We start from the raw sequence: 121896 nt of genomic DNA, 5'->3' as shown, positions 1-121896 counted from the left end.
AAAATAAAATTAAAATTTGTAAAAATTTATATTTGAAATTTAAATTAATAAATTTTTAAAATCTAAATTTCAAAAAGTTAAAGTTCAAATTCAATTTTTTTAAATTTAATATTTTGTAAAATTTCAATTTTAAATTTTTACAAATTTTAATTTTTAAATTTCAAATTCTTCAATTTTCACATTTCAAATTGAAACTTTTGATTTTTAAATTTTTTTAATATACAAATTTCAGATTTTAATCTTTTAAAATTTCAAATTTCAAATTTACTTAAATTTCAATTTTAAATTTTTTTAAATTTAAAATTTCATTTTTTAAGTAAATTAAATTTCAAAATTCAAAAATCTTAAAATTTCAAACTTAAAAATCTTTTTAAACTTTAATTTCTAACCTCAAAATTTTTTCAAAAAAGACTCAAAATTTTCAGTGTGAAACCAAAAAGGAATAATAATTATACAATTAATATAAAAATTAATATAAAAAATTATTAATGGCATTTTCGGTGGCTAATTAGTATAAAATTACTAACATTTCTTTATTCCTTTTTTGAACTGTTTTGTTAATAAAATTTACAATATCCTGTTCTAATTAAAAAAATTGTACTTTTTGATTTATTTAAAAAAAAACTTTTTTTATGGCAATTTTTTTAAAATTCGTGAGAAAAAAAACAAAATTTAAAAATTATTAAAAATTAAAAAATTCAAAATTTCTTTAAAATTACTCAACTAATCACATAAAAAAATATAATTTTTTAAAATTGGAATGAAAACCTTTCAATTTATTTTTAAATTTAAGATTTTGTTGCGCATAGCAATTTGAAAGGATTTTTTAAATATCAAAATAATATAAAAATATCTTTTTTAATTTTTTTAAATTTTTTTCCTTAAAAACTAAGTCGAACTTATCGATAAAAACAATGTTTAATTTGGCATTCCCTTGGACATCATTCTGACTGTATTTTTGAGTGCTTGTCGCTTGTTGCAGAACCATATTCGAATTACTTCGCGCTCGTATCCAAGAGCTTGTGCTAGTGCTGTAATGTCCGTTCCTGTGGAAATTGGGAGAAAATTTTGTTAATTTTGGAATTTTTGATCGATTTGATGCAGAGTTGGGTTTTCTGAAGTCTCGGTTTTGACCCGAAGATATCCGAAGACCCGAAGATATCCGAAGTCCCAAAGATATCCGAAGACCCGAAGATCCGAAGATATCCGAAGACTCGAAGATATCCGAAGGCCCGAAGATATCCGAAGACCCGAAGATATCCGAAGACCCGAAGATATCCGAAGACTCGAAGATATTCGAAGAACCGAAGTTATCCGAAGAACCGAAGATATCCGAAGATCTTGGTCTCGGTCCTCGAGATTTTGTCAAAACCGACACTTCGGACCCAACTGCATACTCTACAGACATATTCAAATCAATAATAGTCCCCAAACTCACCTGACGGATGTGTATTCCTCTCAAAACTTGAATTTAATATCTCAAGTGCATGTGGCGTGAAGGACGTTCGTCGTTTTCGCTTTTTGGACGTTTCAACGCCCATAAATTCCGTAAGTGGATTCTCACCCATTTTGAACCTGCTTTAAAGTTTAAAATGAGAATTTAAAATTAGTCAAATTATTGATTTTAAGACATTTTTTGATAGCTTACCTTCCTTTAGCTTCTTTCATCCACTGTTCAAGGACTGGTTTGATTTTTTGGGCACTTTTCGGTGTAATATCGAGTTTCTCAAACCTAAATGTGGAGATGGAGTTATTTTAATTATTTTATGAGGTTGTTAAGGATGAGACATCAAAGATTTATCAAAAAAGTATCGAATGACGAGTTTTGAGAGCATTTATGATGTAGTTAAGATGTAACAGCCACAATTGAGCCACAATGCTATTATAAACAACAGAGCAAACCTCGTGGAAGAGGCGTCGTTTGAGTGACTGTTCGGGGAATTATTCTGAGCAAAAACCTCTCTCCCAATCCCCCCTTTTGGGCTTTTATTTTCAATTTATTAGACTTTTTTGTGAAACAAATTTCAAAAAAAACCAAATTTTGGCAATTCATGCAAAATTCCAAACCTGTAGGTAATTGGCAAACGGTAGCCAGTGTTCGAGCTGGTTTTAGGAGCCAACTGAGAAAGGTCATTGATCACAATTCTTAAAGCTGGCTCTATCGCTGGTTTCCGTCTGCAAATTGCCAATTGCCATTGAGAATTAAGTAATTCTTCTAAATATGTCCCAACTTCACCGTACTCTTTCTTTAAATTACTGTCTAAAACGCCCTTGATAAGCTATTGCAGTAACCATTTCAATCCTTATTTTGATATTCAAACTCATATAAATTGCTAAATTTTTAACTAAATCTGTCTAACTATTAATCAATAATACATGGAATGCCAGGACATTTCTACAAAATTTTTGAACTAAAATTATATTGAATAATCAGCAAATTTTTCTTATAAATTTTTTAAATCAAAATTATTCTTTAAATTTGTAAATTAATTTTCAAAATTATAATAATTTCAATATTGCAGCAAAGCTCAAAGTCGACTTGAATTTTGTATGAGTCGACTCAATTCGACTCAAGACATTGACATTGAATTTCAGATTTGACTGTCAATGCTTTAATTCGATTCGACTCAATACAAAATTCAAGTCAACTTTAAGCTCTGCATTTATATCAAATTTCTCTCTGCAATGCCCTGGCCATTCACTCTTGTATTGCCTGAAATAGTTTTTATTTTTATGCTTATTTTATAATTGAGAATTTAAAGGAAAATTTTATGAATTTTGACTTTTTAAACTAAAATAATCATTTCAAGTTTAAGTCAATTTTGATCAGTTTTCGTTCAATTTTTGGTCAATTTTGGTGAAGTTTAAGCCGAATTTAATCAAATTTATTCAAATTTAGTCAAATTTAAATAGTCAATTTTGATTCATTTTGTCAATTTTTATTTATTTCGATAATTTTTGACGATTCTTAATCATTTTTAATCAGTTTTGGTCAATTTTGAATATTTTTGACCATTTTCGGTCAATTTTTGTCGACTTAATTAGTAGCTCAAGAGTGGAATTTAATCAAAATTTCAATTAAAAAATTGTGAAATTCTGATTAAAAATTGAAAGTAAAAATCATACAAAAATCCGCGAATTTCATCCAAAATCTTCATTTACACTGCCTGTCCTCTTCACATCCTCAAATTTCACCTCATTCTCATGCATCAATTCACAAATAACCTCCAAAAAATTCATCTCTTAAATCCTATTTCCATCCTATCGATTTTAAATTTCACTTTCAGATTACTCTTTTCAGTCACAAAAAAAAATCAATTCCTTTAAAAAAAGTCATCACAAAAAAATGCGGCGGTAAAAGCCATTCAAGATGAGACAGACAACGACGACCAGCACAAACAAAAAAAAAATCAATTAAAATCAAACAATAAAAAAAAAATAGAATTTAAAAGAAATTTGTTCATGCTGTAGTGACATGGCAAAGAGATGCGGTCAACGGCGACGACTAAAAAGCTCACATAAAGCTCCTCCCACAAACTTTATTGCGAAGAATAAAAAAAATTCGCTGTTAAAAAATTCAGAGAGGATTTTTTTTTTGTGCATAAATAAAAATGGAAAAAAAGGAAAAATTCGAGGAAAATGAAATTAAAAAATTGTGGAATTAAGTTACGATGATGATTGGAATGAGATGTGAATTAATGTTGATGAAACTTGAAGATTGAAGATGGATGAGTTGAAGTTGCAATATTTAATGAGTTTTTAGTAGAATTTATAATCAAAAATATGCTGAATATTTAATGAAATCTTTAAGAAAGCAGTCCGGATTGAATCTTAAACAAGATTCAATTTTTGGATAGAATTCAGGCAGCAATTTGCAAGACAATTGTCAAAATCCGGTCTTTGTCGTGCAGTTAAAGTCAAAAACTGGCAAAGAGTGCCTTGATAAGCTTTTTTAAGATTTATTTTGAAATTCTGTGAGCGCCGAGTTAATTTTCCTAGAAGCACAAAGCTTAGAAAAATTCCAAACTAGCGTGAGTCAGTATTAGGACAAGATTCGAAGAAATCCGACCACATAATTGGATTTGAAAGCAAAATAAAAGCTCTCACGAATAACATAAATCGATTAATTGATCTCAAATCCGGCACAAGTTTGTCTTAGCTCTAACTAAACAGAATTCAGAAGATTTCTGGTGTCACAGTGGCCAGGAATCAAATTTTGGATCGATTAATCGTTTTTTGCTGTTCAATTTGGTTAGCCACCAAAATATGAGGGGAATAGGCTTCGATAAGTTAACCATATAGTTTTAAAATTGACATTTGATGAAAAATTCATTGATATCAAGAAAAGCTCGAAGTCAACTCGAATTGTGAATAGAAAAGTCAATTACCCTAACAGGCAACGATCATGCTCTCAAGAGCTTTGCTTTCAGATTGCTCTGTTCTTGAGAAGACGCTCAATGCCGACTAAGGCTCAATCTAACTAATCACAGTCTGTTCCACTCAGAAGAGGATGTACTAAGGACTTAAATTTGTTGTTCCTTGTCATTAAGGATGTGTAGTTGATCAATCAATCAATTTTTTATCAATTTTTAATCAATTTTGATCATTTTGTTAAGTTCTAAATTAAGGTTACAGACAGTTGCAAAGAATGAATTCAGAAAATTAGCATTTTGAGTTCAATGTCCAAGGTAGACAACTTGGCAAAATGTCTAAAGGTAATGGAACGTTCCGTAACACATGTCATTAGTCGACACTTGGGATTAGGTTAAGAATGTCCAAAAATACAATAAAATTGACTCTATTAAGATCGGTAATATTTTTGCATCAGAACCAACTCCAAAGCCCTTGTCCTTTCAAATCTAATTCAACCAATCAACCAAGCATCAAATCATAAAAAAATCCCCAAAAATATCCCATCCAAAAAAGAAGACCAAAAATTTCATCGCCTGTCCATCAATTGAAAGCTTCTGATTTTCATTTTTTCATCACGAACTTTTTTTTTGTCTCCCACAAAAAAATCACATTTCATTTTTTTCCATCATCATCATCATCATCGCTGGCTGTGCTGTGCATCGCAGAAAAAAAATCCACACAAAAAAAAAGTCTCTCCACCTTAATGTACGTCGTGCGATTGTGCAGATGCCGAATGTCGACGTTTTTTTTGTTGTTGTTGTTGTTTGGTGATGGAGAGGAACTGAAAAAAAAAGTCAGCGGCCTCATTATGATGAGCACAAGTTGGAGGAAAAATTTGCCTTTTTTTTTGAGAGATTTTTCTGCGATTTTCAAATCCACCCACAAAGCAAGAATGTGCAGCATATGAGATGACTTGTGAGTTGTGTGAGGGTGGAAGTGAGATGGAATTACAAATGAGAGGGAACATTTTTTTATTTGTGGACTTTTTTAAAGGAGGAATGAGGGAAAAATTGGAAAAAATATAGGAAATTTTAGCGCGATTTTTTGGTGATTTTTTGTTAAATTTTTCAGACATTTTTAATGACTTTTTGCAAATTTTTGTCATTTTTTTTAATTCTTTTTTGAGAAAATTTTAATTTTTTTTGACATTTTGATGAGTTTTTGGGCAATTTTTGGGTTTTTTTTGGGATTTTTTTTTTAATTTTTTAATACAATCGAAAAATTGATTTTGTTTCAATTTACATTTTTAAGAGAATTTTTAAATTTCAAAATTTTGTAATTTTTTTAAAACTTATTTGAATTTGTTGAATTTTTAAGAGAATTTTTAATTAATTGTATTTTTTTGAAGAATTTTTCAAACTTTTTTAATTATTTTTTTGGTTTTTTGTAATGTTTTTGAAAATTTTAATTTTTTTTTTAATTTTTTTATAACTTTTCAAATTTTTAACTGTTGAAATATGAATTTTTAATTTAAATTTAAATATAATTTTAAATTTAATAATTTTTGAAGAATTTTTCTATATTTTTTTAAATAAATTTCTATTTCAATTTAAATAAACATTTTAAAATTTTCAAAATTCGAATTTTTATATACTTTTAAAATTTAAAATTGCAAAAGTTAAATTTAAAAATTTTCCAAAATTTAAAAATTGAAAAATTTAAAAATTTTTGTGCAGAATTTCAGATTTTTTTTAAAATTTTAGATTTTTGCAGTAAAAGTTTCAATTTTTATTTAAATTTCCAGACAATTTATCAATTTTATCAACATTTTAGCAAACCAGTTTCCTTACAAACCCCAAAAAATCCATCAATTACCCTCAATTTTCCTTAATTCCCCCAATTTCTCACCAAAATACCCCCAAGTTCCATCGCACCTTCTTCATTTTACCTTTTTAAAAAAAGCTCTCATTTCTTTCACATTTTCTCATTTTTCTTTTTTGATAAATCTTTGATAAATAATTAATTGCATTTTTTTTTACTCTTTTATTTTTTTTTTGAGTTTATATTTACGTACATTTGTTGTTGTTGTGATGATAGTTGAACAGCGGCATACATTCGTGCGGCAAGGGCACTGCGCATGGCGCGAAAATAAATAAAAAGTTTTTAAATTTTTCTTATTTTTGTTGCAATTTTTTTTTTTAATTTTAAGAAAAGAATTTTTTAAGATTTTTTAAATTTAGTTTTTTAAAAAAAAAAAGTTGGAAATTTTTGAATTATCCTGGCATTCTTAATTGGAACTAGAAGTGAATTTTATATTCTAAATTAAAATTGAAAAAATAAAATTTGAAATTTAAAATTTCAAAATTCAAATTTTTCTTAAGTTTTAATTTTTTTAAATTTAAAAATTTTAAATTTTTTAAAAATTCAAATTTTAACGGTTTTAAAAATTTCAAATTTTAACGGTTTTTAAAATTATAAATTTCAGTTTTTAAATTTTAATTAAATTTGCCAGTTTCAATGCTTACTATATTTATTAAATATCAATTCTTTTCTCTATTTCAGGCTTTATTCAATTCCAACATCCATAAAATCCTTATTAATTCCGCTGGTCTTACCTGCAAATGGCACTCTGACTATAAGCCGGTCCCTCAGTGACAGACAATGCCTGTCCAACTTGCGTTTGCGTCAGTCCAAGTGACAATCGTTGCAGCTTAAATGCCTGAGCAAATTCATTGATTTCATCTAAATCGATTCCTTCCGGCAGGTTTTCATGTTGTGCTGCTGAAGACGAGTCATCTGGAAAAATTAAAATTTTTTGAGGTTAGGATTTACATTTTGAGGTTAAGTTCTCAAATTTTGAAGTTAGAATCCCCAATTTTGAGGTTAGAATCCCCAATTTTGAGGTTAGAACGACCAATTTTGAGGTTAGAATCTCCAATTTTGAGGTTAGATTCTCCAATTTTGAGGTTAGAATCCCCAATTTTGAGGTTAGAATCCTCAATTTTGAAGTTATATCCAACTTACTTTGACCACCCTCACAAAAATGCTGTTCATCGCCCGAATTCGAATCATTCGATAAATTGACAGGTGACGACGGAATCTGTATTGGCTGATTATCCTGTTGCTGACTACTTCCAGCAAACGGTGACCCTCGATCACTCTTCTCCCCACTCCTCTCATTACTATGATGTCCACTGTTCTTCTTCGATGACTCATCCGTCGTCTGCGAATGACTATGATCCATTGGAAATTCACCGCGACGATCGTCAGCCAGAAGCTCGCGCATTGCTCGAAATTCTAATTTTTGTTGGGGCGGAGGTGTCGGTGATGTGGATGGTGGCGGTTGGAAGGTCTTGTTGTGTGACGGTGAGTGATGGGACGATGTCTCGGTTGTGATTGGCTTTGATGGACTTGCACGGGTTTCGCCGTTTGTTGTTGGAACTCTGGAAATGGAAATTGAGATTGGAAATTAGATGTGGCATGGTAAGGCATGGGAACGGCATGGACACGGTATGGATACCGCATGGACACGGTATGAATACCGCATGGACACGGTATGAATACCGCATGGACACGGTATGAATACCGCATGGACACGGTATGAATACCGCATGGACACGGTATGGATACCGCATGGACACGGTATGAATACCGCATGGACACGGTATGGAAACCGCATGGACACGGTATGGATACCGCATGGACACGGTATGGATACCGCATGGACACCGCATGGATACCGCATGGACACCGCATGGACACGGTATGAGACTCACCTATTACTCCCAACATTCGGCGATATTGATCCACCAGCACTTCCACCCGAATGATGTGTCATCAAGTCACCATGTCCATTCAACGGCCTCGACATCCTCGATAATCGTTTACTCATCTCCCGATTCCTCATCTTAAACTGATTCATGCTCATCTGGTCCTTTCTTGAATGCATCGATGGCGATTCTGGTCCTTCCTGTATGTGCGACTGTGACTTCCTATAGAATGCTTCATTGTGATGCTGTTGTTGTTGTTGTTGCTGTTGCTGCTGTTGTTGAAATGCCATCAATTGTGGCTGAATTGAGAGTAATTGTTGAGCACCGCTCGCTAATAAGTGAGAATTGAGTAGAATTGGATCTGGACAAAAATGGAACAAAAATTAGAAATTTTGGAACTGAATCAATTTTACACTTTTGTGGCTTAAGTTGCTTACTTGGCGATAAATTTGGAACGTTGGACAGTACGTGATTTGTATTTGTTGATTGTTCAACTTGTTGCTGCTTATGTGACACAGTTGAGATAGCTTGAAGTAATTGATCGATTGTAAGGTTTGTTGGAAGTTGCTGTGATACGGGAATTGTGAGGATTGTTTGTGACGTAATACCTGAAATTGAGGATTTTTTGAGGTTAGAATTTGAATTTTTGAGGTTAGAATACAATTTTTTGAGGTTAGTCCAGTGCTGGTCAAACTGTGCCGCGGAACCTCGTCCGAAACCACGCATGGCATACGATTCATCACCACTCACAGTTCAGACAACACTGGAAGTTAGTATGCGTCGACCAGAACCCTACACTATATACGGTTCACATACATACCTTGCGGCGTCGGCACCAAAACTTGTGCTCCTTGAATTCCTTGCACCAGCTGCCCACTAGTCAATATCAACTGGGGTAGCTGTGGGGATTGGGGTAGCCCTAAACCCAGCAGTACACCACCAGCCATAAGGGGTGATCCAGGGTTCATTCCACTTAGTCCTAATGGGGTTGATCTGTGCTGTAATGGAGATATTCCGGTTCCTAGTTGTGGCATCTGTTGCAGATGACTGAAGTTTGGAAGGTTTAGCATTTCTTGCACTGTTTTTTTGGGGGAGGCAGAGAAGTTTGACATTGTAATTTGAGATTTGGGGGGAAATTTGAGGGAAATTAAGAAGAATTTTTGAAATTTTTTTGAGGTTAGGATTTATAATTTTGAGGTTAGGATTCAAATTTTTGAGGTTAGGTTTCATATTTTGAGGTTAGGTTTCATAGTTTTGAGGTCAGGTTTCATATTTTGATGTTAAATTTCAGAATTTTGAGGTTAAAACTTTTGAGGTTAGGTTTTTTTGAGGTTAGAATTTCAAAAATTCTTCTTAATTTCCTTAATAAAATCGTCAATAAATCTTCGATATGTACTCACTAGATCCATTAATTGTTTGTCCACTCATTGCATTTTTCTGATGCTGTACATTCGATGTCGACGATAATGATGACGTCGATGACGGCGAACTGCTATTGTATGATGATGGCGACGATATATTCATTGCTTTACCCTCCGACGATTTCATTTTATGTTGCTTTGATGTTGTTGATGGCGAATGCATTTGATCGAGCATATTTATGAAAATTTTCTTTGCCTTTGGACTATCACATGGACCGTATTCGTCAGATTCTTTGAATTCGTCCATTTTGTTTGACTAGAATGAGAGAAATATTGGAAATTGATTAATACTTAGGTATATCTTGGTGGAATTTTTGATAATTTTGAGGTTAAGTTGATAATAAAATCTAAAATTTGAGGTTATGATGGCAAATATTTGAGGTTAGAAAGATAAAATTGAGGTTAGAATGTTCAAAATGAGCAGAATTTGAGGTTAGGTTGAGAAAAGTTGAGCAAAATTTAAGGTTAGGATGAACAAAATTGAGAAAAATTTGAGGTTACAATGAGAAAATTGATGAGAAAAATTGAGCAAAAATTTGAGGTTAAGATGGACAAAATTGAGTAAAAGTTTGAGGTTAGCATGGGAAAAATTGAGCAGAATTTTGAGGTTAGAATGGGAAAAATTGAGCAAAATTTGGAGGTTAGAATGGGAAAAATTGAGCAAAATTCGGAGGTTAGAATGGGAAAACTGAGCAAAAATTTGGAGGTTAGAATCCCTTAACCCCACCCACATGTACTTTAATTCCACAATATTTATATCCAATACAATAAATCAATATTTACATCAATCAAAACACAACAAAATACTAAAAAAGCAGCAGTGCCAGCATAACAAACAATTCAAATCTATCAATTTACATCACAAATAAAATAAATGTAAAAATGCCAACATGCAACATAGTTTAAACAAATATGAAATCGGCTGATTATGAATAATTGTGAGAATATATTGCAGGTGTCATGGGATTGAATATTGAGGAACTAACTGCACAAAAACTATCAAAAAAAAAAAAACAATTTTTGCATGCAATTATTAACATTCTTAAAACTTTATCTTGATTCAGAAAATTACAAAAATCCAAAATTTACTGCTGTAAAATCTCATTGACCTCATCCTCACACCCCAACCCCATACCACCCTCATACCCCACCCAGCAAACTCTCGTCTTCATCTTTAACTTGTCTCGAACATTAAAATTTTCTAGTTTTTTGAGCGCATTCTTGTGAGAAAATTGAGGCTATAATGGCAGTTTGGATGGGTGGTTGGGTGTGGCAGGGTGGATAGATGGGTGGATGACTAACTGGGTAGATGGGTAATTGGTTAGCTGGGTGGATGGGTGAGACTCGAGATCTCAGAAATCAGACTTCTTTGAGGACTTCGGTTCGAAGGATTAGCTCAACTGTCCAGTTTCTCAATCTACCCAGGATACCCTACCAAGTCCTACCCTACCCGGTATACCAGGGAGGGTACCCTACCTGACATACCACGCAGAATACTCAACTGTCTATTCTAACTGTCCTAGATCACCATACCTCACCCTATCTTAGGTAGCTTAAGGCTGGTGTGGAGTTAGAGTAGATAAAGTACCCAAGGACACCCATGGACAGTGCAGTCTACCCTAGTAAGGATAGAATAGGATAGAATAGGATAGAATAGGATAGAATAGGATAGAATAGGATAGAATAGGATAGAATAGGATAGAATAGGATAGAATAGGATAGAATAGGATAGAATAGGATAGAATAGGATAGAATAGAATAGAATAGGATAGAATAGGATAGAATAGGATAGAATAGGATAGAATAGGATAGAATAGGATAGAATAGGATAGAATAGGATAGAATAGAATCTAATTGGGTATCCCGGAAAGGCTAAAATGCGCTTAAGTCCCTCAACACCACAAAGACAACATCCAACATCATTTAATGTTCGTCTATGTAAGACTATGTGTGTGTATTAGAATCATAAATAATTTTAGTGTGAGGATAAAATTTTGAAAATTTTGGGGTGTTATTTTAATTAATGGAAACTAAAAGAGAGTCACCCCACCCCCCACCCCACCCCACCCCACATCAAGCCAATGTTGCCTTTCGGTCCGACAACATTTAAACATCTTCATAATATCATCGAATTGGTGAAGGAAGGAACGAAGAATGTATTTTATATTAAAAACGAGGAGGCTTAACCGCCTCATCTAAAATGCAAATTTTTCCATTTTCACAAAATTTTCCATAAAATCGGAAAAATTGAGTTTGAGGGGAAGTTAAAAAGGAAGAGGTTGGAAACTAGGTGAGTGAGATGGATTGTGTGAAATGAATTTGAGGAAGGCTACTTATGTGGAATTTGATAGAAATCAGAGTAATTGCAGTTTGGATTTAATTGGTTGTTATGTAATTTGAGGTTAGGATTCGGCGAAATTTTTTGAGGTTATAAATCGCAGTCAAATTTGAGGTTAGAATTTTCAGTCAATTTTGAGGTTAGAATTTGCCAATTTGAGGTTAGAATTTTCAATTTTGAGGTTAGAATTTGCAATTTTGAGGTTAGAATTTCAAGCCAATTTTGAGGTTAGAATTTCCAGTCAAATTTGAGGTTGGAATTTCCAGGCAAATTTTGAGGTTAGAATTTCCAGTCGAATTTTGAGGTTAGAATATTCAGTCAATTTTGAGGTTAGAATTTCCAGTCAAATTTAAGGTTAGAATTTAAGTCAAATTTGAGGTTAGAATTTTAGTCAATTTGAGGTTAGAATTTCGAGACAATTTTGAGGTTGGAATTTCAGTCAATTTTGAGGTTATATTAAAATTTTCCGCCAATTTGAGGTTAGAATTCTCAATAAAATTTTAGGTTAGATCACATTTTCCCGCCAATTTCCAACAAATCCCGCTTACCAACATAAACACGAAGAAAACAACAAAATGAGAAAGTGAGCGAATTCGGAAAGAGAAACAACAAAAGTTGGTGATTTTAAAACATAGAAAATAGAAAATTAGAGAGGAAGTAAGCAGCGCATGGTGGGTGTGTGGGGTGTGGGGTGAGTCAAGACCATCTTCTTGGACGAATACATAGACAAACATGAACTCAGTCTAACTAGTTTTTGAATTTAATTTTCGAAATATTTTATGTGTTGAAATTTTGCTATCTTTTTAAGGAACTTCCACTCATTCCACCACGTGGGGAGAGGTGGGGGAGGGGGGACGTCCCTCATAGCCAAAAAACTTATTCTCAACTCAGGAAAACTGCTTGCTTGATTATAATGTATCTTGTAAATTATGTATGCATACACATACTTTAGAAGTGGAACTATATCCGACAAATGTATATATATATTGTTCATTATGGCACATGGATGGGCCAGGAATATTATTATTGAAGCGCACACCTTCTCATTCCTACTCTTCTATCCGATAGTGCTCTTTATCGATCCAGAACAGTTTATGGCTTGTGTTGAGCTCATGATGATGATGATGCTGCTCGAAGTTTATTAGATTTAAGCATATTTTCTTGTTAATTAGTTGGAGTTATCTTGCTTATTTTATTTCGTATGGTCTTGCTGTGCTGGCAATCATGTGTTGTGTGTTCTGTGTGTTATGACGTGTCTCATGTGTCTTGTGACATTGTCTGTTGAATTTTATCTCTTTTGTCATTTTGTCTAGTGACATTTTGTCTTATGACATTTTGTCTTGTGACATTGTGTCTTGTGACATTGTGTCTTGTGTTTTTTATGTCACTTGTGTGTCCCTCTTGTGTCTCTTTTGTGTTTCTTTTGTGTCTCTTGTGTCTCTTGTGTCCTTCTTGTGTCTCTTGTGTCTTCTGAATCTGTCTTATGTCAATTCAACTCAAATTTCTTAATACCAAATAAATCACTAACTTCCTCAAAGATTCAATAACCACATTAATAATAAATAAAAAAGAAATCATTTAATTTCCAATAAAATCCAGCAACATCGAGCACACATAATAAAGTATTAAATGAGAAGAAATTGAACGAAGAAACTTTGTCATCAATTAATTGAATGCCATTAATTTAAATATGACTCTGCTTTTTTTATATCTTCAAAATCAACAACAATGATGTTCATTGTAATGTATTATTTTTTTTTTTTGTTGTGCGGTTGGGTGGGGATGGAGTATTTGGGACAATTCTAGGTTGAATCTTGATTTGTAGAAAATTGATGGCTGTCTGGGGCTGAATTTAGTCATCTTGTAGGTTAATTGTCAAGTTGGTTAGTCGATCCATAATTCAGCACCAAGACTGACATGACTCTGGTTCGGATTCAAACTATATGTGACACCATCGAGAGTCTACCGCCAATTTAAAGCCGCATTCTAGTCCGATTAACCGATTTGTGCTATTTTGTCCTCTTTTCCCTTAAATTCCCAAACTCCCAACCACGATTACCAACAAAATTCTTAATTATAATAAAAATCAACTCATAAATCGTCAGTGATGAAAATTATTGATGAGCAGCAAAAGACACAAAACATATTTAAATAAATTTGTTGATATTTAATTGAATTCAATGCCTTCAATTGATATAAATTAACAACTTTTAATGATTGACAATTATATGAATGATGAAGGATGGAAATACTTAATAAATTAAGTTGATGATGATGAAAAAAAAGAGACAAATTTAAATGATGAGTAAGGAAGTTTGGTTTTTGGGGGTTTAGAGTGCAGTTTTGGGGATTTTTTGTGGATTTTTGAATAAAATATTGCAGAAAATTGAAGAATTGAAGAGATTTGGAGAATTGATTCAAATGGGGGAGTCAGGGGAGGTGGGTATCAAACCAACTACCCTATTTCCGTCCCCTAAATACCCCTGTGGATCCAATTCACTTACAAAATGATCCAAATTGTCCAAAAACAGCCTAAAAAACGCTCAAAAGACACAAATCAGACCAAAAAATAGACAATCAGCTTCAAAATTTAGTCCAACTCAACCCAATCTTACCCAGTCCAACCTAGCTCAACCCAGCTCAACCCTGCTCCACCCAGCTTAACCCATCATCACCCCAGCTTCACCCAAACCGTCCACAATCAACCTCATCATCCAACAATTCAAATCTCATTAATCAGCACGAATCAGAAACGAAAGAAATTTTCTCTCGATGTTTTGCTTCACATTTTGATTGTCTTCAATTCTCAATTTATTTATTTTATAAGTCAAACATATATATTTAAAATAAGAATCTTAATTTCAGTTCCATAATAAAAGTATAAAGCATGAATCGAGAAATAAAAATTATATTTTTTATCATTAAATTCGTCACAATCAATTGTGATTAATTTAAAAATTTAAATAAATGATGTGGCATGAATGTAGAATGGCTTGTGGATGAAGAAGATGATGTGCGGCAATAGTCTTAATGCTCATCAAGTTCATGTCTTGCTTAATAACCCGCATATGAATATATATTTATATCAATACATGCACAACATTTTGTTTTTTGGATGTTATAATTGTGATGAATTTTAGAGGGAAATTATGTATGATAGTGGTGCAGATACATGATAGGGTAGGGAGGATAATGAGGGAGTAAAATGCTGTTTTATTTGAGAAATAGATGAGAATAATTATAAAATTAAAGTAGTTGTGGAATGAGCCAGAATAGCACAAAAGATGGGATTTAGAAGTCAGAATCACCCATTTTTGGACGAAATTCTCCAATTTACCCGTATGGTCATCCTTGCGAATCTCATGAAATTCTTCCCATAAATCGACATAATTTTGACCATTTTATATTGAAGCAATACCAAAATTCCCAGTAATTTACACTACAATCTCCAAGTCTATTGCCACAAAACTCCCTCAACTCATCCTTCAACATATGCATATGCATATGTGCACAATCTCCAGTCCACTCAGAGACTCTTTTTCCCTTCTATACAAAAAATTATGAATTTTAGAATTTTAAATTTTAAAAAATTTCCCCTCACACCCCTCAAAAAATAATAATAATTTCACATATAAATCCATCCATAAGATCCATAAGAATAACAAGCACATCAGATAATGAAATTCATGTCTGAAAATCCTTTCCCAAAAAATTTTGTCTAATAAATTTCTAATCAAATTAAATTCAATTCAGTATCAATCTTAGTAATGTGTACAACTGTTCACAATGCTCAATTCCTCAGCTTGTGTATGTGCAGTTCCTTTATATCCAACATACAGCAATATCCAATATGTATATGAATTAATTTCATTCAAATTTCAAATGAAATGCACAAAAATTGAGTAAAAAATCTTCAATTTTTTCTCTCTTTTTTTTGCTGCTCATTTCTGTTCCTTCTCTTCTCAGGCAGTTGCTCTGCTGCATTTTTTTGCCGTTTGCCTCATTCGGCATGCATACACATATTTCATATCGATTTATTTTTTTATTTTCCTTCACATTCAATTTATTAATTGTGAAATGGGAATTAAAAATGCAAAACAGATTTTTTACTTTTTCTTATTGTTTTTTTAGGGGTGTGGGGGGTAGGGAGGGGTTATGCAAAAATTTATTCTATTTTTTGATTAGATTATGGAATTTAGAAATATGAAGCTGAATTAAGAAATAGTCAATGTTGACCAAGTGATGTGTTTGAGGAGAACAGAGGTAAGTTTAAATAGACAAGACACAGTCTTGCTTAGTCAAGAGGGTATTCCAGAAGAAGGGAAGAAGAGGATTTGGCCAACTCCAACCTCTAGAACTAAGGACTCTCGTGATCAAGAACATTACTTCCGAATTTCATCAATGAGATTGAAATCAAGACTGAGACTTTAAACAATTCCCTTGTAATCTCGATCTAGGACCTCAGCCCTTAGTCCCTCAGTCCCTAAGTCCCTCAGTCCATCAGTCTTAGTCTCCGTCTTGGTCACAGCCACAGTCTGTCCCCCAGACGGTCTTGGATTCGGTTTTAGTTTGAGTTTTGATGACATTGTCAGTCTCTTTATCGATAATTAATCAAAACCGACACCTAGGATACCCAAAAAGCTAAAGTAGCAGAACACAATCTAAAAATTGACCAACAAACTCACAAAAAATCCATCAAAAACCCACAAAACCCCCCCAAAAAAACATCAATTCATCCTAATAAATCAAAAAATTTTCATTAAATTCGACCTTCAAAGTACAATTTCAAAAAGCTGTTCATTAAAAATCAGCCAATTTATTACAGTAGATTGAATAACAAAAGCACATATAAAAAAAAAATTGAAGGAAGAAGTAAAATAGCGACGAATTAATTTACATAAAAAAAAAAATACCGAATGAGATTTATTTGTTATCGATTTATTTATTTATATATAAATAATAGCAATGAACATCGCGACGATCGAAAGAGCTGTCTTACTCTTTTTGTCTGACTCGTAAATTACACGTGTGAAGGGATAGCGTAGTAGAGAAGAATTGAGGAATTGACTTGGTTAAAACAGAGTTGGAAGAATTGCATTTTTGAGGCATATTGATTGATCTGAAAAATTCCAGATAAAAAACAAGTCTGGGCACCAGTAGAGCTCCAGTTCCTTCCTTCCTTCCTTTGCTGGCCGTACAGGTCAATTGTTATCAATAATTTCCCTTAGTTTGCATCTGAAGCTGTCTCTATCGCTTGTAACCGCTTGTCAATTACCCTAGCATCCTCTCATGAGGGCATGCAGGTAGAAATAGTTGGAATCTGACGTCGGTAACCTTCAAAAAGGGTCATCGACTGAAGTTAGGCTGTTAGAAGGCTAAACCCGATTTTTGCCAACTCTGGACTCAAATGAAGCTGCCTTTTTGGACTTGTGGTGACCAATATTCCAGTCTTGTCAGCGTTGGATTGAAGTATAAGTAGTAAGACAACGATGATCATGATTAAGGGCGTTAAAAATAGATAAAGCTAATTGTGTCTGATTTTAATCCAGAATATGCCAATATCAGCGTCAATTACCCCAGATCAGACTTCAGACAATAAGGTACAATTGAAGAATTATGTCCAAAACAGCAGCACACCTACCCGCACCCCTCCTATTCCTGGTAATGTCCCTTTTTCTAATTTTCTTGTATCTACACGTGTCTCGCTGGCCATGGTTCACACATGATCTGTACGGTCAGCGATGTAAGTAAGTACACGTGTATTAAAGCATGTTTGACTCAAATATCAATTCCATAATCATTCCCAGAGTTTTGTAAGCTTTCTAGACTCATTCATCCTTCCTAAACTCCACTTTAACACCTCCAACATTACTCAACCCACTCCAAATAGCTCCCCATTCAACTCACTCAATAGTTTATAATCATAAATGGCAAATAAGAAGGCAATGGTAAGAGAACTACAAATTGCACATGCACAAACACTCTTCTTTGTTGCCATACGCGTATCCATTTGTGCATTTTACAATTTCAAATGTAAAATCGAAGGGAACTGAAACATTTGTCGCTTCCTTTCCAATTCTCACTCGATTAGATTCCTCAATTTTACATTAAATATTGCTTATTTAATTGTTGAGATCCAATTTGTCATGTATCGGGGTAGGAAAAAAAAGGTATAAAAAGGAAGTACGTTGCATTTTGACTAATTTATAATGTCACAAATGATATGTTGTGACAGTTTTTATGACATTTAATTGTGATTGTTAACTTTGTGTGTTGGGGTTTGAATTGCGGAATTGATTTCTTGAGATTCTTCTTAATGAATATTTGATTTGGAGTTGGTAGGACTCTGGAAGTCGGACAAATGGACTCCAAATAGACTCCACTGGAGTTCCGGAATTCGGAACAGTTTGAATAAGGAGGTAGTAGAGTCATGTATTAAGGACTTTAGGGATGCATAGAGTACTGTAGTCATGAATACAGTGGTAAAATAGTAGAATTTGTCCAAAATTTAAGGCCAGCAGACAAAAAAGTCAAGTCTGAAGCCTTGAACGAAACATAAGGTAGAGTCAGATAGCTTCAGCTCTGTCCATCTAAATTGCAGGAAATTCAGGTCGACGGTTCTTTTCCGAGCACTATATAATGGTATCTTGGGTACTATAGTTGTATATATAGTCCAATTCAGACACCCAAAAGTCTGTTCTGACTTCCAAATTCTGAATGCTCTTAATTGTCCAACAAATCCACCTCAAATAAGTCAGACATCCTCCTCATAAGTCTGAGAAAATAGTCAGAAAATCACTTAAAAATTCGCATATTTTATAAAAAAAGCAACACACAACATACGCACGTGGAAATTATTTTTCACACCTTTTTTTTATTCACATCCTCATTCTCCTTCATGTTTGTTGTTGTTGTTATACACAAGCAATAATGTTATGTTCACATTTTTATATTATATATAAAAAAAAATTATTTAAATGTGCAACTGTGGATGAGCAGAACAACAACAAAAAAGAGAGTAAAATGTGTGTTTAAAAATAATAATAATAATAATAATAATAATAAAGTGATAATAAGTGGTCATCAATAAAAATTTCGATGTTTAACAATAATGTTTAAATTATTGGTTATCCTCAACTCCACATATATATTTTATATACATATATATATATATATATATATATATATATATATATATTATGAATTTATGTGAAAATGAGTGTGAACCGATAGATTAATGGTGAGAGAATTTTTATTTCAATTTTTTTTTCACTTTTTCTCGTTAGCTGTCAGGTCGAACAAATAGAATGCAACAGATTTTCGGTGGCATTTTGTGAAAATAATATTTAATGAGGATGACAGGATGCAAGAGGCTTAATGGGGAGTTAATTTGATAGTTTTTGGAAGATTTGATGGGATGTAACATGATTAACATGCAATTGTAGTGCTTTATGTGCTAATTATATGACTATAGTGTCCTTAATGTGGCTATAGTGTCCATAATGTGACTATAGTGCTCTAAGGGAGTCTATAGTCTTTTATATATGACTATAGTCTTCAATATGCGGTTGTAGTACCTCAAATATGACCGTAGTCCTCAATATGTGACTATATACCCTAATATATGACTCTACTGTCTTCCATCTACAGTATTGTACCCAATCTACTATTATAGCACTCCCTTTGTGACTCCTATATGACTATAATATCAAATATATCAATATTTTGTATTTGTGATGCCTCAACATTGAAGTCATGTTAATTTTGATTCACAGATGATTTAAACAAAATCCGGAACCAATTCAGAGTCGCATTGGTCTGAAGTCGGATTTTTGATGGATTAACAATGTGTATTGTTTGATAAATTGGTGTTTATAGACTCAGATTGACTCAAGTTGACTCAAGTTGACTCTAGTCCATTTTCAGCTCCACTTTCATCCAAACTAAGTATCATCATATCCTAATTTACCAACTTCAACTTTGTTCCTCATTTCAATTGCTCCACCAACAGCAACAGCATTCGACCAACAACACAACACACAACAACAAAAAAGAGTCAGCCTGAGGTGAAAGAGCAACTGGAAAGCAGCAGTAGTGTAACATTAATTCATACACACACACACACACACACATGTGAGATATGATGAGCGAGTTACGAGTGGTTTATTTAAATAATAATAATGTTAAACATAATTTTATTGCAATTTAAATATTTTTTTTTTTTTTTTGCTGCTGTTGCCAATGACTTACTACTGCATAATATGCGGTATTAAAATATTATTTCATTTTTTTTTTTATTGACTCGGTGTGAATTACAAATTTAATAAAAAACGGAGACAATTTAAAGTGTAAAAATTGTTATTTTTTTTTGGAACTTTCAATTTTTTGAATTTTTAATTTATTTTTAACAATTTTTTGAAATTTTTAAAATTATTTAATGAATTTTTTTAAATTTAAAAAAAAATAAAATTTTTTTAGATTTTTTTAAATTATTTGATTTTTTTTAAATTTTTTTAATTTTTTCAAATATTTTTAAATTTCTAAAACTTTTAAAATTTATCAAATTTTTTAATTTTTTTGAATTTTAGATTTATTATTAAATATTTTTTGAATTTTTTAAATTATTTTAATTTTTTTTTAAATTCTTTCAATAATTTTAATTTTTTTAGAAAATATTTAAATTCCTTTAGTTTTTTTAAATTTTTAAAAAAATTTTAATTTTTTTTTAGAATTTTTTTTAATTTTTTTTTAAGATTTTTTAGAAGTTTTTTAAAATTTTTTATTTTTTTTTTAAATTTCAAAATCCACAAAAATTCAAAAAAATCAATTCCATCTTCCTTAAAAAATTCCAATTCCATTACAAAAGCAGCACATAAAAATTTTCTCCCCGAATGTTCATTATGCTGCATCATTTGCATGGTGGGTAACTTCATTAATTAATGACCATACGAGCAACTGTTACCGTACGTGAATAAGTAGTTTGTATGACATAAGTATGGCAGAATCCAATTTAAATATTTATGCAAAAAAAAAATATAAATGAGGATGGGAAAGAAGTGCAGGAATGAAAAATTTAAGCATTTTAGCATCGTAAAGGAATTGAATTGGTTGTTCCTATAGAGTTGGTGATTTGGGGTGGAAGGGGACAAGGATGGGGATGCAACGGAAAATTGTCAGGTCTGGTTTAGGACGGGTAATGACACTCGGGTGATTATGGAGTCTAGACAGATTAGTCAGCTGTCCATTCAAGCCTTAAATGACCGACATATTGTCATGTCTTTTGGTATTGGAAATTGTCAAGTGGTAACCAGCGATAGAGTCAGTTTCAGGCATCATCTGAGGTAGAACAAGAGGGTCATCTGAGGGACAACAAGAGGGTCATCTGAGGGACAACAAGTGGGTCATCTGAGGGACAACAAGAGGGTCATCTGAGGGACAACAAGAGGGTCATCTGAGGGACAACAAGTGGGTCATGTGAGGGACAACCAGAGGGTCATCTGAGGGACAACAAGAGGGTAATCTGAGGGACAACAAGAGGGTCATCTGAGGGACAACAAGAGGGTCATCTGAGGGAGAACAAGAGGGTCATCTGAGGGACAACAAGAGGGTCATCTGAGGGACAACAAGAGGGTCATCTGAGGGACAACAAGAGGGTCATCTGAGGGACAACAAGAGGGTCATCTGAGGGACAACAAGAGGGTCATCTGAGGGACAACAAGAGGGTCATCTGAGGGACAACAAGAGGGTCATCTGAGGGAGAACAAGAGGGTTAATTGAGGGACAACAAGAGGGTCATCTGAGGGACAACAAGAGGGTCATCTGAGGGACAACAAGAGGGTCATCTGAGGGAGAACAAGAGGGTCATCTGAGGGACAACAAGAGGGTCATCTGAGGGACAACAAGAGGGTCATCTGAGGGACAACAAGAGGGTCATCTGAGGGACAACAAGAGGGTCATCTGAGGGACAACAAGAGGGTCATCTGAGGGACAACAAGAGGGTCATCTGAAGGACAACAAGAGGGTCATTTTAGCGAAGACAACGCACCTTCGGAGGGTAAATGAGGATCTGAATCCCAAGCAATCCAACTAAGTATCCAAAAACCCCCATCTTAAGTTCCAACTCCAATCAATCCACGCTACATCCAACGAAAAAAAAAATTTAAATAAATTTCAATGATTCTCGAATAAAATAAGACAAAAGTCGACTAAAAAAGAAATAAAAAATCATGCATTTTGCATTATTTGCTGCCTCATTTAATGAAAAAAATACTTCCTTGGCTAATGAAGGCCAAATTGTCAATGTGTGGTCAATGTAGACGAAATGTTACACAAAAGTACGAAAAAATATGGAAATTTGTGTGAAACTTGCTCAATATTCGGAAATCATCTCAACATGCTTGTTGTTGCCGTGTAAATTCATTGAAAGTCATTATCGATGAGCTGCTGAATTTTAAATTGTTTTGACAAGCGTGTAATTTGAATATTTTTCGATGATTATTGGGGACTTTAAGAAGGCTTCTTTTTTTGTTTTTTTTTGAATATTTGTTCTCGTTTTTCTCAATTTATTGTGAATTTTTAAGAGATTTTTGGTGGTTGTGGATGGTTTTTTGAGGTTTTGGTAGTTAAATGGACTCAAAATTGCCATTGGATTGACATCCAAGCCACCACAAGCCCTCCGATCTCCTGAATACGCCTTAGAATACATCAATGATACCAATATAATGTCGTGAACATTGAACGAGTCCTTGTTATTCGAGTTGGCATGCCGGTATGTGTAATTAGCGAAACCTGGTCGATATTCAGCTTCAACAGTAGGTTCCTCTCGCAGTTTGTCATCTTACGTCGATGGCCTCTTCTGTAAGTTGTCTGTGACAGGGGCCATATGCGGAGGGTAGACTTATAAGCCATAAAACCCTGGTTTTGTCAATTTTACTTGTCATACTTGCCATATGTAGACTAAGAGATCGGTATTTGGTGAAAATCCATCAGATATCGGGTCTATATCCACCACAGAGCGCTTATTTGAATAACACAAGTCATTTAATCAATCCAAAAGCCGGGTTCCTTTAGCACGGGTTTAACACTGACAGGTTCACTTCTACATGACTCGATACCCCAAATTACCACTCTGTTCATACATCACAACCACTTAATAGTGTTTCCAGCAATCTAAACATGATATGAGCCCTTAATACAACTTAAGTTACAATTAATTAGTTGAGATAAGCCTTATCAGTTCCTTCAAAAAACCCAAAAAACAAAGCTGAATTCCGTTATGCCAAAAAAACAGTCCAAGCATATCATATTACACCAACAGTTCAATAATCCCCAGATATGATAACACCTTCCAGTCATTCCAATTGATAAGAACTAAAAAAACTATAAAAATCCTCAAAAATCCCGTTCACAATTCAGTAGTAATTTCAGTCTATCCAATAAAAAAATGTTCAAATTTGTCGCATTGACAGTTCTTTTAGCCATCTCAGGTGCCAACGCCTTCTTTGCATGCTGCAGTGATCAACCAAATGCAGTCTGTCCAAGAACCGTAACATCACCAAGCTGCTCAGGTACACGCTGTACTGTCTCACGTGGTGAGATTCTTCAGGCTGATGCCTTCTTTACACCAGTCCGTGCACATGCCAGATTAGATGTTGAAACTACTGCTTATGTACTTGGTGTTGGTGTCAATTTGCCAGTTCCAGAACCTGATAATAATGCATGCAATAGCATGTTCCGTAATGGTGTTAATGTTGGATGTCCAACTGTACCAAATGTAGAACATTTATGGAGACTCAATTATCAAATTCCAACAACAATTCCAGCATTCAATAATGCTCGTGTTAGATGTGAGTTGATTTTTGTAGATTTTTTATGGATTTTTTGGGTACTAAATTGTGAATTTTGCTATTTCAGATACACTCAGAGAAAATGGAGTCATTGAAGGATGTGTTGATATCACAGCTACAATCAACTAAACTGTCTTGCTTGACATTTTATACAGACTTAATGAGGATTTAATGAATTAATAAAGAATTATTTGTGTGGTTTTGTTTTAAAAAATTGTTCAAATTTTTATATGCTTTCTCGATGTCGGAACCGGGGAATTCCGGGAAAGTTCTGACTCGAGTTCCGAAAATCTTCCGGAACTTCCGGGATTTCAGGAAAGCATAGATCTTTTAAGGTTCAGACAACAGCAAACCAGAGACATTGAAGGCATTGAAACTCATCCGGCTTAATAATGTCCAAAAACGAGCTCCTTTCCTTCTTTATCTCCTTAATTCTCCCTACTTCCCTGAATTACATATTATCAATTTAACAGCTCTTTATCAGCTTTAATGTCTTACTAAGTCTAAATCTTATTTTTTGTAAAAATGATAAAAAAATATTGTTTTTTTCTAAATTGTGAAGCTTAAAATACTTAAAACTGATTAGTTTGTGGAAATGACAGACACGTTTTTCGGCTTGATTGACAAGAAATTAGTAATAAAAGCTTGCTTTGGTCTACATTGTGATTAGTTATTAGTTGAAATATTGTGATTAGATTAGTTTGTCAAACAATATTTGTGGAATATCGGAAATATATGTTCAGAATTAATTGATAAGTCTTGATTAACGGCTTATTTTATTGCTATTTTCCAGATTTAAACCCTCTATACCTTCAATATGTCGTCGGTTTTTCCAGAATATCTCCATGTTCTCCTACTTTTCATGTCAATTAGTATTAGATATGTTTAGAATTAATTACAGTGATAAAGCCAGGATTGTCTGGACACATCAAGGCATAGAAATGAGTAAAAATCCTGTTCCAGTCCAGCCTGTCTCTGGTTTGAAGCCAAATTTAGGCATTAGTCAGAGAAACACCTTCCTGGAGCCACATTTTGACCTTAAATTCCGGAAATTTAAAATTTAAAGGTTGACCTCAATAAACCCCTGGATATACTTCGAATGCACCAGAAACAAGCCATGAATAAACTAGAGCGTAGCCAAAAAGAAACCGAATTTACTTTCATCCCCAAAATCCGCCAACATCTTAAAAATTCCCCCACAAATCATCACCACAGACGACTTAATCATCTTCCTTCACCCAATTTATTCACTGTGTGAAGTAAATCAAATCAAATTAGAAAATCAAACGAGATCATCATCATATCCAACATCCAACAACAGCAATCATCATGAGTCTCTCATCAAAATATTGAGTCCGAGTAGCACGAAGTGATTTAAAATTTAAAGAGTCCATCTCATTGACATTTCAACAAGAAAAAAATGAAAACAAAAATATGTAAAATATAAATGAATTTTTTGTGGATGATAATGACTGTATATGTGGAGCCAAATTGACCTTCGATTATGGAAATTTTCCACTGTCTGTATGCATTGATTATAGACATCTGGAGACATAAAGAGGAGAGACTTCCTTATGAATGTAAATTTATTTGTAACGAAATAAATATATCGGTAATGGATGCTGACTTTGGGGGTGAGTTCGGGGAGTGCGGGTCGAGATTTTTTGGGGGAATTTTTAGGTTATGTCACAATTTTTGAGGTTTACTTATTAAATTTTGAGGTTAAGTTTCGAATGTTTAAGGTTAAATTGCCAAATTATGAGATTAGTTCCCAAATATTGAAGTTAGTTGCAAAATTTTGAGGTTAGTTGACAAATTTTGAGGTTAACTTAAGAATTTTTGAGGTTTAGTCCCAAATTTTGAGGTTGAGTTGTCAAATTTTGAGGTTAAGTTGTCAATTTTTGAGGTAAAGCTGCTAATTTTTGAGGTTGAGCTGCCAATTTTTGAGGTTAAGTTGCCAAATTTTGAGCTAAGCTGCTAATTTTTGAGGTTAAGCTGCCCAATTTTCAAGGTTAGATTACCAATTTTTGAGATTAGATTGCCAATTTTTGAGGTTAAATTGTCAACTTTCGAGGTTAAGTTGCCAATTTTTTAGGTTTAGTCACAATTTTGAGGTTAAGCTGCCAATTTTTCAGATTGAATTGCCAAATTTTTAGGTTAAGTTGCCAAATTTTGAGGTTAGGTTCCCAATTTTTGAGGTTAAGTTGACAATTTTTGTGGTTAAGTTGTCAATTTTTGAAGTTAAGTTGCCAATTTTTTGAGGTTATGTTGCCAATTTTTGAGGTTATGTTGACAGTTTTTGAGGTTAAATCTCCAGATGCTCAGAATTTTTGAGGTTATGTCCAAAACTTTGAGGTTATAATCCTAATTTCCATTTCAATCCACCCCACCAACCTCTAAATTATTCAACAAATCAATTTACACCATTAAAATCTATCCAATCAATTCAAAAAAAAGCCCCCCACTCAACAAATTTAAACCTAAATCCTCATAGTAAGTGAGACGAGCGAATATCATGAATAATTGAACAGGGCATTAATTAAAAAAAGAGTATGAAATAAGCGAGAAGGCAAAGAAGAAGGAAGGAAAGAAAAGAAAAGAAAAAATGTTGCAACAAGATTAAGAACATATTTTTCAATATTCGATGCCATATAGTCAATATGTACATGCATACGTATATGTTGCCATATGGACATGCAAAATTATGGTTCATAATTTCTTTCTCTTGCGCTCTTGTGCTTCTCTCATTCGCTCATTTTTTGCTGTTGTTGGAATTGACTTTATTTCATATACATTTTTTTCCAAGTCTGATGGCTATAAATTGCATTAAAGTAAATGATAATTTAAATTATTTTCATTTCTGATTAAACGCATACATTTAAATGAAAATAATGTGTTGTGCGAGGATGGGGTACTCTTGGGTATTTTTGGAGGGTATTTTAATTGATTTTGTTAATTTTAAGTGATTTTGGTGAATCTGGGTGACTTTGAGTGTCATTTTGGATCATAAAGAGCCTTTGGTAATTAAGTACCGTGAAAATCGACTATTTTACCCAATGCTACTCCATGGAGCTCCATAGACACCTAGCAGCATCTCAAATACCCCACCTTCCCCCATAAGAGCTTTAAATGCTCTATGAACAGCTCTATAGTAGAATTAAGGCTTAAATCTGTAACGTAAGTCAAGTTTAATGAAAATTTCATGAACTACACTTATTAGACAATCTGGCCCTAAACCAGCATAACTCTAGATCCAAGCCAGATTTGATGAAATCCGGTCCCAATCTAGTGTCAAGTTGGTCTGACGTCATAATTTCGGTCATTTTTACGCTTTGTGCTTTCTTGGTTCCATAAATGACCCCTAATACCCCAAAACCATCCCATCTAACACCATTCCATTCCCAATAATCCCTCAACCCACCATCAGCTGTTCATCCTGACCTTTCAGTCATTTCTTTTGGTTTGTTGCTTTCCAGGTTCCAAAATTCACCTCTTACTTATTTACTTACTTCCTTTGCTGGCCGTACAGATCAAGTGTGATCCATGACCTCCCTCAATCGACTCCTGAGGCTGTCTCTATCGCTGGCTATCGCTTGTCAATTACCAATTCCAAGTATGACACTTTCTCTATCGGCAACTTCAGATCTAAAATTCACCTATAATACCCCAAAATCCCATCTGAACCCCAATCCACCCCACTTATCCCATTCCCATAAATCCCCCCCAATTCCCCAACCATCAACTGTCCACCCCTTTTATTTTAAATATTTTTCTCAAGTATCAATGATTCAAGCCCAAGAGTAAGCGGCAACGTAAGTGCAAGTGAGATGGATAAATGATGTATATATGTGAGGCAGTATGTGAGACACAAAAACATAAATTCAGGGATTGATATGAGTGAAAAAAAAAAGAATATATAAATTATCGTTATTTGCTGCTTTCACCATTTGTGCATAAATAAGTCCCCGAAGTCACTTAATTACGTTTAATATTCCTGTTTATTTTAAAGAGAGTTAAGAGTGGGATTTGGAGGGGTGTGGGGAATGGTTGGGGGATTTGGATGGTTTGGGACTAAGACAGTAAAGGATGCTTCAAGACTGAACACATCCAGAGAGCATATGGCGGAAATGTGCCCGAAAATTCGACCTCAAGTTGACTTGACTTTGGTATTAGGTCAGATTTCATGGAATTTGGCTTAAAACCTAGGTCACGATGACCTGGGACAGATTCTTGGTCATTTCTACGGCTTGTGCCTTTTAGGATAATTTGCTCAAAATGGCCAAAATCTGACAAAATCTGACAAAATTCCCACAAGGGAAAAATTCAATTTTTAGCTCAATTTCAACCAAATTTTGCATTATTTCTCAAAAATATCCAACAAATCTTGCAAAAATCCATCAAATATCCATAAAACAAATCCCAAGAATTCCATCAACACCATCCGATACCCAAAAAAGCACGTCAAACCCGAAAAAACACTTCAAACCCAAAAAAATAGCAAAAGGCAAGCAAAAGTGAGTGAAAGAATCAGCAGAGTAAAAGAAAATATGTGGATGATTAAGTGCCAATGCCCATAATGCAATACAGCGATGGATGCATTTAATTAATGCCTTTTAATGCGAACAGAATAAGAGCTGCCCGAGGCTGATTAGTTTGGTAATAATGAAATTAATTAAAGGCTTCGTTCCATCTCACTTCCTTCGCTCTTTTTTTTTAATATTTTAGGCTGAAAATGACTGCAATTTCATTTATGCTGATAATGATGATTCAGCCATAACAGCCACATGTGTGCAACTCTACATACATCATCATTATCATTTTCATAATTTTTTATTATTTTCAAGTCAGTCAAAAAAGCCAAAAAAATCATCCATGGAAATGATTATGGAGCCTCCTTTTTAATAATCCCTATTAATATTAAGCTGTGGAATATTTAAAAATTGAGCAGTTCTTGTAACTTGTTTTGATGCTTCTGATGCCTGTCGAAAAAAAGTGAAAAATGATCGAAATTTTCTTGGGAATTTTCTGGGGCAAAATAATTATCATTAATTGTGGGAAGATTTTTGTTCTTATTTCTATGAATTTCTAATGTTGGATGCTGCAAATAATTCTAACTATGGAATTGTTGGGTGCCTGAAGGTAAACATGAGTGATGTGATCTATGAAGTTGAGAGGAGTTTAAGAAGATATGCAGCTATAGAAAAGCTATCGAGGAGCACAAGTTGGTTGGTTGATCTTAATCGGATCCAGCATCCAACCGGTGTGATTCTGACATGGTTTCGGATTGAAATTGAATGCTGGATTCAAAAAGAATTTAGAATCATTCAATAGTCACACCGACTCAAAGTTAGAATCACAGAATCTGTGCCATAATGATTTTTAATCATGCCTAATCTGCTCCCTAATCTCAGGGAATATTTAGTTAAGAGCATACAATGTATAGTTGAGCTGCAGTATTGCAATTGACATCAATCTCTAGTCAGTCGCTAGGGCATCGCTTCGTCACCATATTAACGGAAAGGCTAGAAGTAGCTCTAATGACACCTTGACGGTTGATTTCGACTCATTTTTATGACAAAATATGCAGTTCCTCGCAATGTGCTGCTCAATAATGTGCTATGATGTGATAAAATGTGCTAAAATGCTAATTTTAAACAATGCATAATAAATGAGCTACTTCTTAGAGCAGTGACTAACAGCATTTTCTTTAGGTGCAACACAGCCCAGTTCTAGATAAAGCACAGCTCAGTTCTTCGCAATAAACCATTAAGATTCCAATTTTTTGACGAATAGAGGACCAAATTTAAGTTACTTTTAGGATTTTCGCATGAAAAACTGTGTTAAATTCAAGATTTTTTTTAGAAAAGGAGGTCTTGGGGAGTTTGAACCACGTGGCTCTCTTGGCTCTCTTTTAATACACTCCTGAAAGTCCAAGAAGATGTTTCCTAGTCCCAAAAATTGAGGAATTCAGCTACAATTCTATTGCAAATCATATGAACTTTTAGATATTCCTCAAAAATTCACTAAATTTCATATGAATATTCCATAAAACAGAGATATAGTCTGAAATATTTTGAAGAAAGAAGGGGTTAAGGAGCTGACCTCCCTGATAACCACACTGTCATAAAACCAACATCTAAACACCACTTTAACCCACTCTTAAAATTACACATATTATCCTAACTACATCCAATTTAATTATCATCGCACATAATTTGTGCGCAAATTTCTTTTTAAACATTTCTCTTCTTCTTAATGTCCAATCATCTGCAAAACGGCCAAAAACTGCATAAGAACAAACCAGAAAAAGAAGGGAAAAAAAAAATAAATTTAATTCATTCATCTCGCGATAATTCAACCCAAAGCTCATTGTGAAAATGTATAATTATTAGCAATAAATTTATCGTAAGAAATTAAGAATAAGCAGGCACAGTTGAGAGACTAAAGTCACCCATGCAGCACATAACTGACCATATGAGCATGTTGGACATAAGAATGCAGTATTTATGCTGGTCGGGAATGCAACAACAAAAAAAAATATGTTGGAAATTAAAATGAACTAAAAATGTTGATGTGTGCCTTTATTTTCATGGCAACATAATTATAAACCATCGAAATTCAACCAAAAAAATATATTTTAGCATAAAAAGGCATAAACAGCGAAGAATATAAATATAAATATAAATTTTTAATTATGCGTCTTTGGCTGTTTCGTTTCTTTTTGTTCCTTTTATGCCTTTTTTTCTTTTCTTTTCGAAAACTCTAAAATGAGTTTAATGTGTGCATAATTTTATTGTATTGTGGATGATGATTTGGTTTTTGTGACTTTTTGGGAGACTGTGAGGGGTGTACATATGTGATTTTATGGTTTGATGATGCAATGATAGCTTAAGGAACGTTTGGAAGCTACGTAACGATGAATAGATAAGGGAGTATAGGGGTGGACCAAGAATTATGATGCATTGTCCTAATTCAGTTTCATGGCTTTGTTTCAGAGCGTTTAGGTTGGAAAAGGAGGTCTAAAAAACCAGAATTTGCTCAATGTTAGACCTGCAGCCTCAGACAAACCATAAGAAACAGTTAAAAGCTACAGGTACGCGCATCTAAGGCTTTGAAAACGCAGGATTGTGACTTCTAGCTTCAGGGCCCATTCCCATCCATTCCAATCCATTCCCATCCATTCCCATCCATTCCCATCCATTCTCTTGACCTCTTGAGAGGTTTGGACATGCTAAAGTGATTCAAGATGGTTCAGTGGTAGGTTCATCAGAGGGTCTGATGAGATTTGCAATCCATAGCATAGAAATCATGTCTATCGATCTACCCGAGAAGCAGAAATTGGTTAATCGATCGAAAATTCAGCTCTAGGACGGCGTGTCGGTGACTTGGTGTAGCAAACTGATGACTAACCTGCACCATGCCAGAGTTACATCGTATTTAAACCAAATCCTGCATCATATCAGCTTTAAACTGAATCTGAGACAATTTCATGGTCACTCTATCCTATTACCTGATTTTAGACCAATTTATTGACCTATGCTATTTAATAATTGACAATAATTCCGATAAAATGCGCCTTAACCTCACCTACACCCACCAATGCCTCTCTTACTTGATTTTTTTGTGTGTGTGCGCGAGACTTTTAATTTCTTTGAAATTTATTAATAAGAAAATGAGGTAGAGATGTAAAAAAAGTGCAACGAAATCTCATTTAATGATCCCTGAAGGCAAATAAAGAAATATTAAACTTAATTTCAGGCTGAAATGCTACCCAATGAGGTAAGAAATGGTCGTGCACGGAGAGCAAAGTAAAAAAGAACGAGAAATGAGGAATTAAGAGTAAAGTAATTAATGGGCGAATTATAATGAATTTATTGTGAATTATTTTATTATTAAATGCAAGGCTTCGTTGCTTCAAGTCACTTAAATTATATACGGATTGTCAATGAATTTTTAATGAATTTTTTTATTTTTTTGTATCTTTCATGGATGAAAATTGCTGGTTAAGGGCAAAAAATGGGAGAGATATTTATGCTGCCATGTCTTGAAATTTAAGGCATGATAGTGTCGTGAGGCTGAAATGTGCGAGGCTGAATGTTGAGTCATTTTGAGGGATTTTTTGGTGTTTTAATCCAAAATTGGGGCAGCTATATATGCTACCATACCCTCAAATATGCCTCCATACCCTTCTATATGCCACCATGCCCTACTATATGCCACCATACCCTACTATATGCCACCATACCCTTCTGCATGCCACCATATCCTTCTATATACCACCATGTACTCCTACATGTCACCATACCTTTCTACATGCCACCATACCCTTCTACATGACACCATTCTCTTCTACATGCCACCATACCCTTCTATATGCTACCATACCCTCCTATACGACACCATACCCTCCTTCACCGTCCCCAAACTCCTCCCAAAACCCCTAAAAAATTCCACTTAAAAAAGAATCCATAAAACAATCAAAATTATCCCTTACAGCAGCACCTTGTCATTTTGTCCAGCAACAATGTAAAAATCACAGTAATAATCTTCACATTACATGACATTTAAATCGATGCGTAAAGGAACTGAGACAAAAAAAAAATATTTATGTGACTTCTTAACATTATTCATTAAAATCGCATTCCATAAATTCAATTTAATATTTTTTTATTGCTGTGGGGATGTGTGGAAGTTAGGGAATGCTGAATAAAGCAGTCTCAGACCTTCTTATCTTATCATAACCTCGAGTGGCCAACTGGACCTGATGTCTAGATGACTATTGAACGACCAAAGTACACTTGGAATGAAGCTGTTGATAGAGTTAGTGTTGCAGTTGGTATTGGAAATTGGCAAGTGAAGGTCAGTGATAGACCCAGCTTCAGGCGACATCTATGGAAGGCTATGGACCACAGTCGATCTATCATGTCAAGCTGTCAACCCTTTTGTGACAAGTTCTTGACTCAAAATCAGTAATCCGTAACAAAATAGCAATTTAGGATTGGATAGAGTTCTGTGTTTAGTGCTACATCACTTCCAAACGATCCCTAAGTCGATGGTTTTGTCGTTTATTACATGCATCAAAAAAGGATGCAAAAATAAGAAGACTAAAGTTAATTAAAAATCCAGAGAATATTTTTTTTTTTTTGCTGTGTTTAATCTTGCGATTTATTAATAAGATGATGTGAAACAGAGTTGGGCTGTGAGGAGATTGGAGATTGATGTGAATTTTATGTAAACTCAAAAAAAGCAAATCGGCTGATCAATCCAAAATCCTGAACCAGGTCGTCATGAGACGGACTTTATGCTTCTTACTTCCTAACTTCCTTGGTGAATGCACACAAGGGACAATTGTCACATTTAGAGTTGGTCAGAATATGGATGTAGTTCGTTGGATTGACATGATGCATGAATTTAAATTCAATCGGATCAGACTAGCTTTGCTTTAGAATCTAACATCAAATTACAAAAGAGTCAACCCTGTCTGATGTTATATTTTTGATCAGTTAACCCAGTATTGTCCAAACTGTACTGTGGTCACGGCTCATTATTGTACCATTTCTTTGTTTTGGAACCTTCATGAACCATATGTGTAGGGTTTCAATTGTAGGTTACCATTAAGATTGAGCTGTGAAATAAAATTGTTTGGGTATCATTGGATTACTCGTTTTGTGATAGTCGGGATAATGTGTGGACCATGAGTAGTTTTAGGGGTATTCAAGGATGTTCAGGGTATTCAAAAGTATTTACAGAGTACTCAAGGAGAAGGGTTTGGAAGGCGTTTTATTAAAACATTGGCTTCACATCGGAACATGGTTCCAGTAAGGAAGAAGAAGATTTTAAGGGTCACTTTCCCCAAATTCTAAGAAATTCTTCAATTTCCTTCAAAATTCCTCATTTTTCTCAGAATTTAATATTGAAAAAATCACAAAAAAATCTCTCAAATCCCAACACTGTCCACCGTCCGAAAAAGAGAAAAAAAAACCCATCGAATGAATGAACGCAGCCTCAACGACTCAGTAAGTAAGCAAGAGAGAGACTGAGCAAATTATTCATTATGAATTATCCGTTCCTGCTTAAAATTTAACTCATAATTTATATTTTTGTAATTCCACATTAAATTATGCATCAACTTCTTATATTCTCCGTCATCGTTGTTCATTCACATTCTCATTCGGCACATTACAACAACAACAGTCAGTAGTATGGAACATCAGACTTAAATGCCACACGTAAATGAAATTTTGTTGTTGTTGTTGCTGCGTTTCTATAAATCAAAGAAATGAGAGAAGTAAGGATGAAAAAAAATGAAAAAAATGATGCAGATTATTAAACGGCATTAACTTTTAAGACTTAAGAATGATGGGTGGTCAGTCAATATTGCCCCGTGTTGGATATACTCTCTCTTACTTGCTTGGATATGGATGTGATCTCATTTACATACGTATTAATAACATTCAAATGTGACTACTCGGGATGAAGAATATGAATGTAATACAATAAGTTATTGCTGTATGTGAATGTAAAGAGAGTTATTAAAGGAATGAATATGTGGATGTGGATATGTGGATATTTATATTATTGAATTAAAATAGTTGGAGTCGTGATTTTTTTTATTTTTTTTTATAATTATTTTGATGGTTTTTATGCTGTTTTTTTGAGATTTAGGTAAGAAAAATCATGAACAAAAATATAGTTATGAAAAATTGTTCAAATTTTAGAGAAATTTATCTAAATGGCACAAATTTGCTCTAAATTTGACACTAGGCGTGACTCTGATCCTGACATGGTGCCGAACTTTAACCAAATCCGGCAATAAGTCAAACGGGAACAGAATTGCTATTTCAGTTAAAAATTTAGAGTTAAAGACCTCGAAAAAATTCAGTTTTTAACGATTTTTTGAAATTTAAATTTTGAAGTCTTCAAAAAATTCAAATTTCAACAGTTTATAAAAATTCAAATTATTTTACTAAAGAATTATTAGAAATTTGAATTTTGGCAGTCTCAAAAATTCAAATTTACAAGAATATTCAAATTTCATAATCACAAAAAGTGAAACTGAAATTTTTTTTAAAAACTTTAAATCCAACGGTAGTAAATAATTTGAATCTTAACGTCCTTAAAATATTCAAATTAAGTTGGCTTCCAAAAATTCAAATAAATATATTTGAAATGTTCAAATTGCAACGAATTTTTGAAATTCAAAATTTAATCAAAATTGGAAATATAAATTTCAAGAGAAACTAAATTTCAAATTTTAACGATTCTAAAAAATTTAAAATTTAACGTTTTTTTAAGTCACACCAAATTTTCAATTTTTATAATTCAAATTTAATTACCTAAAAAAATTCAATTTTTTTAACTATTTTTAATAATTCAAATTTTAGCACTTTCTAAAAATTCTAATTTTAACGGATTTAAAAATATCATTACAGATTTTTGAACCAAAAGTTCCCACAACTTTTAATTATTTAAATTACAAAAATTAACCAAAATTATTTAAAAAAATGTTAATTTCCGCATTATTTTTTAAAATGTAATTTATCGCTAATTAATTCAATTTTTTTTATTAAATTACCAATCATAAATTAATTAATTAACCCCCCAAAAAAAAAAAATGATATAAATTTCCTCAAGAAAAATGCCAAAAATAGTCAATAAAGTAATAAATTGTTCATGACTAATTGCAGCGCTTTAAGGAGAAGAAAATTATTGACCTAATTAAGCCACAGCGCACCCGTAGAAACAGAAACAATGCAAACAGTTTAAATATTCATGAAATATTAATGAAATAATATCAATAATAACAATAAATTAACATATGCTTTACACATTTTTTGCTGCTGCTGCCTGCCTGCCTGCAATATGAATATGAAATATGCTTGTAATGTGAGATGTGTGCATCTCGTATGTGCTACGGAATGTGGCGGGTGCAAGGCATTAACATAGGAAGTTCATGACTGTCTGTGATTTAACAATTGATGGAATGTTTTTGTGGAATTTTTTAATTTATTTTACTTGATTTTTTTATTGTGATTTAATTAAAAAAAAAATTGATTTTTTCAACTAGACTTATCCTTGAAACTGAACTTATTCCTTTAATTAAATTAATCTTATCCTCTAAAATTGGACTTATCATTAAAAACTGATCAAATTCATGAAATTGAACTTGATCCTCAAAACTAAACGTGTCCCTCAAAACTAAACGTATCCGTCAAAATTTAACTTATCCCTCAAAATTGATCATATTCTTGAAACTGAACTTATCTTCCAAAATTGATCATTTTCCTGAAACTGAACTTATCCCTCAAAATTGAATTTATTCTTTAAACTGAACTTGTCCTTCATAACTGAACTTGTCCTTCAAAATTGAATTTGTCCTTCACACAGAACTTATCCCTTAAAAATGAACTTATCTCTCAGAACAGAACGTATCCCTCAAAATTGAATGTATCCCTCAAAACTGATCTTAACTATGCAACTGAGCGTATTCATCAAAATTGAACTGATTCTCCTGAGCTGAACTTATCCCATAAAGTTGAAATTAAAATTGAAGTTTTTCCTCAAAATTGAACTTGTTCTTCCAAACTGATCTTGTCCTTCAAAGTCAATAAAACTCAAATTTTTCCTCCAAACCCTCTCCAAAAACTAACCTTATCCCCCACCAAAACAACTCCTTTAACACTAAATAAAAGAACCACACAGCACAAAAAGTGCTTCCTATTTATCACATTTGCTATATCATCAACATCATTATAAAAAAATGAGAAATGAGAGACGATGGAACGTGAATGTGAGAAATACGAAAAGGAATGTTCCATAAATATGTAGCGGAAAAACTGTAGCACATGCCGTAGAGCACCAAAAAATATTTATTTTAATAAAATATATTTAATAAGAGAGAAATAAAAGGGATTTATTTGGGGTATCTTGTGGATCGGGTTTGGGGTAGTGTCGGCATGATTGTGGTAAATTGGATGCTGAGTTGAGTTTTGGTTGGTCGAGCTGAGATCAAGCGGAATTTTTGTGAGTCGAGCTGAGTTAATTGTGAATTTTTTGAGCTGAGTTGTGGTCAACTTGAGGTTATGAAGTCAAGTTGAGCGTCAAGTTGACTATAAACTGAGCTTAGCTAGACTTTTGTGAGTCGAGCTCAAATTTACTTGACTTTGTGAGCCTAGCTGAGTCCAACTTGATTTTTTGGAGCCAAACTGAGCTCAACTTGACTTTTGTGAATCGATCTCAGTTTCACTTGACTTTTGTGAGTCGAGCTGCGTTTCAACTTGACTTTTGTCAACTGAATTAAGCTTTTCTTGACTTTTGTGATCTAAGTCGAGCTCATCTTGACCTTTTTGTGATAAATTGAACTCAACTTGACATTTTTGAATTGATCAAAGCTCAACTTGACTTTTGAGAATCAAGTTGAGCTCAACTTGACTTTTTGTGATCCAAACTGAGCTAAACTTGACTTTTTTGAGGCAAGTCAAGCTTAGCTTTAACTTTTTGAATCAAACTCAAGTCTACTTGACTTTCATGTCTCAAATTCAACTTGACATGACTCAATTTAAATTCAACCAAATCAAAAAATTCCCAACAATAAGACATCAAAACATTAAAAGTAACTCAATTACGTAACTAATCTTGTATCCCCTATTTCAAGGAAATAACAAAACAAACCACTTCATGCAAGGATGCTGCCGAAGCAATTCACATTAAATAAAAGGGAAAAAAAGTCGTAGTAAAAAATCTCACAATTTTTTAACCCCTTTTTTTTTGTTATTTCTGGTGAGTGTGTCTTTATTTATTTTTTTCACATCTCCTTCCGCTTCTTATTTTGAGACATTCACTTTGTTGTGTGCCTTTCTCTCCCATGCTTTATACAGCATTTAATAAAGTGAGAGATAGAAAAAGAGGAAGCAGCAAGCAGCACAAAAAAAAAATATTTTTTTTCAGGGTCAATTCACACACAAAGTTGATGAAAGAAATTCTCATTGAGATGAGCAACCTGTTGAACTCTTTTTTTTTATTTTTCAGTGTCTAGTCGGATTCTCCGGCTTTTTTTTGTGATGTGCTGTGCTGTGTTGTGTGCTTCTTGAGAATTTTTGCTTCTTTTCATCTTTTGGGGCTTTTTTTTTTGTGTGTGATTGTTGATAAGCTTGAAAGAATTTTTTGAGAAAGGAGTTGGGGATTGAAGGAATGTTTGTTGCTGTTGGGATAGGTTAATATAAGTGTCATGAGACATGACTTTAGATGTGCAATGTTGTGTCAAAGTTTATAAGATTGCCACAGAGTTAGCTTGACTCCAAGGTTGAGGCTTCTTAACTGGTGTCCACTGATCCAAAATAATGAGAATTTGGAATCAACGGAGACCAGTGAATATTCCTTTTTGGACTTGTATGAGAGTCCCAAAATCCTGTCAGTTGTATTTGACAATATCACGTCATGCTGATCAAATAGAACTTCCCAATTTCACTTCAAAAGCCACCAAAGCCTTCCAAATTTTCTAAATCAAAAAATCCACAAATTTACTACAAAACCACCTTAAAAATTAGCAACAAAAAAACCTTCAGCGAAACAATTTTAAGTCACATAAAATTTTAATCAAAATTTAACTTCCAAATCCACCTCAATTCCAATATTCATTCTCAATTTGTCACTTAAAAAAGTCGTTCCATATGAAATTTATTCATTGTATATTCGAAATCGATAAGCTTTAAATTTGGCGGAGATTTGACAAAGATATGTGTGAGTTTTTTTCGATTATTTTAAAAGCAAATTATCTTCATCGCAATGTGCCACCAAACTCTGGGGTTAAACGCGAATATATTTGGGTAATTAGAAAATAATTGTCAATTATATTGATTTTTTTTATATATTTTTCATTGTGGATTGAGATTTTTATTAGGAAGGAAATAGAATAAAATTGGTTGAATTTTAAATTAGAAATTTTTTTACGGTGGTTTAAGGAAGAGTTTTTTGGAAATTTTGAGATTATTTAGAGATTTTTAAGTGCTAAAAATTATTTGGGAGGAGGAAAGTTGCATTTGAAGGAGAAGGAGGACGTAGAGTGAGTAGGAAATAGCGACAAAAATGATAAATCCGAATGTCAGAACACGACCTGGATAACAAAAAGTGAACAGAATGTCACATGGTGACACCGATGTTGAATGGTAATTTGGATGACACATAGTATTCCACAAGGCACATAGTTACATGAATGACACTTAGTGACATCGATGACACATGCCACATATGGTGACTGAAATATCGTAAGATAACTCGAATGTCGAATGTGGTATGGTTACTCAGATGTCACATGGTTGACTCAGATGTCACATTGTGATTTGTTTGTCACATAGTGGACTCTAATGTCACATGGTAACCCAAATGATCCAGATGTCATACGGTGTCTTGGATGTTACAAAGTTACTTGGATGACAAATGTCGACTCCAATGTCACATGGTCACTCCAATGTCACATGAAGAATTTAATGTCAGATTGTGATTTCAATGTCTCATGATGACTCCATTGTCACATGATAATACATGGTGACTCCAATGTCACATGGTTCCTGGATGTTACATGGTGACTCTGATGTCATATACCAATTCGGATTTGATTGCATTTTTCTTACTAATTTTACAAAAATTCCTTAAATCTCAATTCAAATTCCACGAATATTACTTCAATCTCCATACTTCCTCTCATCCTTCTGGTCCACTCCCAAATCACTCAATATACACAAAACAAAAAAAAAATCCCAGACAAATCAAATTTTTTTTTTTGTTCAGTTCCGTAGCATATCTCGCATCAAACATTTCACATTGAATTATTTATCATCAATTTTAATTTTTTTTTTTCATTTCTGTAGGAATTAATTTAACCCCACCATCATATGTGACTCCCCATCCATTAACCCCCATCGCCTTTTTACTTCCCCCACATCGCCCCCATAAAAAGAATTATTTTTTCAATTTATTTATTCCTGTCAAATGCTCACAATAAACCATATGTGAAATGGAAATTTTTTTTTAGCATTTTTTTGAGAACAAAAGGAGGGTCGAGGGGGAGGGGTAGGTAGGGTCAGGAAATAATTTTCAAATGAAAATCGCGCGCGCATTTTTTTTTCACTGATTACACATTAATTAATAAAAACAATGCACGATGGACGTAACTTCAGACGGTGAAAAATTCTCAATTTTTGGTGGGGTTATGTGGGGGGTGTGGGGGAGGGTGGAGGGCATATGTGTTGTTATAACGAAAAAGATGAAAAAAATTCGTTTTCTGATCAAATTTAATTTTATTTCTCACACCGCCGTTCCCAAAAAAACATGAAATTCGCATTTTTTTCCATTATAAAAAAAAAGTCGAGGCAGGCAGCAGCAGCAGCAACAAAAAAAAAAAACCGAGGGATAAAAGATGTGAACGGCGAAAATGTTCATTGTGTATATATCCAGCACAACAAAAAAAAAATGACTGAAAAGTCCACACAACAATAATAAAACATTTTTTTTTTTTCGACGATTTTCATCTCTTTTTGCAGTTTTTTTTGTGTATGTTGTGTTGTGCCTGTATACCGCACGTTCACTGGACACATGAGCGCTTTGCACAGAGAAATTCATCAAGGAGGTTTGAGGTAACGAAATAAAAATGAAAAAAGGCAGCAGAATGTGAATAAGTTGATGTACATTGCATCTACTATCGAAATCTGTGACTTCATACTCATACCCCAGACTCAGTTGGTCCGTGCTTATTCCTTTATTCGACGTTACTATCGCTGCTCGGCGTTAATTTAACCCCGTTTGGCATTTTTTTTTTTATTTTTTTTTCTCATTTTTAATTCTTTTTTTTTTCGTCCATGGAGGACTGTGCCCGGGAGATACAGGTTAATTTAGAGATTTGAGACTGAATTTTGAGATTTACGCTCGACTTGAGACTACGCTCGACCTGAGATTGACGCTCATTTTAAAATTGTCACACTCGACTAGCGATTGACACTCGACTTGAGATTGTCACGCTCGATTTGAGATTGTCACGCTCGACTTGAGATTGGCGCTCATTTTAAGATTGTCACGCTCGACTTGGGATTGTCACGCTCGACTTGAGATTTTCACGCTCGACCTGAGATTGATGCTCAACTTGTGATTGTCACTCGACTTGAGATTGTCACGCTCGATTTGAGATTGTCACGCTCGACTTGAGATTGTCACGCTCGACTTGAGATCGTCACGCTCGACTTGAGATTGTCACGCTCGACTTGAGATTGTCACGCTCGACTTAAGATTATCACGCTCGACTTGAAGATTGACGCTCGACTTGATACTGTCGCTCGGGTCATAATATACACGGAGAAAAAGTATATTGAGATGGAGAATTGAGCACAGAGTTAAAAGAGGCAGCACAGCACAACAAAAAAAAATGTAAATTCGCATAGAGAGATGACGATGATGAGGACAGGAAACAGAGCAAGCAGCATAATACAATACGAATATGTATGTGGACAGAGGTATTGTTATTTTTTCGCGACTCATTTTTTTATTCATCCACGATTTCGATTTTGAGCCAGAGGAGTACGTACGTTAAAAAAAAGCTAAAAAAAATGTGAAATGAGAGGAAAAAAAAAGAAAATTTTTTCGGGAAGGGTGGAAATGAAAACTTTGTGCATTTGCGAAAAAGGCATGGATAAAAATTTTTTGTGATTTTTTTCATATAGAAACAAGTTGGAGGAACTGCTTAGGGACTTGGAGGATGGAAAGCAGTGTGTAGATATGACTAAATTCGTCTCCTGAATACGACTATTGAGTTACTTTATCAAAATTTGACCCAAAACCGTGTCTTACACACGACTATTGATACTATTATGTCACTTTACCATAGATTGACGAAAATCGTATGCTACGCACCACTTTTGTATTTCTTTAACAGAATTGGGCTCAAAATCGTAGACTGTAAACGATTTATGTCAATTTGTCCAAATTTGTCCAAATTTGACCAAAATTGTGTACTGCACACGACTATTGAGTCAATTTGAACATAATTTGACCTAAATCGTATGCTACACACCATTATCGTATCAATTTGAACATACTTAGTCTAACTTGTCCAAAATCGTTAGTTTTACACGACTATTGTGTCATTTAATCAGAATTTGCCCAAAATCGTATACTATACACGACTATTGTGTCACTTTTAAAAAAATTTGACCCGAAATTGTATTCTGCACACTACTTTTGTGTTATTTTCATTAAATTTGGTCAAAATCGTACGCTGCACACCACTCTTGTGTCAATTTGAACAGATTTTGACTAAATTTGATCCAAAAACGTATGTTGTGCACGACTCTTGTGCCGCTTTGATAGAATTTGACAGAATGTAACCAAAATCGCACACCTTACACGACTCTTGTATCACTCTCATGACTCATATCCTCATCTAGACAATCTGCTCACTTCTACAACTTCCCAAAACACATCCATATCCACAACCCAAAAAATATAAAAAAATGCAAATTTTGTTTTTAAATTAAATCGCGATGTACAAAGTCCAGTAAGCATTCTAGCATTGTCCAGCATTGAAAATGAACAATTTTTTTTTTGTGTTGCCAGTTCCTCCTCATCTCCACTTTCAATTCTTTTTTTTTGTGTATATGTTGTTCACTGCCATTTGAGCCATAAGCCGGTATGAGGGAAGAAATAAAAATTTATGGACAACAAGATCGATGGCATGAGGTTTGACTACCGATTCAGTCAGTGGATGTTATGTATGGATGGATATAGGGATCAGGGGTGGACAAACTGTGTGATACGGAGGCACTAAAGTGCTGTAAGGTGCCTTTGTACGAGCTATGAACCGTATGTCGTGTGTGATTTTGATCGAAATTGACCAGCAAAATGTGTCGCGGCACACAGGTTGTCCACAGTTGATAAAGGTCAGTAGTGGGGAGCCTGGAAGCTGTGGTCAACTACTTAGCAGCCTTAAATGCTTGAAAATGCCTTGAAACTCATGCAATGTGTGGTTTTGGTCAAAGTTGACCACTTAGGTTGTGTCACGACACACAGTTTGCCCAACAATGATACAGGTCCGCTTATATAGGTCAGTAGTGGGCAACCAGTGTGCTGAGGCACCTTAATGTGTCGCCTAAAATATTTGAATATGACATAAGTCGCATTTCGTGTGCGACAACGGTGCAACAAAGGTACCACAATTTTGTACCGCGACACACAGGTTGTCCACCACTGGATGTATACATGTATGTGTGGATGTGTACATTTCATATCAGAACTGGGTGTTGAGAAAAGGTAAACAAAACGAGGAATTTTTTTTTTTTCATATTTTTTTATGCCATTTCTCACTGATGATGAATTTTTTTTTGCGCTACGGTCGATCTCATTTCTACTTTGGTGCCTCATCCCCTATCTCTATGCTGTTTGGATGATGATTTTAGTCGATGGATATATGTGTGGATGAATATGAAGATGCGAATGACATTCATTTATTTTTTTTGACTTTTTTTTGTGCGTTTTGATGGCTTATGCCTTGTTGTGTTTTGGATGTGAAGGAAGGCAGGAGGAATGGCATAGAAATGGACATGATTATGAGCATTTTTTCGTCATTAGAAGTGGAAATTTTGGAGAGTAGGAGGAAAATGGAATTAAAAGTTTTTTTAATTGCTGATTGAATTTTGGAGTCGCTTTTTTTGTGGATGGAACTGGAATTTTTATTAATGGAACTAAGAGTAAAGTCATGTAGGATTCTTAATTTGGAAGCAATTGCTGAGAATGATAGTGCTGATAAATCTCGGAGATTGAGTCAACGAAAACAGACGCTGTATTAACTGTAAGATGCTAAGTTGCTCTGATTGCACCTTAGCGACTGATTTTGATCCTTCTTTGACAAATGTGGCTCATTGCGTTGTATTGCGCGGACAATTTAATACAACAGTCTGAAATCAATCGTGTGCTAGCTTTTTTGTACCCAAAGTTAATTTAGATCCTCAAAAATTGACAACAGAGTTGGCAGAACTTCAAAGTGGACTCCACCAGACTCCAAAGTCCTACCAACTCTGATAGACAGGATTCTTATAAAATTGGGGGATTAGAGACAAAAAATACAAGCTTATAGCCTTGGACGAGTTTTGAAGGACAGCCCAAAACTTGACATTTTTAAACCTGAACAACACAATTCTGCAAATTTTCAAGGCAAAATTTGACCAAAAAACAGCCATTCAGGTGCTGTCAAGGTGAGATTCCGTTATCAAATTGACGTACAAATGCAAGCACAACGTGATGTTGCTTAGAAAGATAATGACAATGTCTGACAAAGCAGCCTAATGGTCATAACAAGTTCTTAATTCCAGAATTGACAGGTCTTTGGGAAGTCCAGATTCTATAAGCTCATGGAGACACCTCTAAGAGAGTCCGAAGTCCATAGTCAGAAAAAAGTGCCTAAACCTTTATAGTTCTGCCGACCACAGGATGCCCCAGTATATAGAGTAAACACTGCTGACTTTATGGACTGCAAAAGATCAAGGGGAAGGCCGAAAATGTCCTAGATTGGTTGTGTGGTAAGCTGGTGTTCTCAATATCATTAATTGGCAGAAGTTATACGCGGCAATAGGCCCCCGTGTGCCCCAGTCAAGGTAGTAAGTAAGTCCTACCAACTTTGTTGATTATAGACAAAATACAGTACACTTAAGTAGTTCATAACCTCAAAATAATGCAAAACTAAAATAATATGTAATCTACTTACATTCAAATGATCCTTATGCTGTCCCGTACTCATATTAAATCTCAATGACTTTAAATTTAATGGATATTGTTCATTATTATAATCATCATCAATAATTTTTGTATCATTATTTGGTTCACATTTAATTTGTGTCTTAATAACATCACTTTCGGAACTTAAATCATCAGCAATTTGCCGAAAATTATTGCATAATTTCTCACAAGGCATGATTGTTTCTAACATTGCCTTCGGCGATGGCAATGAGCTCTCATCACATTCAATAATTTTATTAATTTCACTTTCACTTTGCAGCCGTTCAATCAGACAATTTATATTGTTATTTATTGTATCGATTATGGATTTACCGTCCGTATTATTATTATTATTATTATTATTATTATTATTATTATTATTATTATTTATAGTTGCTGTTTCTGTGTCCTTTACATCCACACTCTCCATAGTCAATCACATCTAAAATGACCTTTTTTTTTTGTTGTCTTTTTTTGGGTCCGATTCCGATCCTTAATGTAAGATGATCGGACGAACGTGATGTGGACGAGTCACAAAATCATGATTGGTAGCTGATGGCCGTGGATGATGGTATGGATGGATTCACTATAATTATTTTGTTCTGTAAAGAGACAAGAGAGAATATGAAAGAATATGAGTGACTGAATGTGGATATATATTTGTATTAAGGGAATTAAGAATGAAGGAATGGAAATGGAAACAATGGTTTAGGGGTTCTGGTGTGCAGGCATGCATATATAATCGGAATAGCAAAATTTCATAGAATAAATGACACAAAATCATGAAAAACACATGAATTTGGTACCAAAAGTACTCAAAATTACCAAAATCGTACAAAGAACACTACTTTGATACAAAAATTGCAATAAATACCCCAAAATAGTGCAGAGTACACGACTATAAGCCAAAATGTCTAAAACCGCTCAAAATCGTGAAAAACATGCGATTCTGGTGCTCATAATTAATTGAAGTGGTCTAAAATAGTGCAAAGAATACGACTTTAAGCAAAAATTTTTAAAAAGGCATGTAACAGTGCAAAACACACGACTATTGTATAAAAATTGCTCAAAAGAATCCAAAACCGTGTAAAACAAACGAATTTTGACCAAAAAATCCAAAATTATGTCCAACAATTTAATAATGGTACATAATCGTAGTAAACATACGATTTTGGTGCTAAAAATTGCTTAAAAGAAACCAAAAATGGTGTAAAACACACAATTTTAAGCCAAAAAATTACAAAAACACACATAACAGTGGAAAACACACGACTATTGTCCAAATCTTGCTCATAATACACTAAAACACATCAGCGACTATACATCCCGATCCCTACTGGAACCCCCAAATATCCACGATAAGTCAAGTGAAGTAAGACAACAAATGACATGGATAATAAAACTATGATGAGCTGTACATGAAGCTGCTTATTATTAATAGTTTCATAAAATGCTAAATTGCTACTATTTAACAATTCCTCATCCTTACTGTATATCCAGCCATATCATTCAACATAGTCAGACACAAATCCACAATCATAATTTTCATAAGTTAAGGCATGAATCAAGACTAGATCTACATACTTGACATTTTGTCTTATGAATTATTAAGGATGCTTGAATATGGAGACAGTGGAAGTGATTGTCATGAAAATTGGAAAATAGTTTTTCTTTTAAATAATGGTGACTGATACTGTGGATAAGTAGGAATGAGGTGGTGAGGCTAGAGTTGTTTGAAGAGTCAAAAGTCGTGTGGATTGTACGATTATTGTTCAATTTGAAGTTTTGAAGTTCTAATATTGTGGTTTGATACAAAAGTGGTGTAGATTTGGCGACTTTGATGTTTAGTTAGACAATTTATCTGATAGTGGTGTGTTCAACGCGACTTTGAGTGTTAATTAGTCATTTGAGACCAAAATGGTAGGGATTGAACTGTTTTAGACGTTAGATAGTCATTTGAGTCAAAAGTGGTATTAATTGTACAACTTTGGATGTTATTTAGTCAATTGAGACCAAATAGTGGTGTAAATTGTGCTACTTTGAGTGTTTTTTTGTAAATGTAACCATTTAAGATCAAAATGGTGTAGATTGTACGACTTTGAGAGTTTTTTAGATCATTAGAGTGTTAGTACTCTACTTTGAGTGTTAGTTAGTTACTTAGTACAAAAATGGTGTGAATTATACGACTATTTGCATGTATTACTCATTTAGTCTCAAATTCGTGTGGATTGTACGATTCTAAAAGTTAGTTAGTCATTCAACTCTCAAATTGGTGTAGATTGTACAAATTCAAGTGCTAATTATCAATTTGTTCAAAAAGTGGTGCTGATTGTACGACTTTGGAGTACTTGCAAGTTATTTGAGACCAAAATGGTGAGTTTTGTGCGACTTTAGGAGTAAATTAAGCAATTTGCCCATTTTGGTACCTTTAGTATGACTTTGGAGGTTAGTTAGACAATTTGCCCCATAGTAGTGCAGATAGTACGACTCAATGTGCTGCTTAAAGCAACTTAAGGACTAAATGAGCAATTTAACACCAATATAGTGTACATTGTACGATTTTAGACACAAATTAGTCATTTGATGTCAAATAAGTTGCATAATTTCATGTAAAACATTGATTTCTATATTCAGTCACTTCCATTCAGCCCAAGCAGCTTCACAATTCCTAATTAAATAAGAAATAATTCAATAATTTAAAACCGACAAGCAAAGCAAAAAAATGAAAAGAAAATTGAATTTTCAATGGAAAATTTTCTGTCTAAATTATTCATTTTATGGTCCTTTTTCTAACCCTTTTTCCGTCTATATCCACAATCCATCCCCTTACCCCCACCCCTTATGCCTTATCACATCTTCATTTATAGATTAAGATGGCGAAGATATCGTCATATTTTATCTATAACTTATTACTATGTGTTAAATTAATTAAGGCACAGAATTTTCCATTCCATTCCTTGCCCCTCCTCCCCCTCCTACCCCACTCCTAACCCCCTTTCATTATGTTCAGCATCCTTATTATACTTTTACTATTTCAATTTAATGTGTAAAATTCAAATAGTTTTTGACAGAATGGATGAATATTTTGTGGATATAAAGAAAATTTGAGGATGAAAAAGAAGGTCTGGCTGAAATTATAGACAAGAGGAATAATTATAGGAGATGGAGCGTGGATTGATGTAGAGGGAAATGTTAGTTTTAATCATGTATTTGATGGGAATGATGAGAAGTTGGCTTAAAGTCGTTGTAAATGCACGATTTTAGGGGATGTAATTGAAAAATTGGTCAAAAGTCGTTAAGAATACACTATTCTAGACATAAAATTGAGAAAGAGGTCAAAAGTGGTTATTAACATACGATTTTAGACACAAGATTGATGAATTAGTCATGAGTAGTTATTTATGTACTGTTTTACACACAAAAGTTGACAAAATTGTCAAAAAACTGATCACAAATCGAAACTCCATCACGATTCTGGACACAATATTGAAAAACTTGTCAATAGTCATTAAAAATACACGATTTAAGACACATAAGCTGATAAGCTGGTCAAAAGTAGTTAATGACACACGAATTTATACACAAAGTTGATAAATTGACTAAAAATAGTTGCGTACACACGATTATAGACACAATATTGAAGAATTGGATAAAAGTCGTTAGAAGGACGCTATTTTGGAACACAAAATGAATAAAGCGATCAAAAATCGTCAAAAGTACACGACTCTAGACACAAATGCTAGTTATTGGTCAAAAATGGTTGACAGCAAACAATTTTAGACACAATATTGAACAACCGGTCAAGAATAGTTGTCAACATACGACTCAAGATGCAAATCTGAGTAATTGGTCAGTAGTCGTTGAGTGTTCACGATTTCAGACACGATATTGGTCCAAAATTGTCAAAAATTGGTCAAAAGTCATTAGAAATACATGATTTTAAACACAAAATCGCATTATCGGTCAAAAGTGGTTAATAGCAAACGATTCTAGATAATCTTTAGGAACTGATCAAGAGTAGTTATCAGCACATTACACTCACTTATAGACACAATACTCAGAAACTAGTCAAAAGTCGTTATTTTCACACGATTTAAGACACATCATTAAGAAATTAGTTTAAAGTGGTTACGAACACACGATTCCAGACTTAAAAGTTGAGAAAGGGTCAACAATCGGTACCAACACACAAATCAAGACACAAAATCAATGGAATGGCAAATAGTAGCCACCAACGCACCACTTTTGACATAAATTGCAGTAAAGTGGCCAAGAATCGTTAAGAACACACGATTCTAAGCCCAAAATGAATGACTTTTGACATAAATTTGGCATTAAAATCACCAAACATTGTCTCTAGTCCACTACAACCGCGCTAATTACCCACATCAAGCTATTCATCTCTAAATAATTTTCAAAAACTTGAGCAGCAGTATGAGGAACAGCAAAAAAAGACAATGAAAATAGAGATTATATATCCACATAATTAGGATGGATTCAGATTTGTGTCTTGTCATAAAATTTATGCTAAACAATCCCATCCCACCCCGATACACAGACACATGCATGCAAGGAATCCCAAAAAAGGCTATAAGACACGCACATCGTAGACGACAGACAGGCACAAAACATTTATGGACCAAAAATTGAGTTTCTGATAATTTTCATATTGAAAATGGAACTGACGGGGTGTGGGGTACTTGTCCCCCACAAGCCTTTTAATTTACTATAATTCTTCATCCTCACACATCCTCTACGTCCCGTACCTTCATACACACAATTTTCTTCATCATCATCATGCATAAAATGTGAAAATTTCAATGTTGTTGGGCTTGAGTGTGTCGAAATTTTTGTGTACGGGGAGGATGAGTATGAGCTACATATAGTCACTTCTTATGAAACTAAACTATTATGGCAACAGCGGCAGAGTAGTATTTAGGGGAAATTTGGATATAAAATTGGGGAATTGGTCAAAAATTGGTCAAAAGTCGTAATGAACGCACTACTTTGAACACAAAATTGAGAAAAATGGTTGGAAACAAATGACTTTAGATACAAAATTGAGAAAATGGTAAAAAGTCGCTATCAACACACGATTTTAGACATAAAATTGAGGTTTTGGTCAAAAGTAGTTTTTTAAGCACCACTTTAGGACACTCAATTAAGAAAGTGGTTAATAGTCGTTAAATACACATGATTTTAAGCACTAAATTGAAGAATTGGTAAAAAGTGGTCATTTACATACGATTTTAGACATAAAATTGAGCAATTGGCCAAAAGTCGTTACCAACACACCACAAAAAATTAATAACATGTCAATAATCGTTACCAGTACACGACTTTTGACATTAAATCAATAAATTTCCCAAAAGTCGTTAAGAACACACGACTTAGAACACCCACATAAACCCCCTAGCTCCACCCCTGAACATCAGCACCATATCCAATCGTTTACTACTTGCTTGATACTGATGCTTCTACTCACTTGCTTGCTACTGTCCATAAATGAGATTCATTAAAATTTTCCTATAATTTTCCTACATCTTTTTTTGTGTGCATGTAGTTGTAATGTGCTAAAAGATTTACATCATGATGTTCATGGCTATGATTAGGATGTTGGATGGCTAGATGAGTGATGATATTGGGGATGTAATTAGGGTTGAAGGATTTTGAGGTTAGGAATTGGAATTTTTTGGATTTTAGGTTAACAAAAAAGCTCCAAATTTTGAGGTTAGAATTCAAAAAAAGCTCTAAAATTTTGAGGTTAGAATTAAAAAAGCTTCAAATTTTGAGATTAGAATCCAAAAACCTTCAAAATTTGAGGTTAGAACTCAAAAAGTTCCCAAAATTTGAGGTTAGAATCCAAAAAAAGCTCCAAATTTTGAGGTTAGAATTCAAAAAAGCTCCAAATTTTGAGGTTAAAATCCAAAAAAAACTGTAAATTTTGAGGTTAGAATCCCAAAAAGCTACCAAATTTTGAGGTTAGAATAAAAAAAGCTTCAAATTTTGAGGTTAAAAACCAAAAAAAGCTCCAAATTTTGAGGTTAGAATCCAAAAAAAGCTCCAACTTTTGAGGTTATGTTTCCAAATTTTGAGCTTAAATTTTCAAAAATTTGAGGTTATGTCCCGTAGCTGCTCAATCAAGCCAGCCTGTTTAACAACAAAATATTTTCCTCTTTCTGTTTCTCGTCTAACAAAAACCAAATTAGGATGGTTATAAAAGCTCCTTCTATCATTCTTTTACACTAAATTCCACCACCCCCAACTCCTACCCCACCTACCCCTCCCCCTCATTCGTGATAGATAAATTTTAGTAAAATTTTCTCCCCATTCCCATTTGACGATGTTGAACTTGTTAGTTTTTTTGAGGTATGAGTTGCAATATTTGAATGAGTTTGGCAAAAGTTTTTGGACTTACATGCTTGCCTGCTTTTGGTGTACATAAAACTTTTGCTAAGCTTACATTTTAGGTAAAATGAAGATGAATTGGGAGGACATTGATTTGACTGGGAATATTGAGGATGATTTGCGATTTTGATGGAATTTGAGGTTAGAATTTTGACAATTTTGAGGTTAGAATTTCCAAATTTTGAGGTTAGAATTCAAAAATTTTGACAATTTTGAGGTTAGAATTTAAAAATTATGATAATTTTGAGGTTAGAATTCCAAAATTATGATAATTTTGAGGTTAGAATTTTGACAATTTTGAGGTTAAAATTTTGATAATTTTTAGGTTAAAATTTTGACAATTTTGAGGTTAGAATCCAAAACTTTTGACAATTTTGAGGTTAGAATTCCAAAATTATGATAATTTTGAGGTTAGAATTTTGACAATTTTGAGGTTACAATTTTGACAAATTTGAGCTTAGAATTTTGACAATTTTGAGGTTAGAATGCAAAATTTTGAAGTTAAATTTCGAATTTTTTAGCTTAAGATTCATTTAAAATTTCAAAAAATGCGCCTTATCCACCACATCCCCACCATGCCTTCCTTACTTGTCTAATTCTTTTTTCTCAATTGCAACTATTTTGTTTGACTATTATATAGACGTGAATGAATGTGAGAGTGCAAGTTTATGTATAAGCAAAAAGTAAGAGAGTAGAAAATTGGTAACAACATGGAAAAAGACACTTCTAAACAATCCAGTTTCCCACCCTACCCCACCCACACCCCCCGTTCCATATCACTTACCATAGTTGCACTTGCAGTTGTATGTGTGTATGTGTGTGTGTGTGTGAGTAAATATCTAAAATCAGACAACAAAAGCCACCTTCTTAACGTAATTTCTGATATTTGTGTATGTGTTGGGGTGGACAGTGGGGCAGGTGGGGCAGGTGTGGGGTGATTTTGGACCTTTTTTTGCCATTTAATGAACTGAACCCCAAACGAGACTTAAAACATGTCACAAAATTCTTCACAACACATGATTTACGGTAATGATGATGATTCTGAGCATGAATAGAGATGCAGCATAAATCATGAAATTTTATGCAAAATATGTCAAGAATTTACTGACATTAATATTCAAATCGGATCATGAACTACGACGGGAGATGCAGAGTGCCTCATTAATTCCTTTTTTACTTTATTAATTATTATCACTTTTTATTTTTTTACTCATATTTGTGACTGTTTATGCTTAAGCAGGATTTTGTGATTGACTTTGTGATTGTCTTGGGACTGATGATTATGTTGACTGACTTTGGATGCGAAAAATTAGGAATTCAAGGGAAAAATTAGAAAATTGATGCAAAAAATGATACAAAAATTAAAAAAAAAATTGAGGCAAAAATTGAGGCAAAAAATGATGCAAAAATTGATGCAAAAATTGAGGCAAAAATTGAAGCAAAAACTGAAGCGAAAACTGAAGCGAAAATTGATGCAAAAATTGATGCAAAAATTGATTCAAAATTTGAGGCAAAAGGGAAGCAAAAATTGAAACAAAAATTGACACAAAAATTGATGCGAAATTTAGAGAATTGAAGCAAAAGTTGAGAAAAGTGATGCAAAGTTAGCAAAATTGATGCAAAACCAAATAAATTGATGCAAAATTTTGAAAAAGATGCAAAAAAAGAAAAATTTTTAAAAATTGCAAGAATTGTTGCATAAATTGGGAAAATTGATGCCAAAAGTCACAAATCCCTCAAACCCCTTTCCATTCCCCCAAAAGCTACCCCACTGTCCATAACACAATCACGAAAACCTCATTAAAAATTTCCTCAATTTTCCTTTTAAATTATGCAAAAAAAAATAAAAATAAAAAAATCAGAAAAAAATCACAGCATGCATTGCAAAAAAAAAGAGGAAAATTCTTCAAAGAATCACAAAAGGAAAAAGAAAGGAAAAAATTAAAAAAAAAATTTCCATTAAAAATAGCCCATCATCACCATATTTCCATCATTATTATCATCGTCGTCATCATCAGCATCATCACACGACAAACAATAAGTCCAACATAAATAATAATCAAGTATGAAGGAGTTGAACATTTTTTTAAATAAAATTATGATGAGACACGACGAGAGCAGAAAAAAATGGCAAGTAAGGAAGTATTTTTGGGTGTTTGGAGGTTATGGCGCATTTTTTGGGATGACATAACCTCAAAATTCGGAAAAATAACATAAAAATTGAGAAATTTAACCTCAAATTTTGGCAACTCAATCTCAAAACTGAGCAACTCAGTCTCAATACTAAGCAACTCAGTGTCAAAATTGAGAAATTTAATCTTAAAATTGAGCAACTTAACCTCAAAACTGAGCAACTCAATATAAAAACTGAACAAATTGAGCAACATAACCTCAAAATTCACACTCATGTCAGTCAGTCAAAATATAAATTCCCTCAAAATTCCTCAAAAATGTGCTAATAATTTTGCAAGCATCAAAAAAAGAAGAAAAATAAAAAAATGAAATTAAAATGATAATTATTGTATTTTAATTACATGGCAAGATATGACAAAAGGGATAAGAGTGAGGAGAAGTGAATTGAGTTCAGTTGGAGTGGAACTGGATGAGAGCGCGTGCTGTGCTGGATATGCGACTAGTCTGAGGGAAGCGACTGCTTTTGTGAATTTTTTTAACATTTTTTTTTTGTTCAACAATGTCATAAATTAATGCACAAAATTATGTTGAGGAAGTAAAGTTGGGGTTGGGTAAGGTTGGGGTTGAGATGAAGATGGGTAAATATTTTGAGGTTAAGTTATGAATTTTAAGGTTAAGTTGCTCAGTTTTGTTCAATTTTGAGGCTGATTTGCTCAATTTTCAAACTGAGTTGCTCAATTTTGTGACTGATTTGTTCAGTTTTGAGGTTAAGTTTCCAAATTTTGAGGTTATGATTCTCGATTTTGAGGTTATGATTCTCGATTTTGAGGTTATGTTGAAAATATTCAAAATTCATATCGACCATCCACAAATAAATCATCACCCCACTTCATTCAACACATGTCTCAATGTCCTTGAATTCTTCGTTATTCACGATCAAAATTATTCCATCTCATTAATTCTTCTATTATTTTTTTATTCATAATTTCAAGTTAAAAATCAAATCAAAAATTCAATTTCATCATTTTACGAAAAATTGACTTTTTTTTATTCATAATTTCCTGAAATGACTTCTTCGATTATGATTTTTTTAAGTAGTTAGGAATTGTCAGGGTTGGAATTGAGGGAATTAAAGATTGAATTAAGGAATAATTTTGAATTCATTTAATTTGATAAGCAACTCAAACTCAGAATTGAGCAACTCAAAACTGAGCAACTCAAAACTTAGCAACTCATTCTACAAACTGAGCAACTTAACTTTAAAATTCCTCAATTTGAGCAACTCAGTTTAAAATTTGAGCAACTCAATCTCAAAACTGAGCAACTTAACCTCAAAATTTGGCCTTTTAGATTCTCCAACCCTGTCAATAATTTCAACATTTTGCACATTTTGCACCATTCAAACCCGAAAAAAATCCATTCAAAAAGAGTTCAATTTGATGGATTTAAATGAAAATACTTTATATGCTCGATATGTGTAATGTGAAGTAAATGAGTTGCACAGCGATTCACAGAATGAAGAAGTAAAACAAGAGGGAGAAGCAGCAATGCAGGGAATGAGGGATAGACCAGCATGTTATTATTTTTTATGCTATTATTCTTATTACTGCTTTTTTTTTTTCGCTAATATGTTTATAATTTTTATTTTGCGTTTTTTTATTTTATGAAATGTAAATTTGTTCCTTAGGAAGGGTTTTTGGGTGAGTTAGACTCTGGCTGTGCTGACTTTTTGAGGTTATGAAGGTTGAATTTTGAGGTTAGGTTGCTCTGTTTTGGAATTGAATTGCTCAATTTTGGGGTTCATTTGCTCAATTTTGAAGCTAAGTTGCTCAATTTTTAGACTAAGTTGCTCAGTTTTGAGGTTGAGTTGCTCAATTTTGAGGTTAAATTGCTCAATTTTGAGGTTGAATTGCTCAATTTTGAGGTTGAGTTGCTCAATTTTGAGGTTGAGTTGCTCAATTTTGAGGTTGAGTTGCTCAATTTTGAGGTTATGTTCCCAAATCTTCACAAATGTTTCCACAATCGACATAACCTTCAATTTAAATCGTTTCATTTGCCATTTCAAGTCCATACAAAATATTCAATTCAATGTTGATGACCGAGTGGAACTTCTCGCACTTTTTTTTATATTATTTATATCCACCCTTCTTATATCCATATCGATTTTTTAATTCCTTCACCAACTGCAAAATCGTCCATAAATTGTGTATATATGTGGAAGGGCCGATCGTCATCGATTGAATCATCAACAGCAACAGCAACACGAACTTTATTTATTATGTGTATTTGAACCCTTTTTTGTCTTTCTCATTATACTGGCTGTGCTGTATGTGCTGTATGCTCTATGCTGTGTCTGTGTCTGTATGTCGAGCTCATTACGTCGTCCCCTAATTATAACATTTTTTTCCCGCTTTTTTTGTGCCTCTGTTGCATACTTTTTTTATGTCATTCTAATTAAACCCCTGCCTTGATGCTTTTTGTTTTATTTTCTCAATTCTGAATTTAAATTGATGAATCATCAAATAAATAATATAATTTTTTTGGAGGGAATATTTTTTGAATTTTTAATTTTATTCTTCAATTAATTTTTAAAGATGAGGACGAAAAATTGATTGCATTTTTATAAAGGGGAGGTATTAGTAGGAACTGGGAAAAGTTAGAGGTTAGGCTGAGAAAACTGAGCAATTTAACATCAAAATTGAGCAACTTAACCTCAAAATTGAGCAACTTAACCTCAAAATTGAGCAACTCAACCTCAAAATTGAGCAATTTAACCTCTAAATTGAGCAACTCAACCTCAAAATTGAGCAACTTAATCTCAAAATTGAGCAACTCAATCTCAGAACTGTAAATTTTTTTGAATGCACGTTGAGTTGCTCAATTTTGAGGTTGCGTTGCCCAATTTTGAGGTTATGATGCACAATTTTGAGGTTAAGCGAGGTTAATTCAACCACATTTTGAACTTAATCCAACCAATTTTGAGAACAATATGACCAGTTTTTGAGGTTAAATGAACCGACTTTGAAGTTAGGTTAGTTTTATCAATTTTGAGGTTATGTTGCCAATTTTTGAGGTTAAATTTACCAATTTTTCACCACATCCAAAACACAATTCAGACCACATTTGTACACGTTTAAAAATGTACAAAAAGGTCAACAGCAACAGCAACAACAATCATCACATAATTAACCCCAAAGTAATATTTTGTCTAATTCATAATTATTGCTGTAAATTCCCCATACAATTTAACATCATTCTGAAATTCGTGCGAAACAAAAATTACACAAAAAAAAAGTTTCAACCCTCAAACTACACCGAAAAAAATGTGAGGCACAAACAGCCACAGTCACACAGCATAATTAGGGGCTGATAATTATTGCCCTAAACATAGCTCATTAATGCAACAATAATTAAGTATAATAAAAAATGTCTCGTAATAATTTGTTAGCATTTATATCCAAAAAATGTTGTGGAAAATTAAAGAAAAAGAAGGAACAATTTTTTTTTGGGTGTGGAACTGAACGGAACTGAACGGAACTAGTTTTACTGATGATATTTTAAATTATTTTCAGTCATTTGTTAGAATTTTGATCATTTTTTGGATTAAATCCAGTGATTTTCAACCTGTGTGCCACGGCACAATCTTGGTTTAAGCCTGTCATGCAAACGACCAAAGTTGAAAAACAGGCCAGGTTGTCACAGAGGCAAAAACCATACAATTTCTTGAAAGTCAGTGCTGGACAATCTTTTAGTTTTCTCAGCCCAACCTTGATGGTAAGCCTCGTTCGAAACTAGGCACGACATATGGTTAATGACATTTTCAACAACTTTTGACAGCTTACTATTATGCCACGGCACACAGGTTGTCCATCACTGCTTTTAATCCTTACCACTTTAGACCCAGACTGAGTCACTAGGCTGTATCGGCGGTATTTGCATGGAGTTTCTCAGCCTGGCCTTAAACCATAAATCTAAAGTCCTCATACATCCTTAATTACTGGAACCATGCTCCAACTTGGAGCCCAAGCTACCATCTGTCAGGCTTTCAATCAGCCTCTAAAATTGGCCGATCCACAAATTCTTCCAATTCCAGTCACATCCACAAATCCGAAATTATGAATAATAAAAAATTACATAATTATATACATATTAAGCAGTGCTGTATAATTTTGATAGAATCACTAAAACAAGAAACAGAAAGGAAAGAATCGACCGAACTAAATTGTATGCAATCATAATATGGAGGGGATGAAAAATTAAATGAAAATTAAGGAGAGTCTATGAGAATGAATGAGTAAGTTAGAGCTTATAAATGACCTTAGTCTGAATGTTCTTTGTAGTTTTAGAGTTGGATATTCAGGGAATGTTAACTCTGTTCGATATGGTTTTAAACTCCATTTTAAGAAACTAAAGCTGAGTGTCCAAAAAAAACTCATAAATTGAGCAAAAGACTCAACTAATCCGTATAGAACAAGTCAGTTAATCGATACAAAATTGGACACCAGGTCGGAATGATTCTGGCATGATTCCCCAGACTACGGAGCTAAAGAATGGTAATATACTATCCTATCCTAGCCGTCTTTACTCTACCTTACTCTCCCTAATTCGATTCTGACCTGATTACGATCCAGACGGCTTTTTTGACGTGTTTTCGGGCATATATACCATAGAATAGCTCTGCTGAGTCTGTGTTACGGAGTATATTTCGGATAAGCTAGAAAACCGAAAAAATTTTGGATCAATTAATCGACCTATCCACTTAATTTGCCACAATAATACAATCTGTTGTTAATCATGATCCACACAAATGTAACAAAACAAGTCATCAAGATCCACATCATCGTGTGATAATTTTTCCTTCATTTTTCCACATTAAAAATTTTCATTTTCATTTTTTTAAAATAAGACGAAAATCATCTCATTTGTGCTTATGTGTGCCTGTATGTGAGGACCAGCGTCGTGAGACGAAATAATTCAACATTGGATATTTATAATTTATAATTAATGAGCTCCACCACGAATGGCACGTAGCATTAAATAGGCAATTTTCTGTGTGCTGATGATGACGCACATAAGATTAAAATAATCATAAAAAAATGTCCAAAATTAAATTGCGGGGTGAAGGAAATTAAGACAAAATGAAATAAAATATAAATTCTTGGCACACGCAAAAAATGAGGAATTGGAAAAGTGAGGTGTTTGAGGCTGATGATGGTCCAGGGATGGAGCTTGGGACCCTGGGACCCACTCAATTCTCCCCATTTTGAATATACTCTTGCTTTCTGCCTTACTTAAGTTGGACACTGTATTAAATGTCAAATTTATGACAATTAGGAGCCTTTATGTCATTTTGTCGATTCAATATGGCAACATAAAGGTCGTCAAGTGGCTTAGCTATGCTGTCTGGGTTGATTACATACCACCCTAGTCTTACAATTCTATTGAGGTTCAAAACATCCTTTAGAATCCATCAGAGATCCAATCTATCGCTGATTAACACCAATATCAAATACAATGCTGACTAACTACCTGATTTGATTCAAATTCGACATCAGACCAGAGCCAAGTCGATCTGGTAACGGATCTTCAACCATTTCTTCACCGTATGCTTTCTAAAAGTGTATCTAGGTTTGGGTACAATAAGGTATTCCAGAAATTGATCCTAGTCCAATACTAGGCCGTATTTAAGCCAAATCTGTCATCAGGTTCTTGTCACGCTGGTCTAGGTTACCGTACAAGAGTTCCGCAGCCTGAGGCAACATTTTACAGTTATACTAGCCTAGTGCTGGATTTTGGACCGAATAATCAACTTAATAAGCAGCAAGAGTAAGAAGTGAGTTAGTAACAGATTTGGTTTAAATCCGGGCGAATTCTGAAGCTAGAAGGCTGTATTACTCATTCCTAGGTACTCTAGTGCCAAAATAGAGGTAGAATAGAGAGTACCCTAATATAGCCCTGTCTACCCAGTTAGGATAGAATATTTCGAACATATTATGAATTATATTGACACTACAACTGCTAAAATCATCAATTTCATCAATTCTAAACGGTATTTCATCACAAATTCTACCTCAATTATGATCCCCCCTCCCCTCAGTTCCCCACACCCAATACACACAACAAGATAATAATCAACATAATCTCATTGCCTCTATTCACATCTCACATTGATCACATTGATATTAATATTTCTTATTCTTAATTATTTTTCACATTAAGCATACAGCAGTCAGCAATAACAACAACAACAACAAGCAAAATGCAAAATACTTTCTTGTTCCGCATATTAATGCAACAGCAACAAAGTAAGTTCAGTTCAAGATCTCAAAAAAAAAAAAAAAAAAACTGCATTTAAAATGCAAATTATGTAGACTTGTTCAAACCGTTGTTTGTTAATTTCTCTACAGCAAGGGCGCAGAACTGCTTGAATGTTGGTGATTTATTAGATAATTTAGAAGGATTTTTTCAAAGTGGGGGAGTCAATGTTAAGTTGGGTTTGGGGGGTTGGTCAAGGGTATGAGATTGATGAATTAGAAAATTGATGAATTTTGTGTCAATTTTTGAGCAATTTTGATCAATAATTTGAATTAGGGGCATATTTAGGTAGTCAAGAGGGAAAAAGGGGTGGGGTGGGGTTTGACTCTAGATCCCCCAAGCTTCCCTCATTCTCTTGAATACATGAATAAGCTCTTGATGTAAATTATTGATGAAATATTAAAAATTGCTCAGAATTGTTCAAAAAGTTGCTCAAAATTGCTCAAAAAATTGCTCAAAAACTGCTCAAAATTGCTCAAAAAATTGGTCAAAATTGCTTAAAAAATTGCTCAAAATTTGGTCAAAAATTGCAAAATTGCCATACCCCCTACCCATGACCCCATCTCTCCGTCAGAATTCACCTCATTTCCCATTCCCTTCCTTTCCCATCCTCATCACTTCTTCATTTCATTAAATTGTCTCTTATTACCACATTAATCAGATGCCTTGCAAATCATCCAGTACATCCAGCAACAACAACAACAACACACAAGACAGGCACAACAACAACAACAATATTAAGAGTCGAGTTGAGGAAAAGAAGACGAAGAAATTGGAATAAAACTAATTAACAGAATCGAGTTGAGAACTCAATGAGTATTTAATTGAATGTTGCTGTTTGTGCCTCCAAAAAATGAGGAACTGGAAGTGAGTGGGAAAAAAATTTAATTCAATTCAAGTTGAGAAAGTGAAGATTTTTGGAGATGAAATTTGGAATCTGATTATAAAATTGGGAATGAGGATTTTGAGGATTGTTGAAATGAGGCTGGGGGTGGTGAATTTGGTGAGAATTGGTGATTTTGGAATTTGAGAGGGATTGAGGGGGATTTGGGTGATGGATGTGGGAGGTCATGAAGTGCAATTGGAATGTAAGTAAGGAAAGCTGTGGAATAAGGAGACAGGGTTGGATTTGAAGCTGTAAAACTGATCAAAAATGACACAAAACTCACCAAAATTCATTAAAATTTGACTAAAAATGGTCAAATTTGATCCAAAATTGCTCAAAAAATCATCAAAATTGTTCTAAATTTACTGAAAAATTGACCAAAAATTCGGGATCGTTTAACCGACTCATGCTGCTCATGCCTAATAATCACAAACTAAAACAGCTAATTCAACACACAACTCAACATAAAATCAGCCAATAAATCTTATTTTTAGACAATTTAAAGTAAAAATTCCACGACTTGTGACTTAATAAATTTGTCAAAAAAAAAACTTCAACAAGACAATTTCGAATGTGGAAATTTTTCAGGTGTTTAGTCAGAGACAAGAAAGTTACAAATAAAATAAATATAGACATTTATGTAGCGTGATTAGTCTAGACTCGAGTTATATGAATGTTAAGACTGCTTTGGAGTTACACGACGGGAAATTGAAAGAAATTGAACAAATTGGTGACTTAATTCGAAAGTTGAATATTGTCTAAGGCTGTCTTGCTGGATTTATGAGGCTGAATTGGAAGAAAAATTGGGAAAAAATCAATTTTGAGGTTAGAAATTAGGGAATATTCAGGAGTTAAGGAACGGTAAAAATAAGGTTTACAGACTCATTCCCTAAGCCTATCGTAATGCTTTGAAATAACCAAAATGAACAACAATTTGGACTCAGTAACAAAAGAGCAAAGCCCAAATCCACCTGGAAGTTCGTTGACTTATTATGAATGGCTCAAAAAGGGGGATGATGTTGAGATTTTGTCACAAAAAGACAGAAATGGATCAAAAAATCAAATTTTCGTATTAAGCCCTAAATCACCTCCCCTCTTTACCCCACCTAATTGTCACCTAACCTCCAAACTATCCCCAACACAATTTTTTACTTCCCCGAATCTTGTTAAGTTTAGTCAGCAATTAAAACAGATTTAAAGCAGCAAAATTTCACTCACATTATGTGTGATATTCCAAATTATTCATAAAATCTTTTATTCATTTTTTTTGTATCTTTTATATCCATTAAGATCAACGATGATGACTGTGACGCATGCAAAAAATGAGAAGAGAAGAAATGTGTCAAATAAATTAATCAAATGAGAATAAAATTAAGAAAAAATTGATAATTTTTTTGTGTATTTTGTCCAATTGGGAGGTTGGGGTATTGGGGGCTGGGCAATGATGTGGGGTTTTTTGGGAAAATTTTGATATTTTGAATTTTTAATGAAAATTAAAAATTGGAAAAAAGATTAAAAAATTCAAAAATTTAAAAAATTGTAAAATTTTAAAAAATTTGGAAAAGTTTTGAAAAATTCGGAGAAATTTTGGTAAAATTTTTTAAAAAAAATCAAAAAAATCGAAAAAATTAAAAAAATTTTTAAAAAATTTAAGAAAAAATTGAAAAAAATTTGAAAGTTAAAAAAAAAATGTTTTAAAATAAAATTAAAAAATTGAAAATTTGAAATTTTTAACTTTTAATTTCTGAATTTTTCAATTTTTAGATTATATATTTTTTTTTTCAAAATTTTGAATTTCACTTTCCATTTTCTATTTTTAAACATATAAATTTCAAATTTTCAAAAGATATCATATTTTTTCAATTAATTAAATTTTTTATATTTTTATATTTTTTTATTTTTTAATTTTTTAGACTTCAAATTTTCAAATTTCTGAAATTTTCTCAAATTTTTAAATTTTTTCGTATTTTCGAATTTTTTGTAATCATTTTTTAAATTTTTGAAATTTTTTTGTTTAAAATTTCAATAAAATCTTCAAAAAATTTTAATTTTAAATTATTTAAAAAATTCATAAATTTTTTTTCCACCTCGCCCATCTCTGCTCCTCATCATCGTCATTAATTTGTACACAATCTTCAATAATAAAAAATGAAAAAAAAAAATGAATTTAAAAAAATAATGAAATTATAATATATGAACATTTAATTTTCTTCTCCTACATTTGTCACAAACACATCCAGTCACAATATCTTATATTCTCCAATATTTAATTGTGTTTGTATAATTTGTTTTAAATACAGAAAAAATTTCTTTTTTTTTTCATTTCATTTAATTTCTGTTTATTTGCTTTAATTATGTCTAATGGAAAAATCCTTGAATCGTAATTAGAACAATTTAGAGAACATTGAAAGATAATTTTATATTTTTTTATTCAAGAATAAGACGTGGACTTGTGGGAATTTTGTGGGAATTTATTGGAATTTTTAATTGAAAAATTCGGTTTTTTAGGTTACGTAAAAATTTAAATTTCATGACGTAAAACTTAAGACGTAATGACGTAGATGTAAAGACGTAGACGTAATGACGTAGACGTAAAGACGTAGACGTAATGACGTAGACGTAATGACGTAGACGTAATGACGTAGACGTAATGACGTAGACGTAATGACGTAGACGTAATGACGTAGACGTAATGACGTAGACGTAATGACGTAGACGTAATGACGTAGACGTAATGACGTAGACGTAGAGACGTAGACGGAGAGACGTAGACGTAGAGACGTAGACGTAGAGACGTAGACGTAGAGACGTAGACGTAGAGACGTAGACGTAGAGACGTAGACGTAGAGACGTAGACGTAGAGACGTAGACGTAGAGACGTAGACGTAGAGACGTAGACGTAGAGACGTAGACGTAGAGACGTAGACGTAGAGACGTAGACGTAGAGACGTAGACGTAGAGACGTAGACTTAATGACGTAGACGTAACCTTCAAAATTACGTAAGACGTAACCTCAAAAATTAATTCAAATTTTTAAATTCTCCCTTTTGGAACCTCCAACTAATCACACAAAATAAGAACGAAATTAAGTCATTTTAAACAAACAAAAGCAACCGTTTTTGGTGATATTGTGTCTCATTCACCCATTCTATATTTCTCATTTGATTCGCTTAATTAACTGTAATTAATTTTTATAATTTTATGGGCTCGCTCAAAACTTCTTATGACGAATACTTCACATCTACTTATAATTTGTGCTGTGCTTGTTCCTCGACCATATGGCATCAATTGTGTTTTTGCTGATGAAATTAAATTGGTTTAAATTTGGGCATTTTCGTCAGAAATTAAGTCGATGATTATGATCAATTTCTGGTTAACTTCAGTCATAACTGCCACAAACTTCTTTCAATTTCTCATCCATAAGCAGCAATTTATGCTACAAATTAATTAAAAAAATTTTCTATATTTTTTATATCACGGAAATGTCGCATGTGGCAGATGAAGACGTCAATAATGAACATGAGCATATCAAGCAATGGGAATTGAAATAAACATGAATTAAATGAGGATATGAGAAGTATTGGAAGTTGTATGATTGGGTGTAAATCAGAGCTTAGCAGAGCAATTTGTCAAAAAAATGCATTTATTTTTTAAAAGCCTGAAATTGAATTTTAGGTTACGTCTTACGTATTTTGGAAGGTTACGTCTACGTCTTACGTCTACGTCTTAAGTCTACGTCTTACGTCTACGTCTTACGTCTACGTCTTACGTCTACGTCTTACGTCTACGTCTTACGTCTACGTCTTACGTCTACGTCTTACGTCTACGTCTTACGTCTACGTCTTACGTCATTACGTCTTACGTCATTACGTCTTACGTCATTACGTCTTACGTCATTACGTCTTACGTCTTACGTCTTACGTCTTACGTCTTACGTCTACGTCTACGTCTACGTCTACGTCTACGTTTTACGTCTTACGTCTTACGTCTTACGTCTTACGTCTACGTCTTACGTCTACGTCTTACGTCTACGTCTTACGTCAACGTCTTACGTCTACGTCTTACGTCATTACGTCATTACGTCATTACGTCATTACGTCTTACGTCTTACGTAAATTGAAAGTTAGATTTTACGTAACTGGAATATTGAAAATTACGTAACTGGAAATCATTAAATTCCACCATTTTCTAACTGTCCCCATACCCAACATCCATCTAGCATTAACTTCAATTCACCTCAAATCAACCGGAAAAATTGAAATAAAAAAAATATGTAAAAATTCTACATTCATCATTAACAGCTTTACGTCATTATGCCTCCCATGTGTAGCTGTTCCTATACACATTGCCTGACTAAACTAACTTTTTGTTCCCATTATAAATAGCCAACACCTCGCCAATCAGGCAACACGAATGTGCATTTAATATCACAAAAAAAAAAGTTATTCCTTTACATATTACATGTAATATGTGAATAAGTATAAAGTATAAAGTATAAATATCGATATAAGTTCTAATTAACGAATGTAAAATGGGTGAGTGAGATGGAAAGATAGAGAAAATGAGAATGAGAGGAAAAAGAAGGAATAAAAAAAATGCATGCAAATTTTAAATTACACTCAATTGATTTACAAATCATTTGTTTCAAATGTAAAGCAGAACAAGTAAGAAAGGCATTTGAAGAGTTTGGGGTATAAGGCGCATTTCTGGGGTTTGAAAATGGATGAATTGTCAGACAAAATGGAAATTAAATTGGCAAAGAAATCTTTAATTTAACAGTCGGACAAGCGGACACGAATGGAAAACAAGTAAAAAAGACCTTCAAAAATGGTTCAAAAGGCGCATTTTTGAGGCTAGTCTATGAACTACCAGTCGGGCAGACGGACGCAAATGAACAAATAAGCCGATAGATAAGCCGAAGACCAGTTCTACAGATGGACAAGATTGAAATGCAAGTAATAAAGATCTTGAACGTTGGGTCATAAAGCGCATTTTCTCGAAGGTTGAATCATAAAGGACAATTTTGGAGCTAGCAAATGGATTAATAATTGGACACATCGACACGAATGGAGAAGACAAGTAAGAAAAACCTCGATGGTTGGTTCATAAGGCGCACTTTTCTCCAAATTTCGGTTATAAAGCGCATTTTTTGTAGATATTTATTGAATTTTCAATCAGTCGGATGAACACAGATCCAAAACAAGTAAGAAAGTAATCGAATATTGTACCATAAAGCGTATTTTTCAAATTAGCAAAACTATCAAAATTCTGACAGTCCGACAAAATTGAACAAGACCCAAAAACTACTCTAAAAATTAGAATCCACAATAAAAAAAAGTCTATGAAGTAAGCTAGTTTGTAAGCGATTACTGGTGTGAGTAATCGACATGCGGCATGTCATGATTCGTTTGGACGTTGCTTGATTATTGTTGCTGGCTTTATGGTCATTAATGAGGGAAAATTAAGGGCATTTTTTTGTATTCGTTGTTGTGGCTAATGACTTGAAATTTGTTTGTTAGTTTTTTGCAATTGTAGGTTAAAAGTTGAGGGTGACGTCACTGGGGGATGGATGGAAAAATTGACAAAAATTAACTTCAAAATTGTCAATAATTAAGCACAATAATTTCTGAATTTTGCTCATCATTTAATTAATTTCGAGTCATTCCAAGCCTCATTTTCAGTGCTGTTCTGCCTGATCAAGTCAGGCACAGCAAAATATGGAAATACAAAAATAAAAATGATCTTAATTAGTTTAATGAATTAATTGAAATTAATTAATGAGGTCTTGAATGTGGAGCGCAATTCATGGCTGCTGTATGGCTTTTTGTTCTATTGGAGATTGATGCGTGATGTACGTGAGGGAACTGGGTGACGTCATGGAATTTGGTTAGGGAAAAATTGAGAATTGAATTTTGTTTTACGTAACTGGAAAGTTTACATTTTACGTAACTGGAAAGTTTACATTTTACGTATCATTGAAAGTTTACATCTTACGTAACTGGAATGATTTTACGTAACTAAAAACTACAAAGTAAATTACACTAAATCAAGCCTCATTTTCACCTACATTATCTGCTAATGATCAAATCTCATTAACATATTACTTTGCATTTATCCAATAATAAAAAAAAAAAATATTAATAATCTAAGCTAAATTCATGTTCGAAGCTCATTATCATAATTAATAATGCTAAACATTTATAATAATTTTAATATCTTTTTTTTATTTTCACAGCTAAATCCATTAGTGGATTTTTTTTTACAATGTTTGCAGTTCAATTTATTGCATTTTTATTTATAAAGCAAACAAGCAGCAGCAATGCACAAGTATTGGAAAGTCAGTAGCGTTAAATTTTTGAATTATTGATTGAGAAAATGTTTTTGTTGTGGATGTTGAGGTTACGTAAAATTTAGGTAAAGTTCAATTAAAAATTGAGGTTACGTCTTACGTTCTACGCTTACGTATAAGTCTTACGTTTACGTTCTACGTTCTACGTTTACGTTTACGTACTACGTTTACGTTCTACGTTTACGTTCTACGTTCTACGTTCTACGTTCTACGTTCTACGTTTACGTTCTACGTTTACGTTTTACGTTCTACGTTTACGTTCTACGTTTACGTTCTACGTTTACGTTCTACGTTTACGTTCTACGTTTACGTTCTACGTTTACGTTCTACGTTTACGTTCTACGTTTACGTTCTACGTTTACGTTCTACGTTCTACGTTCTACGTTTACGTTCTACGTTTACGTTTTACGTTCTACGTTTACGTTCTACGTTTACGTTCTACGTTTACGTTCTACGTTTACGTTCTACGTTTACGTTCTACGTTTACGTTCTACGTTTACGTTCTACGTTTACGTTCTACGTTTACGTTCTACGTTTACGTTCTACGTTTACGTTCTACGTTTACGTTCTACGTTTACGTTCTACGTTTACGTTCTACGTTTACGTTCTACGTTTACGTTCTACGTTTACGTTCTGCGTTTACGTTCTACGTTTACGTTCTACGTTTACGTTCTACGTTTACGTTCTACGTTTACGTTCTACGTTTACGTTCTACGTTTACGTTCTACGTTTACGTTCTACGTTTACGTTCTACGTTTACGTTCTACGTTTACGTTCTACGTTTACGTTCTACGTTTACGTTCTACGTTTACGTTCTACGTTTACGTTCTACGTTTACGTAGCTCAATTCATGCCTTTTTTAACGTAACATTGTGTCCCACCCAAGCGTCTAGCGTCTATCCAATTCCTTAATATAAAATCACATTATGACTAATTAATGCACACATGGATAAATATTCAGGTATGAAAAAAAATGCATTTTAAATTTATTGCCAATTCGAATTAGATTGTGGAACTGAACTGAAAAAACAATAGAAATAGAAATGAACGAGACTAAGCGACACAGCACACAAAAAAGTATGAATCACATAGAGTGAAAATTATGAAAATTAACGTTAATCATATCGAATGCGAGTAATTTGAGCTCTTGAGACCTGAATGAGCTACTAATTGATTTAAATCTTGCGATTAATTGCCATTTGTTGTTGTTGTTGTTGTTGCTTCATGCGCCAACGAGTTCTTGAGCATATTGGATCGACTATCTTTGTACTTTCTCATTTTTTAAATTTTCTGCATATGGTTGCTCTAATTAAATTAAATTATATATATATATATATATATATATATATATATATTGAGTTATTGCTGTAATGATGTTGAATTGGAAGGAATTGGAGGAATGAGGAAAGAAATTGTCAAAGACTGGAAATGAAATTGAGGCTGAAATGGTTCATGTCTGGTTGATGACTGGATGTCTGTCGGTCGGTCGGGAGGTCTATGAGGGTCAATGTGGGTATCAGGTTAAGTCTGGGAGGGCATTAGGGAGTCTAGAATGGCTTTAATGATGGAATTTAATAAAATATTGCAAAAAATGGTCAAAAGTCATGTTTTCTGTGCGATTCTTGACTAAATTTCACATAAAGACACAAAAGTCGTGTATTTTGTGCGGTTTTTGACCTTTTTTAACTCAATTTTTAAAAACTGACTCAATAACCGTATGCTGTGTACGATTTTAAACCATATTTTTACAAATTCAATCAATAATCGTATGCTGTACACGATTTTTGACCAAATTTGAAAAATTAACACAATAGTCGTGTATTGCGTGCGATTTATGACCATAATTCATACTCCTACCCATAAATCGCATCCCACCCACGACTGCAAACCCCAAAAATCCACCGAATCTCATTAAAAACCTCCATAATCAGCTACATACTTCCAATACAAGGAACTGCATAAAAATTACCAAGAATATGCAGCATTAACAGCCTTAAAATCGATCAAATTCATTAAAATGAAAATGAAATGTTGAAGCCAAAGTAAGGCAGAACAGAACAGAACAGAACTGAAAAAAAACATGAATTTCAAATTAGCAGAAAAAGAAGTGAAAAAAAAAATATTCATTTTAGTGTTAATTACAGTAAGAAGTGGAAAAAGTATCGAGAAATTCAGTGCACACAACAAATTCGTTAAAAAACGGACGGGGAAAAAATAAAATTGGAATTTTTTTGAGGATAGGACGATTTTGTCAGGAATTTGGGGAGACTCTGAAATGGAATTGGATACAATTTTGACGGAATTTGGTTTAAAATCGTAGCCCGGCTATGAATTTGGAAATTTTTGTCAAAATTTGGCTTAAAACCGCACGCAATGTACGACTATTGTGAAATTTATTAAATTTTGATCAAAAGTCGTATGCCGCAAACTACTTTTTCACTATTTCGCCAGAGTTAGCACGAATTCAATGCAATGATTTAAAAATGAGTCAATAATCGCATACAACGCACCATTCTTGTACATTATTCAATAAAAGTATCCAAAGTCATGCAGAACACACGATTTTGGTCAGAATATGCAATATTTATGTCAGTATGGACCCCACTTGAAGTCTATCATCAATTCCAGTCATACATACCCAACCCAAGTCACTGTTATGGACATGATTGATCGTAGCTCTGATTATATAGTCATGGACACAGCTTCAGTTCTAGTCATTATCAACCCTAAGCCTATTAGTGGCTATTGAACCACTGTCAATCGAAGGTCGTCAATAATGCGGTTTAATAGGATTCTGTGCCTGGCCACAAAGGCTACATCTGCTAATTTCCCGTTGGACCATCCAAAAAACCCCCAAAACTCCCCACAAGGAACTCCACACATTAAAAAACCAAAAATTATTCACATTTAAGTTCATTTTTATGCATAATCGATCGATATAAACACAATTATGCTCTTAACGGAGGATTGAAATTGAAGTAAAAAAAAAGGGAAGAAATGCAGCAGAAAGTAGAAATCAAGCAACAACAACAACAAGCAAGCAACAGCAAGAAGAACCAAAATGATTTCTTAATGAAGCATGAAGAAGGAACGAGCAAAAAAAGAGAAAAAAATGACCAAAAGAATTTTGTGAGTGGGATGTATGCAGCACATAAGAGAGAGAAGGAACTGACTAAGATTAGATTAAGATCAGCAGTATGGTGATGTAAAATGAATGAAGCGAAGAAGAACAAGGAACGAGACCACCGGCACGAGGGCAAAAAATTTATTGAACTTTTTAGTTCTTTTTTTTGTGTTTTTTTGTTGCTGTTACGGAATTAATGCGTATATGAAGCATTATGAGGATGTTGAGGTTGTTGTTATAATAAAATGATGATTGATCTTGAGGTTCAAAGTCGTATGCATTGTATGGTTAGTGTGTCAATCTTCCACGTTTGATGAATAATCGCATGCAGAGAACGAGTGCTGTGTCAATCTTCAAAATGTGATCAATATACGTACGAATTACACGACTATTGAGTTCAATTTTCAAAATATGGACAAAATTGGAAACGGTTTTTGAGATATTTTGAGGAAATTTGGTAAAAAGTTGTACTTTTTGTGTAAATCTTTAAATGTGCTTAATAATTTCTTGGAACACACAACTTGGAAGTCTTTGTTGTAAATTTGATTCAAACTCGCAACCAGTGCACAGTTTTTGTGGCTTCTAATTGAAATTTGGTCAATAATCGCTCAGATTACACGAATTTTGTCCCAATCTTTAGGATTTGGTCGGAAGTGGAGCGTTGTACACACAATCTTGTGTCTGTTGTTCTAAAAAATGGTCAAAAAACGCACACAGCATACGTCTTTTGTGTCGATTTTCGGAATTTGGTCAAAATATGCATAAAATATACGGATTTGCTTCCATCCTCAAACTTTGGTCAATAGTAACACTCTGTACACCATTTTTGTGTTTTTTATGAAAATAATAATGAAAAACCGCTCACAACGTACAATTCCAGTGTCAAAATTTAAAATGTCTTCAAAAATCGAGTGCAGTACACGAGTCTTGAGTCACATTCTCAAATAAAATGGTCAAAACCCGAACAAAGCACACGACATTTGTATCAATCATCAGATTGTAATCAATATGTGCACACAAAATACTATTTCAGTGTCAATTTTGCAACAATGGTCAATAGTAGCGCGTAGTATACGACTTTTGTGTCACTTTTATCCAAATTTACTCAAAAAAGTCACAAAATCAATACCAACGATGAATTTAACCTTCAAAAAATCACAAAAATTCCTTCAAGTTCCAATGTTTCTACCTTAACCCAATCTCAATCCCCAATCAAGCCTTCACAGCACTACTCAATAGCAATCCCCAACACCATCAAGTGAGCATAAGTAAATTGAAGCATTAAAAGTCAATTCAGACTTAAAACAGACTCTATGGCTTCTCTCAAAATAATCACCCATAACAAGCCAATCCCCAATCAAATGAGTCACACAAAGGAACTGGCATAAAGTGTCCATGACAAGCATAGAAAGCACCAAAAAAATAACTTTAAAGTGACGTCACGAGACATCGCAACAAAAAACGTGACGCCTTTTTTTTCAAAAAAATATAAAGGAAAAGAAGCAGCAGCAGCAAATTTTATAGTAAAACAAGACCTACGTCAACATTGTCGTCGTCGCGTGCTCGTCTTTCTTTCTGTTTTTTTTTTTTTTTTTTCTCACACCGACAGGCAGGCACACACAAAAATGTGTGAAAAAAATATAAAAAAATTCACAAAAAATTTCTTCTTTTGAGGAAGGAAATAAAAAAAAAGTTTGTTGCTGCTTGCTGCCTTTTGGATCAACAAACATTTTCATTTAGTGTGTGCTATTGAGGATGAAATGGATGAAGTTTTTTTTGATGAATCCTTTTTTCTGAGGGTGGGGGGAAGGGGAGGTAAGGAGGGTTGAGGTGATTGACATTGAATTTTAAGATGATGGAGCTCTTTGGGACTAAAGTAGCAGTCGACTGTGATGAATGGAGGATGTAAAGCTACACATTAAATGATACTGGGGGACACAATGTAGTTAATGAGATTCGTATGAAGAGTTTCAGTGGACTGCTAAGTAAACTCTTGGGAATGATGAGGTATTAGAACGTATTTAGAGGATGAGGATGAGTTTGGGGGTCAATAATCACATTTTTTGAAGAAAATACTTCAAATTGCTTTCAAAATTCCAATATTTCTTGCTAAAATATGCTACTACCTCCTTGCCTTGTCAAAATACTTCTGACTATGCCTGACAACTCAGATGACAAGTCACAAATGTGACAAAAGTGACAAAAAATGTGAAAAATTGTAGTAAAATTGACATAAATGACATAAAATTGAGAACAGAGTCAAATGTTATCACTTGAGTTGATCCCCTATTCCACCTGGGATTTCAAATGGTACTTATATGAAGCGTTGAGTCACTTGAGCTAGCTCAAAAGACATAAGGTGTAAAAAAGGCAAAAAATGTGACCTAGACCGGTGTTAATCTAGCGTACGACTTACGCTGATCTAGAACCACATTTTTAGCCATTTTTAAGTCGTGTTCCTTTTGGACTAGTTTAAAAGGTCTTAAATCGTGAGACAAGATAGAATCAGGTTTTAAAATTACCAAGTTATAACAAGTTAGAGTCTGAATTAATTGATGCAAGATTTGACATCAGAAAGACGTGACTATGTTGTTGTTCTTAGCTGAATCCGGCATCAATTTAGAGCCACACCGTCCTTGAATCAGAATTTTGGATACATCAAACGATTATGTTCATTCAAATGAGATTGATAATTGCCAAAACTTCAAGGATTCCTCCATTCATTTGATATAATAAGAATCAATAAAAATCCCCACAATTACACAGTATTTAAACCCCCAAAAATGATTTTCCCATTCATATTCACACATTCACCGCGATCATAATTTTTCACAACCTTTTCACACTCATTCTCAATTTTCAATTTTTTTTTACTCATTTTCATTCATTTTAAGTGTCAGACAAAAAACATAAAAGAGAACATAAAAAGAGTCAACAACATAATGATGATTATCGCTGTAAATTATGATCTCTTCGAATACATTTTTTGGAGGGTCTGTTTGGTAGTTGTGTAACGTGAAGAATTGGATATTTGAGGTGTCTATCCTTTTGAAGCCTAAATTATTCTGATTGTTTGATGATGATTAGACTCTACTGATCTTCTGTGCGTGAATTATGGGACGTTTTATAAAGCGGTTGTATAGGTTCTAGGCTAAAAAACTGTTTAAGCCGCAACAAATTAATAATACAATCCTTTAGACCGAATCTGGGCATCAAAAACTGTTACTTAATAAGTGACCGGGCCCTTTTGAGAAAATGCTTATATTATTATGTGTAATATTATTAAGTAGGAGAATAGGGAAGGAAAACTATGTTAAATTATTTGAGAAATATGAAAAAATTGGAATTTAAAACTTTAAAAAATTATTAAAATGTTTTAAAAAATTTTGAGAAAAAATTTAAAAAAAATTTAATAAAAAAATTTAATTTTGTCAACTTTAACGAATTTTTAATGATTTTTAATTTGAATAAAATTCAAAAAAGTTAGGATTTATACGATTTTTGCTATAATAGGGAGAACAGGGCAAATTTGAAAATATTTTTAAACAATTTTTAAAAACCAAAATGTTGAAAAATTAATTTTTTAATTTTAAAATTGAATTAAAAATTAGTAAAATAAGTCAAAGTTTTCATGCAATTTAAGTATAAATTTTAAAACAATTTAAATTATTAATTTGAATTTTAAATATTGACAGTAATTAAATTAATTTTAAAACATCAAAAAACCAATAAAAAAGCATTCAAAAAATTTAGAAAATTATTCAAAAAATTAGAAAATCATCCAAAAAAATTCAAAATTTCTTACATAAATCTCTAAAAATTCCCAAAACTAAAATAAATCACAAAAATTTCTCATAAAACCAAACCAAAAAAAATTCCATGCCGCTAATTTTATAATCCGTTAGAAAAATGATTTTGACACTTACACGACAAATTTTTTTTTTCCTTTTTTTTTCCAAAGGGAAATTTTTCTTGTTTTTCACATGAAGAATTTTTCAGATTTTCCTCTGATTGCGTGGACGACGACACGAGTTGAGGTTGTCTATTTTTGTGATGATCCAAAATTTCACTTTTTTTTTGTCTTTTTTTTTCTTTTCTCGATCGCTCTTATTATGATTTTTATGAGACTTAATTTATTTTTGGATAATTTTTTTATTTTATATTTTTCGGCTGTTTTTTGTTGTTGTTGTTGTTGGCTTGTCGCTGTGATTAATTTTGCTTAATTTTTTTTAAATGTGTCTTTATTTTTGAACTTTTTTTTTATTTATTTTAAGTCTTTTAATATCTTTTTTGTGGACTTTTCTTTTGGGTTTTTCGATGGAATTTTTTTGTTTTTTATGAATTTTATTAATTTGAAATTTTCACTTTTTCACTGAAATTTTGCCGGTAGTTTTTTTGATTGAAATCCTTTGAATTGTCTTCAACTTTTGTTCACTGAATTGTCAATTAGTTGCATTATTAACACATATCAATTTTGAATTTTATAAATTCTTTTTTCATGAGTTTTTAAATAATTTTAAAATTCTAAATCACTTTTTTGGATTTTATCGTTCAACTTTTCAAAATTTTTAATTTCAAATATTTTTTTTTCTTTTGAATATATTCAAATTTTAAAATTTGATTTCTAATATTTTTTAAATTGTAGTTTTTTTTTACTTTTTTAATTAACTTTTTTGAAATTGAATTATTTTTTCAATTTCCTTTTTCTGTTCAAATTTTTGATTTGTTATCCAAAAATTCCTTTTTTTATAATTGTTTTAGTTAATTAATTTTTATCATTTTTCCATCAATTTACTTCTTTTCTTTACTTCTGTTCTTCAATAAATCTGTTCTTAGTTATTTCTTCAAATCACTGATTAGTTTCTTTGATATTAATTGTTGAAATTTTACACTTTAGTTAGATATCTAAATAGAATATTAAATTAATTTTGTGGAGTTCCTTGATTTTTGTATCAATTTATTATATTTATGTCCAGTTTTTTAAATTGTTTATTTCACTGTTTTCCATGAATTTTCAATTTTTTCTTATCAGTTTTTCAATTTAAGTTCACTATTTTCTTTCATTTTCAACGAGTTTTTGTCAATTCTTCAATTTATTTTCACCAAAGATTCATCTTTAAAATTTTTCAATTTTTTAAAATTTACTTCAAAATTTGAATTCTCGATAAATTTTCAATACTTTTTCAAGTTCTCTAATTTCAAATATGTCAAATTTCAAATCACTTTTCAACTCTTTTTATCATTTCAAAATTCTCAACACTTCAATTTTCAACGTTTAGTTATTTTCACTGTTTCTCATTTTTGTGCATTGTTGAACATTTTTTGGATCACTTCTTTTTCTCTCTCATATTTTTTTTTTGTGTATAACCACGTGTTTGCACGCTACTTTTTATCCACACTTGTTTATTTTTTGAGTCATTCAGTTTTGGAAAATGTTTTTTATTTCACACATTTTAATTTCAATTTTAAGTCACTGTAATGAAAGAAATTTGAGATTTTAAATTTTTGAACTTTTTTGAATTTTAATTATTAATTTGAAATTAAATCTAATTTGAAGAATTTTTTATTTTTAAATAGAATTAAGAACATTTTAAATTTATTTAATAGAATAGAAGTTTAATAGAATTTTAAATGAAGAGAGAATTGTGAGATGAGAATCTTTTTTGATTGGTTTTAATTAGTTACTAACTAACTAATTAATTTAAGTAGTTCTAATTAATAATTAGAAAATATGTTTGAATTTCCCAATCTTCAAGAATTTTAAAATCCAAATTGAAACTTATGTATTTGTATTAAAATTAAAAGAACATAATAAATATTCTAATTCATAAAAATTCATTTCTTTTTCAATTTTAAATAATATTTTCAATTTTAAAATTTTTTAAATTGAATTAATTTTATTATTTTTTATTTAAACACATTTTGAATTATATTTTTTTTGAAATTTAGATTTTAAAAATTTTTAATTTTTTTAAATATACAAATTAATTTAATTATAATATTTGTATGTTCTTTTAATTTAAATACACTTTTAATTATGATATGTTATCCAGTTTTAGATTTTTTCTAAACTTTACATTTTTGAACCTTTTTTAAAATTTAAATTTTTTTAGATTTTTCAGATTTTTAAAATTTTAAAAATTTATTTGATTTTTAAAATATTTAAAACTTTCAAAAATTTAAAAAAAAATTTTGTTTTCAATTTTATAAAATTTAAATTTATAAAAAGTTAAAATTAATTTAACAAATCAAAAAATTCCACAAAATCACTTGAGATATTAAAAAAAAAAATAAATTCTAATTAAAAATTTAATTTCAAACATTTAAATCATAATCAAAAAAATTTCACTTTTTCTTCAAAAACTCCTTAAGAATTCTCAAAAACATCCACAAAAATTTTAAGAAATTATCACAAAAAGTCCCAAAATCCAAGTTAAAAATTCTTCAAAATTCCTAAAAACTCTTCAAAAAATTAACATTTTTTCCACCTTTTTTTCAAATTTTCCGAACTGTAAAAATTAATTTCGTTTTTTTTTAATATCAAAAAAAAAAGAGTCGGTTCCTTCCTTATTACGATCTGCGCGCCTCAAACGTAAATAATGAACTGCACTATCTTCACAATTTATTTTTCCTTTTTCTCGCCCATACACACAACATGTATATATAAAAATATTTTTTTTTTTTCTCAATGGCAGGCCAAGCAGGCAGCAGAGAATATAAATTTTTTTGTTCCTTTTTCTTCTTCTTGTTCTTTCTTGTTGTTGTTGTTATATTTTATTGTATGAGCTGTGTATAAAATTTTATAATTATTTAAAATCAGTAAAAAAGGGGGGCGCCTCTCTCAGCATTATTGTGTGACTGTATTTGTGACTATATATGCGTGTGTGTGTGCCTGCCTTGCCTTGCTGCTTGCTTGATGATGACGATAATAATTTTCTGTGTGCATTTTCTCTCAAAAAAATATAAAAAAAAATTATTCTTGCTTCTTTTATTTTAATGTGAGCTGGTCGGTCGGTTGGTTGGTGCTTCTTCTTTTTCATTTTACCCCACACAATTTTGCCACCCCTTTAGACCACCCAGCCACCCAATAGCACCCTGAGCTTTTCTTTCCTTGTTTGCTTTTTGCTGCTGCTGCTGCTTTTTGTTTCGATTCTTTTGTCATTTTTTTGCTTTTTTATTCTTTTTATTTTGGTGCTGATTTTGATGTTTTTTTAACTTTTTCTTGGACTTTTTTTGGATTTTATGTAAAGTTATTTTGAGTTGATCTGCTTTATTTGGAGTTATTTTCAATTGTTTTATTGGAATTTTTCTATTTTTCAAGCGGTTTTCTAAATTTACGACTGCAGTTAATGTAAAATCTTGAGCTTATTTTATCTCAAATTGCAAAAAAATTAGTCAATCGATCCAAAATTAGTCAAAAGTTTGCCGTGATTTTGAAATTTACAAATCAAATCTGACACCAAATTAGAGTTAAGATTTGAACGATTTACGGATTTATTTCGTTGATTTACATACAATTTTCTAGTTATTAGCGAGTCCGTATTAATAAAGGCCCCTTCCTGACTATGCCCTATGCCCTGACTATGCCCTACATGAGTCGTGGAAAACCTGTGGTTAAATTTATCTGGAAAGGCTATGAGCTGTATGCCGTGAGTTGTATTCAGATTTAGATTGAGATCAATTTGAACTGTGTCATTTTAGACTAATCCTGACCCTATTTCTGTGCCGTTCTTGAATAAATACTCTGCATGAACACAATACAAAGATCACTTTAGTCTTGGATTGATTCCCAATGCTATGTATTAGGATCAGAGCTCATAGTCAACTCAAATTTAACATGAATTTGAGTCAACTTGAGTGGACTTTTTGAAAAAAAAAAAAAAAAAATACGAGTCGACTTCTAGTTCTGGTTAGAATAAGTTTCGTAAACTATTGATTAATATCCTTCATTTTTTTGACGGCAGTCTCAAATTAAACTTTGAATGTTAAAGTTTATTATAAAAAAAAATTCCACCCTGACACAGTTAGCCATCTATTTAGGATAAATTTGGTGTGTCACAACATTATTTCTAACGAACCTGAAGTTTTGGAGACGGAGTTCTTCTTTTGCACCTAAGGATCACTTATTCAAACCCGATTCACAACCTTAGTCTTGTGTATTATTTTTATAAGTGATAGAACAATCCCGCAAATAATTATTTGATACGACATGTTTATACACTTTCTTTGAGAAGCTCCTATTGTTCCTTATAATACATTATTCACAATTATTCATATTTAATTTTACAAAAAGTGGTGAAATATATTTTAATGAACGTGCTAATTTGATGTGAGATTTTTTATGACTGAGGTTATCAGCTTTTTGTCAAAAAAGAACATAATACATCAAATTTACACTTCTAGTTCTATTACAAATTCAAAATTAATATGTGACAAATAATTTTTTAAATAAAAAAGGAGATAAGAAATTATTCACAAAAATTCTACATGGATCAATTTTAAATCATCAGACCTCGCGTGAATCAGACCTCCCAATCATGTGAAAGTAAATGGCAATTTTTAGAAAATTAAAAGGATTTTTAAAATTTGTTCGCATTTTTTATACGATTTTAGTTGCATCAAACTTAGTCGAAAAATCAAGACGGTAACCAGAAATTTTTTGAGTCAGCAGTTTTTAATTCTCTTAAAAGCCTTAAATACTTCTTGCTTGATATTCCATACAATATTTTAAGTTGATTGCACGATCAAGTTAGAAAATTTGGGTACATGATATCCACTAGCTTTAAATTGAATCAGCATATTAAGCTAATTGTTTGAAACTAGCCGTTTTATTCAAGAACTGAAATCCGTTCTAACGCTAAATTAGCGTCATACTAATCACAGTGGATCATTAGGAACTAATCGTAAATGCTTCTAAAATTTAAGTTTGTGGATATTTATTTGACTGTGTTTCAAACCAATTCTGGGAATTTGAAACTGGCAGAAGTTATTTAGAGATAGTTCCTGCTTACTGACGAACTATAAATACGACAATGGTTCCTCATGCGCTTTTATCAAGGAAGTAAGTAACAAATTTGACATCTTTTGTTAAACATCCCTAATTTTTTATTTAACAACAAATCGTTTAAAATGTTTAAATTTAATGAAAAGAAAATTCCCAAAATTATTTCCAAAATTTGATTAGAATTAACAATAATTAATTCCATCAAAAAAAGTCACCCGATCGCGATTCTCAACCAAAAAAAACTACTAAAATTTTCATCTCATCTTGATCAACAAATCAAAAAAATCATAAAAAATACAAAAAAATTCTTCACGGTAGATTTGCATGCATCGAGTATCAACTATCAAATAACAAACAAAACACAAAAAAAAATACTTTTTTTTTCATTATTTCTCTTCCTTCACACAACGCAACACAAGAAAGAAATTGAGACTCGACGAGAGAGCCCCATCAAGAGCATTCTGCATGCAACGAATTTTAAAAATTAACTGATTCTCATTGATTATGAAATACATAAAAAAAAGAACTAAAATATTGAAAAAAAAAAGAAAATTTTCTTTATATCCAACACAAAATACAACAACAACAAACAACTAGAATAAAAAGTGAGGGTTTTGCACACAAAAAAAAAGTTTACCGACGACGGAGACGACGACGATGTTGATTGGAAATCCGAATTGACTCTCATCGTCTCATTCCACCACGACTGCATACATTCTTCGGCTTTTTTTATGCTCTCAATTCTCTCAAAATTTTTATTTCTCATTGCAATCATCAAAAATCGTCATTTTTTGCTGCTTGTGCTGTAAGAAGTGAAGCTATGCATGTTTTGAGACAACACACATACCAGCATGCAGCATAACACGAGGTGGATTAATAAGAAATTCTCAATTTTTCGCTCTCTGAGAGGCAAAAAAGTTGCAAGACAATTTCCGCGTGCTTCAAAAAAATTTTTTTTTTTTGTGTGAAAAATTCTTGAAGAAATTTTCTTTTTTTTTTTTGTTCTAGTTTTTTTTTTCAGTGCTTCGAGCTTTTTTTGAAGTTGTCTGAAGGACGAAAGGGATTTGACTTTAAATTCTTAAAGTTTTTTTGGGTTTGTTTTGAGAGAGAAAATAAAGCTGTTTTTCTAATGCTTTTTTGGATGGGGTTAAAGCTGAATTGTTTGAGATTTGATGGAGTTTTATGGGGATGAAGATGTTATGGATGGAACTTTTGGATTTTTAGATGGTTTGAAATGGTAATTTGGAGCTTTTTTTTTTCTAAATTTCAAATTTTTCTTTAGTGATTTATTTCTGATTATAATCTTTTTTTGTGAATTTAAGTCTTTCCTCATATTTCTAGAAACATGATGAAAAGCAAAATTTTTATAATATTTTAAAATTCTCACAAATTATCATCCTTTTAAAAATTAGAAGCTTTTTATTTACTATAGTGGCTCTAATTTTTTTTTTTAATTTTTAGCTTCTTCTTCAAACGGTACAAAATATTTAAAAGATCAAAAATATGACACTTGGTCAGAGGACCGCCAGATTGATGTTAGATTTCGATTGATTAGTCGGTTAGTTTGTGCTAGTCGTTTTCTTTCTCTGTTCAAATTTCGCTTTCTTACCGGTTAAGGATACTTAGTAACTTTCATAAGTGTTTTGTAATTGTTAATCTATGCATTTTATTAATTTAGAATTTTAATAAAAAAATTTCCTTTTTTTTCATAAGTCAAAGATTTTTATCACATTTTTTCACAGATATCAAACACTTGTGTCGACAAGTTTTTTTGGAAATCTCAAGAATCGTCTACCGTGTGCCACCATTACCACTAAGTTTTCACACAAGCAATGAAATGTGCAGCACTGTTCTAAGAATTACGAAATTTCCGAATGTTCTCTACAAGTGGTATGAACACGTACATTGAGGATGGTAAAAGCAGAAGTGACAGGACATCTATTATGGAGTCAACTTTTTGTACTTTTGGAATCTGCTCTCCAAAAGTCCAAGAAGTCTAAAGGAAAGGAAGTACATTGCAAGAAAGTTAATAGCAATTAGAGGAGTGTAAAGCTAGAAAGGAGGGAAAGGAGATGTTAAATCTGACTAAGGCTATGGGATTCCTCAGAATTCCATTGTTATTCTGCAATGTAATAATAGATCAGTCCCTCAATTCTTAGTAAAAATCATTACTTTTGTTGACATCGTTTTTTATAAGAATTTGGTTTATTTTCTATAAAACTCGGACATGCAAGGATTGTCAGTTAAGGAAAATTGAACATCTTAATAATTTCTCATAGCGACTGCATAGAATTTCATCATATTAAGACAGTCCATCCCCACCTAAACTTCAATATCCCGACTAGTATCCAAATAAGTCTTCTAATCCTCCATATGCATTAACTATGATTGATTTCAATCTGATTAAATAATAAAAAAAGCTTCATTTTTCTAAGGATATCAAATATACACAAAAGTATATATCCTGAAATCCACACAAATCATATTCTATATTCTATGAATATATATGCATGCACAAGCAGTCATCATCAATAATAGAAAACAATATCATCAGCCTTAAAATGAGAATAATGAACACATCTAATGTATATATACAGTCAGTCCGTGAGCAGAAAAAAAAATGTTAATAAAAAATTAAGAAAGGAGGTGCATTGGACATAGAAAAAATATATAATAAAAAAAAGTCGCTGAGTAGCATAAAGCAGCATTCGAAAATTAGGCACATTCCCACCAATATTCTTATTTTATTCGTTGCAATTTACTGTACACGAAGTGCCTTTTTTTTCGTTCCTAAAAAAAAAAAAGGAATTGACCATAAATTAACTTTGCCCGTGCTCATTTTCATTTCCATCTCTTTCTAACAAATCGGCCACGGCTAGGAACAGCAAAAAAAAAAAATATAAAAAAATTGTACTCATTTAGGATTTTTTTTTTTCCCGCGAAATGTTGAGGAGCAAGAAATATAAGCGCAGGATTGGTCCAAAACATCATCAACATAATTTTTTTATTTCCATGTTCATTTTTTTTTTCTATCGTAATTTAAGTCCACGGCAACGTCGATTGGTTCGTCGACATACAAAAGAGAAAAAAAAAGCGAAAAATAAAAAAAGCTTCGTAGATTTTTTTCTCGCTGTGTGGATGCTGCTGCCACCCCATAAGCAGCACAACCCCACTCTTACCCTCATTCTCAACCTCATACAGCATAGCTTATAAAATGAGAAAAAAAAATATCGTCAATATATATTCGCGGACATCAATTCTCAATTCCTCTGTGCTTCCCCATTCCATCCTGCATGTCCCCCAATTTTTTTCATTTTCTGCATTAATCGACTTTTTTTTTCTACTCATTTCCTTTACTTGCTATTGCATATATGACTGTGTACATGATGATGATGCTTCCCCCACATGCCTCCCTGCTGTAGCTTATAGAACAGGACATGAGATGCTTTCTATAAAAAAATATAAAACCTCACACTTCTCACACTCGATTTGATGCCCGCGCTACTGCTGATGCTACTGCTGCACCTCCATATAATGTGTATGTGGAGAAAAATTGAGAAAAAAAATGAAATGTGTGAGAAGGTGATGGTATGGAATGATGGGAAGGAGTTGGAGATACAGAGGAATAAGGTGGGATGTGGGGGGATAAGATGGATGAAGGGACATTTACTAGGAGGAATGGGACGCGTAAAGTTTGAAGGGAATGATTGATTTAAATTGTACTTTTGGGGATGGTTTTGGTGTGGAAATATTAATTTTAATTGTTATTTTAATGGTAAGGAATTGTAATGTTGAACTTTTGAGCGTTCTTTTGGATCTAGGACTTTTTACTCTAAGGCGATTGACCAGAAACCCCTTAATTCTTCAAGATATGCTCTTGAAACCGTTCATTGGGTCAACTAGAATACTCAACTCTAATAGGTTACAGCTTAGTTTCAGTAATAATTCACAATATCCTTCATAAATTTTTAAGTTTGAGGGTATGGTGCCCGAGGGTACTTTGGGATGCTCTAAGATGCCCAAGGAAGGCTGTAAATACGGTAAAGTATTTTAAAATAGACTAGGACGTCCTAGAGTACCCTAAGATGTCTAGAAACCGCCCTCAGATGCAACATCAAGTATCAAATGAACAATAATCGATTATAAGTATTACTAGGAAGGCTAATACCGTAGAAAATCCACAAAATCCGACTCCAAGCTAACTTGAGTCTGGCCTGAGACAGACTATCACTGATTTTGGTTCCAAACCAGACTCAACTCAATCTGGAGATGATTTTTTTCTATTTTTAAGCCTTCATGTGCCTTCTAGATTAGTTGAAATACACAGAATAGAGGGACCAATCCTGTGTTTCATCCTTTAGGCCTGTAATAGGCATTGGTAGGTTCGAGATCAATACCTAAGCTTCACCGTGATATTTTGACCCTAAGAGTACGTTCATATCACCTCGTTCTCGATCAAAAGCCTCAAAAGGACACTCAAACAGATTTAACTAGACACCAATATGAAAAAGGCTAGATTGGAGTCCAGTCCCCAGGGTCAGACGTTAGCTGTACAGCATCGTATCATTTGTGGATCTAATCCGGATCAGCATCTAAAAAGACCAGCATCCAGAAGTCCTACTCAACTCTCATCAATCCTCCCAAAACAGACAAACATTCCGAATAATTATATAACTAAAAAACTACATTTTTTCTCAATACTACAGCCACCACCTAAAGCACATACTCGGTCCACATATATATATTGTATGCAAATACATACAATTCCTACAAAAGTATCCAGCATAAAGTACAACTTCGCGTATTTATACAAATTTTTTTTCCATTTTTTTGTGCTGTATAAAAAATGTATGTAGAAGTCCACTGCCGCTCACCATTGATGATATGTTACTTTCGTATTTATTTTACTCTTTTTTGTGTGTTTCACCATCCAGAAGCATCAACTTTTGTGCTTTTTCACATTTTTTTTTTCATCGCTGCCTTTTTTTCAGAAAATGAAATTGTTTGAGATGAAATTAAAAAAAATGAGAAAAAATTTGGCGTTCGGATGGAAGTGAATGTGGATATGAAGAAGAGAAATGTATGTGGACGGTGGATGGATGGGGGTTGAGTGGGAATTAGGAGATGGTATTGTGTGAGTTTTTGATGTTTTTTGGTGACTTTTTGGATGTTAGAGAGTTGATTTTGGTCAGAAATCGTGTAAGGAGTACGGTTATGAGGTTTATTTAGATAAATGTGTCAGAAGTCGTGGATGAAGCATGGTTCTTGGCCATTCTTGGGAGATTGTGTCAAATAACATGTACCGAGCACGAATCTGTGTAATTTTTGAAAAATCCTTTCAATAATGGTGAACAGAACACCAGTATTGTATTATTTTTGGATGCTGTGTTAAAAGTCGTATGCAAAGCACAATTTTGAGTCATTTTTTTGAGAAAACTTGTCAAAAGTAGTGTGAAAAATGCGATTTTGTACTATTTATGAGCGTTTGCTCACAAATCGTGAACAAAGCAAGAGTCTGTCCTATTTTTGAATGGATGTCTAAAAAGTCATGTGTAGAACACGGTATTGAGCTATTATTGTGTAAATTAGTAAGAAGCAATGTCAAATGTCATGGACAGAACACGATTATGTGCCATTTTTCAGAAGTGTGGCTTAAAGTCATGTACCGAGTACAATCCTGAGCCATTTTTGAGAAACTATGTCAAAAGTATGTCATTAAGCACTGTTTTGTGCTGATTTTAAGAGATTGTGTCCACAATCGTGTGTTAAACACGATTATATGCCCGTTGTTTAGAATTGTGTCAAAAGTCGTGAAAAAAGTACGATTCTGTGCTTTATTCGCAATATTACATCAAAATTCCTCCAAAAACCATCTGTTTTGAATTATTTTTTTTAAGATTATATCAATAGTCGCATACAGAGCACGACTTTTAGCCCCTTTTTCACCAACTTACTTCTAAAATCTCATCAAAAACTCCATCAATACAGCCACAAAAGTTTCTAATAAATTCTCAAAATAGAAAATAATAATTTTACCATCATCAACATCGCTTCCATAAAGACTAAAAGATTCATGATGAGAAGAAAATTTTCTCGATAAAATTCATTAAAAAGCTCTTCATTAGTAGCACAAAAAGTGGGGGTATTTGGGGGTAGGGGGGAGGTGGATCTAACGAGAGACTTTTCATTGTATATGCATAGTCATCCAACATCATTCTAATGTGTAGCATGCATGATAAAATAAAATAAATGCATGCATATATAGTTTTTTGGTCATAGGAGCTTCTTATTCTGCCTTTATACCTCATCCCTTCCATTTTTAGTTCGCCTTTTTTGGTGCTTATCTTCCTTCTTCCTACTTTTATGTGTTTTGTACTTGAAATTAGGAACAAGTATGATTGTCACTGAATCGTGATTGGCATGTGACTTTTGATATAAATTTAGAAGAAAAAAAATGGTACAAAGTAGTGTTGGGTGCACCATTTTTGACACAAATTCACAAGATTGAGAATCAAAGTCACACAAATGCAACAGATTGGCTCAAAATAGTGAATTTCGCACCATTTTAGACACGAATAATCAAAATTGACTCAAAATAGTGCTGAATACTTGACTTATGGACCTAAATTTGCAAGATTGGCATAACATAGTCCTTTGCACACGACTATGGAACCAAATTTACAAAATTGACTCAAAATGAAGTTTTGGACACTGTTTTGGGGACAAATCTTGAAGATTGATGCGGAACGGTGCAGGGTGGACCACTGTGGACCTAAATATAAAAGACTGGCTCATAAGGGTGCATTTTTTACCACATTTGATACAACTATTCAAAATTGACACTAAATGGCACTCAATGCACCACTTTTGTTACAAATATGTAAGACTGGCACAAAATAGCACTCCACACACCATTTTGAACACAAGTTTACAAGATTGAATCTTAAAAGTGTAACATTCATGACTCAAAACGGTACTCTGCACACCACTTTTGACCAAATCGGCTCAAAATTGACCCGAAATAGTGCTCCACATACGATTCTCATCCAATATCCTATTCTGCCACTCAAAAGCTGCTCACCATCTTGAAGAATTCAGTTCCATATAAAAAAAGCCAAAATCGAGCTCATTTGTAGTACATCACGTAATAATTTCCATCAGAAAATGTATGTGATTATAAAATCCACCACCTCTAACCTCTCAGTACATCCTCTCATTCCAATCCACACATTCACTGTCCAAAAAAAGGAAAGAAGGAAGGAAAGAAGCTCCTTAAACACCATCACTAAACATACATCCACACAGTATGTACACAATATGATGATGATGCTCTTGTATCCATCACAACGACGTATTATTTATGGTAATTTAGTTATAAATTAGATAGCTTGAGAGGAACCGAAGAGGATTTTGTGTGTAAAATATTTTCTCAAAAAATCTACAACAAAAAAGCACAAAAAGTAAACTTTCCGACGTTCAGCATTCGGAGAGGAAAAGACTGGAAATAAAGTTTTTTATTCCTCATACTATGGAATTGTTTAGATGTAGACTTAGATCGGGGAGTGGATGTTTTTATGCATGTATAAATCGGTGTGTGCATAGAAATCCTTCCTCATCCTTACCCCTACCCCTTTTGGTATGCATAAAAACAGGAGAGGATGGAGAAGTTGCACATTCTGTTAGTTTTTTGAGTACATGTGGAAAAAGTGTGTATCCATGTACACAGGAGTTAGCAAGGATTTTGAGACATAATGCTATGATTTTGATAAGTTTTGGACTCAGTGACTTCTCTATCTGAAGCTGCGTACCCTTCTTTTTGAAGTTGCGTATCCTTCTCTATCTGAAGTTTCATGCCTTTCACTTTATCAAGCTACATACCTCTCCATATTAAGCTGCGTATCCATGATTCTGAAGCTGCGTACCCTTCATTTGGATGCTGCGTACCCTTCTTTATGAAGCTGAGTACCCCTCATTGTAAAGCTGCGTACTCACTTTTTAAATGTTGAGTTCCTCTCCTTTCCAAAGCTTAGTATCCTTCTTCTCAAGCTTTACAACCCTTCTTTGAGAAACTGGACAAATTGGCTGGCAGGAGTTGACCTCCATCCACCATTACCCCTCTCCTAAAAGCCTTCAATCCTAAACTAAAACAACCAAAACTAACAACTTTTCAAATGCGCTTTCTTCACTTTACATCCCAAATAATTCTTCAAATGCTCATCTCTAACTTTATTCTTCTATTTGTCTATGTGCACCCAAAATTAGATGAGATTCAACCTGATGTTGCACTTACGCAAATATTGTGCATTTCACTGTGAAAAAATGTAAGAATAAAATGAGAAAATGCTTTTGAAAATGTAGAAAAAAGGAGAATATTTTTGATTCTGTTTGAATCATTTAGGATATGTGATGTTGAGGAATTTTGGTGATTTTGAGTGCAGTTTATTTATTGGTTCATTATTGTATTTTAAAGGATGGGTATTGATGATAAGGAAGTTGCGTGACCCTACTTATAAAGCTTCGTACCCCTCACTTTGAAGTTGTCCATTTAAAACTGCTCTTTAACACTAACTCTCCATTTAACAGCTGCATATCCCTATTTTCTAAGCTGCACGCGTAATAATCTATTGCTAAAAGCTACTTAACCCTCTTTCTGAAGCATCGTACCCCTCTTTTTAAAGCTGTGTCCCCCAATTTTAGTAGTTGCGTACCTCATTTCCACAAACTGTACAAACCTTCATTAGAAACTGTGCACTCTAATCTACAAATGATATTAAAAGCTGTGTGCCTCTATATCCAGAACCTTAGTCCATTTACCATTCACTAAAATGATTCATTACCAAACATCAAGCTTAAGTTCCTCCAAAACAGACCAAAACAAATTCCAATTGAGTGCCAAGAATGTAAACAGCAAGCAACTCAATAGAATTTCAACAACATTCCGAACATGCAAAAACAACAAAAACTTTTTATCCAACTTATTAGCATTTTAACCAGCACAAGCAGCACAAAAGCAGAAATCCCGTCATCATCTCTAAATTAATCCATCGATTACAATCGCAATTACCCTTTTAAAAAATCTAATTCAAATTCTCATTAAAAACTCTCGCGCTCTAGTAACCAAAAAATGGAGATACACATTCAATTCCAATTTTTTTTTCGATGCTGCTTCATGCCACCTTCTTTGTTGAATAAAACATGAACGGTCAATTTTACCTTTTTTTTGCTTCTCATACCTAAAGTTGCTTGATTCTGTTCTTGCATAACTGACATCGCGCGGTGGGTGAAAAATTTTTTTGCATTAAAACCAATCAACCGGTCTTGTGTCCTCATACCATTTAGATGAAGAAATTTTCATCCTTTTTAACATAACAAGAACCTTTTTCATCATTTTTTTTTATTTCTCCATGCATATACAGAGACACAGAAACAAAAAATGCTTTCGTGGATTTCCTTGTGGATGATTTTGGGACGATTTTTGGATAATTTTGGGATGGAATTTGTGTCAGTAGGTATGTGGGCTGGCTTCTTATCTTACCTTCTCCTATTATATCCAACCAAATCCAATTCAATCTTAACCTAACTTGCCCAGGTAGACAGGACTAGCCTTGGATATCTCCATTTACCCTTACTCCATCCTAGTCTATAGTTGCATACCTTTTTCTGACTATAGTTGCACACCCCTTTTTGACTATAGTTGCATACCCTTTTCTGACTATAGTTGCACACCCCTTTTCTGACTATAGTTGCACACCCCTTTTTGACTATAGTTGCACACCCCTTTTTGACTATAGTTGCATACCCTTTTCTGATTATAATTGCACACCCCTTTTTTGACTATAGTTGCATACCCCTTTTTAAGATATCTTAGATAGGATAAAACAGGATATTCTAGGATGGTTAGGGTAGATAGTAGCGTACCCTGCCTAGCTGGGTAGGGCAGGATTGGGTATGGTAAAATAGGGTTGTGTGGAATAGGGCAGAGTAGGATACGGTAGGGTATCCCAGTTAGATTGATAAACCGATTTCTAATTTGGACATGCTACGGTGCAGTTAGAGCTTCTTACCGTTAATACGCCGAAGTAGTGATTCTTTAACGAACACAGTGTATTGTTCTGGATACCTTAGATCAGAGTTGACAGGATTCCATTTTGGAATCCAACTCCAAAGGAGTCCGAATCATTCATTTCTTATAATTTTCTTTATCAAACCTCAAAATCGTGCATTATACACGACTACTAACCACTCCTAATTATATGTCATACTCCACATTATTTACAGTTCAACCACCATCATCACTCCAACAAATCATGTACAAATCCCCTTCAAGGGAACCCAAACGAATACAATTTTTTTTCTGTTAATTTATAATTTTGTCATCTTAATTTGAATTTTTTACGCTTTTAGGATTTTTTTTCCGTTAACCATTTCGCGCAATTATAAATTGGAAAGATGAGGAAAAAACGAGAAAAATTACATTAAATGATGGAAATGAGGAGTGAGTGAGAGGAGAGTGAGAGAAAAAAAACAGCATATTAAATACTGCGGAACCCTTCTCACACTCTGATACTGGTATTTTATGGTGGAATGAAGGACAAGGGGTGGAATATTTTGGGATTTTTGGTAAAAGGGGTATGCAACATTAGACAGATCAACCCACAACTATGGTCATATAAGTGCATAACTATCCTAAAAAGGACCAAACTACACTCTGAAGGATAAACAATTATAATCAAAAAGGGGTATCCAACTATAGTCAAAAAGGGGTATCCAACTATAGTCAAAAAGGGGTATCCAACTATAGTCAAAAAGGGGTATCCAACTATAGTCAAAAAAGAGATAAGCAACTTTAATCAAGAAATGGGTATGCAACTATAGTCAAAAGGGGGATATGCAACTATTGTCAAAAAAGGAATATAAAAATATAGTCAAAAAGGGAATGCAATTATAGTAAATAGGGGGTTTGAAACTATAGTCCAAAGGGTATGCAACTACAATCAGATTAATTCTTAAAATTTCTCCCCAAACATTCCCATCCCTTGACAATTTGTAAAGACAGCATAACAGTCTCATAAATATACCATTGAATTTTATTTTATAAACACCAAAACCAAATTATAATTTTTATACATAATCATGAATTAGAAAATTGCGAGTCCTCACTCAACACAAAACAGCCGAATTAAAAAAAGTCGTCGTGTGATGAGGCATCGAAAAAGGGGTGGAAGATGAGGTAATGAAAGGGAGGACATTGTTTGACTTTTTTTTTAAATAAAATATATAAAAAAAAAACGTAAATTGCGGAACTCATTTCCATAAATCCAATTTAATTTGTTAAGCCTTTAATTATAAACGTTTCTATTTTTTTTTTCTCATTCCTTATCATTGCTTCACTCCTTTTCAATCAACACACAGCGGTGGTGCAAAAGGAACACTGAATTGGGAGTGGAAGGGGAAATGATTTGCTCAGATGGACTCATCGATTGAATTAGTTGCTGTGTGGACAATGTTGAGTTTAGTGTAGCTGAGATTCGAAGACCGAAGAACCGAAGATCTGAAGACCAAAGAACGAATAAGCCCGAAGATTACCGAAGATTACCGAAGAAGACCGAAGAAGAACTGAAGACCCGAAGACCAAAGAACGAATAAGACCGAATAAGACCAAAGAAAACCGAAGAAGTCCGAAGAAGACCGAAGAAGACTGAAGAAGGTCGAAGAAGACCGAAGAAGTCCGAAAAAGACCGAAGAAGACTGAAGAAGGTCGAAGAAGACCGAAGAAGCCCGAAAAAGACCGAAGAAGACCGAAGAAGACCGAAGAAGACCGAAGAAGTCCGAAGAAGACCGAAGAAGTCCGAAAAAGACCGAAGAAGGCCGAAGAAAACCAAAGAAGATCGAAGAAGACCGAAGAAGATCGAGAAAGCCAGAAGACCTGATTATCCAAATACCAAGTAAGTTCCTTCAATCCCAGATCCCAAAAACCTTTCTAAAACCATATTTTGAGTCAAAAGCTCATCTCATACCAACTCATCCCATCTTAACAATATGAGCTATACTGGCGCTGCCGCATTATTATGATGATGATGATGTGACCTTTTAATAACAGATTAATTTATTCTTAACACTACGTGCAATTCTGTTTCAAATTATTGACACTAGCACATTTACTGAAGCACATAGAGAGAGATGTAATCAGGGTGGGGTGGGGTGTGACGGTGTTGTGGATTTGGAATTTTGGATTGAAAATTGGAGCTGATTGAGCAATTTTGTTGGGAAGAGGGGTTATGTTGGGGTTTACTCAGCACAATCTGTCCGCTATTCCCAATACATCCCTGAATCCTCATTAACCTCAACACCTAAATCCTCCCTTACCCCTGGATACACCCCCTATACCACCCTCATATATAGACACAGCCTTAGTTCTACTTATGAAAATTAGATTATATAAAATTAGAGACAAATTTTTGGAGAAGAATAAAATGTGTGAAAATTATCTCACAAAATAAAAATTAGCATTTTCTGTGCCATTCGACCGAGTAACAATGAGAATAATGATCAGCCCTTCCTTAAAATCCTCTTTCAATTTCCTCTCTACATCTCAATTTAATGAATATTTTTTTTTTTGTTGGACATTATATGGAACAAATTTTTGAAAATATACATAAACATTGGTCCTGTGTCTGGGACTTGTGCTGTATATGCAAAGATGAAAGTTGCAGTTGTTGTTGTTCTTGATATTTGAGATATGAGAATAGGATTATTTTTGATTATTATGAATGGGGTTGGATGTAGGGTGGAATATATGACATTTTATGGAATTATTTAGGAGGTATTTGGTCTGAATTTGAGGCTGCAGACTCCTTTTAAGGTTATGATGCCTGCTGTTGAGGTTATGTAGGGCAAATTTCCAAAATTTGACACAAGGTTGTCCATTTTTAGATAAATGTTTTTTTTTGAGGTTATGTTGACTTTTTTTGAGGTTATGATGCCTTTTATTAAAGTTAGTTAGTTCATAAATCCACATTTTGAGGTTATTTTGTCAATTATTAAGTTGAGTTTGAAATTATGTTGACTATTTTGAGGTTAGAGAGCCTAGAAATCCAAATTTTGAGGTTATGTTGTCTGGTTTTTAGTTACGGAAGAAAGAAATCCAAAATTAACCAACTTAGAATACTCTATATTATCTAGATAGACAGGATACCCTACTATTTAACCAAATTTGGTCAATTTTGCCCCAATTTCAGCCAAATTCCATCCAGATTTGTTCAATTTCCTCAAAAAATTTCAAATTTGATGAATTTTATCTAAAGTTCAGCCAATTATGTCTCAAATTCTACCAATTTCCAGTCAATTCGCCCTAAATTCACCAAATATTCCTTCAAATCCATCAAATTTCCTCCCAAAATTCCATCAATTTTCCTTCAAATCCCTTCAAATTCTGAAATTTTTCTCACTTTTTCCTCACATTTCCTCTTTAATCTCTTCTCATAAATGTTAATTTTATGCAATTCCTTTCAAATCAAACATTGAACAATAAACCCTCACAAATAACACAAAACTAAAGAAAACACACTCAAAAGAGTGACAATAGACAGTCAGGCCTACATACAAGCTACATTAAATACATTCACAAAAGTCCAATGCACATCCATCGACTTGATTTTTCATTCAAAGTGCACAAAATGAAAATAAAAGTGGAGAATTTTTTTTTTAAACTCATCCTCAGCTGAGCAGCACCAACACATGTGCAGCATACAGTTTTTTGGTTCGACCTTTTCATTCCTCCTTCATATCTAGTCAGTGTCATTGTGTGATGTTCTGGACGAAAAAAAGAGATTGGAAAGAAGGAAAATTAAGAGAATAATGTGAAAAGGGTAAAGATTGAAAAAGCATGTGTGAGGATGGAATGGGGAAGGGATTTTTGAGGAATTTTTGAGTCGGATTGAGGATTGATCTTGGTAGATTCAGTCACAGTGTCGCTTTATTATCGTCCTTGGAAAAGCTTACAATGATCAACTTAATACTGAATTTTGGGGGAAAATTGAACAAATTTGGGAGAAAATTGACTAAATTTTGGAGGAAATGTGCGTTATATTCAGGGAAATAGTGTAAAGTCTCTCTCGAATATGACGCACAAAATTAAAATTGACAGGATTTGATATTGGATCAAATTGTGGAACAAAATTTACCAAATTTAGACGAAATTGATCAAAATTGGAAGGAATTATGCGTCATATTCAGGAAACCAGTTTAAAGTCTCTCCCAAATCTAACGCACAACACTAAATTTTACCTAATTTACTCCAGATCCAATTCCTAATTCGAACAATGGTCAATCAATTCAGCTCAAATAATCCCTCATTGTCCTTCATACATTTGATCCCATTGACTTCATATTAAGCACAAAAATTTTCAATAATTCCTGTTTACATTATTATGCATCATATCCATATCAAATGAAGGCAGCACACAAAGCACATATTTAAATGATGTCATTAAAATTGAAACAATGTTGGCTTGGACATTATTTTACCTCTCAATCAACCAATTTCTGTTGTTACTTGCTGTTCAGAATAAATGAATTGTGATAAAAAAAATAAAAAAAAAAATTTCAATTAAAACTTTCATATTAATTACATAAACTTGTGGCCTCAATGATGCCTGTTTATTATTAATTAAAATTATTATTACTTTTTTTCAATTGTTGAATAATCATTTGTCATTTTAATAATGTTGTGAGGTCAATTGTGATGGGGTTGGGTGGATGTGAGAAGTATTGTGGATTATTTTGGTTTATTTGAGTTAATTATTGACTAAATATTGTCAATTTTTAAGAAATTTGGTCGTGTTCTTCAATAATCGGTTAAACTTCTAAGAAATTCGACCAATTTCTCCTCAAATTCCACACAAATTCAGTCAAATTTCACCCAATTCTGGTCAATTTCCTCCCAAATTTGATCAATTGTGTCTCACAAATTGATCCAAATTCAAATCCTGTCAATTTTAATTGTGTGTGCCATATTCGAAAGAGACTTTAAACGGTTTCTTTTAATTTTTTAAATTTTTCAAATTTATTGGTATAACTTTCCATGTTTCTCATTAAACGACCAGTTTCTACTTCCAAAATAAACATTAACAATTCTAAAATTAGTAAAAAAAAGTTAAAAAAAAAAACTGTAAACATTCCCAATTTGTCCTTCGAGACTAAAGGTGAATTTAACTCTTTATCCAGCAACTCCAACAACAACAACAGCTACAAAAGTGGGTAAGTGAGTGAAAAAGAGACAATCAAGTGTGTAGATGAAAAAAGCAGAAGACGTGAAAATGTGAAAAATGAAAAACAAAATGTGCATTTTCCGAGTTGGGGGGAGGGGGACGGAGGGGACAGCAGAGACATGTGAATGTAGAGTAGAAAAATTTCTATCCATTGTTAAGGACATAAAAAAATCTCATTTTTTTCCATAGAATTCACACACAAAAGTGTATCAAGTACATGTGAGTCTTGTCGTCGGTACTGAATGGGGAAATAAAGGTGAAAAATTGTGAGAATAAAGGATGAAAGAATTAACATAAAAATGAGGAATAATGTCTCGGTGGGATTGCATGAGGGTATGAGGACTGTACAGGGTTGGTCAATGCAAATGATTTAGATCATAAAATAGCAAATCAGGCTTAAAATCGCACAATGTACACCATTTTGAACTAAAACTAGTTAATCAGGTCAAAAGTCACACAATTTACACGATTCGGACACAAATTGACAAATTTGGACAAAAATCGAACAATCAACACGATTTTTAGCAGAATTTGGAAATTCAAACCAATAGTAGTACAATGCACACCATTTTGGGCTCAATTTTACAAATTAGGACAATTGTGACACAATACATACGATTTTGATCCAAAATTAGCAAATCACCTAAAAAATGCGCCTTATCCACCACTCCTCGAATCCATTTTCTTACTTGACTTTTCCTTCCGTTTTTTGTTCTCTATATTATTATTCCTCAATAAAACAAAAGACAAAACATGCATAAAAAATTTAAAATAAAAGGAAGGAAAATTGTGAACCGTTTGATGTCACATGGATATCTCATTGTATCCTCGACAATATGTCCTTCATATGATTATTATAACTACTTTTTTTTTTCATTATTATTATTATGATAATGCATTGTCATGCGACTCTTGTTGCCTTGTGGAACAGATTTTTTTTTCTTTTTTTTTGCATATCCTATTGAGGATATAACAACACGAGAGGGTAGGAAAAGAATAAAAACAAAAGAATTTGAGAATCATAAAGGAAATGACACTTGACTTGCATTCTCAACCGTGAAATAGATGCGGATGTGAGAGGACATCAGGTTGAATATGTTTTGGAATTGATTTGTAGTCAGCAGGGCTTGAATTTGAGATGATTTGTGCGCTATATTCAGGGAAATAGTTTAAAGTCTCTCTCGAATATGACGCACAATAGTGAAATAAATTCCAAAAATTTAAAATTAAATTTAAAACGCTTTTTTAAAATTCAAATTAACTCACAAACTGCAATAAAAATCCAAAATGTTCCAATTTTCAACACAAAAACACTTCCCGCCACCCACCAAGTCACTGACCATCCCTTTCGACGAACAAAACTTAAATATACACCATTAAAAACCTATACATTAAGCTACAAAAAAACTACAACAAAAGCAACATCATCTCATTACATTGAAACCAGCAATTTATCATTTGTGTAGCAGCAGAATTATTATTATTGTAGAGTAAATTTCATAAGTATAATTCACATTAAAAAAAAATGGGAACGTTGATAATTAGCAAGAGACTAATAATCATAATTATCCTCACTCAGAGAATGAAGAAGAAGTAAAAAAAAAAGCTTAAAAAAATTCCACTATAATAACATGAAATGAAAATTCGAATGAAGAGAAAAGTCGTAGAGAAGGAAGCAAGTTAGAGAGGCATTGGGGGTGGATAGAGCGCATTTTTTGACTCTAACTTGCCCCCACTACACGCCATGCCACACTTGACGCCATGCCAAACTCGACACCATGCCAAACTCGACGCTATGCCACACTCGACACCATGCCAAACTCGACACCATGCCAAACTTGACACCATGCAAAACTCGACACCATGCCAAACTCGACACCATGCAAAACTCGACACCATGCAAAACTCGACACCATGCCAAACTCGACACCATGCCACACTTGACACCATGCCACACTTGACACCATGCCAAACTCGACGCCATGCAAAACTCGACACCATGCCACACTTGACACCATGCCACACTTGACACCATGCCACACTTGACACCATGCCACACTTGACACCATGCCACACTCGACACCATGCCAAACTCGACACCATGCCAAACTCGACACCAAATTCGACTCGACGTTAAGCTCTGCCTGCTGCTCCCCAAAAAGCCCAAACCATCCCCAAATCAACCCCATTTTTCATCCAACATCCCCTTCAAAAACAAGAGAATATTATGATATTAATTATTACTAATTACACTATGTAATTATCCACCTCCATCTCTCCTATAAACTCTTTATGCTGCTTTTTTTTTTTTCATTTTATTTTATTTTCATTTTATTATTGTATGTCGTAGGAAACAAACTAGTCAAACAGGCAATAACAATTGAGGGGTTATAATAATAATAATGAGATGGTGGCGGTTTTGTAGTTTAAGACTTGAAGAATGGAATAAAATTTTATGGAGAGGAACAATGAGGGGTTTGGATGGACATTTGGAGAGTTTTTTGGAATGACTGAGGCAGGGATGGTTGAGGTTGTTTGGGGTAAGGGACATGATGGGGGTTAGGAGTGATCGAAAGCGCAAATAACATGTGATTTATGGCATTTCGAGAGAAATAAGGTGTGCCATGACACACAGGTTGGTCAACACTGTACCAAACCGTCTAGAATGGACCGCGGGACAAAGTTTGGGCAGCACTGAAGCAATGTTGTCCAAACTTTGTTTCACGGTACATTCTAGCAATTTAAGTCCAGTTTTGCCCAAACTGCGTGCCGGGGCACATTAAAGACAAATTTAGTCTAGGTCTATCTAAATTGTGTGTCATGGCGCACTTGTGTGACGCCTTACTTCTTTGGAAATGCTATAAACAGTATGCTGTATGCAATTTTGATCATCTCTTGCCCTCAACGTGTCCGATATCCATAATAGGCTCACACAACCCTTACCTAGCCATCCAAAAACCATGCAAATGTCCATAAAAACCCTCATTTTTGTCGCTCACTACCAAGGAGTGCCGTGGCACACAGGTTGTCCAATACTGACCTAAAGTCTGAGAAGTTGATTAGATTTGTGGATCATATGGCAACAGACTCTAAAGATTCACATGACTTACTGCAATTTTATCTCCTAAAACTTATGCAATCCATCCAGTCATCCCCAAGTCTCTCTACACAACAACCCCAAACCCCCATCTTTCTCTATCCCACATCAACCGCAAATTACAACAAGCATTAATCTATGCTACAAAAAAATTACAATTACAGCTTACAAAATGAGACTTAAAAAAAAGTACGACAACACGACTCACAGTCCAACCTGCACCCACAAAGTTACAACAAAAAAAAATTAAATGTAACATTGGCAGTCACGTAATGAGGTGATTAAAATTATTATTAGGTTTTCTTTTCCATTTCATAATTGCCGCCGCACACAAAAAAAAATTTTTCATTTTCTTTTCCACGTCCACATCCACCTCAGCACAAATTGGCAAGTCGGTGTAGCAGCCCGACGAAAGTTAATTATGAGCTTTTAATTTTGTGATAGAAATTGAGGGAATTTTGGTTGGCATTTTGGGCGGGTGGAGGTTTAGAATTTGGGGAGTTGAGAATTAGGTAATTGGGAGATGGAAGGCAGGGATAGGACCAGATTTAGGGGTCATTTGAAGGCAGGGTCCGGATTACAGGTGATCTGTATGGACAGTGAAGTAAATAAAGGATAAGATGAGGATTGGGATGGGAAAGGGAACTAATTAATGATAATTTGGTTGCTTTAGGGTGGATTTTGGGGTTTTGAGTGGGGAAAAGCCTTGGTCGACATGAGAAGGTCCAGTCTGGATCATCCATTTGGTTTCTTAGTTTGTAGTTAAGCATTGCGACTTGCTAGACCAACTCATCCGGTATTAACCAGAGTCTCGGTCGACTCTGACTCACTATGGGGCTTTGGTTGATGGCTTCTATCCCTATAACCTCGAGGGGAGGGGAATTGAGGTTGGATTGAGTGATTTTTTCCCATAAATCCTAAAAAATTGAAGAATTTGGTCAAAAAATAGGACAAGAGCGTCTTAGCCCCCTTAATACGCTCTAATATGCCTTAATACCCCCTTAATGACTAATTACCCCTCAACCAATCATCAGACATATCAAATCCAACTCCCAACACCTACCTCAATTCCCCCCAAAAAAATGCGCTTTATCCCCCACAACACAAACACCTTCCTTACTTATCCTATTATTCCCTTTCTACACACATATATATAAAGTGGTGTAAAGTTAATTCGTTTGACTAACGATTTTTTTTTTTTTTTATTTTTTTGTTACTTCTTCCTTCTATTACGTTGTATAAATGTATGTGAGTTTATATGATACCATGATGATGATGATGACGATGATATTGTATAGACAACCGAGTGTCTAATGTAATTAACGAGACCGTCATGATGACACTTTGATAATGATATTATAATTTCTGATGTTATTTTTTTTGACGTAATATTTTTCATTTTTAATGTTTTCTTATGGATGGTGCAATGGAAGTAAAAGTGTGGAAATGGAAGTTTTTGTAATTTAAAATTGGAGAAGGATTTGATGATGAGGAAGGTGGACTGGATGGGATAATGAATTATTTCGGGGAAGTTCAGACCTGAGGCATAATAAGGGGACTCAGTGGAGAAGGTGGGAGTTCAAACCCAGTCCAAACTCAAGTCTGATTCAGGATTCTAGATTAAAAAGCCATTCCACTTGACAAATACTTCACATAAATGGATCAAATCATTTAAATTCTTAAATAACTGCATTGAACTCAAGTGTCAAGGTTAACATACCAAATGATCGATGTCAGTAAATATGATTGCTAACCGAACTGCACATCGTGTTTGCTTGGGCATGGTTATGTTGTCATATTAACTGTTAAATGTGATGTTGTCGTCATGGAACAAGGTGGCTGATTTTGGCGTATTTATTAGGGATGACAAGCTTAATTTATCATAAAAATCACAATTTCAGACTCAAATAAGAAATTCTAATTCCTGTTCCAAATCCTGATCTTTGACCCGAATCTCAATAAATGACTCAAATTCTAAATCCTGGCTTAATTCTCGAATTTTGACCCAAGTATCAATTTTCAAACCTCGAAGTCAACTAGGATTTTGTATGGAATCGACGTTTCTAACAGAAATAGCAAGACTCAGGGAGTTGGACTTCACTGTACTCAAATCAGACTACAAAGTCTGTTTCCAATGAAGTCCGAATCCAATCAAGTCTGACTCTAATCAATTCCCTTCAATTGAGTCAACTTCAATGGAGTCAGGCTCCAAAAATGGAGTCCTGCCAACTCTGATTGCAAGTATCCAGTCCTATGAAGCATTTCTCCATCATCATCAATACTTATCGGATCAGTCTACATTTCAGGAACTACATTTGACACCCTTACAGTCCTTAAAAATCCACCTCACCACAATCTACCACTCGGGTATTACTCATTTACCCGAAAAGAAACTGATTAAAATGAGAGCGGTGTCAATTTCATTGCATTGAAAATTGCATTTTTTTTGTGTTGCATTACAGAATATAGCTTACAGCAAGATGCAAGTATAAATAACCATTTTTTTTTTCACTTCCACACATTTAATAACAAATATTGACTTAACATAAATAAATTAATCACGCTCTACTAAGATTATAAGTGCATATATAGATTGAAAATGCAATTTTTTTTTCATATCAATTTTTAAAAAAAATTTCCACTTTTGTTGCAATTTTTGTAAATTTCTTGAGGATATGAAAAATTATTTTGTCACTTGCAGTGGATGATTTGGAATTTTAATCAACTGTTTTTAGAGGGGTGATGTTCACATGTTATTTGACGCTCTTAGATTCGGTTCTCTTCGGGTCTCTTTGAGTCTCTTCGGGTCTCTTCGGTTCTTCTCGGTTCTCTTCGGTTCTCTTCGGTTCTCTTCGGTTCTCTTCGGTTCTCTTCGGTTCTCTTCGGTTCTCTTCGGGTCTCTTCGGTTCTTCTCGGTTCTCTTCACATCTCTTCGTGTCTCTTTGGGTCTCTTCGGTTCTCTTCGGTGTTTTCGGGCCTCTATGGTACACCATGGCACACAGTTTGATCATCAATGACATAATTTATCAGAATCTGGACAGTTTTTACAGTTAAGATCTTGACAAATTACAAATATCCGGAACTTATTAAAGGGATTTTATTCCAAAATGTCCATTAAATTCCATTTGTCGTCATTATTTCACCATGAACAGTCATAAATTATATTACTGTGCATTACTATACATTATTATCTCCAATATCCACCAAGTTTTCCCAAAATCAACTGACAACTACTCTCAAGGCACAAGATTCAAGTCAATCAAATGCGAAAGCGACAACACAACAATTGAAGTTAAGCACTGCTACCTCAAAGCAGTTTCAAGGACAATAGTAACTGCTAACATCAACTTTAAAGTATTTACTCCATACACAGAACCATTTTATGTCCAATTCATCCTTAATTTTCGATATGGAACAATATTTCGTCAAATTATTGACACAAAGCAGGTCGAATGGTGTTCAGCCATGAACGGAAGTGAAGTTCATGCATTCTTCAAGCTGTTAATAGATCAGCTGAAGAAGTCAGCATCACCTTTATTCCACAAATGTCCATATTATGGTGAAGTAGACATAAATAATGTGACAGTCAATGAGCTATATCGTGGACATGATTCATTTCTCTTTCCTGAAGGAATTTATCGTGTTGATATTATGATTTTTAAAGATGGACAGCAGACATTGAAGTTTATGACAATATATGAGGTTAAATCGCCGTTGAAGGAGACATTTGGGTAGGAAGGGGTTGATGGGGTGTTGATTGAGGGGTGAATGGGGTAGTTGATGAGATTTTCTTGTTGATTTTGTCGTAATCGAGCTTTCTCACCTATGGTATTTTAGTAGATCAAGCTCTCGAAAGCAGACGGTTTTCCAGTTAGGGAAGATTATGCGAATACCTCCATGATCTTGATTAGATGAATATTTTTAAATAAAATATCACAGAAAATTGTGTATTCCAAATAGAAATTTTGGGAAAATTACAAATATCCGGAACTTAATTCAACCTCAAAACGTTGTTAAATTCCAAAAAACTAATATTTTATCATTAAATTCCATTTGTCGTCATTATTTCACTATGAACAGTCATAAATTATTTTATTGTGCATTATTATACATTATTATCTCCAATATCCACGAAGCTTTCCCGAAACCAAGTAACAACTACTCGCTGGGTACAAGATTCAAGTCAATTAAATGTGAAAGCGACAACACAACAATTGAAACCAAGTTTTGCTACCTGAAAGCAGTTTCAAGAACAATTGTCACTGCAAACATCAACGTCAACCTTCTGGTTCCATACACAAAACCTTATTATGTCCAATTCATCCTTTATTTTCGGTACGGAACAATATTTCGTCAAGTTATTGACACAAAACAGGTCGAATGGTGTGCAACAATGAACGGAACTGAAGTTCATGCCTTTTTTAAGTTGACAATTGATCAGCTGAAGAAATCAGCACCAAATTTATTTCATCAATGTCCATATTATGGAGAAGTGGATATGAGCAATGCAACAATTAATGAACTTTACAGCGACGATGCATTTCTATTTCCTGAAGGAACTTATCGACTGGATGTTTTTATTTTTAAAGATGGACAGCAGACATTTAGTCTTTTAATGATTTATGAAATTAAGTCACCTTTGAAGGATACATTTGGATAAGGGTGTCTTAACAGTCAGAGGATGTACTATGTTGTACCATTAAGACACATCTTGGTGGTAAGCCACAACCGACAACGGTTACGTAAACGGAACGGGTGCGTAGTTGCTTAATTTCCGATCGTTTCTGATGTTAATTTCATAATTATTATCTAAAATTAAAAATTAAATTATATAATCTGTAATAAATGTAAATTTGGGTATTTAAATCAAAATTGTTATACATTCCTACAGTTGATTTCATAATGTCTAGGTTTTTGATCATTTCTGTCATTTCCATCTTCCTGCTTTATTTTCAATATATCCACTGTGAGTCCAAAGACAGATACACCTTCGGTGCCAGATTCAACTCAATCCAGTGTCAAGCTGACAATAAAACATCTTTAATCAAATACTGCAACTTGAAAGCTTTCTCCAGAAAAATTGTGGTCATCAATTTGGGAATTACCTTCATAGTTCCAGTTGCCAAACCAGCATTCATGCATGTCAAGCTACACTACAAATATGGAACAATTTTTCGTGAAATTATCGACACAAAACCAATCGAATGGTGTGGAATTGTGGATGGAAGTAACTCAAATCCATTCCTTAAATTCATTTTTGATCAACTTAAGGCAACAGGACCTGCATTATTTCGTAAATGTCCACTTGTTGGTGACCTTGAAGTTAATAATATGACATTGGACAGCAATTTATATGATAAAAGTACACAAGTATTTCCACAAGGTGTTTATCGATGTGATGTTGGGTTTTTTAAGGATGGATTGGAAATATTCAAAGTTGTGGCTGGTTTGGAGTTGAAGTCACCGCTTAAAGAGACTTATGGATAGATTATGGTTTTTCTGACTCAGGGTAGCTACAAGCAGGGGTGAATTTAGGGATGTCAACCCCAATTTTTGATAAAATTCTTCAATTTTTTAAGGTTTTTAGTGAAAAATCCTCAAAAAAATGCCGTAAATTGTTGCGGATCATACAAAAAAGATCTCTTCTACCCTTAACTTCTCTAGCTATCCCCGAGGGGTCATAAATCCCCAATTTTTTGGTGATATGTAACCATTACTCTTAAAAATTGTCAATAAAATCTCTAAATTTGAATCAAAAATTAGATAAAATTGGAATCAATGCCTAACAACCGAATAAATACCTTAAAATTTACCAAATATTAAAATAATTTAGAAAATCTGCTTTAAATTCAATTTCCGACAATGTTCCACAACCTCAACACCTGCTTCATATTTTTTACAATTTTTCTTCAATTTTTCAACAAAATTCAATCAAAAAATCAAGAAAATTTCGTTTATGGAGTCAGATACAAGTCAGTAAAATGCACAAGTGACAATATAACAATGTCGACTAAGTTCTGCTACCTCAAACCTTTATCAAGGAAGATCGTGACAATCAATATCGGCTTAAAGCTCTTAACTCCATACATAAGACCAGTTTTCGGCCACACAGTTGTCTATTACCGTTATGGAACAATTTTTCGGCAAATTATCGACACAAAGAAGCTCGAATTATGCTCAATAGTCGACGGAGGTGACACAAATCCACTTGTTAAGTTAATGATTGAAATGGTCAGACATAAAGCACCAAAATTAGTTCACAAATGTCCATACAGTGGTGATTGGGACTTGAAGAACTTTACACTGGATATGGATCTGATTGATAAAGCAACAATGACGTTTCCACAAGGGATTTACAGGGCTGACATTTCCTTGTTCTTCAATGGCAGTCAAACATTCAATTTTACTGGAATGGGTGAAGTTAAGTCGCAGATTAAGGAAAGTTTTGGATGAATTAAGGTTGAAATTTTGATAAGAAATGAATAAAGGATGAGGAGAAATAGGGGAGGAGGGGATTAACCCCATTCTCCCCTAAATGCCTTACTGGTTGATTGTCATAATAAAAACTCGGTTTATCGACCAAAATTCAGTCCAAGGCTGCAATTACTCTAACATGGTCTCAAATTAGCTCTAAATCGGGCATTGTGCCTCTTCTGGGGTTGGATATTGGATTGATTAACCGACAAATGTCATTCAAATTTGAAGCTAATCCAATTTACATCCTGTGATCGACCTATGTCCTTGAATTTGACTATTAGTGAATCAATCAACCTCAATATCAACACTAAAATCAAATAATGAATGTCAACCTGTTGCAATAACATCCAGGATGACAATTCACATGCGTCCAATTGCTGCAATTGCTTTAATCTCTCTCAATTATCTGATCAAAAAATTTGGATAATTCTGCAATAATTTAAATAATTTTCAGTCATGATTTTACATCGATTCAATCTTTATGTCGTCATTTTTGGATTATTTGCTGTCAATTTTGATAAAATCAGCTCAAAACCTGACGATAATTTTACATCTGGAGTTAGATTCAAATCGATAAAATGTGAAGCTGACAACAAGACAGTCATGCTTAAGCAGTGCTTCTTAAAGCCAATTTCAAGAAAAATTGTAATTTTTAATCTGGAACTGAACTTTGTGGTTCCATACAAGAAGCCATTCTATTCCCAAATGGTCATTTACTATCGCTATGGAACAATTTTCCGGCCAATTATTGACACAAAGAAATTTGAAAATTGTGCAGTACTTGCTGGTGGCGATGGAAGTCCATTTGTGAAGCTGATCATTGAGTTGTTGAGGACTAAAGCTCCAAATTTGATCCATAAATGTCCGTACGCTGATGATTGGGATTTGAAGAATTTTACTGTTAATATGGACCTGATTGATCCAAAGACGATGACCTTTCCGCAAGGAACTTATCGACTTGATTATGCATTCTTTTTGAATGATGTAAAGACATTCAATTTTTCATTAATTGCTGATATCAAGTCGAAAATTAAGGAAAGTTTTGGATAAGATGTGGATGGCATTTCTTAGAAAATTTGTGGATGGCATTTGAGCTGGATGGACTGCAATATAGCGACAATCTTAATTATGTCACACTTTTTTGGTGCACATGTCAAGTTAAAATTGAGTATTTTTCATTAAAATTTAGGAATTGTTTGAAGTTTTGCTTATTTTAATTTAAATTGAATCAGAAGCTCCCAAAAGCCTGTAACAAGCACCTGATTACCACGAATAAGTTGAACGATCAAAAATTACTTTGGACACCCTTAAAGAGTGTCTTGTAATCCAACTGAGCCAATATCTACTCACAATCAATTTGAAACGAATTTCTGTAACTGAAACTCGTTTGAGTCTGGAATCCTGTGATTAAAGTAGTCTGAATTCCAAAAATGATCACTAAATTACAGTATCCAGAGGGTTGGCCTCCTGGTGAGTTCTTGATTTTGCAATCTTGGATACAATTCAATTCCAGGATTGCTAAATTTAGACCAAACCAGGAGGGCAACCCTCTAGATACTTTTTCATGCAATTTCATGATTCAATAACCATGATAAACTATCTATGTCAAATGGAAGGTCAAATATGATTTATATTACAATATTAAACACTGCTACAGGATGTAGTTTACGATTAAAATCAATAATTCCAAATTAAAAAATTCAAATTCTAAATTTAAACTTAGAAATTCTTACTTACTTCGCTGTTCGTTCAGTATCAACTGTAATCCATGGCCTATAAATATTAGAAATATTCAACATTAATTATGTCACAATTCATAACTTTGTGCTTTATTTTAACAATTTTTATCCAAAATTTTGACAAAATTGACTCAAAAAAGCAAGAAAATTTCGTATCCGGAATCAGATACAGGTCAGTAAAATGTTCAAGTGACAATAAGACAATCATCAGCAAATATTGCTTCCTAAAAGCTTTATCAAGAACAGTCGTGACTTTCAATATTGGAGCCAAATTTCTGATTCCGCATGAAGCACCTCTGTATGGCCACGCAATCTTCTACTATCGATATGGAACAATTTTTCGGGAAATTATCGACACAAAGAAGCTTGAACTATGCGCAATACTCAACGGCGGTGACACAAATCTACTTATTAAATTAATGATTGACATGGTAAGATCCAGAGCTGCACATTTATTGCATAAATGTCCATATGTTGGCGATTGGGACTTGAAGAACTTTACAATTAATTTTGATCTTGTTGATAAGATTACGATGCTGTTTTCGGAAGGAGTTTACAGGCTTGATATGGCATTTTATTTTAAGAATGTGAATACTTTCAATTTTACTGGAACGGCTGAGATCAAATCAAGTTTGAAGGAGAGTTTTGGATAAGAGAGGATGAGGAATAATTGATAAGGAAGTTGTGCTTGGATTTTAGAGTAAATTGACATTTTTAAAACATAAAATGCTTGCAAAAAGCTCAAAAACTGATCTTTAGAAACCCTACCAAGGGTATATTCAGGAAGGAGGGATGTAGGGGGTCATATTACCCTCTTTTTGGACCTAATTATCTATTTTATTCATTTTTTGAACTAAAAAGCATTGACGAATAGATTAAATCTGCTCATCAGCCCAAAATCTGACACCAGATCGACGTCCGGCATTCTAAAGCTAACCAGAAAAGCATATAACATGAAAACTGCCTAAAATTCTGCCCAGAGCCAGTATAACCATTGCTTTAGTTCAGATTCGATGAAATTCGATCTTAGGCCGCAGTCAAGTCAGCTTGAGGCTGGAATATTGTCTATATATATGCCGTGTGGTTTCCAGGACAGTTTCTAACTCAAAAGGCACATAAAATAGACTTGATTGTAGCATGAGACTGAGTTACAATGAATCAGAATTGGAACTATGCTTTCTCGCTATCGGGATCGGGATAGGGATTTCCCGGGAAATCCCAAAAATTTCAATCCTGATCCCGATCCCGAAAATTTATCGGGACCGGGATTTCGAGGAAGCATATTTGGAACCAGCGTCATACTGGCTTTGGGCTTGTCTGAAACTGGATTTTTGCCCATTTTTATGAAGTTTGCCTCACGGAACTGCTGTATGATTTCAAAAACTTCATCATAAAACAGCAAATCCATCTCAGATCCAGTAATAAGCTACAATTATAGCTCTACAATTATTACAAGATAAATCTCTATCAAAATTATAAAGTTTTCAACTTTTATGCCAAAATTCATCAAACTTATTCAAATTATACACATTTCAGTCATGATTTCACATCGATTGAGCCTTCATATTGTCATTTTTGGATTATTTTTTATAAATTTTAATAAAATTAATTCAAAACATGACGACAACTTTACATCTGGACTTAGATTTAGGTCAATTAAATGTGGAGCAGACAATAAAACTCTCATGCTTAAATACTGCTTTTTAAAGCCAATATCAAGAAAAATTGTGACTTTTAATCTTGGTGTTAAGTTATTTGTTGCATACACAAAGCCATTTTATGTCCAAGTCTTCCTTTATTATCGATATGGAACAATATTTCGGCAAGTAATTGACACTAAGAAGTATGAAGTATGTTCAGCACTTGACGGTAATGACACAAATCCATTTCTGAAGCTTGTGATGAATCTTGTAAGAAATCAAGTTCCAAAATTGGTTCACAAATGTCCATACAGCAATGATTGGGATTTGGATAATTTTACAATTAATTCTGATATTTTGGACAAGACATCGATGCTGTTTCCAGAAGGAATTTATCGGATGGATTATTTTTTGTACATAAATGACACAAATGCATTCAATTTTACAGTTAATTGTGAAATTAAGTCAATTTTGAAGGAGAGTTTTGGGTAGAAAAGGCTGTGTTGCTGTTCGTTGCTTACAAATTTGGCAATGCTTAATAAATTAGCAATTATTATCATTTAGTGAGAACAATATGAATTATTATTTTAAATTTAGAGCTTAATAAGCAAGTCTGAACAGCTCAAGTTGGTTAGTTGATCTAAAATCATGTCCCAGGCCTAAATTTGGCACTAAATCTGAGTCACAACGACTTGAGATTGATTCTATATCAAATTCGGAGTCTAGTCAGAGAAACGTCGAATTGAAGTCGGCCCTAAAACCAATCCGGCACCAAACTAAAGCCACGTTGGCCAAGGGTCGGATTTTAACTGAATACAGCATCAAGTCAGAGTCTCGTCGATTTTAGGGTAGATCCTAAATTAAATCCTGTGCCAAATTAGAGTCACGTCGACTTAAAGTTGTTTTTAAACCGAAATTGGCACCAATCTAAAGTCACGCTAGCCTGTAATCAGTTCAAAACTGGCCTGCGGATTGACCTAAACCCAATCCGGCATCAAGTCAGATTTACGTCGATTTTGGGGATGAATCTTAACTGAACCCGAAACCAATCTAGAGCCACAATGGCCTGGAATTGGTTCTGAACCAGCCTGGGGATGGACTAGAATCCAATCCGACACCAAGTCAGATACATTCTAATGTGGAGTTGAATCCAAATTGAACCTGAAAACTATTCTAGAGTCATGCTGGCCTTGGGTCGGGTTGAAGCTTAATTCAGCACCTAGTGAGAGTCACGCCGTCTCTGCGGTCGAACTTAAACCGAGTCTGACAATAAGCTAGAGTCATGTTGCTTTAAAACAGGATTTTTAGATCGATTAACTGAATTTTGTCAATGATTTAATTTAAATCCGACACTTTGGGGTGAGGATGGGAGGAGATCGAAGGAATTTGCTCAAAATTTGATAAAAAAAAATTGACAAAAAGTCCCTAAAATTTGAGAAAATTTTTTAAAATTTGACAAAAATTCCCTAAAATTTGACTGAAATGCATCCAAAACTCTGTCAGAGTCACACCGGCCTAATGCCGTATTATGGATCAATTACCCGACTCGTGCTAGTCAGACCCCTTCATCCACCCTTCCTCCCCATCCTCCTAATCAATACCATCCATACTACATACCCCTTGCACTTCCACACCTTCTTCCATTCTAATTCCAATTAATTATTCCTGCATTGTCGTTTGAGATTTTTTTGTTCCCTTTTTTTATAAATATTTTAATAATTAAAACTCTCTTAAAAGTCCACAATAAGATGCAAAATAAGGCAAAGTAGCTCAAGAAAGGAAATTTTTTATGCAAATTTCCAATCAGTTCCTAATACTTGGAATGTACAAAAAAAAGGGCAAATGAAGGGATAATTGTGGAAAATATTGTTTGTAAAAGGACTTTTTTTGGTGTATTTAGTTAATAAAAGAATTTGTTCTGAAATTGGGGTGCATTCGTAAATTACGTATTTTACATTCATACCCTCTAACCCCCCAACACCCCCCTAAACAACTCAACTTTGAAGAATTTCCCAACAATAATTTTTTATTATTTTTTATTTCCAGTTCCGCTATGCAATTTTTATATGATTTTATTTTCTGTTGTTACAAAATATAAAAAAAATGAAAAAAAAAATTGAAAGCACACATAACATAGCAATATAAATTAATGCAATTGCCATGTAATTCCAATTTCCTGCCTTTGCCTGCAATGTCCATCTCATACATCTCGTTTCATCATCATCATGAGCTTGCATTTTTATTAGTTATAGTTATTATGGTTGGTTTGTTTTGTAGGTGAGGAGAGAATGTGGGGGATTTAGGGATGTAGAAGTTATAGTGAGTTTGGGGTTGAGAATGGGGGAGTTGGAAGGGTAGGGTGAAAATTGATGAAAAGTTGATCAACATTTGATAAAAAGTTGAACAAATTTGCTTGAAATTTGGCAAATTTATCTAAAATTTGACACAAATTTCTCAAAAGTGACCAAGTTTTATCAAATTTTCAACAAAATTAGACCAAATTTTATCAAAACTTGACAACATTTGACCAAAATTCCCTAAAATTACAAAAATTCATCAAAATTCGACCAAAATTCATTAAAATTTGACCAAATTTCATAAAAATTTCACATAAATCATCAAATTTCAACCAAAATTTATTAAAATTGACTAAAGTTCATCAAAAATTCACAAAACTCCATCAAAAATTTAATCAAAATTGACCAAAATTTGCCATAAATTCCTTAAAATTTGCCAAAATTTCTTAAGATTCGCTCAAAGTTTGGCCAAACTTCGACCAAACTTCATTAAAATTCCTAAAAATTCACTAAAATTTGGTCAAAATTCATTAATATTCAACAAAAATTCATCAAAATTAAACCAAGATTGAAAAAATTCAACAAAAATCGAACAAATTTCCTCAAATTGGCAGAAATTCATCAAGATTGGTCTAAAATTTATCAAAATTCGACAGAAATTCATCAAAATTTAATGACATCTACCCAAAATTGACTAAAAATTGCCTAAAATCCGGAAAATTGCTTAATATTCTTAAAAAAATTCCCCAAAATTCATTAACATTCAACAGAAATTTACCAAAATTCCTCAAAATTGACAGTAACTCTTTCAAAATTCATGAAAATTTGACCAAAAATCGACAAAATTCATCAAAGTTGAACAAATTCTCATAAATTCTGTAAAAAATCCCAACAATTTGCTTTAAATTTGTGAAAATTCATTAAAATTCGATCAAATTCGACCAAATTTGACAAAAATTCATTAAAAATTCATCATAAAATTGACTGATTCCTTCAAAATTCGGTGATTATTCCCCAAAAACCCTTCAAAACCTTCAAAAACCTCCCAAAACATCTCCCACAGTAACATCACCAAACCTAACCAACTCCTCCACTCTAGTATCCACAACAGTTCGCTATCTCTCCATACATACGTAAATATTCAGCGAAAAAAAAATCCATCAGCAAAACAAATTTATAGTCTCGAGTTTTTTCATTTTTTTTCATCCTCTTCTGCACTTTTTATTTTTATTTCGCAGGAGATGCCTCGCATTTACTTTTTTTTTTATTCTGCATTATCATCTCATTCCCAAGCACACAAAATATATAAAAAAAAAAAAAACTCCTCACATGAAGCTCCTCTACAGCCTCCTCAACAAGAGAGAGAAAAAATATAAACGCGGAGTCGGTTCTGCTATATGCTGCACACATAAGTTATGTACATGCGATGAGGAGGAAAAATGCCGAAAAAAAATTGACAAAAAAACTCTTTTTTTTTTTTTGAAAAACAAACTTTCTCGTTCCACTCCGCGATGTAGGCATTCGCACATTGATGAGGTCCACATAGAGTTTTGGAAATATTGCTCATTGCTTCGGTTCGGACTGAAGTTCACAAAAAAATATAAAAAAAATGTTGTGTGGAGAAAAAATAACAAACGATGGACTTTGAGACTCACCCCGCATCCACTCACACCTCGTGGACTTTTTTTTTATATTTCATCATAATGCGAGCATTGGAAGTGGACATTGTAGATTGGGTTGTTTAGAGAAATGTGAGGTTTTGTGGTGTATTAGGTGAATTAGGGTTGAAAATATGGGGATTTGGCAAGTTGACCTCAACAATAGACTTGCTGACACAAGTTGTCCTCAAAATTGTGAAGCTGACTCAAGCTGAAGTCAAGTTGACTTTAATTTTACCTAAGCTGACTGCAAGATTTTTAAAGTTGGTCTCAAAAAATTGGCAATCTGACTCAAATTTACTGCAAGTAGATTCAAGTTGATTGCAAGTTGATTGCAAGCTGACTCATTATTGACTCAAGTAAATCTCAAAGATGGCATTCTGACTCAAGTTGATCTGAAAATTGTCAATTTGACTTAAGTTGACTACAAGTTGACTCAAACTAACCACAAAATTGATTTATTGACTTAAGTTAAACTCAAAATTAGAGACTGACTCAAATTGATTGCAAGCTGACTCAAATTAATCTCAAAATTGACAAAATGTCTCAAGTTGACCTCGAAATTGGCTAGCTTGACTCAAGTTGGCTGCAATTAGACACAATTTGAGCTCAAGTTGACTGTTTGTTGACTCCAAGTTGACTTTAGGTTGACACAAGTTGACTACAAGTTGACTACAAATTGATTCAAGTTGGCAATAAAGTGATCTCAAAATTTTAAATCAATTTGACATCAAAGTTGGCCAGCTGATTCAAATTGACTACAAGTAACTGAAGTAAACTCAAGAAGAATCAACATGACTCCAATTCAACTCAAGTTGAATGCAAATTGTCTCAAGCTGATTGTAATTTGACTTAACTTGTCTCAAGTTGATACAAGTTAACCTCAAATTGATTGCAAGTTGACTGCAAGTAGACCAAAGTTGACCTCAAGTTAATTGCAAGTTGACTCAAATGGACATCAAGCTGGCTGAAGTTGACTCAATTTTATTCTAAATTGACACAAGTTGACAACAAATTGACTCAAGTTGGCCTCAAGTTGACCTCAAGTTGACTTAAGTTGACTGGAATTTGACTAAGTTCTACTACAAGTTATCTCAACTCAAGTTATCTGCAACTTTACTGCAAGTAGATTCAAGTTTCCTCAAATTGATTATAAATAGACTCAAGTTGACCTTAAAATTAGCAAGCTGTCTCAAGTTGACTGCAAATTAACCTATAAAATTCCCAAACTGACTCAACTCAACCTCCAAAAAACTGCACAAGTCATCCTTCCAGCATCCTTACCAAAATTCCCCCATAACCATCCGCTACAACCCAATACACGTATACGGAATGGCTAGAGGAAAGGATGATTTTTTTTTTTCATATATATTTTCTGTTGTGCTGTATTCCACCATGCAAATGCACGGTTCCTCACACCATCCTCCTTCTGTCCCCTCCACACACTGGTCACATATATTAATTTGAATTTCAGCCATATATTGTGATTATGTCGAGATCGAAGCGGCGGAATATTTTTTTTTATATTTCTCTTCACGAAAAAAAATGAAAAAAATTTGAATTTTTTTGTCGCTTTTTTTTCTGCATTTCTCGGATTTCCTTTCGCTTCGCAATTTTTTTTTTCTGCTTTTTTTTGCTATTTTTTGTTGCTCTCCTATGAGATATTATGTGGAATTTATGTGCTATTGAATGTGCTACGTGCATGCATGTGTGGATATAATGAAGTTGAATTTCAATGATTTCTATTGATTTTGATTAAAACGCTGAGTGGGGGGATGGAGGGGAGGGTTGGTGGAGAGATGTGGATGGTGAAGAGATGATGGATTTACTTCTGAGATGTGATGGATAAAAAAATGTGTTTGGGAATATAAATTGTTGTGTATTGTAAAGCTGTAGTGTCATTAAATTTTTGAGGAAATAATGCAGAATTGGAGGGATTGTACTGAGGAAGAGCCTCAATTAGAGCCCAGATTCCAAGAAAAACTAGATTTTGGACTCTATGGAGTGAACTCACATGAGTTAAGACTCCCAAAGTCCTGTAAACTTTGGAAAAATGAACAAACTTTGATTGATCAGTTCCACCTCCTTAAAACTCGAAGTCGTCTCAAATTTTGTATGGAAAAATCGACTTTGAGTTCTTTGGTCTTCTGCGCACCCTAAAAAATATACTAAATGGATACTCAGCAAGCACACGACATAGAATAAGTTTAGAGAAGGAGGCTGAGCAACAACATAAGAAACTAGCAGAAGTAGCCATTTAAGACTGTTTAACTACTTTATTAATGCTTTATGATTCACAGTGTATCAAAAGAAATCAATCACACGGCATAGAAATGGATGAAAATCCAGATTCAGGACAATTCCACTATGATATTAAGCTTTATTTGATGAAAACCGGTCTCATGCTAGATTCAAGTCGACCTGATGCCAAATGTTAGTTTTTTTCTAAGTCATGTGCCTTTCGGGGTATCGTTTGGGAACTATTTACCGCTCAGCAGAGGAAAGACAGACTCAGCAGGCATGTTACAGTATGGAAGGACCTAAAAATGCTATTAAGTAGTTATTAAACATTCCAATGCACATTTTATTTGTTCTTATTTGCTTTTCTATTCCTCAATTCATACAAAAAATTCCTAAAATTACATCCTTTATCTCCTCTAATCTCAACCTCTCTGTTGATAATTCTCAAAGCACTTCTTCAACTCAACCTTCAACTGACTTCGATTCCTCGTCAAATCCCTAAAATTCTTATTAACACAAAGATTAACCTTCACATTTCTATCCCCAAATCCAAGATCAATGATGGAAATTCCGGTGTTGTCGATGACTTTTGGGTCGATTGAGTTGATGTTGTTGTACTCCAATGACAGTTCAATGAGATTTGGAAGTGATCCGAAGGAGTCAGCATGAATTGTTGTTAAATTATTGACGGATAAATCCAATGATTTGAGACTTGTGAGCTGATTGAAGACTTTTGGTGGAAGTTGTTCAATTTTATTGAAGCTTAAAAATAATTGATGAAGATTTGTCAGTTCCAGGAACCATTTTGGGTTGAGATTCTTGATGTCGTTGCTGGTCAGGATCAAAATCTTCAAATTTGACAAGGAACTGAAAATATTTTCGGGTAAATTTGACAAGTTGTTCTTTTGTAGCTTTAAATTTTCCAAATTATCCAAATTTTCAAATAAATTTTCCGGTAAATTTGTCAATTTATTGTGACTTAAGTCGACTTCTATCAAGTTTGAGTTGTGGATGAAGAAATTTTCGGGAATTTCGCGAATTTTGTTGGTCGACAAGCTCAAAATTCTCAAATTTTCGCAATTTTTTAGCGAATTTTGGTCGACTTTTTGGATATTTATGCTGTATAAGTTGAGATTTTTGAGATTTGTGAACTTTTCGCAGACATTTGATGGAAATTTTGATGAATTTGACCGAGAATTTGGGGATATTGACTCAATATCGTCGTCGGATTTGGAACTAATGTGAATTCCGTCAATTTCTTCAATATTTTCAGCATTTTTGACACTCAAAACACATTTGTAGCTTGACTTCTTGTCAATTTTATATTCACAGCTCGTAAATCCATCAACAGATGCCACAAATATCCAACAAAATATTACAAAAAGTTTAAAATTCATTTCTTATTTATTTCAGACTTTTACACTAAGAGAGACGCACACAACTGATGATTGTGAGAGCAGTTTTCAAGATGATTATGGAATTATTTAGTAATTTTGTTGATTAATCATTCAAATTTGTTGTGACAAGGTCAAGTGATTCGTCATTAAATGAGGCTACATGAGTGGATTGTTTTAAAATAAGATTAGAAGTTTATTGACCAATTTTTCGATTTGTTTGGTAATTTTGGGGGGAGGTTTGGAAGTTATGTAACGCTCTAGATCAGTGATGGATAATCTGTGTGACCTGGCACACTAAAGTACCGTTAAAATTTGTTGAAATTATCATGAAACGTATGCTGAGTGGGGTTTCGGGAGAGGCTTACTACTAAGTTGTGCCTCGAAAAATAAAAGGTTGCACATCACTGCTATAGCATGTCATTAGCTTTTTAAGACTCCTTAGAATATTGGTGGACAACCCTTTTTCTTCGTGTCACACCTTAGTTGTAAGCCTTGATCAAAACCGCACATGGTATTCGGTTCATGACATTTTGACGACACATAAGTGTCTCGCGACACATAGGGTGCCCTCCAATGCAATAATCATGTTACAAAGTATAAATTTGTGTTCTGCAACCAAATTGTAACCCTGACTGCTAACTCATAGCACTTCCCCCCTTTCCTAAGCGTAACGTAATTTCCAAACATTCCCATATGACAACTTAATTAACTACATGAATTAAGTCAGGCTCCTCTGCACCTTTTAAATTACTTTACGATTGAATTTATGAAATGAGAGTGAATTTAAAAATTAAAATTGCAAATAATTTGTCGAGCTCGAAGTCAATTCAGATTTTGTATTTAAAATTCAACTTGGATCCATACAAAATCTAAGTCAACTTTAAGCTCTGGTGCTTAAAATTTATGATAACGCGACTTAATGCTGCTGTGACTTCTAAATCATTCAATTATCTTTCGTTAATAATTTCAATATTTCAATTTGTTGTTCTTTAAGTTCGCGATTTTCATCTCTCAGTGCTTGAATTTCAGCCTTCATCTCAATAAGAATATTCAGAATTTGATCGTACTTTGAAAGGTCTGATTCAGTTGATTCCAATTGCTGATCAATTGATGTGGATGTTGGAGCAGAAATAATCTCAGTGGTAGCTAAATTGGACAGTAAAAGGTTGTCCATTACTGTGCCTTTACATCTATTTTGGTTCTACTCACCTTGACTAGCACCTTCCTTTTCCTTCAACGCCTTAAAATTATCAAAGCAAACTCCCAACTGTGTCTTAAATTCACTAAAAATCCCCGAAACATTCAACTGCCTTCCCGAAAAGCATTGATTTCCAGTCATGTCAAATACAAATACATGCGGTGCAATTTCAAAGAATTTCTCATCAAATGCATTGACATTGTTGCTTCTGATATCAAAATATGCTAAATCGTTGTGCATCCCAAATGACTCAGAGTCGATGACTGTAAGGTTATTGCCAGACATGACAATTCGATCGATGTTTTTGAGGGATTTAAAGACATTTTTTGGCAGGTCAGAAATTTGATTTTCGGACATAAAAAGGAGTTTTAGGTTTTCCAGGTCCGAAAGCCATGCTGGATTTATGGCTGTAAGCTGATTGTTGTCCAGAAAAATTGACTCCAATTTTGGAAGATTTTTGAATAAATTTTCAGGCAAAAAGTTGATTTGGTTCCGCATTAAGCTTAAATGCTTCAAATTTTGGCTGTTTTTGAACAGATTTTCGGGTAAAGTTGTGAGATTGTTGGCCATTAAGCTAACATGCTGCAGGTCTATATTCTCAGTCACCAAATTTTCCGGCAGTTCCAAAATTTCATTTTCATCCAGGAACAAATTTTGTAAATTTTTACAATTTTTGAAGGCATTTCCGTCAATTTTTGTAATTTTTGACTTTGGAATGTTGAAAATTTTGACATTTTTGAATTTCTCACAAATCACCGACGACAGCAGTTCCAGGCTGACTATTTTATTTTTCTGTATGGACACAACATCGTCGTCAGTTTTGTCGGGTAAATGACTTCCGATAATTTCTGATGGATTTTCAGGTAGATTCACATTAGCACTAAGTCTGCATGTGTAGCCGAACTTGAAGTGATCGACGTACAGGCACCGAGCAGATCCATCAACAAATTTGGTTCCAAATAGAAAAAATCCACAAAAAATTATAAAAATTTGAAACTTCATTTTTTTGTGTTCTTGATTCGAGAATTCTTCAAACACAACTGACTGACTGTATGGGCAATATCAGGGATGATGACGAAATGTTTATAAATAATTGTTTGATAATTCCTGAAATGTGAGTCTAAATAAGGTCAGTAAAATGTGTGCTTTGTTTTGTTTGAGTTTGACAACTTTTTTTGAGTTATTTTACCTTGAAAGGTCAATAATCTTGCATGTGATTTTGCTTATGTTGTGTATGCAAGTCAATTGGGGATTGTTGTCTTATTCAATGCAGGTTAATGACTTGTTTGATTTTTTGAAGAGTTATTGAAATTTCCTGAATTTTTGTTTAAATCATAACTACCCCGGAAGGCTCGAAAAAGCAACCACAGGTCAGTCTAACTCCAATCTTAAGCCAGATTTCGTTAAGTCCGGCCTCATATTAGAACAGTGGTAAGCAACCTGTTTGCAGCCAAAAGTGTTTCAAAATGTCATTGACCGTATGCTATAAGCAATTTCGGTCAAGGCTTAGCGGAAAGGTTACTTACTTACTTACCTGGCTGGAGCGCACGAGAGCCCATTGCAATTCAATTCGTGTAACGGTTTTTGAAAATTCAAATATTTTTTTTTTTCACAGAGTATACTTTGGTTTATTTACAAAGAAGTCGATACCTGCTGCAACAAATAATTGAAAATTTTAATATTTATAAACAGAATAATCCTCAAATCCACACAATTTCCAAAACTTTTTAACCAATTGAGATTCCTCCCATCCAGCTTTGACAAAATCATTTCACTTTTCATTCAAAACTCTTCAAAACAAGTCTTACACAAAGCTATTCCACACTCATCACATCCCCCTGTGCTTCTTTTTTTTTGTCAACAATAACAAAGATCAGCAATCCTAAAAAATTATAAAACTAAAATTAAATTATGGAAGAACCGATAAAGACGCAATCATTGCGTTATGTATCACTTGATGGACATGCAAACTCATTTGCACTTAACAAGGAGAACAACTGCATAGCTGTCGCTGGTCGATCGCGTAAGTTGAACAATAATTGGATAAAAATGAGGAAAATTTAATTATTTTGTGTCATTTTAGTGCTTAAGGTCTACATGATTAATTCGGACTCATTCTCGGAACTCCACAATATGAGACATCACAACTTGTCGTACAGTTCCAACGCAATTGCATGGTCACATTTGAATACTGTAAGTATTAGGAGTTAATTGCGTAGAATTGTGTAGGGTTTGTAGAATTTGACGTCTTCAAGTGTCTGCTACTCCAGGTCGTGATGACTCTGACTTGGCCATACCTACCTGCTGTAACCATGTCAGAGTCATGCATCACACAATGTCAAAGTCATGCCAGGTACCATACCAGAGTCATTCTAGGCACCATGTCGGGCTCATGTCGGACACCTTGAAAGAGTTATCCCCGGAACCAAACCTGAGACATGTCGGACACTAAGTCGGAATCATGCCATGTACTATGCCAGGGTCATGCCGAGTATCATGACAAAGTCATCCATGGCATCATGTCTGAGTCACGACAATCAGATTCCGGATTTTGAACCAATTAACTGACTTGTGCTAATCAGGCATTAAGTCACTGACAATCTACAAACCCCAAAAATCCCCAAATAATTCAAATCCTCTCTTTACTTCCCCCAGAACATCCTAGCAACAGCTGCAACCAATGGCTGCATCGCAATATGGGATCTACAAAAATTCGGCCGTCAAAAGCAACTGACTGTCTATGAGGATCACGAACGTACAACACATGCTGTAACTTTTCATCAACAAGACCCCAACTTCCTGCTGTCAGCATCACAGGACTCAACATTGAAGCTGTTTGATCTACGTGAAAAACCAAATTGTGTCTCGACATTTCAGAGCACTGAGTCAGTTAGGGATGTCAAGTTCAATCCATACAACTTTAATTCCTTTGCATCAGTCAGTGAGAATGGATGTGTACATCTGTGGGATGTGAGACGTCCCGAGAAGTTTGTCCAGTCATTTACAGCACATTCAGGTCCAATTTACTGCCTCGATTGGCATCCAACCCAGCAATGGCTAGCCACAGGTAGTCGCGATAAGCTCATCAAAATCTGGAACATGTCCAACGTCAAGCCAACCTTAGAGCACACAATCTACACGATAGCAGTCGTCGGACGAGTTCGTTGGCGTCCAGACAGGAAGTTCCACATAGCAAGCTGCTCATTGGTCGTTGACTATTCAATTTACATATGGGATGTCCGTCGTCCATTCATACCTTATGCAAGCTTTAATGAGCACACAAATGTAACCACAGATATTGCCTTTAAGGGTGCACCGGACACCCTCATATCCACCTCAAAAGACTCAACAATCTATAAGCACATAACAAAAGATGCCCAGCATCCAGCACTTGCTGCAAATCCACAAAGTGCAGCAATTAATCCAAAAGGTGAAATTTTATTTGTAAGTAAGTCAAAAGTTAAGACGCAGCCGGTACTGACGTCATCATCGTCTGGATTAAAGCTGTCAATATTGTCATCGGCCAAGAAGCTATCACAAGATACAGTCGATGCCGCTGTGCCTGAACCAACACATGAACAGTTCCATTTAGCTAAATCCTCACTGCATTACTTTACGGACCAATGTGATCAGCCAATGAGTGCAATTAGTGATGTGGCATTGACCAAGACCCTCCATAAAGACTATACATTTTTTGTAAGATGTGCCAAAGAATACAAGTTGAAGCCAGACAGTCAGACTGAATTTTTGGAAATGTTTGAGCATAATTCACAGGTTGCCAGGAAGTGTGGACGTCCAAATGTGGCGATGCTGTGGAATTTAGTCAAAATGATCTACAAGTCAACGCCACAGAAGAAGCAGGCAGTCAACAACTTACTGACCCAAATATCAAATCAGTCAAGTTCCGAACAAAGTGCAATTACACGTGGTGGATCATTTGGTACGGCTGGATTGTCGATCCTTAATGGAAGTAATGGAAATGTTACACTTAATCATATTGGATCTGGTGAGAATATATCCTCAAATGATGAGATCCTTAATGACTCAAATGAGATTGGATCGATTACGGTACCGAGGGTGCCTGTGCCTGAAATTGAGGTTGAGATTTTTGATGATGCAATGGCACAAAATGAGCTGGACTGTAGGAATTTGAGGAATGGATTCTTGTATACGGGACCACATGATAATTTTGTTAAGGACTTTCCGATGTGCTCGTCGTCGTTGATTAATCATGAGTTGATGCACTCGCATTATAGGAATCATCGGTCGGAGATGGAACGGGAGATTATTGAGACATCGCCGCCGCCGGAACAGAGCTTCTTGCAAGGTGAGTCGAGAATATTCCTTAATTTTTCCTAGATTTATCCTCAATTTTTCCTCAATTTTCCATGATTTTCCTCAATTTTTCCTGATTTTCCTTAAATTTTCCTTCAATTTTTCCTGATTTCCTTAAATTTTTCCTAATTTTCCCTCATTTTCCTTCATTTTTCCCCAAATTTCCTTCAATTTTTCCTAATTTTCCTTCAATTTTTCATGATTTTCCTTCAATTTTCCATAATTTTCCTTCAATTTTCCCTCAATTTTCCCTAATTTTCCACAACTTTCTACTAATTTTCCTCAATTTCAATTCTACCCATTTCAGTTTCCGACACAATTCTCATCCAACACTGGCAACCATACCAAGCACTAGCCGAGAATCTCATAACACAGTCAGAAATCGGCGACGTCCAAACCCCAACATGCATTCTAATCTGCCTCGGAAAGAACCGCGAAGACCTTCCAATTGACAGATTCACACAAGAGAACTTCCTCCAAGCCTACATCGACATGCTGCACAGACATCAAATGTGGAACGAGGCATCAATAGTCATCAACATGTCATGGATACCAAGCATAGCTGAAATGAATGAACAGTCAACGAACATCAATACAGCATGTGGAGAGTGTGGACGGGCAATAACAAGCGGTTATTATTGTAAGAATTGCAAGTCAGCTGATCCATCGCGGTGTGTTGTGTGTAATGAGATTGTGAGGGGAATGTTTACGTTCTGTAATCATTGCTGCCATGGGGGACATATGCAGCATATGATGGAATGGTTTATGCAGAATCCAAGATGTCCAAAGTGCAATCATTTGTGTGAATATGATTAGAGAGATTGGGGATTGTGGGGGGTTGGGAGAGGGGTTTGATGGGGTTGAATCCATTTTTGGAGTACAATTGGATATAAAGCATTTATAATGATTAATAAAATATGTTTATTTTTAAAAAGAAAATGTATTTTAATACAATGATATTTTTTTAAATTGATCAGAGTTGGCAGGCCTCCATATTGAGGTGGTCATCACTGGAGCCATTTGAGCCAATGCAGCCACTTGTGGTAGTGAAGCCACAGGAGCCATTAAAGCCTCTGAAGCCAATGGAGCAACTAGAGTCAGTAAAGCCACTAAAGTCAGTAGAGCCACTAGAGTCATTAGAGTCCCTAGAGCCAGTTAGTGCTAATGGAGCCCCATTTGAGAGCCATTGGAGCCACACTGGGAGCCATTGGTGCCACTGGAGCCGCCGGTGCCACTGGAGCCAGTTAAGCCAATGAAACCATTAGAGCTAAAGGAGCCATTAGAGCTTTTGAAACCACTGGTGCCAGAGCAGCTTCAAGTGCTAGTGGAGCCACTGGAGCCATTTGAGCAACCTTAAAATCCTCAAGATCCTAGGATTCCTCATAATTTGCCTAGTTAAGCTACTTCCTTCCATAGAACTTCTTAAAGTCCACCGACGCCGTCGATGTAAAACTTTGAAATTTTTTCAGTGCCACCGAAAAATCCTCAAGTTCCATAAAGTTGTTATCGTTTAATGTGAAAAGGCCCTTCCACTTCCACGATAGGGTTGACATTTATGTCCTTCCTGAATGTCGTGAAACATTCAAGTCCATAATGTCAACTGATGTTAATGTCTTCAAACCATTTGATCATTAATTCCTTTAGAGTTGCTCTTTAGACTTCATCTCGGTACCATTCATACCCAAAAGCTATCGCACGGACAATCTTCTCACAATTGTCACGGATGTATGCTGACAATTCAACTTGACGTGCCTCAACATTGATGTTGATGTAGAATATGCCTACATGCCGTAGCTCAAATGTCTTTAGTGCTGGCAATCGTACAATCTCACCAAGGATGTCCACAA

At 33.8% G+C, this 121896-nt stretch overlaps 4 protein-coding genes across 6 annotated transcripts; 2 read left to right on the top strand and 2 right to left on the bottom strand.

Moving 5' to 3' along the window:
• Window positions 1-496: 496 nt before the first annotated feature.
• On the bottom strand, window positions 497-74239 carry pdm3 (pou domain motif 3). Of its 3 annotated transcripts, none has more exons than XM_070652283.1 (12): window positions 73624-74239; window positions 44472-45084; window positions 9524-9800; window positions 8944-9201; window positions 8561-8731; window positions 8130-8484; window positions 7378-7796; window positions 6969-7149; window positions 6428-6484; window positions 1649-1732; window positions 1439-1578; window positions 497-1046 (listed from the first exon to the last, which is right to left on the bottom strand). In XM_070652283.1, exons 2-12 carry the CDS (start codon window positions 44910-44912, stop codon window positions 919-921), a joined length of 2511 nt encoding a protein of 836 aa, XP_070508384.1. In that variant the 5' UTR covers window positions 44913-45084; window positions 73624-74239; the 3' UTR covers window positions 497-918. The 3 variants fall into 3 exon arrangements, with proteins under 3 accessions (XP_070508384.1, XP_070508385.1, XP_070508386.1); XM_070652284.1 differs by lacking the exon at window positions 73624-74239 and adding an exon at window positions 61443-61536; XM_070652285.1 differs by lacking the exon at window positions 6428-6484.
• LOC139099792 (uncharacterized) lies at window positions 23319-23942 on the top strand. Its single transcript, XM_070652315.1, has 2 exons — window positions 23319-23728; window positions 23796-23942. The coding sequence occupies exons 1-2, from the start codon at window positions 23326-23328 to the stop codon at window positions 23855-23857; spliced, it is 465 nt and encodes a 154-aa protein (XP_070508416.1). The 5' UTR covers window positions 23319-23325; the 3' UTR covers window positions 23858-23942.
• Window positions 74240-113435: 39196 nt separating the features above from the next.
• Window positions 113436-116740, bottom strand: LOC139099731 (toll-like receptor 13). The gene is made up of 3 exons (XM_070652243.1): window positions 115726-116740; window positions 115465-115662; window positions 113436-114518 (listed from the first exon to the last, which is right to left on the bottom strand). The coding sequence occupies exons 1-3, from the start codon at window positions 116714-116716 to the stop codon at window positions 113542-113544; spliced, it is 2166 nt and encodes a 721-aa protein (XP_070508344.1). The 5' UTR covers window positions 116717-116740; the 3' UTR covers window positions 113436-113541.
• Window positions 116741-117562: 822 nt separating this feature from the next.
• Wdr24 (WD repeat domain 24) lies at window positions 117563-120903 on the top strand. The gene is made up of 4 exons (XM_070652416.1): window positions 117563-117737; window positions 117798-117907; window positions 118370-120041; window positions 120357-120903. The coding sequence occupies exons 1-4, from the start codon at window positions 117626-117628 to the stop codon at window positions 120863-120865; spliced, it is 2403 nt and encodes an 800-aa protein (XP_070508517.1). The 5' UTR covers window positions 117563-117625; the 3' UTR covers window positions 120866-120903.
• Window positions 120904-121896: the final 993 nt, after the last annotated feature.

This window comes from Chironomus tepperi, unplaced genomic scaffold, assembly GCF_022539635.2.
Source record: "Chironomus tepperi strain 1889 unplaced genomic scaffold, CSIRO-AGI_Ctep_v1 contig_486, whole genome shotgun sequence".
NCBI lineage: Eukaryota > Metazoa > Arthropoda > Insecta > Diptera > Chironomidae > Chironomus > Chironomus tepperi.
This window is presented reverse-complemented; position numbering and strand designations above follow the sequence as displayed.

Excerpts from the sequence above, each read along its gene's own strand:
- LOC139099792 (XM_070652315.1), top strand. The coding sequence starts at position 23,326 with ATGTTCAAATTTGTCGCATTGACAGTTCTTTTAGCCATCTCAGGTGCC. Across the intron at positions 23,729-23,795 it reads CAATAATGCTCGTGTTAGAT|ATACACTCAGAGAAAATGGA; the intron begins GTGAGTTGATTT and ends TTGCTATTTCAG.
- pdm3 (XM_070652283.1), bottom strand. The coding sequence starts at position 44,912 with ATGGAGAGTGTGGATGTAAAGGACACAGAAACAGCAACTATAAATAAT. Across the intron at positions 9,202-9,523 it reads ACAAACAATTAATGGATCTA|TGCAAGAAATGCTAAACCTT; the intron begins GTGAGTACATAT and ends CCAAAAAAACAG. Across the intron at positions 1,047-1,438 it reads GAGGAATACACATCCGTCAG|GAACGGACATTACAGCACTA; the intron begins GTGAGTTTGGGG and ends CAATTTCCACAG.
- LOC139099731 (XM_070652243.1), bottom strand. The coding sequence starts at position 116,716 with ATGAAGTTTCAAATTTTTATAATTTTTTGTGGATTTTTTCTATTTGGA. Across the intron at positions 115,663-115,725 it reads AAAGGAAGGTGCTAGTCAAG|CTACCACTGAGATTATTTCT; the intron begins GTGAGTAGAACC and ends TGTCCAATTTAG. Across the intron at positions 114,519-115,464 it reads GAAATTATTAACGAAAGATA|AAATGAATTTTAAACTTTTT; the intron begins ATTGAATGATTT and ends GAAATAAATAAG.
- Wdr24 (XM_070652416.1), top strand. The coding sequence starts at position 117,626 with ATGGAAGAACCGATAAAGACGCAATCATTGCGTTATGTATCACTTGAT. Across the intron at positions 117,908-118,369 it reads CATGGTCACATTTGAATACT|AACATCCTAGCAACAGCTGC; the intron begins GTAAGTATTAGG and ends TACTTCCCCCAG. Across the intron at positions 120,042-120,356 it reads GGAACAGAGCTTCTTGCAAG|TTTCCGACACAATTCTCATC; the intron begins GTGAGTCGAGAA and ends TACCCATTTCAG.